This window comes from Prosopis cineraria, unplaced genomic scaffold, assembly GCF_029017545.1.
Source record: "Prosopis cineraria cultivar Desert tree isolate PC_DT_omini unplaced genomic scaffold, ASM2901754v1 PC11, whole genome shotgun sequence".
NCBI lineage: Eukaryota > Viridiplantae > Streptophyta > Magnoliopsida > Fabales > Fabaceae > Prosopis > Prosopis cineraria.
Window position 1 is genome coordinate 9803461 of NW_026555342.1, and position 144179 is coordinate 9947639.

Sequence of the window (144179 nt, forward strand, 5' to 3'; positions counted from 1 at the left end):
ACATTAGATATGAATAATTTTATGTTGGTATTAGCTTAGGTACTAAAACAAGTACCCACATAAAATTTGACATAATATTTCAAATCTGATATATATAAAAAGTTAGCCACTATATCCAAAATATCTAACAGTTGTTTCCCTATATATAAATAAAAAATATCTGTGATTCCTAATTACCTAAAAAAATTACTTGAAAATGCTTTCATATACATAATTATAGCTATCTATGTATACCTAAGAAGTATAATGTAACTACTTTTCATGCTGGGTTAGGATTCTTGCATGTCTTGTAACTGTGTTTGGCCTTCCCACATCATAAACAATGATAAATCTTCTTATCTTGAAAGAATCTATCCTCCTTATTCGTGGCTTCCTATGAGGATAGCTAGTTAAAGACGGTTGCAAGAAAAGAAAATTTGTGATATATTATTATCTAAAAGTTTATGTGATTTCAATTTATTATTATACTAGGCTTAACAAAATACTGAAGTTGGACAAATAATGCATAACACAATATCCACTATGCACAATATAAAGTTCATTCATTATCAACTAAAAGTCTATATGATTCTACTTTATCAGTAGGCTAAGCTCAACAAAATGCACGAGTAAGCAAATAATGCATAACACAATATCTACTATGTATAATACAAGATTCATATATTCTCAACTTAAGTCCATACAATTCTATTATATCGTCAGTAGGCTAGGTTTAACAAAATGTACACGTAAGCAAACAATCTATAACACAATATGTACTATACACAATACAAGGTTTATATATTTTTAATTAAGAGTCCATATGATCTTAGTTTATCAGTAGGCTAGAATTAACAAAATGCTCAAATTAAGCAAATAATGTACAACACAAAATTCATTGTGCACAACACAAGGTTCATAGACTCTCAACTGCAATTCCATGTGATTCCAGTTTATTAGTAGGGTAGGCTTAACAAAATGCTTAATTTAGGCAAATAATGTACAATACAATATTTACTATGTATAACACAAGCTTTATATATTCTCAACTGAAAGTTTATACAATTCTAATTTATTATTAGGCTAGGCTTAACAAAAAGCTCAACTTAGACAAACAATGTATAACACAATATTCATTATCCTCAACACAAAGTTCATATATTCTTAATTGAAAGTCATATTGTTTTGAATTATCACAGGTTTTGGGTTTCAGGTTCAAAACAAGGAGCACATTAGAGCTTCATGACTAAGTGCTAAATAGTCTTATTTTTTCATGACAAATGCATAAACCTATAACAATATTATGTTTAGCTAAATTGTCATAGCAAGCATGAAAAAAATGATATGGACAATAAATAAGGCTTGTAAGATTTTTTGAACAAGAGCATCCAAAATATCTTTCCTTAGTCAAAACCACCTTCAAATTAAAGCTTGTGGAGTTATGTGGTTTCACGTTCATTGTGCATAGATAAAACACATCTGGATATGATGTTTGACTAAAACTAAAGAATACAATCTCATTGATAAAGCATGTCAACTTTCAAAAAATAGAATGATGCAAACTACTATAGGCTAATATAAAGCAAAGATTTATTGTTTATTAACACAAAGCATAAGTTGAAAGAGGGAAAACTAAGTGTTAGCATTCTTTTCTGGTGATATGCGAAGTAAGGGAAAACGAGGGAGAGAACAAATGAGAATGCACAATAGGGGAGGAACAAAGAAGAAGAATGAATGGAGAGGAAGATCCCGACTAGCACAGTCTTCCTCCAATGGTGGCAAGGGGCTGAGTTCCAGGGTCACAGCGATCAACAGCAATTCAATGCAAGGAAAGAGATTAAAAAATCATGATCTGTGGTTAAAGTATTAACAGCCAAAACTTCTACACTCATCCACGCCGATGATGGTCAACAATAGCAAAGCGACGAATGAAGAAATGAGAAAGAAGAGATAGAATCCATTGCTTCAAGTTTTTCACACATATTTTCTGAATTCAAATTAAACAAAGGATAAAATCATATTTTTAGTTTCAAAAAATTTGGCAATAAAAGTCCCAAAGTCTGCAGAGCAATATCAGATTCATTTAAGTTTAAATTATAGTAAAGTTTGTTTTTAAGACCTTTAATGCCATTTTTTCTTGTTTTTTCTTTTATTTAGAGATGTGGGCGAATGCAGCCTGAGATAATAAATTACAAATACCATCGAACCCAACCCAGGACCTCTCAGTTATAGCTTATAAATAAGAAAGCTTAGCAGAAGGTTCAGCTATTTTGCGAGGAGAATTCACTGTCTAAAGTAAAAAACCACCGTCTTTTCTCTATTTATTATTTTAAAAAAACGTGTATGTATTTTGATTCTCTCTGTTCAAGCAACTCAATTTCTTAAATCTTTTATTGGAGAAACTATATAAGTCCTATACGGTAATATTTTGAGCATTAAATTAAATATAAATTACCTTTATTAACGAGGGATGGCCAGCTCTTCAATAGATGAACAGTTCTCCAGTGAACGACAAGTCTCAATCAATCCGAATCTTCTGCCGACTGTCTATTATAATATTATAATATAATATTAGATATTCGAATATTACAGTATCTCCCTCCTATGTAATTCGTTCTACAGTGCCATCCGGCACAAATGTTTTTCTTTTATTTTTTTATAAATTAAAATTGTCTTACAAAATTAATTTTTAATAACATAAATTTAAATTTAAATTATATTTTATGTTTTGACTTTTTAAAATTTAAATTATATTTATCTGTTTAAAAATATAAAATTTTTTTTAATAAATTATAAGTGGAGTTCAAAATAATAACTGAGTCTAAAAACTCTATTTAAATAAAGATTTAAATTTTAAAAATAAAACTTTTTAAAACAATTAGGTTTGACAGCCTGATTTTAAAAAACCTTATGAAAATAAATTCAAAATCAAACTACTTTTTAAATTTTATTATATTATTATTATTATTTTATTTTATTTTTTGTGAAACACCCGTTTAGAAGCCAAACGGACCTATTGAACGCCTAAACCGTGAACCCCAATCACTCCTCACTCAAATTTCTAAACCTTGTTTCCTGCGATCGCCTCTCCCTCTGGCTTGTCCTGGCTCATCTCTCCCTCACCGCCTTATAAGTCTCAGCCACTGCCACTCTGTATCACTCAGTCTTTACCTCTCGTTCCTTATCCCTTAGCCTCACGCCCTCGCCGTCGCCCTCGTCCCTCAGCCTCACGCCTCTTGCATATCGTTCGTCTGACTCTGCTCTCGTTCTCACCTCTTGCATCTGTGAAAGTTGATTCTGCTCTCCTTCTTACCTCTCGTCACTGACTCTGCTCTCCTTCTCGCCTCCCGTTTCTCAGTCTCGCAACCTCTCGCCTGTCGCAGCTCGTCTCGCTGCTTCTCGCAGTCTCGCCTCTCGCCTGTTGTCTCTGCCTCTCGCCGTTCAGTTTCGGCTGTTGTCTCTCCCGGTCTCTTCTCTCGCCTTTCCCCAGGTTAGTTAATTTTCAATATATCATAAATTTTTTATATTTTAATTTATGAATGTTATAATTAATTTAAACTTCTAAATCTGTGTCTTTTAATTTTTAAAAAATTATAAAAAAATTTAATTTATTTTAATTTTAGCATATTTTAAGTAATTTATAGTGTTAAATTTTATTTTAAAACTTTCAGAATAAAACTTGTAGTGAACTTTTTAAATAAAGATTAGATCTAAAAAAAAATGTTAAAAATGTGAAATGAGGTTTAAGGATTCAGGCCCTTATGAGCCAAGTTCAGTTGGATGTTGAATGTTAAAATATGAGTTAAAGTATATTTTTTATCTTTTAACTTTATATAAAATTTTAATTTAATTTTTTAATTTTATAAAATATCTTTTTAATCTTTTAATCATAATATTTTTAGTTTTAAATGATTATTTTTTATATTAATCATTATTATTTTAAAAAAATTTAAACTTAATATATTAATATTTAAAAATATTTTGTCAATATGAAAAAATAGTATTAATTTAAAGATAATTGACTACTTTATTGAGAGTAAAATTTAGTTAAAAATACCCTATATTTTTAAAATGAAATGGTGGTAATATTTTTTGTATATTATGTGAAAGTAAAATAAATTATTATTTATATTTATATATTCAAATAACTAAAAAAAATTCTAATATTATACTAGGAATAAAAAATATAATTAATAAAAGTTATTAAAGAAATAAACAACTATTATTGTTTTTTTTGTCTTCTTAAAAAAATTAATAAAATTTAACTCTCACTCTTCTTTTTCATTTTTATTAAATAATGTAGATTAATATTTTTGTGCATCGCAGGGGTATAGAATCTAGTTAGTTCAAAACTCGTGATGTGGGTCCTCAATTAAGCCTGACAAGCTTAATCTTACCATATTTAAATACTATAATCCTAATAAGGTTTCACTATGCTAGTCTGAGATTAAGCTTTCCATGCTAAAGATTGTAATCTGGGTAAGGCCTCACTTTGCTAAATGCACTGAGCCAAGGCCACCTTAGGATACCAATATTTAAACACTAAAGACTAATCTCTTAATATTTACAGAGCCAAGGCCAAGTTAGGATAATAATATTTAAACACTAAAGATTAAACTCAGAACTTATTGCAAGAATGTAACCCGTAATGAATCATGATCAAATTCTTTATTATGCACAAGAGTCAAGTACGGAGCATAATCGAATTTTTGTTGACAAAAATAAAATATTAGTGACACAAACTTCGAGGAGAAGAGAAGAGAATTAGAAATAACTCATGAAGAAAGCACACTCAAATTTCATAAACGGAAATATGTCACAAGCTTGTTCTTCTACATAGAAGTTCAGGAGAAGTTATAGACTCTTCTCCTTCCACCATCCAAACTACAAGTTTCTATACAGACATTACAAGACGAAGACATGAGGACAAATTCCAAATCACTTAAAGACAAACTCGAAGTTTCAACACACTAAAATCCAAAGGTCATGCAAACTCCATTCTTGCCATGCATCCTTACGTACTTCACCTATGTTGGCTCCTTGTAGCTATCATTAGTAGATAGGCTCATGTGAAAGTAACAGACTAGAGACGATTTTTTCTTCCTTTTTGATGGCTCTCTGGAGTTTGTACTCAAGTTCTATTGATTGATACTCTTCCGGTATATCTTTAGGTGTTTTTTTGAACACAGTTAAACGGATAATCCTCATAATATTGTGTTTCTAGTTCATTGGAGTCTTGGGAGTTCTGTGGAATGGTTTCCAGGGCTTCACTATCTGAATAACACTGAACTTGTGAACTTGATAGCTCGTCTTAGGTGGGGCCTAAGGTAAGCTTCGTCATCCAATCACCATGGAAATCAACTTTATACACCAAAAGCTCTTTTGGTATAAAAAACTTCTAAGGAATATGATTGAGGGAGGTGCGCTTTTAATTCTGGATATCATCACCTTAATGGTTATTGAGTTCACATCAACTAATTTTATAAACAACCCACTCATTGAACCGCTGCGTTGCCACTAGTTGATGGGAGAAAAAGAAAACGAAAAAAAAAAAAAAAGAACCTAAGTCATTGATTAAATTTAAACATACCCTAGGTTATTATTATATAAGCAGCAGCATCGTCATCAAACTACATCTTATTGATGGCCCTAGCCAAATTATCATTCTCATTTTGGTTTTCTGGGTGAAAATCATCCTTGTATATGGATCAATAATTTCAAAACTGGACTAAACCGGATTATCCGACTGTGGTAAAACCTCTAACTAGTCACTATCGCGGCTCAGTTTGAACCAATTATCTATTTTCGCATTTGGACCGGGTTAGGCCATTCTTGAGAGGTGGCTGGATAGCTAACCGCCTAAAAGTTGGGAACTGAAAGTGGTTTTTAGTGGACCAAGCGGTTCACTTTTTCCATACTTTTTTCCCCTAATTTAACCCTAAAAGTAAAAAGTAAAAAAAAGCCTCCTCTCTAGTCGTCCTTTGCACTCGCAATTCCAAGTCTTAGACTTGCGCTTTGCTTCCCTCGCGTCTTCTGTCTTCATATTTCCAGCCAGAGTTCGGATGGCGAGTCCATCCTTCGTTGTATATCCGTCCTTGCGTCACCGAGAAAGTTCAGATCACTTTCATTTCGGTTCATTCATTCCTCTGCTTTCTTGAGATATTATCTGGTATTGTGGGATTTTGATTGTTGAACTTCCTCGCTTGGAAAAAGAACCTGCCTCTTTGCACTTCATCTCTCTCACTCAACTCTTCCCCACCTCTTTTAATTTTCCTTCACCTAGGGTTTTCGTTAGCAAATAACTAAATACGTATGCTAAAAAGATTCTGCATCTTGCTTTTCACTCAAGCGAGGGTGAAAATGTTTTATAATAGTAAAGTCAAAAAATTTTGCATCTTTGATATTTATTGGGAATCAATTCTAGGATCAAAATTATGGTTTTAAAAAAATTTATTCAAACACCCTTATTTTATAAAACTTCAATTTAGATAAGCTGTACATGATTTGTGACTGTGACAACTTGACCAACTTTTATAAATAAACATATTATGTTCTTTAAAATGGTAACATATGAACTTTGGAGTTGGGACCCATTTATTATTATTATTAGATTTTTTTAATGCTTTGTGATATAGTTTGGATTTATTATTTGAGTTCGAGGATTTCGTTGGGTAGTTTGGATGAAGATAGCATTCCATAAATTACAGTGGTTCATTCTGCATACCATAAGCTCCACATAAATTATCTTAATTAATCTAGTGCCATGCTAGGCTAGTGAAACAGCTTAGCTCAATTAAAATCCACCAATCTTTAACAAGTCATGAATTAATAATATGATGTTATGCTTGTTTAAGTGGTTTATGTGTTGTATTGTACTGCCTTGTCACTTTGTGATATGTTGGCATTGACTATTTGACTTGTTACTTATTAATTATTTGATGTTATGTTACATTATATGGCTTATTAACTCACATTTAATTTAGAATATTTTACTTTATTTTCAAGTCATGTAATAATTTCATATTTATTTTTTTAATATTTATTTTATTATGTACAAATATAATTTTTTAAATTTAATTATTATATTATCGATTCAACTATTGGTTCAACTTATTTGGACCATACGAATTGTTAAAGCCTTTTTAATTTAACATCCGATTCAATTATGAAAATATTGGTGCAAATATTCTTCTCTGAAAAAAAATCATGTTTGAAGTATTATTGAATATTAAATATAAGCATCTCTCCTATCACACACCCATATATATTTTCATGTGATAATCATGTTATCATAACTAGTTAACAATATAATTTGCCGTAGATTTTAGAGGATTTAATTTAAATCTTCTAAAGCCATGTCATTTCGTTGTGGCGATGATCATGTCGTAGCTGCCTACGTCAAGTGCCACAAAAACTCGTCCGGGCTCAATGAACATTGTACAGCTGCCTCCGTCCCTGTCACCGCCAGCCTGTTGTACGTAGTTATTCACTATTCCTAATTTTTTTTATAAATTATTTCTACTAACATTATTAATATTAATATAAAAAATAAAAAAATAAAAATATATAAAATTTTAAATATAATTTTATATAATAAATTTAAAAATGATGTTATGTTACTTTTTTTTCTTTCTCTTAAGGATAATTTTAAAATATTTTTTAAATATTATTTAAAACCGTACCTCATTTATAAATAAAATTAAATAAATTTTTTTTAAATATTTTTTATGAACAAAACTGAAAGAGTAAATGGTTTCCTTTTTGGGTTTTTTTTTCCAAAATAGTCATTTCCTTCTCATATCTCCGTTGGATATAAAGAAAATCGGACTGTGGTTACGAATCTGTTTTGTTTTTGTTTCTAAAAAATTTTCAGTTATTAAAAATAAAAAATTAGAGAATGTTTTAGTTGAATATTCTGCATTTAATTGTTTTCAAAACCAAAAAATAAAAATGGCTTAAAATTGTATTAATTTTTTTAAAACGCACTGCATTTGGTTATTAAAATACATAATTAACTTGACTAATTTTTATGATAAATCACCATCATTAATTTCCTACTATCATCATTATCAACATATTTTTTAATTTTAAAATTATTTTTAAATTAACATAATTAAACAGATTTTTATTATGTTTTGTTTTAAAAAAATAATTTTGAAAACTATAATATAAAATAGTTTTTAAAAACAAAAAATAAACAAAAACGAACATGCCTTAAAAAGAGAACTTCCCAGAAAGGACACTATCAATTTGATATCAACAGCAGCCGCCGTATCAGCCAGTGGCACTATCACATATGATTCCTTGAACATCTCCGAACAGTTAAAAAATAAATGAAAATTCAGGATTCGAGATCTCTGATTAAGATTAATTTCAAAAATAAACGACATTTTCCCATAAATAACTGAACAAGAAAGATTTAGAGGGGAATATAAAAATTAAAAAGAACGACTTCCGGTCAAACCTAGAACTACAATATTCAATATTGAAGTATCCAAATAGGCGACAAACTCTTGGTTCGCGCAAGAGCACACGTCACCGCATTACGCTCACTTTTCCCTTCTCCCTCTTCACCAGTAGCCTTTAGCCGTTTATATTCTTATTTTAAGGAGGATTTTTTTCTTCTCTTGTTTATAAGTTAAATTATTAAATTTTTATTATAAATTTCTTGTTTTAATATCTATTAAATGTTGATGAGCAAAAGCATATTATTAAAGTATATATGTATATATATTTAATAAGGATAAATTTGAGAACTTATTAAATTTCTAAAGTTTACTTGGCTTTGATGAAGCATGTTAGAAATAAATTATAAATAAAACTAGGAGAGTACAACTATATAGTTATACTCATAAAATTTGGTGCTCCTTGTAACATCTCAAAATTTAATTTAAGGATTAATTAAATTAATTGAGGAAATAAGAGTGTTTAAGAATTTTAGTGAGTTTAAGGACCTAATTAAGGAGATATGTGTATTGAGGATTTAATTTAAAAATTTTGTATTTGAGGTATTAATTGAGAAATCATGTATGATTGAGATTAATTAATTATTTAGGCACTTATTCATTATCAAAATTGAGCCTAGGATTATGAATGAGGGTTATTTAAGGTTCAAATTAGGTTCTAGGCTAGTTCTAGGCCTAAAGTATTGGGCTTAAGTTAAAATTCAAGGATTGTAAAGTTTGCTATAACAAACAACCAAAAATCAAACTTAAAGGTCTGTTTGTGAAATAGACGTGCGAGAGAGAAGTTTTGGTGAGTTTTGGACGATTTTCTTAGTCCTATTAAGGTTTCAACCTCTCTATCACTAAGGCTTGGATTTTCTTTAGCTCCGTTAGGGTACTTTAGCTAGGTAACCCTTCACAATTGAAGAGCAAACCTAACCCAATCGTTTGGATTAGTTTTATATGATTTGATAACCCATAAAAGAAGATATAAGAAGAGAAACAAGGATGGATTGCATATAATCATACATAGTTGTTATACATTGAATTAAATACCATATTGTCATGGATTAATAGTTTTATGATGCATATTGAGTACTGATAGTTATATAAAATATGAATCTTTGCCTTACGTACTTGCAATTGCTACACTTTTATGTACTTAAATTTATGTGCTTTAATTAATGAGATTTTATAATCTTATTTCCCGTTTGTTTACATATTTCCAAAAGAACATCAAGGTGAAAGGAAAAGGGAAAGCCTCCAAGGTTAAGGGCCAGAACTTGTTATTGTAAAGTCTCTAGTCTCCTTGAAGTGTAATTGAATGGATAATTTGCCTACTTAGGGATTGATTATAACATGTTCACTCTTTTGCCTTTTGCATGTGACCTTTTGTTGTTAGACTTAAGCATTTTATTGTATAATCTTCATGTTTTGGAGGAGGGCTTAACTTGTAATGTATTTTAATGGTTATTATGATATGCATATATAATGTCAATTATGCAGGATTATAGTTTATGCATGTAGAGTGTGAATGACATTGGCTCAAGAGGGGAGACACTTGATTGGTGCTTGTGGCATTAAAAGTTTTCCTTGGCACCAAGCGTTCTAGGATTCTCATTTGACATTGTAATGGGTTAAACCTAAAACATTAGATGGATCTTTTAATTATTTACATATGGAAGATTTGATCACCTTAATCAGAGGTTTGAGCAGTTGATTAGTTGCTGTTGATGTTTAAATTTAATGTCGTCATACATGCACTACAATCAAAGGTGCACCACAGCAAATAGTTGCTTTAGCTGTGGTGGATGTGCCATTTTGGAGTTATACGCAGCGGATACAACCTTTCGTCGTAGTGAGGTGGTCCCTATGTTACATGCCGTAGTGAATTGTGAATAAGCTACGTTATATTTTTGTTGTTGATAAAGTAAGTGTTATATTTTATTATTTGCTTTCAATAATTTTTTAGGATCCCATTATCCTTAATGCTTTAAAAGTAATTGTTAAAATTTGCCTTGGCCAATATTGATCCTAACTTTTAATTTCTGGTTTAATTAATTGGTTTATTAATGATGAAAATAATTACACTCCTTCACAAGATAGAAAAAATCAAACCATTCGAATCATATTTTTAAGGAGAGAAAATCATTAAATGTAGAAAAATGAGAGTCACCATTAAAGTTTTTAAAAAAGCTTTGGTAAACCATATAAAGAAAAATGATGGTTTGTGAAGAAAGATTCAGAAGCCAATTGTCTATTGAGAAAGTGTTAGGTATGCTGTGATACTTGTACATAAGAACGATTATTCTAAGTTAATACTGCATAAAATTAAATTGGCCTTTTAATATATCTTGATTACCCTTTTTAATCACATGCAAAACTAATAAAAAGAAATAAATAAAAATAAACTATTTATTTACATGGGAGGATTTAATCTAAAATAAAAGCCTAGAACCTACGTATCTTGCAATAAAAATCAAAGTTCAAGAAGCACGAGTATTATTATTTAAACTTTTTTATTCTTTAATTTGTTTATGAAAAGAATATTCTTTTGGGTTAACCTTTATTATTTTTATTATTGTTAAAAAAACAAAGATTTAACTAGTGTTGGAATCTATAGTGATGTATTTTGCATCACTAATAATATGCTAGTTGATACTCTAAATGCATACGATTATTTAGTATCACTTTATGATAAACTTTAAAAGAAATTTTCAAAGAGAATATTCTAGAAAATAATTTAATTATAAAAATTTTAATTTAAAGTCTTACACCCATGCTAACTTAATTAGTATTATTTACAATATCTCGATCAATGCTTTTAGAGATTCATGGTAACTTAATATCACTTCTAGTGTAGCCTAAAAATATGTTAATAAATCTTATTATTTTTAAAATAATGCACAATGAGAATTTTTTTAACACTTGACAATCCTAATGATTTAATGTCACTCATATTAATGTGCCAAATATTCATAATGATTTAGTGTTACTCATGAAGGATTTGAAAGGGGCAACAATTTTTTTATTTATTTACTCATTCAATTTCCAAAATGGGTTGGAATGAAGCTCGGAATAATTCAGCACTTTTGTTAGAATGACGAAAGAAAATTAGATCACCCACGCCTTACGAGCAACAAATTAATTGTCATACCTTTATACATGTCAGCATGCACGTCCACACATCCCAATCAGCTCGGGTTTTAGTTTCCATTTTTTTCACATTAAATATAATGATTTAAAGAACACATGATTATGAAATAATATGTAAGTATGCCCCGCATGACCCACATTCATTGCATACGTGAGAAAAAAGGAGGAGGAGGAGGAGAAAACAAAAGAATAGTGTGCTCCCAAATCCCTCGTCGATCGAGGAAAGTGTATTATTGATTCAAGTGGGAGTGAAATTATATATCATTTGGATTGGAACGAAATGAAGTTGGCGGAGACATAATACTCGCAACAACGATTATAATTAGACGCAATGAAATTCAAGACCATAACGATTATAAGACATAATGCCCACAACAAGAAGTTGGCGGAGAAGTAAATAAAGAAGAAAAAGCTCCTAGAGCAAGGTACAATAAGGATTTCTCCTTGCCTCCCCTTTTTCTCTTTCACCTTGCTCCCCCTCTTCAAATTTTCTTCCCTCCCTTTTATAGACTTAAATAGGGTTTCCTCTCATTAATGGCTTGATCAAATTATAATGGCTATAATACATAAAATTTTTTTGAATTTTAAAGCAGTTGCATATAACTCCACTCAACTTTAAATATTTAAATTAACTTTTTTAACCTTTACTTTTGTTTTTCAATGCCCCTACGGTTAATTAACTTTGTTATGTTATTAATAAAGTTTGCCATGTTAGATTTTATTCAAAGACACATGGTACATGATATGGGAAAAATATTCTTATTAATTTTTTAATACAATTTCAAAGGGGGAAAGATTGTAATTTTTACTTTTAACACACAAATGGCAAGACTTTTTTTTTTTAAGTTCAGCAACATTATTCTAATTATTTACTGTTAACCTAATTTAAGAGAAAAATTATAATTTTATTATTCTTTATCAATTAAACTAGCCCTTTATATTAAAAAAATGAAAAGAAAATTATCTAAAAGATGTCTTTGATATGAATTATATAAATAAAAATTTATCCTTTAACACAAAAAAAAACTATGCGCCATTGATAATAAAAAAATGAATGAAACCAACACAAAAGTAAATATTTAAAAAATAATATAATTTTTATACATTTATTATTTGCTTATATAAAATATCATGAAAGTTTCTATGTGACTTTACTTAATCTGACGTAGCAAACTTTGTTAATTACATGATAAAGTAAGTAATGGTAGGGGGTTAATTTTAAAGGGTATGAAGCAAATTTTAAATATTTAAAAATGTGGGGAGTCATACACAGTTGATTAAAAATTAAGGAAGTTTTATGGATTTTAGACAATTATAATCCCATTGTATTTAATTTTTTTTATTGCCTTTGTTTGACTTCTATTTTTGATTTGTCAATCTCCATTATAACCATATCATGGTAATTAATTTTGACTTGACCATAACTATGAGGGATTTGGAAGTCGAAGAAAAGGAAATTTTTCTTTTAAAATCATTTTATATATTTTTTATTTTTATCAAAAAACTATTTTATTTCCTTTTTTTATAATTTTATTTATGTAATTTTATTATTATTTCTAATTATTTTCAGTTCACATTTGGAAACCCAAAAAAAATATGATATTTACAATACTAGTTAATTGGACCAATGAACCGATCATCAAGCCAATCTGATTGATGTGCTGAATTGAGGTTATGAATTGGATTAATTTGGTCAACCCAGCTCCAACTCGTGAAAGCCTAGTTAACCCAAGAAGTTAATTGATTGACCTAGATTAGATTTATTAATTTCTTTTTTCTATTTTCCCTTGACTCTTCTAAAAATCAAACTTTAAGAGTCCTATAATAACCTAAAAAGTTAGGTAGGAGTAAAATTTATGATAAATTACTTTGATTGTACTTGCATTAATTTTTCACACAATTATGACAAGGAGGAATTTTGGTGTAGTGGAAGCTTTTACAAATAATATCTATTAGGTCTAGAGTTTGAATCTGTTGATGGCCCACTACTTGCCCCCTTATGGATTCATCTCTAATATGAAGCCCAATGATTCATCTTCCATCCATCTTCTCTCTAAGATTCCTTGAGAAATCTAGCTACCTATCATCATCTTCAAATCTTCAAAGGAGAACCCAACTTGGTCGTGCCTTCTCGTTCTCTTCAATAATGATTTGAACCTTTAATCCTTGATTTAATTTGAGGGTTTGGATGAAATGGAGAATAGAAGAAGAATTAAGGTGGTCTTGTGTGATTTGGATAAGAAATGAGAGATATACATATGAGTGATTGATTGAGTGAAAAAATTGAACAATAAGTGAGAAAGTGAAAGAAAATGTTTAAATGTGAGAAAATTAGTGTGTCATCTAAATGTGGGGCTTGGAGCATGAAATAGGCTAGGAGAAAATGAGAGAAAAGTGCTGGAAACTCATGAAGTAGTTGTGGTCTTCAATTAGAATCCAAGTAGCCAAAACTAACTAGCATTTTGGAGGGAAATTGATGACAATTCCAAAGCTAGACTTTATCTAATATAATGCACCATTCCAAACCTAATTTGCACCTCTTCAAATCTGCACATCATGCTTAAATTGCCCTTTGGAAGCCTTCATTGGTTACCTTGAATAATGTCTTCAATTCTCACATTTATTTACCTAAGTCACAATTTAATCATATAATTAAATAACCATAGTGTGACATTTATTTAATTAGACTAAGATACAAATATTTAATTCATCAAGTAATAAAATAACTAAGAAAAAATTAATATAAAAGCCTCGTAAGATACAAGTATAGACAAGCACATCCTTGAACTAAAACCAAAGGCTAAATGAAAACCCCTTAAAAAGACAATCTTAAATGTTATCTTTTCTTAATTAATAACTCCAAACTTAGGATGAATAAATAAAAACTAATTTGATCAATCATTTTAGCTCATCAAAGGACATAATTCTCAAGCTTAACCTTAAAAAAGTACACTTTATAACCAAGATAGCCTTAATACATGTCAATTTAATATCTAAGTAAATTTGCACTAAAAATGTGATATGAATACATACGAACACTACTTGAGCGTGTAAAATAGTCCTAGTTAGTTAAAAAATGTGTGTAAATAATGTATCTTATCAATTCTCTCATATTTAGCTTTTACACTTCGGGAAAAATAAATTGAAAATGAAGCCCACAACATACTCAAACAAGTGAAAAAAGAAAACAAATGAGACTGCATTTAGAAATTGGCATATGTGTATTTTTATGATAATAAATAATAAATTATATGAAAATAAATATTATTAAAAAATGTAACCTGTGAAAGTGTGAAGGGAAATCTTTATTATTTGTATGAAGTTATCATGTTTTTTCAAGTTTCAAAAATACCATTTAAACAAAAGGGTAAAAATGAAACATTGTTTCATGTATTTTCACACAACACTTTGTAAATGGGACCGCTTTTTATTTTTATTAAGGAAAAAATGTATATATTTAATTTATATACTTCATGTGCTTATTTGTAATTGACTAAATATGTAAATTTTTTTATAAAATAAATTTTTATTATTAATTTTATTAAGACATTAAGATTCACTTATTAAGATATGACAAGATAAAAATATATTAATTATATAAGGCTAAATACATAAATATAAGTATTACCATTTTTTAAAGGGAGAATTTCAACTAAGAATGAGGGAAGAGGAATATTTACTAGTAAGTTTCAAAAAAATTTGAAAATTCTCTAGAAGTTTTTTGGACTAAACTGAAATAAAGTTGATAGTTAAAAAAATTAAAATGCCATTTTGCAAAAGAAAAAAAATTATTGACAATTAATATTGATAAATTAACAAGTAAAATTAAAGAATTAAGAACTAATAATTTTGTATTTCAAACAAAATGATTGAATTAGTATGATCATTGACAAGTAAATTTATTTAATTTACAATTGATATTGATAAATTAATAAGTAAAACTTAAATAATCAATGATTAATGATTATATATTTTAGACAAAATGATTGGGTAGTACAATCATTGATAGGTAAAGTCAGGTAGTTTATAATTGATATTGATAAATTAATAAAAGAGTAAAAAAATTAACAAGATGATGCTTTCAATCAAATTGAATGGACAAATTTTATAAAGAATTCACAAGTCAAGTTAAATAGTTAACAAGTCATGTTGATAAATTAACAAGTAAAGATATCAAAATAATAAGTAATGTTCTCACAGGAGTGGAGCTACGAAATTAACTACTTAACTATTTAACAAATAATGTTGAAGAATTAATAAATATAAGTAAGCAATTAACGAGTAAAATTAAGTAGTAACCAATTAATGTAATTGATTTTAGGGAGTTCTAAAATGAACTTACCGTATCTGTCGATGCAACATCATTTCAAAGGTTTTTACAACTAACATGAAGGAAACAAGTGATGTAACATAATTAACACATAATATTTACAAATTTCACCCCAAAAAAATTTACCTGTTAATTTTGTATAAGGACATTTTGATCTTATTAGCCATCAATTTTATTTCAGTTTAATTTAAAAAAACTGCAGAGAATTTTTAATTTTTGAGACCCACTGATAAGTATTTCTCTTTCCCACTTCATAGATGAAATTTTTCCTTTTTTAAAAGAACCCATTAAGAGGGATCAAGAGGGTAACTCACGGAACATCAATTCCAAACAGACGTGCCTGTGTCCAACAGTCAGAAACTATATCACCTAATCACCAACGCCAAGCGCTACAAAAACCAGTCCAGGTTCAATGAACATTGTAGCGCAGCCTGTGGGGCGCTCAGACTACGGCTCAATGCCAGCCTGTTGTTCACCAATTCGCGTCCTTTTCGGGTTTTTTCTATAAAAAAGTAGTCATTTTCCTTCTTGATTCTCCATTGGATCAAGTGAATATTCATTAAGTACTCCCTCCTAACTATTATAGTATAAATTATTATTAACGAATTTATCATTCTAAAAAAAGTTAGTTAAAATTTTAATTTTTTAAAACTTTTTTACATTCTGCAATTGTATTCTTGAATAAATAAATATGATATTTGATTTATTTCAAATATACACATAATTTTGTTTGACGAAAAAAAAAAATTCATCCCATTTTAGCCATGACAATACAACCTGCCGCCTACAAATGGAGGTTGGGTTTAAAAAACAAAAATATTAATCCCCCCACAATATGGCAGGTCAAAATTCAAATTTTCATTAAAAAAAATATTTACATTTAATGTTCAACCATGCCTCCACAAAAATAATAACTATAAATAATAAAATAACATACCACTTAGTCCTAGACAATCAAGTTCATTTACAATGCAGGGGATTCTCTCCTCCTCCTCCTCTCCTCATTTTCTTAATTTATGCTCCCTATGTTAAAAAATATAAGACATTTTTAATTAAATTTTATTCTCAATAAAATAGTTACTTGTCTTCAAACTAACTTTATTTTTTCATATTTAATCCTATTTAATAGGGTATTTCACCTTAAAATAAATATAAAATAATTTATTTAATAGGGGCACTTTTAAAAAATGAAAATTATACCTTAAAAGATTAAAAATATTTTATATTTTTGAACATCTAACCCCTTAAAAAATATCTTTTTTTTTTTTAATGGAGGGAGTAACTATTAGATCTAAATTTAGATGGTTCTTATTTGATCTACTATAAAATATTTTATTTTTATGTTACTGTATTTTTCACTTGTTCATATTAAACTTTAGATATTTGAATTTTTTTAATTTTTATTTTTATAATTTAACATTTTAATAATAATTCTGTAGGAGATCAAATGTGAGCCATCAAAATCTTGACTTAATAATTAGAAAGGCAAGAGAAGGTAAAAGAATCCTCTCCTCAATCAGCGACTACGTGCTTTTTTGTTTCTCAAGAAACCAAAAACTTGGAGATGTTAAGATACATTCTCAGTGATGCAATTGTCTAATGGTATAACTATATATTAGTTTCACTCAATACAATTAATTATTTTCAGGTCAATTGATATCTGTTATTAGAAGAATGACAATGCACTATCCCTTGTCCAAATATATAGTTTTTACTTTTTATATATATTTTCTGATTTTCTCTGTTCGGACATATTGTTAAGTAATTGTTGTTAGGATTAAAGATTATTTTTATTCTTAAAGTGTACACAAAAGTTTATAAATAACTTCAAACTTAATTATAAGTTATTTATATTCCTCAACCGTTAATAATCCAATTGCTATACTACTCCGCCATTAAGTCCCTCTATTTTACCTACAGCAGATCCACATTTAAATTTTTTTAATATTTTTTATTATAAAATATTTTAGTGGATCTCATCATTTTTTTTTAATATTCTCTCCCTCTCTCTTCCCGTTTTCCCTCTCTCCTCCTGATTTGTCTCCAAGTTTGATCTGTCTCCGCATTTGAACATGCCTGCAAATCCTAGTAGTTCCCAAAGTGGTCTAGTTCAATGGCCAATACGCTATTCTGGGAGAGTTCAAACGCTATGTTGAGACCGAACAATCTGAGGAAGCCATCGAATGAATTTACAAGGATGCGAACGATGGTTTCGACTAATGACATGAAGAAGGTGAAGTTGTCGCTGTGGAGGAGAGAACCGCCAGAAGTCATAATGAAGGTGAATTCGGTGATGAAGTCTACAACATTTCTAGAGACACTATCCCAAAGGGCGTTCGGCGAGAAGTATACAGCTCGTCTCTAACACTGTCTGTGCTCATCGTGAGCTTCCCTGGTTTGTTATATATATATATATATATATATATATATATCTTTTCTATAAACACAAGCTTGCTCTGTTTTGTGATTGTCAAACAAAACTTTGTCCACTGATATACATGCAAAGATCGTGGAAGATGCATACGGTGGAACATCGTCGTGTGGAGGAACGTAGGGAGAAGAGAAAGAAGGGGAGAGGGGAGAGGGGAGAGAGTGAACATGCAAAGATGGTGGAACATGCACACACACATACGTACATCATATATATGCACAATACATCCTCTTAATTCCCATGACACCGTGTACATGAGTGTGGGTGCAAATTTCTTTGGAGCTTTGAGAGCAAGAGTGTACAATGATGAACTGAGGAAGTGGATATTAGGGATAAGAGTAGAGAGCATGGGGAAGAAGTTGGTGAACTCGAAGGAAGGGCCACCGATTGACATTCAAGCAACCAAAGATGATGGTGGACAACAATCAATCCTTACGGTGGCTATGAATATCTAAACAAATCTCCGACGAAGCCATATAACCCTAGCAAACAAATTTTAAATATTGAGAAATATAAATAATTATGGTTATTTGTGAACTTTTATATATGCCTTAGGACAAAAACAATACCTAACTTTTGTTTTTATATGAATATGATGTACATTTTGTGGCCAAGTAATGATACGACATTACAAAGTATTCCCTCTTTTATAAAAAAATTTAAACTGCAATAAAAACAAAAAAAATATTTTATAAATATTAAATTTAGACCCGTCTAAGAGTTGAGCTAAAATGTACTGCAAACAAAGCAAAAGGGAATGGGTGAGAATTTTTTTGGTTTTTAAAAAAAAAAATCAAGTCACGTTTCATTTGTCTGATTCAGCTCCGCATCAGAGGCCGTGAGAAACCAAATTCAGTGACAAAAATGTCCAGATTCAATGAACATTGTAGAACTCCCAGTGCCCAGAAGAGCTCTGTTTTTCTATAAATAGAGGCGCCCTCTATGGTTTGGTTCTCAAAACAAAACGCATTATTAGCTATCTCCTTCTCGGTTCTCATCTTCTCTGCTGTTTCAGGATCATCTTCCATGGGAGAGGTGGACGCAGCCTTCATCCAAGAACCTCACCACAGGCCCAATCCCTCGCTCATACAAGAGGCCCAAGGCATCCCTCTCCTCGACCTCTCTTCCCCTGACGTCGACGCCCTCGTCTACGACATCGGCCATGCCTGCAGGCACTGGGGCTTCTTCCAGATCATCAACCACGGCGTCCAAGCGGAGCGTCGACAGAAGCTGGAGGAGACGGCGCGCAAGTTCTTCCATCTCAGCCTCGACGAGAAGAGGAAGGTCAGGAGAGATGTCGGGAATGTGCTGGGGTATTACGACACAGAGCACACCAAGAACGTCAGGGATTGGAAAGAGGTGTTTGATTACGCTGTCAAAGAACCCACTCTCGCCGCCGCCTCCGTCGAAGAAGGCGACAACGGAGTGGCTGTCTGGGAAAGTCAGTGGCCTCAAAACCCTCCTGAAATGAGGTAAATTAATCAAACAGAATTATATTATATCTCAAAGTTCACTTTAGACCTGTGCGTGAGTAATGAAGCCTTGTGATATGAACCATGAGCAGGGAGGTATGCCAGGAATATGCGAAGGACATGGCGGAACTGGCCATGAGATTGCTGGAGCTAATCGCCATGAGCTTGGGGCTACCGCCGAGAAGGTTTGAAGAATTCCTCAAGGACCAGACCAGCAGCGTCAGACTAAATTGCTACCCACCTTGCCCGTCGCCCGAGCTTGCCCTCGGCGTGGGTCATCACAAAGATCCTGGAGTGCTGACCATCCTCGCTCAGGACGACGTAGGTGGGCTCGAGGTGAAGCGAAAATCCGATGGTCAATGGGTCGGAGTCAAGCCCATACCCAATGCTTACATCATCAATGTTGGTGATGTTATCCAGGTACATAAACTGACACACGCTCTTCCATAAATATTATGAAATACTCAGCGCGAAGTTGGAATGATACTGAGGGTGTGAATGGGATGAAACAGGTATGGACGAATGGAGAATATGAGAGTGTGGAGCACAGAGTGATAGCGAACTCGGAGAAGGAAAGGTTTTCGATACCATTCTTTCTGAATCCGTCGCACTACACAGTGGTGGAGCCTCTGGAGGAGATTACCGGCGAGCAAAACCCGCCCAGGTACAGACCTTACAATTGGGGCAAGTTTCTACTCACCAGGAAGCGTAGTAACTTCGTGAAGCTCCAGTGTGAAAATATCCAGATCCACCATTTCGAGAATATTCAGTCCAAAAATTATTTACCAGAATGTCCTAGGGTTCTCGGATGAAGTATGGAACTTTCGGCTGCTCCATGTTGTGGATCCTGCTAAATTTATTTCTTTTGTTTTTTTTTCTTTAGCATTTTGTTTTTGTTTAAAGCCGAAAATTTCATAATCAGAAGGGATATATAATGCAACCTTATTGGTCTCTCTGCCACCTTATTTGTCAAAAAAAGAACATATTAATTACTTGAAGGGCCAAAGGGGAAGAAATATATCTCCCCTCTTAAATATAAAAATTAAGTAACTATCTTTTAAGATTAAATTGGAATCTACAATAAGTAATGTACTTGTATTTTTGTAAACGCCCTTTGAATTTTAAAGTATATATGTCCTATTGATAAATTTTTGGAATCTAACTCGTCTAAATTTTCTATCATTTAAAAAAAAAAAAAAACTTATGGCTTAGCGCCTTAGCCTGCATCATACCGAGTTCCGAGTTCAGCATTGGATTCTCTCATTTTCACTTCCTGTTTCCTTGCAATTAGATCCTTCTGCACATACTTGGATACTCTTTTGAGAATCGATTATTTGAAATTAATAAAAAAGACAAAAGAATATTTTAGTAAACTAATAAATTATGTATCTTGTTTCTTTCTGAATCTATTAATAAGACATAAATACACGTTTATGTGTATAATAATCATTAATTTGTTTAATCTTCCTTCATTCCCCCCAGCATTTGAAGCTGATTTTATCAACAATTAACTTTATTTTTAGAGTCAATAAGCAAATTACCCTAAAATTTTAGTAGGTTCAATAGTATTATAAATCCTGAACTCGCTTATTATACAAATTATTCTTTCAACTTTTGAAACCGTGCAATCTAATCCTTACCATTAACAAAAGTTAATTTTTTTATTATTTTTTAGTCAAATTAACAGTTAAAATTAATTTTTATTAATGACAGAGACCTGATCACGTCATTGTAAAAAATTAAAAAAATAATTTACACAATAATTTAATTCAAAATTTATAATACTACTTAACATAAAGTTTAAAGAGTACTCCTTTCGATCTTATTTATATGATAGAAAGAGAATAATTTTTTTGACATAAGTCGCATCATTAAATTTTCATTATAAATTTTTTCTTTTATCCTTTATTAAATGTTAGAGAAAAAAAATATTTATTAAAGTATATGTACTTAGTAGAGACAAAATTAAAAATTTATTAAATTTTAAAATGAATTTAATGAATTTTAAAATTTTTTTATATTAATGAAGCATGTTAAAAGTGACTTATAAATAAAATTAAATAAATAATTAATTGATTTGCCTTATTTTTAGGACACGGATATATTTATACGGAAGAGAGTGCATCTCTTTCCCTGTTTCCAGTCGAAATGAAATCTATCTAACTCCTTTATGATCTTTTCCCGTGGGTTTGGTACAGTTTGGGGCCGGGGCATGCGCATGAAGTGGTGGAAACATGTGAGACCAACGTGGCTTTTCTGCTAGCCTTACATGCATGGATGTGTGTGTATTAATCAAAATAAATAAAAGATTACAAAAGGTTCGTAAAGAATTAAATATAACAGCCCAAACCAAAACAACCAAGGCCCCTCAAATCCTTTCTCAAGACGGGAAGATAGATATTCGCCGCCGCCGCCGCCAGAGAAGTACCACTCCGGTAATTAACCACTCGCATTCACCACCCATTCTTCTTCTTCTTTTTTACCTTGACCGACTATTCGAACTTTGGCAGGCAAATTTTAAAAATAAAAGAGAATTAGATTCTTTTACGTAACATCTTCTAATTTTTATTTATAAAAAAAAAAAATCTAAAAGGCAGCTTGTGATAAGCAAGTATGACGGACGGCGTGCATGTGATAAGAAAAAATTGACCGTATGGCCGCAATTTCGCTTTAGCGATGATATGTCAATGTCGTATGTAACCGCCGACGTCAAGTGCTGCGAAAGCCCGTCCAGGTTCAATGAACATTGCAGATCATCCTCAATTAATCTCTGCTGGGCCGCCAGCCAGTCGTTCAAAAATGGCTCCTTGTTCGGTTGTTTCGGATTAAATTAAATTTAATAGCCATTTCCTTTATATAGTTAGGAGAGTATTTATTATGAGGATCAATCTTTACTCTAATTAAATGTTGGGGCGGTAGTATTAAATGGGGAATTTAAATATTTTATTTTTTTAATATGTATATTTAATAGATGTGAAGTCAAAAATTTGTTAAATTTTTAAATGGGGTTAATGAGATTTAAAACTTTAATTAACTCCAATGAATATTTAAAAATAATTTATAAATAAAACTGAATGGAGTAATATCCTTTTGATTTGGGATAAGAAATTAAGATGTACTCCCTCCGTTAAAAAATATAAGTTATTTTTAACCGAATCTTACCCTTCAATAAAGTAGTTATCTATTTTTAAATTAACCATATCTTTTAATATTTACCTCTATTAAATACTTTATAATAAATATAAAGTCATTATCAATAGAGGTATTTTTGAAAAAAAAAGTCAATGATTACATCTCGAAAGATTAAAAATACTTTATATTTTTTAGCATTTAATTCCTTAAAAAATATCTTATATTTTTTAACGGAGGGAGTAATATTTAAGAGGAACCACTTCATCATATATTCTTGAATGATAATTAATGAGGATATGCTGTGGTATCTGGAGTGGTTTGAAAAGTATTTTAAAAGAATTTAATATATCACCAAGATTTATAATGAATAAACATTAACATTTAACTAATGAAGTTCAAATATTAGCAATTATCTTAGAATGAAGAAGTGAGTATTTGATAGATAAAAAAACGTATTCTTATTTGACAATTAATAACACCTTTTCAAATCAACAAAGATTGATTCAATTAACAAAAATTTAATATATAATATATAAACATAAGTATTTCGTTGATAAATAATTTACAAGTACCTATGTCAATGATTTTTCAAGTTTGGAAAGATGTACTTGCCATTGCAAGTAGAGCCGTCAATTAGGGCCGAGCCTGTAGGGCCGGCCCTTTTAGACCCGAAAAAATTGAGGACCGGGCTTCCATTTTATCTTTAAAAATGTAAATCGGGCCTAAAAGGGCCGGCCTTTTTAGGCCCGAAAATAAAAGGGCCGGCCCTTTAGGGCCAGGGCCGGCCCTTTTAGGCCCGTTTATATTTTTTTAAATTATAATATAAAAAAATAAAAGATTAAATACATAATTCAAAGAAATGAACATATTAAATGCATTCATCCATCCCTTATTTATTTATTATGATAATATTAGTTAAGTTTAATTTTTATTGGTATTCACTTTGATGTTGCTATTTGATATTAGACCTAAATATTTTAGTTTTCTTTATTGTTGTGGTGTAAATTAATTTAAATTTATTTTCTTAAACTTAATTTTATGAATAATAACTTTTTTTATAATTATAAATATATATTTTATAATTTTTAATTGAAAAAATAATTTTAAAAAAATAGGGCCGAGGCCCTAAGGGCCGGCCCTTTAGCCCTGAGGGCTAGGGCCGGGTCTTAAAAAAATGGAACCCTAACATGTAATCGGGCTTATTAGGGCCAGCCCGTTTAGGCCTTGACCCTTCAAAGGCCGGCCTTTTAGGGCCAGGCTGACCTTAATTGACAGCTCTAATTGCAAGTGTCTGCATCGAACTTGCTTAATTCTTTTATTTAAAAAAACTAATGCCTTTCCACTAGTCTTTGACCACACGTGGCGGAGACCTATCACATCAAAGTCATCAAAGTCAAACCCAAAGAGGGCTAAACACAAAGTACGACGGTAATCTCATACATCAGCTAATCAACACAGTTCAACAAGTTTCTGTTTTATGGAGATTAAGTGGCCCCTGCTGCCTCACGTAATGTTGTGCCTTCTGATAGCCCCGTTTTGGTGCACCGAAAATAGAAAAGAGCTTCTTTGCTGTACTCCACTCACTACTCATTACTACATAAATGGATTTTAACAACATTTAAAATTTTAATTTCATAATATTTATAAAATACTATAAAATCCAACATTATTTTAAATTTTAGGTGGTATTTTATTAATTGATAAATGCTAAAAGAAGCTAACAATAGCGGTAATGTTCTCTCAAGAAAACACACTTCTTTACTTATTTAAAAAAAAATATAAAAGAAAAGAAAGGTGACGTTTCTTAAAAAAAATACTATCTCTCTATTTTAAAACATCACTTGTCTCCTTTTATTTTTTTAGATAAATTAGAAAGCATTGCTTTTTAATATATATATATATATATATGTATAATATAATTTTTTATATATCTATTAATTCATATACATAATTTTCTTAATAAATATACAATTAATTTATATAATAAACTTTATTCATATAATTAACAAAAATAAATAATCAATTTTATACTATAAAAAACTATGATAAATTTAGCAAGGTCATAAAAAATCAAAGATGAAAAAAATATAAATTAAGAAATATAATAAGATTTATTAGCAATTTTTGCAATATAATTATAAAAAAATACTTACAACAAAAATAAATAAACAATGAAATCAAAATAAAAAATATGACTAAGTTTTAACAAGTTTCTTCTTCAATGATTAATGAAGACTATCATCATTACCTTTTTTAAAGTCTAAAACTTGACAAAACCAAATTGTTTATTACTAAAAACACAAAGATTAAAGATCTTAATGTCTGTTCCTTAAATCTAAATAAAGCTTTACACTCAGAGAATTATTTCACCAACAAATATGTCTGTTAGTAAATCAAAAGAATAAACCCTTTAATAGTAGAAAGGAAAATGGTAACTAAAGATAAACAACAATAAAATTGTAAGGATCCATATAATATATATGGGTAGATAGATAAGAGATAATAAAAATAAAAAATAAAACATGTTATTAGCATACTCGCACAGGTAACCCTAGTTGGAGAAGACAATGAGAGCACATTCAACAATTAGATAATAGATAACCTATGGATTGCAAGAGAGAAAAGCAAGCGAGTGGACGAAGAGAATGACTAAGTTGAAAAAATTAAAGTTTAAAAATTTCAACAAAAGTTAAAAACTAACCCTAATTTTTAAAAATAATTAAAACTCACGGCAATGCCTCTATAATTTTTTAAAAAATTAAACTAATTAATAAAAAATAATTTTTAAGAGAGAGATGGTGTTTTTATTACCTGAAAACACCACATCCCTCATTTAAATAATTTTTTAATATTTAATATTTAATAATTATATATTTTCAAAATAATATTAATTAAAAATATTTTAATTTATAAGAAAAACGTCTATCATTTAAATATTTTTTTATTTTATTTTTAATAAATAATATTTAATAACTATATATTTAAAAATAATATTAATTAACAACAAATTTAATATATAAAAGAGAGAGGTGGTCTCTATTATTTAAATAATTTTTTAATATTTAATATTTGATAAAAATTATTTTATAATATATTTTTAAAAAATTATATTAATTTAAAATGAGTTCAGTCAGAGGGGTCATTTAAATATTTTATTATTATTTTACATTTATAAAATATTACAAAAAAAGAAAGGAGAGAGAAGAATGAACCCTTCCACAAATCTAGACCACATCCAACGAAGCTCCGTGACAACGTTTGCCACGCAAGTGACACGTCCACTCACGTGAAATAAAGGAGCCCTGCCAAACCCAGCCCTGTAACGTCGACGAGAATTTATTGTCATACGACCTTTATGAGAAAATTACGTATAGGTCATCTAGAATAAGTTTATTCATAAATAAATCTTATAAAATTTTAAAACCATAACCATATTCCTTAAAACATGAATGTACTTTGAAATTAAGGTACAGAAAAAATAATTTTTATATTTAAAATATATTATATCAATCGAATAATTTATAATTACTTTATTGATCATTTATAATTATTATTTTAATTTTTTATAATTGTAACTTTCACTTTTTACATCAAATATTTTAACTATTAAATATGTAAAATTATATTTATAAAAAGTTAAAGTAATAGGTGTACATCAGTGAAGTGATGAAGTTGTTATAAATAATTAGTATTAATTTTTTTAATAATACATGATCGATTTAACTATTAGATATCTAAATTTATAATTCTAAAAAGTTAAAGTAATAGTTATAAATTACTCATGAAGTAGTTGTAAATTATTTAATTGATATAATATATTTTTAATAAGGGTATTATTGTCTTTTGAACTCAATTTCAAATTACATTTAGGTCCTAAGAGACTAGGTTGTACTTTCTATATTTTATGGAATGATTTGTAAATAAGTATGCTTTGCAAATTTATATTTAATTTTTCCTACTTTTATTTTCATTATAATTTTTTGAAAAAACATAATTCTAATCCTTGTACTTTACTCGAGTTTTGTTATAGATCTCTGTATTTTTTTTTTGTGTTATAAATCCTTACACTTTTATTTTTTAGTATTCTAAGTACCTATAATACTAAAAAAAACAAAAGTGTTGGAACTTAAAATGATGTGCACAGTGACTTTGGAGGATAGACACTACCCATATGACTTCCAATTTTGGTGTTAAAAACCAGTATCCATGCTTTAGATAAGACTCCTACCAAAACAATGATGACGACGTTGTCTTTATTACTTCGAATCAAATAGGTGGTGATTAGATGATGGAGTACAGGAAGAGGAGGGAGGCTATACAGTTTCAAACTCCAGATCCACTAAAGACCAAAGAATTTAGAATTTCAGACAATGAGTGCTAAAAAGGGACAATGGTTGACAGTGATAGATGAGACTCAAGAGGTCTAGAGATGAGAGCGAGTTTGTGAGTAGCCATGAGATGCGCAAATGAGGTTTTTCTATTATGGACACAATCAAAGACAAGAGTAATTGTGACATGCACTGTATAAAGGAAGGGAAAATATGAAGATAAGTTACAAGGTTTTTTTATAATATGAGAATTACATGTTGGGACGGGCTGCTTAAGGGGTTACCTATAGCTCAGCCCGCCCATTCACATTAAAAAGGACTAGCTCGTAAAGTTAGCCCACCCATTTTTTTCTGTTAACATGCAGGTTTTAGCCCATCCTTTTTGTTCAAGTACGGGCAAGTTTGACAGGTTGCAAGTTGTCTGTTCACCCTTACCCAAAGATTAGAATAGGGGATAAATGAAACCTAAAAGAAAATGTTTCCTTCAACTTTATAACATTGTGGATAGCTTTCCTCTTTATTTCTACTTTTATTCTTTGTGGAGTCATTTTCGACAACAAAAATATGAATAATAAAATGGTTCTAAATTTTTTTATACTTAAAAAAAACAAAACATGCATGTAAATGGTTGAAAAAATAAAAACAACACCATATGTAAGGATTCTATGGCATAAGGCTATATTGTAACATTCTAAAATTTTAGAACTTGAATTTAAGGATTTAATAAGGGTAAATTGATAAATTAGTGCATTTAATAAATTAATCCTATTTTTGGACCCTTAACATGCTTGTTGAAACATTAGATAACCTTAGAAGTGGATTGTGATGAAATCTGAGTTAGTTGTGCTTAAGAGCAAGGCCAAAATTTAGATTAGCCTTGTTGTGACATCTATCAGGGTGGATGTATCGTGTGTCGTGGCAGACGAGACATATTTTGATAAATCTATTGCTAAGCAGTTTAAAAATCAAGGAAAAGAAGCGATAAACATGAGAGGCAATGCAAAGGGAGCTTTGGGCTATTAAGGCTTCAATCTTTAACCCATTTATAGACACTTTAAGCTAAAGAATCACTTAGATAAGCTTCTTATCCTCCTTCCCTCCTCCCTATTCAAAATTTTGGAGGTTTTGAGTAAGTTTGGATGCTGAATCCATCTCCATTTAGGTTATGGTAGAACCGATTGAGTTCTTTAAGTTTATGGGGAGTTAATTTAATTCTATATTTAGATTTAATGATTATATGGTAATTTGGAGCTTTGGGATAGGGTTCTTAAAATGGATGTTTGAAAGCAATACAGGTACTAATTTAGTGTTGTCTAAGATTAAAGATGTTAAATAGAACTAAAGGATTGTGGTTGGAATGTTGGTAAGGTTAATGATAAAATTAGAGGGTATAGGTAACAAATCTTAGCCTAAAAGTGTGTTTACTATAATTGTAATATAATGATTGTACTTAATCTCATAGATTAACCATTGCTCGAATTCCCTTTAAGCTAGTGAAGGTTAAGGGAGTAGATAATTATCATGGGTAACCCTTTGTGATAAAAGAGTTGAGGTGATTGAATGATCTAATTCTTTTACTTGTTTTTTGACTAAAGTGGAAAGATAAGTGTTTAATTATGATTTTGGAAAATTATGTGAAGTGAGATATATTTAAAAGGATGCTTTTATGTCAAAAATATGTTTATATGTTACGAAATTGGTCTTCAGTTAGAAATGTTGATACTTGATTTTGAACTAGATACTTTATAATGGAACTATATCTTATTGAGACCTGTTGAGTGAGCATGTTGTGAGAAGGTAGGAAGTCACCTTGGGGGAGTAGAACTGTATAACATTTCTATGGTACTTACTGGCATCTTGGGTGGCATCAGTACTCAATCTTTCTTGTTTGGAAATACTAATACTATCATTAAGGTAGATTGGCCATGTGACGTTTCAAATATTCATAAAAAGGGGAATATGTGGTCTAAAAATAGATGAAGGAGTCTTTAGCTTGAATGTCTCCTATAATTATTGAGCTTGGGCTTATTTAGTTACATAGATCTATCCATATTAAATTGTTAGCCCACAGATTCAATCAGAGATAATAAAAGGGATATAAGGTGAAGTGATCAATCATGCATTATTTGGATATGAAATATGCTTTATATACTTCTTGATTATGTTTCAATTGCCACTTCACATACTCATGAACTTTTCTAATATACTGTAAATAGATTATATTATTTAGTTACTGGAGTGTTGCACTCACCCCCTGGTTATAATTTTAGAAGTGAATGCTCTACTAGGAGCAAAGGAAGGAAGAAGCCGTTAAGGGGTAAGAGTGCTATTTGTTGTATAGCCTCTTCTTTTGATTGTACTTAATGAGTATATATGTATGCATGTAAATGTTTGACATTACCAATTTATGATATGCATTCTTTTGGTTGCACTTACATGAAGATATGTTATTTTGGTGTATTCTGACCTATATTGATGAGAATGTTATGAAATTTGTTGTGAGAGACTAAAATACTAGTACAAGTATGAACATTGCTTTGATTATGTATTTGTTAACAGTGGTTGAGATGTTAAGACTAATTTATACTATCACCCTTTGATTAATGTTGAATTTGAGGTTTTGATGGTCATGTCTTGTTTGAGATTTTTGTATGAGTATATATCTATTTAGTCAGTGTATTATGGTTTGTATGAGTTAGTTTAAGTGATTCATAGGCACTTGATACTTGGTTTGAAGTTTTGGGCACCCTTATATTTATTTTAAAAGAAAATAAGACTCTTTACACCTAGTATCCAATCTATAAATAGTAATGTATTTTATGATGAAACCAATGTCAATAACTAAGTGGCTTGATTAATTATGCATGGACACTTTAATTATTCATTTTTTTATAAATAATAGTAAAAATATTAATTTTTTTCTTCTTTCACTTTAAATACAAGTCATTTTTCTAATAAAACCCTTTCTATGCTACATTGTATAATTATTTAAAATGCCAATGTAAGTCAAAATTAACTTCCTCCTCCATAATAAAATACTCCTTTAATGGTCCTTTTAGATGTATGGAGATTTGGATTTAATTCAAAACCTCAATTTGGATACAAAAATAACATTTGGATTTGGATCCATCAAATTCAAATTCATGTTTTATTAAAACTTCTTTATTATTTTAAACTTTTTTCTAATTCTAGTCACGTGAAATTTCACATATTCTAGTCCTCTTTTTTTTTATATATATTTTTATTATCATTGCTTCTATTATTCTCTCCTCTCCTCTCATATCTCATTTTGGTACATAATTGATTGAAAAATAATTATAAACTCATCATTTTCAATATTTTGTTTCCATTTTGAATTTCAACTCTCTCTTTTTTACCTCTAACTTTTTTTACACCATCCAAACAAAAAATTTCAAATGTATAAATTCTAAATATGAGATTTTAAAATTAAAATTAAAATCAAAATTCACCTATCCAAACACCACATAAGTGTTTTGTTTGAATTACCTATGTTTCTTTCCTTCAAACTTAAAACCACTTGATTGACTTCACCTGTGTTTTTCTAATTAGGAAGAAAATGTAAAGACTAGTGTCGATGTGTTGGCTTGTTGCAACTCAAATGTATATGTGAGATTTTAAATGGAAAAAAAACTTAATTACTTTATCTTATTTATTTAATATATATATATATATATATTTGGAAAAATAACAATAAAATCCTTCTAAAATATATAAATGACAATTTAATATCTTAAAATGTCATAATTCTTTTGAAGTCATGGGGACTTTTTGTCACTAATGATTTATATAAATTATCAAATTATCTTTATTTCAAATAAATTATTTATAACTTCTCTTCTTATATTCATAACTTTTATTCTTATATTCGTAATAATGTAATAATAAATTACAATGTCATATGTTAAATTTCTTGTTTGCTGTTATATTATTATTAATATAAGAAAAAAGTTATCAATATAAGAAGAAAAGTTATGAATCATTTATTTTAATAAGGATAATTTGATAATTTATATAAATTTATTAATGATAATTTTTTTAAGAACTTTAAAAGAATTATGACATTTAAAAAGATCAAATTATTATTTATATATTTCAAATAGATTTTATTATCATTTTCTTATATATTTCAATCAAATCAAAACAAGATCTCACAGTATCAGTAATAATAATACAAAATATAATAATAATAATGCCTGTATTTCGATTGTGTTTTATATTTAGTTTCTATAATTTTATTTTATTGTTTTCAAACTCTTTAATATTGATTCATCTATTGCGTTAGTTCATATAGTTTTTTAAAGGAAGAATGATAAAAAGATCTGATTAATCAATTTAAGTTAGGTTTTAAGTATTAAATTTTAAAAATTTACAACTTAATTTTTTGATTTTATAATTATATTGTGATGGATTTATAACTTACATTTTAAATTTTAAAAGAAAAAATAAATTTTTATTCTTTAATTATGTTAAAATTTAAAAAATAAATTATAAATTTATTACAATATAATAACAAAATTAAAAAATTAAATTATAAATATCTAAAATTTAATTTAAATTAATGAATCTTTCTGACAATTGTATCATTCTCTTTTTTAAAATGTACTTGTGTACATTAACTATGAGATGGGAGAATAAATTTTGTTAGAACTATGTTAACCCTGATACTGACGCTGACAAGATGTGTTGGGATTACAGTTTTATCAACAGACAAACAATTTTAATCACTCATTTTTTTTATAGATAATAGTAAAAATATTTATTTTTTCTTCTTTCACTTTACGTGTAAGTCAGTTTTCTAATAAAACCGCCCTATGCTGCATCTTTTTTTTTAGCCAACATTGTAGAATTATTTAAAATGTGAGTGTAAATCAAGATTAACTTCCTCCTTCATAATAAATTACTCCTTTAATGGTGCTTTTAGATGCATGGAGATTTTGATTCAATCCAAATCCTCGATTTAGATAAAAACAAAATATCAGATTTGGATTTTTTATTTTATTATACTCTTTCTATTAAAAATATATAATTCATGTTTAATCAAATTTTAAATCTAAAAAAATAGATACTTGTCTTTCAACTAATACTTTTTTTTTCATATTTATCTATATTCTTATTCAATAGGGTGCTTCATTTTAAAATAAATATAAAATAACCTATTCAATAGAGTAGTTTTGAAAAAAATGCAATAATTATGTCTTAAAATATTAAAAATGTCTTACATTTTTTTTATATAAAACTTCACAAAAAATATTTTATATTTTTAAATGAAAGAAATGACTTTTATATTGTTTCAAATCCCCCCAAACTCTTGTTATTTGAAATTTTACATATTAAAATCTTGTATTTTTTTGCATTTTTTATTATTGGTGCTTCTATTATTCTTTCCACTCCTCTCAAATCTCATTCTCATCTATTGCTGATTGAAGAATAAATATAAACTCATCATTTTTAATCTTTTATTTCTACTTTGAAATCTCAACTCTCTTTCTTTTTACCTTTAAAATTTTTACACTATCCAAACAAAATATTTAAATACATGAATTTTAAATATAAGATTTTAAATTTAAAATTTAAATTTAAATTTAGCTATTGAAACACAATATAAGTGTTTTGTTTGAACTTCTTATGTTTCTTTTTTTAAAACTTAGAACTGCTTGACTGACTTCACCTGTGCTTTTATAATTGGTCCTAATGAAGAGGCTTTGTTTTAAACCTTTAATAAGTAATATAAAACCCTATGGAAATTATCCTGCCATATCCATGGATAACTAATGGTGGAGTCAAGACACGGAGTCAGAGGTGCGAGATAGTCTAATAAAAAATTAATATTTTTTTAAAATACTAATTATATTATAGGACTAAAATTATAGTAACATAAATAAATTGATTATTATTTTTCTTCTTAAAAATTATAATGACCAAGTTGATATGATCCTTTATGTAAAAATGTTCTTTATATCTAATATAAATCATTAAACTATTTTACATCTAATAAGTTTTAAATTTAAATATTTTTTATTCAATCTAAAGGGGGCAAAGGATCAAAAATAAGCAGTCAAAAGTTTAAAAATTTTTATACCATACTTGTAATATTTTTTAAAGTGAAGGGTGCATTTTCCCCCTACCATGCGGCTCACCACCTTGGATAACACACAGCTTCTAAAAAAAAAGTAATTAGATTGTTAATATTTTAATTTTTTTAAATCCTTCCTTTATTTAATGCATGAGGAATTAGAGTTGAGAATACGGGCGGGCCCAACCCTTAAGGGCTTGGTCCTTATGGGCTCTGCCCTTTAGGGCCTAAAGCCCTAAAACTCGGTTTCTCATTTTGACCCCCATTTTTAACCCGGCCCTTATACTCAGGGCTCAGGGCCAGGCCTGTAAGCCCTTTTTTAAAAAAATAAAAAAAATTAAAATAAAATTAAACATTATAAATAAATTAAAATATTTTAAAATTAAAAAAATTAAAATCATCATAATTTTTTAGAAATTAAATAACATACATTAGAAGTCTAGTAATAAAATTTAAATCTTCATTTAAAAAATAGTTCATTTTTTTTATAAATATACAAACATAATAATTATAGAAAAATAAAAAATATCATAAATTTTATACAACGCACTGATATTTATTAAATTATATTAAATTAATTTTAGAATAAATTAAAATTAATAATAATATAATGTATGTAGGATCAGATGAGTAGGTCATTGATTTTAAATACGTGTTTTACTAAAAAAATAATAATAAAAATAATATAACAGGGCTTGAAGGGTAGCCCGGGCCCGAGCCCTATTTTACTGGGCTTATCAGGGCCAAACCCTCAAACCCGATTACTTTAAAAAAATTTATTTTCAAAGCTTGAACCCTTATTTAAATAGGGCCCTCTAGGCCCGGCCCTTATTCTCGGCTCTATGAGGAATGGATTATATTGATAGAGTCGTGAAAAGTAATTTCAATGTAGAGCATTTTTTGTAAAAATAATGCTAATATTCTTAAAATTTGTAAAATATCTTCTAAATTACAGTATAGATCACCAAAAAAAATTAAGGAAAATATAGCTTTAGATCTCTTCAATTTGCTTAAGTTTTATTATAGATTCCCATGTGTTTTTTGCTTTATAAAAAATAGGCTATTCCAACCCGTATTAACCCACCTAAGTCAACCTAGCTTGTTTTGGAACAAGCCAAAACAGGCTATGCATGGGTATGGGTTATAGGCAACCCCTCGAGCTGGCTCGTCCCGCCTCATTACACAACCCTATCTCTAAGTGCAAATTGATTGACAACAAATTTTCTTCAAGATATAACGAAGGCCCTTGAGATGAATTGCACTCTCTAAACTCAAGCCAAAATAACAATAATTTTTATAAAGTGATAACTTAACTTCATGTCTCATACACTTAAAGACAAAGATAATGAGTTTCAATACTTAATTGTTGATGTAAGTAATGCGTAATGGCAAGGGATATTTATGACAAAAAAAATTTGAAATGATACCTTTTAAATAGTAAAGCTCTTTCCTTAAAAATCATAACCTTATGTGGGTTCACGAATTAGCATAATTTAATAATTAATATTAATCAAGAGTTATTTATATAGCCTTTTATGAAAGGAAACGTCCTTTTGAAATGTAGAGTTTTTTTTTCAAATAATATTTTCTTTTATCAAGTGATATTTTTTAGTTTTATAACTTTTTAAAAATGCATTTAGAAAATAGAAAGACATCATCTTTGCAACTATAACTTCCGAAATAATCATTCATAAAAAAATTTTAATTTATGAAGGCACGATTCTTCAAAAAAGACATATTTGCTCTTAAAATATTTCAATAATTTTTTTTGTCATTTGGTTAAAATGGTCAATTTTTTTTAAAAAATTCACGTGATAGAAGAACATGTATAACTCCCATTAAACAACAGAAGCCGAAAATCCATAGTAAATATAGGAGAAAAATTTAGAACCTATAATTAAAATACATATGCGGAACCCATGATAAAATTAAAATAAATTTACATTAATTGTAAAAAAATAGGTATACAATGCATCGAACTTTTTAAAATATTGATTTAATAAGACAATAGTTTCTTTTTAAAAAAAATCTCTTTATTTCGAAAAATGTTTGTGCCATCTTTCCTCGATATACAACAAACAATAATTGAAAATAGTAACTTCTTTTTTCTTCCTGTCAAATCAAGAACATGCACGTGTTAAAATTAGAGTTGGTGACAGCCGCATCACTGCGAGGAGCAACGTTTCGATGTAGAGCTAAGAATAAGGGTCCGGCCTGGAGGACTGGACCTGAAAGTCCTATTTAAATAAAGATTGGGTTTTAAAAATAAATTTTTTTTAAAGTAATCAGGTTTGAGGCTTGGTCCTGATAAGCCCAATAAAATAGGGCTCGGGCCCGGACTACCCTTCAAACCCTGTTATATTATTTTTATTATTATTATTTTTGGTAAAACACGTATTTGAAATCAATGACCTGCTCACCTGATCCTACATACATTATATTATTATTAATTTTAATTTATTCTAAAATTAATTTAATATAATTTAATAAATATCAGTGTATAGTATAAAATTTATGATATTTTTTATTTTTCTATAATTATTATGTTTGTATATTTATAAAAAAAATGAACTATTTTTTAAATGAAATTTAAATTTTATTACTAAACTTCTAATGTATGTTATTTAATTTCTAAAAAATTATGATGATTTTAATTTTTTTAATTTTAAAATATTTTAATTTATTTATAATGTTTAATTTTATTTTAATTTTTTTATTTTTTAAAAAAGGGCTTACGGGCCTGGCCCTGAGCCCTGAGTATAAGGGCCGGGCTTGAAAAATGGGGTCAAAATGGAAAAACAAGTTTTAGGGCTTAGGCCCTAAAGAGCCGAACCCATAAGGGCCGAGCCCGCCTGTATTTCAACTCTACACAAGCATAATCTTTATTTTATCAGTGCTCCCAAATAATAACATTATATACATACGAACTCCTAAAGTTACGTTCTCTCAAGCCATTTTTCCATGGTCAATATAATGTAACTACTTGATCATAATGAATCCAATTGCTTAAACTATGTCTTTTTTTAAATGTTATCGTCTCCAAATTAATCTAAAAATCGTATCAAAATTATGACTCCCATCCAAAGTAATTGAAATTATGTGTAAACTCTAATAGCCAAATCGTATGTTGAATAAACAAGCATTTAATTTTCTTAAAAAAAAAGGTAACGATTTTGAACTGTTGAGTTCTAATTTAACAATTAAATCGCGTATGAAGAGATGATTTGATAATATCAGGATGTGATTCATACCCATATGTACACAAACATACATACAGAAAAAATATACGATTATTAAGGGAAAATATATAATAATAATAAAGCCAAAATTTTGTTTTAGTGATGATGATGTAACCGCAAACGCCAAGAGCTACTGTTACCCCAAAAAAAAAATCCTAGTGCTCCGAAAAGCCGTACAGGTTCAATGAACATACATCGTAGAGCAACCTCACTGTTTGAAGTAGCTCGTCTAATTTGTTCTATAAAGAGCAGTGCCATTTACGGTTTGCTTCACAAAGCAATACGCAATAGCAGCCATCTCCTCATTTTCTCTGTTGTATCACAATCATCTTCCATGGGAGAGGTTGACGTAGCCTTCATCCAAGAACCTCACCACAGACCCAACCCTTCACTCATACAAGAGGCCCAAGGCTTCCCTCTCATCGACCTCTCGTCCCCCGACGTTGACGCCCTCGTTTACGACATCGGCCATGCCTGCAAGCAGTGGGGCTTCTTCCAGATCATCAACCATGGCGTTCCGCCGGAGCACCGTCAGAAGCTGGAGGAGACGGCGCGCAAGTTCTTCCATCTTAGCCTCGACGAGAAGAGGAAGGTCAGAAGAGGCATCGGGAATGTGTTCGGGTATTACGACACAGAGCACACCAAGAACGTCAGGGATTGGAAAGAGGTGTTTGATTACGCCGTCAAAGAAACCACTCTAGCCGCCGCCTCCGTCGACGACGACGACGACGAAGTGGCTATCTGGGAGAATCAGTGGCCTCAAAACCCTTCGGAAATGAGGTAAATTAGTCGCACATAATTATATTATATCTCAAGGATCACTTCAGATGATAGATCTGAACGTGGGCAATGAGGTTTTGTCATGTGAACCATGTGCAGGGAGGTGTGCCAGGCGTATGCGAAGGACATGGTGGAACTGGCCATGAGATTGTTGGAGCTAATTGCGATGAGCTTGGGGCTACCGCCGAGAAGGTTTGAAGAGTTTTTCAAGGACCAAACCAGCAACGTCAGACTAAATCGCTACCCACGTTGTCCGTCGCCTCACCTCGCCCTCGGCGTGGGCCGTCACAAAGATGCTGGAGTTTTGACCATCCTCGCTCAGGATGACGTAGGTGGGCTTGAGGTGAAGCGAAAATCCGATGGTCAATGGGTCGGAGTCAAGCCCATACCCAATGCTTACATCATCAATGTTGGTGATGTTATCCAGGTACATAAACTGACACACACTCTCCCGTAAATATTATGAAATACTCAGCGCTAAGTTGGAATGATATTGAGGGTGTGAATGGGATGAAACAGGTATGGACGAACGGAGAATATGAGAGTGTGGAGCACAGAGTGATAGCGAACTCGGAGAAGGAAAGGTTTTCGATACCATTCTTTCTGAATCCGTCGCACTACACAGTGGTGGAGCCTCTGGAGGAGATTACCGACGAGCAAAACCAGCCCAGGTACAGGCCTTACAACTGGGGCAAGTTTCAACTCACCAGGAAGCGTAGTAACTTCATGAAGCTCGACTGTGAAAATATCCAGATCCACCATTTCAAGATTTATTAATTAGTCCCTTCTTCGTGTTTAGGGAGTTTTTCTGAGCGTTAACGGACAAGTATGGAACCTCGCCGAGTCAGAGGTGTTGACGATGACAAATGCATTCCTTTCTTATGTAAAATGAATATATTTAACTGAAGAGCTCTTACATATGTGGGAGGAAATAATATTAATGCCCTAATTGCGTTTATCTTCTCTCTGTTTATCTTTAGTTGCGTTTAGCAAGGTTGTGACATATTTCCAGACGCAACATTTAAATAGATATATACTTACTGTCGACATTGATTTTTACTTTTTTATTTTTATTTTTGGGTAGGATGTCGACAGTGAAATTTGAATCGACAAGGTCCACCTTTTCTTCTTTGCATTTACGTACCTTTTTCTGTTTTGTTGACGGAAGATGGGCTAAGGCTCGAAAATAGACTCAAGCTCCTCGGCTTCACAGCCATAATGCAGGCCTGTTGGACTGGGGCCCAAAAACATTCCATATATTTGAGTTAACCCTTACGTATAAGTTCTAATGACAATCAACAGGGATTAAATTTAATAAAAGTAGCATCTCTCTTATAACATGATAAATTAAGCTTGATTTCTCGTTGGATGAGATGTCTACATTTAATGCTAGACCTTGGTTTAAAGATAATTCCTTCAATAGAAGGATATCTATAAATAATAATAATAATAAAAAAAAAAGCTCCAATGACAACTTGTAGGAGATTATCTCTATTGTCTAGAGGTTGCTCCTCATACTTTTTTTTTTTAAAAAAGGTCAATCACAATATTCAAAGCTGATGTTCCGACAAGAAAAAATAGGGAAAATATATAAAAAGTAAAAATAATAATTGAATAATAGAGAGGTATGGAGCTCCATTCAAGTCACCCTATGGGCAGCCTTGACATTATATATACTGTGTAAGCATTTATGCAACATATAAAATTATATTTAAATCTATTGAAATTGAGATTAATGAAATTATATGAATTTTCCTTTTTCAATATTTTCATTTATTTTGTTATTTTTTATAAATTATAAAATCTTCTATTTCTTTATTAAAAAAAGAAAACTGCACATAAATTAATCAATCTCAATTTTAAAAATCCTATAAAATTTATAGCAAAATATATTATTGACTAGTTATGATAATATGATTGTGTGTGTGGGGGTAGTTTTTCTGGATAAAACTGTTTATGGTTAGATTGATTTTCTGTTGGGTGAAAAAGGATGGGCTAGAGCCTAAAAATTAAAAAAAAAAAAACAAAATAACAGGATAGGACAAACCCCATGACATTCCAAGTTCCAACCATAACCTGAGCCTTCTGGCCTCTGTGCTTAAACGTGTCACGAGCCCTAAACTCCAGCCCAAATATCAGCGGGAGTGGTGCTAAACTCTAGAAAAACAAAGGAGGGATCCTAACATGTTTTGAGTCTAGTAGAACAAATTAATTTCTGACATACTTTATCCATTTTTATTTTTAGAAAAAAATTATACCATACACTTTAAAAAAATCAGCTAATTACATTAATTGTGTTTTGAAAATAAAAAAATTAATCTACAATACTCATTTTATTAATTGTGTTAATCAAGCCTTCATTAATTATTTTTTACAATTATAAATGATAAAATTATGAGGGATAATTTAAAAAGTTTGTAATAAATACCTATTAAAAAATATAACTTGCTTATATAAAAAAATTAAAAATAATAGTTTCTTTTATAAATAAAAATGGAAAGAGTAGTAACTTAAGATTCAAATATTCATTAAGATAAATGTTTGTATTTAATATTTAATAATGTCTTGAATATGATTATTTCTCCATAGGATAATATCTGTACACAACGATGATTTTCACCCAAAAACCCCAAATGATAATTTGGCTGTGGCCACGTCAAAAGAAAGCTCTGTATTCTGTATATGCATATAAGCACCACATATTTTTTTTCTTTTTGAAGTTTGAGGCAAAATAACAAACCACAAAGGCAGAAACTAGCTGCACGCACCCACATATATGTTCACTATCTTCCATGGCTGCAACAGAAAATTCAGTACTGGCCACGTATATGTTCGCATTGATCGAAAAGTATATTTAGTTATCTTAAATAACACTATCTTTAATAAATATCTCCCAGTGCCAAAAATAAACCCGTAAATAACCATATGTTTTTATTTGAGTGTTGCATGCTTTTAGCGATACCAAAAAAAAAAAAAAAACGCCCAAGCAGGGGAAACTGTAGTAACTTAGTGTTGGAGTCATGAAAGCCCAAGGGGCTCCACTTGGAGAGAGATTACAAAACTAATAGCCCATATTTGATATACAAATCTCAATTTAAAAAGATTAAAATTGAAATTGAGACTGCAATTGTTACTAGAATTAAAGTTGGGATTAAAGTTTTAAAAGTATGTTTGGTAAGGAGTAATATTTGGAAGGAATATTTGTAATAACTTTATTTTATAATCAATCCGAAATTGTAAAAAGACAATATGGCCCTTACTAAAAAAAATGCAATCTCAAACTCATATATGGAACTCTAAAGAAGTATTTCGTTTTCACAAGTCCAGCCACAAGCTTGAATCTAGGCGTTCTCAATATCATACACACAACAACAACTTGAATTAAATCAGAGAATGACTTGCATCACATCCTTAAGGGAGATGACTTGCAATCTGGAGGGCGCTTGACTAAGAGAAGGGCAAAGGGTTAGAGGCGAGATGAAGATGCTCAACTAAAAGGCAGAGGGAGAGAGATGAGAAGAGACAAGACATGGGGGACATTTTGGTAAGAAAAATAATCAACCTAAGATTAATTTTGATGGGACTAACCAATACAAGGGGGTAGTGGGTTTGGGCATTCCCTCACCTAAATGGCATTGAGTAATCCCAAGTATTGATGAATGTCTCATACCAAATATGTGAAAGGTGAGATTACTTTACCTAATCTCTGTACCAATTTTTAAATGTTGCGTATCAAACGAGTGTCTCTCTCTTTTCAACCAGCATGGAGCTGGACTTTCTATTTTTAAATATGGGTGTTCAAAATAATATTTTTTCCAAAAATTTTAATTATCAAATGACTTTCTTCTTAAATTCTTCTTATTAAAATTCGAGCATTGGGATATAAAAACAAGTAAGGACGATATTATTAATAATTAAATAGGGAGAGAGGTGTTAATTAGGGGATAGATCTAAAAAATAATTATACTTGATACAGACTTTAATTTGTTTCTTTAATATATATGAAGTAGGTATTTGCAACTTATCCTCCCTCTGGTCCCAAATGCAGTAACTAATAACTCACTTATAGAATCATAATAGATATTGAGAAAATTAGTTAAGTTAATCACATGAAAAAAATGCATGTTCATTTTTTAAAAAATTACCATACCTTTGAAGAAGCATTGAAAATCATTATTATTGATTGCTAATTGCTTACTATTATATTTTCTGTATTGCTCATGGGTATTATTTTATTGAAGATTAATCATATTCGAGGCATAGTCGAATACCAAATATGTGAACCTTTTTTAATGAGAATCTGAACATTGGTTTATCATATTATAAGATACTTACTCTTTTTGTTAAACTCATGGTGCTTACTATTGTATTTTAATTAGTGAAAAAATAACAAACATGGAAGATAAAGAAGATTTAAGTTTTATATTCAGGGTCAAAATAAAATTTTCAACTAATTTGCACATTTAGATTTGGGATTTGGCATTTGGCATTGTCCTCATTTCTTCCCTCTGCTCTTTCTCAATTCCCACAAACGAACAAACCCTATTACCCCTTTGAATTCCAGATCAAAGGACGTGCGTGTCTGTGACCAAACACTCGTCTTGCTTCAACAATTTTTTTTACTTCTTTTTGCTATTTTATACGTTTATATGTTCCATAATCTATGCATTGCAAAATGTGTTCCTATGTAACCTGAAATTAAAAATAAAATATTTTTATTTTCTATCTAACAAATTTCTAGATGAAAAAGACTTAAATTAATTATTGTTAAAAAAAAATGTAAAGGAAGGTCTCTCAGATGCGTCGTCTGTCTACATGTCACATGCTCTCCTGGATCACAATCTTCAACCTCAATATATAATCAATCCTTGTCCATATCTAAACAAAGCATTGTTGGCACTTTAACATCATTCCTAAACATAACGTGTCACCTTTAAGTTTTTTTTAATTAATTTATCGTTGCCTATTATCAATATCCTTGCAGTCTTAATCTTGGACACATCCACTAATCACATCCCCTTTTACCGAAAATTTCTACCATTAATTGCTCCATTCTATTTTACTTATTTTTGGTGTGGAAATAATTGAAGAAATGCCAAATAAATCAATATCTCATTAATCATTGCACTATCAATAATTTTTACCTTCGGCAATTGCCGTTGCCCTGGGTACAAAATTAAGCATTGCACCATCAATATAGGTTTAGTTTTTAAACATAGTCTAAGTAACTGTTACCCAAAGGTTTTTTTTTTTGGCCACAAAATATTATCTAAATAAAGTGCAAGACAACGGTTTTTTAACAACTTTTAGCAACTTATAACTGTTAAAATTCACAAGACAATGGTTTTTTTAGCACTTTTAACTGTTAAAATTCAAAAGAAAACGCTGGTAAAAAAAAAAATCAAAAGAAAACAAAAGCAAAAGCTGCAATCCTATGCCGGTGTGTCCGGGGATTCCATTTTCATCATGACTATTAATACCCATGCCATGGCCCCGTCGGCCAACTCACTGTTTTTTTTAATATAATATAATATATTATGTCATAATTCATAAATATAGTTTCTCTTTTTATCATTAGTTTTGTCATGTCAAGCTCTCTGCTCATCTCCCTTTCTCTACGTTTTTTTTATTTTAAAATAAAAACTGATTTTTTTAACAAAAAATTGCATTCATAATCTAAAAATAAGATAAAATTTTAGTTAAAGATTACTACAAAGACTTAATTTTATATAAATTTAAAAAAATTTTAAAATTTTAATTCAGTTCAAGAGAAAGATTAAAAGAATTTTAACAGTAAAAAAATTAAAATGCTCTTCACTTGTTATATAAAATCACTAATTGTTAATTTTTTTATTTTATTTATTAATTTATAAATATGAGTTGCAAATTATATGAGTTAATATGTCAATAATTATATAAAACTTGATATCAGTTTTTCAATCATAAGACAGTTACATCAGTTGTTAAATTACTAATTCTACTTGCTAATTTACTAGTATTGGTTGTAAACTATTGATAGGTCTTGTAATTTACTAATATCAATTGTAAATTATTGATAGGTTTTGTAATTTACAATTGATGTTAGTAAATTAACAAGCAAATTTAGCACCTTAACAACTAATGTTATTGATTATCTGACAAACAAATGTAATTTATAAGTGATATTGATAAATTAATAAGTGCAGTAAGAAAGTTAACAATTAATGATTCTGCATAATATGTGAATGGTATTTTGATCTTTTTATCATAAAAATTATCTTAACTTTTTTTCACTAGATTAAACTGAAATTTCAAATATTTTTGGATCCACGTGAAATTAAGTCTCTTCCTTAATCCTTGACTAAAATTCTTTCTAAAAACAATTACAGTATGATCAAGTCTGCAAGCATAGCTTTTACATCATCCGCCACTTCTCATGTTATAAGTGAAGGATGATCAAAGATAGAAAAAGTTATATTTATATAATGAGACATTTTAATAAGATATTCAACATATAAATTAAAGAATCTATCAAAATGATGAATAACTAAATTTCAATTCCTATAATATAAAAATCTCGCATCATCAATTAGCTTCTTAAAAGGGTGGAAATTATCCCAATTTCTAGTTAGCAGAAGAATATAGCCTTAGTGCAAAATAAAAACTTTCCATACTTCTAATTTCTCCTCTCTCAAATTCAGCTCACAATAGCTTGGTTACAAAACCAGTCACAAATAGCATGCTTCGTGTTTTTATGCCTTCCACTGTTCAGATGCATATGATTCTAATTTTAAGCTGTCCTCAACTTTAAACAGTGTCAATTAATTAATATTTTTTATTGTTCGTAAATATCATCTTATAAAGAGCAATTCTATTTGACGCATAATTGTGTATTAAATATAAGCACCCTCAGCGAGGATTCATAACTTGGTCGATTAATTAATGATATCAATGTCTTGATGGTGCATAATGTATTAATCATAATCACTAAATATATAATGGGGTGGCTGTCTTTATTGGGAGTTATTATTAAATAAAATCACTTCTTAATTAACAGTGTGGTGGATTGCTTAACTTAACTATATTATCTACTAGTTAGGTTAGGTTACTCGTTTGCAGACAAAAAAAATGAGCATTCCTCGAGTTGGTTACGAAGGAATATTCGAGTCTTATTGAAAGTAGAATCTCTTAGGTGACAATTGAGGAGATATTTTAACACAAGTATCCATTATGCTTCATCTTTATTTATCTACTATATATCATTGTTAATTAATTTATATTTTTAAAAAATTAATTAAAATTTTAATTTTTTTTATAAAATTTACACATCTTTTTAATCGTATTATTGAGTGTAATAAATATAATATTTAATTTATTAAAAACACTTCATTGATTATTTAATAAAGTAAAAGCATAATTAAAAAGACATATAACACTTATCCAATACCTTATATTTGAATTAAGCAACAGTCATAAAAAATGACTTATATTATGGTTTAGAGTTAGAGGAAATAGTGTCATACACTAAGCTCTTACCTGAAGTAATTATCATCTTTCCCGAAGCGATTATCATTTGTTTATTTATATGCCGCGATTCACTCGAAGCTAAATACTGAGACATTGAGAAATTCTTAGGTCTCCTGAGACATGTTACCCAAAGAATTTGATCACTCAAGATCGTTAATTATTCACTGGGTAAAATTTTATTCATTTAAATCTTTCTGGATAGCGTTCCCTTTTTTTTATTATTATTATTATTATTATTATTTTTTGTAAAAAGCGTTCCATTTACTTTACTTTTCAAATGAATGATATTCCTTTTGACTTTCTTTTTCTTTTTCTTTTTTCTTTTTGGAACGGGGCGTCATGACGGGACCCAATGTTTCCTTAAAAGCCTGAATTGAAAATTGAAAAGCTTTTGTTAAAAAAAAAATTCATTTAAACTGATTCATATTATATAATTTCGAAATTTCATATTTCATATTTTACATTTTTTTAACTTTAAAAAATAAGAAGTCCTAATGTAAACAATTTGTAATATATATCAACTGCAATTTTAAAAATTGAAAAATGTGCTCTATTTAATCTCAAACATATGGCACTCTTAGCTATCTTATCAAAATATCAAGAGCCTCATAGTTTACTGGCATCCCACACTTCCTTTTTTTGACCAAAATCCAACACTCCTTGAAAGAGGATAGTTGTGGACTCTATCTCCCATGTGGTTAAGGGGTGAATAAATGTAAACCGGCTGGAAATGTGTTATTTTTTCCTTTGGATAAGGGTTACTCTTCTCTATAAGAGAAGGGGCAGGTACGTAGGGATGTTTGGATTTGATTCATTAAAAAAAAAAAAAAACTACCTTATCAAAATTAAAGAAAATATTAATATAATTAAACTCATTAAATTTATTACAAATTAATAGTACTGCAATGTTTATCCATTCATGGATAATAATAAGTACTTATTAGGAATATTATTAATAGAAAAATTTTAATGATTTTTTTATGCTCTCTTTCTCTCTCTATATATATATGCCCCATCAGTTAAAAAAATGTAAGGTATTTTTAATCGAATCTCACTTCTTAATAAAGTAGTTATTTATTTTTCAACTAACCCTATCTTTTCATATTTATCCTTATTAAACACCCTATAATAAATATAAAATTATTATCAATAAAAGTATTTTTGAAAAAAAAAGATAATAATTATACTTCGAAAGATTAAAATATTTTTAAATATCTAACTTTTTAAAAAAAATTTCTTACATCTTATATTTTTTTAATGGAGGAAATGTATACATGAGAAACTAGAGTCCCGGGCTTGTGTCTGGAAGTTTTTGTGAGGGAAAAGAGCAGCTGCTCTGAGGGTTAATCCTTTCTAACCTTTTTGTACTTCAAGCGTTGGCTTGCTCTTTCTGTGGGGGAAAAAAGAAAGAAACTGGAGGCCGTACAATTTAATTAAGTCCACATATTACAAATACAAAATAGTAAACGGACACTGAAAAATGACAATCATTTAATGGGATCCATCTGGGCCAATCCACGTAATATTTTTTTAATCGTTTTCTTTTTTGAATTAGAACTTGCCATTTAAAGGGGTTCAGGCTAACACACAATCCAGTTGATAACGAGGAAGACTTGTTTGTTTAGCTATGGATAACAAACAAGTTATCTAAGTTAAGAGAATCTAGACTAGATCTGTATCAGTCCACTCACGCTGCTATCAACTTCATTCTCAGCGCAATGCAGATTTTTCATTCCCAACAGACCCGCGCTCTCTTATCTCAGAGCCCCACCAAAACATTAATAATACCAATTTAGTTTAATGCAAACCTGTTTCTTATTTTCTCATTACTTTACTAATATTCATATATATCCATACAGTACCCAACGTCAGATGGGGCCACCACCATTCCATTCATTTATCTCTCGGACTTGTTAATTACACGTGGATGCATGTATTCTCTGTTCTCTAAAGCTCTGATATTTCATATGGATGTTGAATTATTGATCCGGAGAATTGCACCAGCTTTATCCGTGAATTAAATTTAGAGAGTTCGAATCCGTGAAATTCTGAGGGGAAAAAAAAGCAGACTAAGAGAGTTTTGGGGATAACAGCAGCAGATGATGCGAATCGAACCATTAATTTGGGTTTGCACAGAGGAACTGAAACTCCAAAAACAACCCGGACTTGTTCGCGCGCCCAGAAATCACCAAACCAGAAACAGAATACAAAGAATGCGAATCGGAAAACAACCGCTCGTCATTTGAATAAAACTACCATGATCTGAAACTAAGGTTCTTCAAAAAGGGCAGCTCGAGCTGTATCCGAATCAGAAATAGAGACGTAATTATAATACAAATAAAGTAGCTTCAAATTAACAAGGGCTTGCCATCTATGATCTATACAGATGTTGAGAAGAGAAAGAAGAAAAGATTGGGGAGAATCGGATCAGGGAAGAAAACCAGAGAAAGGGATAGGGGTGGTGGCGCGAGTGAGATTGGAGAGAGGCTGGGAGGTTCGTTCTTGGATGACGACGACAGTTTCAGCAACGATAATCACGAACTCGATGGCCATCCTCACCAGATAGATGCAGAGCTCGATTCTCTTGATCACCATCTCTTCTCTGCTTTCTTCTTGATCCGTAATCAGATACGCGTCTTCTCAGGTGCGCTGATTTGTTTGTGTGAAGAGTGAAGCCTCTCTTTTGATTGTGCAGGTTGATTTATATGAGCAGCAGCTTGTTTTTCCTAAAACAACGGGAGGTCATCACCCGTAATCCCTCCTTATCTTTCCCCTGGGACACCGCAACACGACACCTGGGTCTTGTTTCAGGAATCTGTATCTGGTTTTCACCTTTTGTGGGCCGCGAGATTATTTTCAAGTAATTCCAATCTCAGTTGATCAGTTCACCATGTTATGAAATTTTAACCGACACATTTTCCAGCAATATCCCACAATATCTATCTACAAAATGGTTTGTATTAGGTTTTATATTTTTATCATTTTTTATTTATTTTTATTTTATTTAATTTTTTTGATAAACTTTAATCAAATTAATTAATAGAAAAATGACATTAAAGTCTGAAAAGAAAAAATTAATAATAATTAAATCCCAACAAATTTTAAAAAATAAATTATGAATAAATATTGATTTAAATAAAAAATTTAATTATAAGCTAAAAGTTATATTTATAATTTAAATACAAAGAAATACTTAGATAGATCAGGTGCATCACATTATTTATAGTTTGTACAATAAAAACATGATATTTAGATGATATTAAATATAAATTAATTTTAATATTAATAATAATAAAGAGACAAAAGGTCAAAAAATCACATATACATTTCATTATAAAAATAAAGTCAATTAAAAATAGAGTAAATTGGTTTAATGGCCATGAAAAATATAATTTTCATAAGTTATGGATGAACTTTTTAAATATTTTAAAATATGATCTATTTACAAAATTAATTAAAGGTGATTTTCTCTTTTTATCTGTAGAACAGATATATTATTAAAACCTTTTACATAAACTGATCCATGAACATATCTCTTATAACTAGCTAAATGATTTCAACCTTTAACTAACTGAATCAAATTCTTGCACGCACATTCATCATATCTCTTTTCCTTTCACAATTGTTCATTCCCTTTCTTGGCGGGTAAAGAAATCAAGGTAATATTCATAAATTACTTTCTTATTATCCTAACAAGTGTACTTTTTTTTTATAAAAGATGTCCTAATATGAGTATTTCAATTTAATTTGTGTCTATGCAAATGATTCTCATTGCTAGGCTTTCTTGCACAAAGATAAATGTAAGCCTAAAATTTTCATTGTAAAGGGTATTTGATTTTTTATGATAAGTTGAAATGTCTAAAAAAATTTATGGACTATGTTTGATTTGTTTTTAGCAAATGATTATTTTTTTTTGTGTTTTTGATATGTCACTGATAAATCATATAAGTGAAAATTTATCAACACCATTTAATCTTGTAAAAATTGAGGATGTTTAATATCATCATTTCTTATGACGAAAAATCAGATTTATTAGTTTAGGTATTTAGTCTTAAATGATAAGCTAAGATGTCTCGAACTTTTTACAGATTTTGTTTAATCTGTTTTAGGCAAATGGTTATGTTTGTTCATATTTCTAATCTATAATAGCATATCAATAATATACAATTGTATGTCAATGATAAATCATATCAGTAAAAACATATCAATATCATTTAATATTGTAGACATGAGATGCTTAACTCATCATTTTCTTTATTTATTTTTTTTTTTGAAAAAGGGTCAAATGCAGCTATCTTCTATCTTCAAGCATCTGAAAGAAGATTTTCATAAAAAAATTATTTAAAAAAAGGTCATATTATTCATAAAGATAGTAGTTTTGTCATATAAAGTTTCACTAAATATTAAAATGGTCATGATGCAAAATATAACAAATGTTAAACTATTTATTAAATTTGATTCTATAAGATAAATTATATATGAAAAAGCCCCTTAAAAACATGTCATCCAAAATTTTATTTATATTATTTAAAATATTTTAATTGAACAAACTATAAATAACATAACGTACTTGACCTATTTAAGTATTTTTTAAATATATTATTTGTAAATATAGTGAAAATTATTACTTACTTTATTATACATAATTTTTAAGATTCAAAACGAAATCATTATACAGAGAATCTTGTAGATGGGGTTTCAAGGCCGTCCTCACTGTTAGTGTGTAACAGTTAGCTGGCCCTTCCAATAGCCAAAGGTCAACATTGCTCCTCTCCTCTCCCCACCTCTAAACTGACCTCTCTCACCGCGAAGAAAATTGTATATCTAATAATTAAATTTTTGCAAAATCTTATAATAAAGATATACAATAGAAAAATTATTCAATAGGTTTTTTGTCTGACCTGAAATTTAAAAGGTTCAAAGAATCTAATTTTTATCTAAATGAATATGTAATTGGACAAATAAATTTATGCAAAAAAATGCCTTGGGAAATTTCTCCTATGGGAAAATACCAATGTAGCTTCTTTTGTTATATAAATAACAAAAGGATGAAAGTATATCCTGTTGAATCCGGATTTTAATGATAACAGATTACAAAATTTTTTTGTTTAACATGTTAAATTATGCTTAAGTAAAAGGAAGTTAAGGTATGAATGAGTTTGAATGCATTAAACCTGATTTTCATTTTTTAAAGTATAACTACTTGTATTAGTATGACAACACTGATACTGATATTAACTTTTTTTAATTTTAAGCCTTTGATTCTCTTTTTTTTTTTGGGTAATATATTTGACATGTACCCAGATTCTTTTCAATGCTTATGTTGATCCTTTCTTTATCTTTTTGGGTGAAAAGTCTTTTTACTGATATTGAACTTCACTGTGATTTCATATCTCTGTGAATATTGAACCTTTTTTATTAGTATTAAAGGCATAATATTTCGTTTTCATGCCAGGCACTGCCGATATTAGTGTCTCTCTGCTACTATTGTCATTATCTATAGTGTTCACTTCCCCAATGCCTTATTCATTTCATACATTGAGTCTCTACTGGTATAACACCATTACCACCAGTATTGTACACGAACTACTAATATTGTTTATCCAATTCTGGTATTGTTTGAAATTTAAGCTAACGTCTTTTATAATGAACATTTGCTCTTCAACACAACTCTACCCGTATTCTCATGACACAACTCATTGTTGTCATTTCTCTTTATCATCTTTCAGAGTGTCACTATCGGTATTGAATGCCTTCTACCGGTATTAATGAGATGCTACAAGGCTCTATTTTTCTAGTTCATTTCGAAAAGCTTCGTCTCATAGCTTTTATCAATTATTTTCATTTGAGCAACTTGGGTTAGCATTTTCGTTCTCAACAATCCTTCTAAACTCAATTTTGGGTAGCCATTTATTTCTTGACTTGCCGTGAGCGCATAACTCCATTGTATGTAAACACCATACTTTTTAGAGAAGTTCAGACGAAAGAAGAAGAATAGTCTAACGACTACTTATATGTGTTTAACCGATTAATTCTTAATTTTAATTGTAAATTGACACATTCATGAAGACGGATGCAAGAGAATTATTACACGAACAAACACATTCAATTCTTTATCAACCTTCTGTGTTTTCATTTAGTGATTTTGTACTTCATTGATTGTAAACAAACCTTAAAGAGAGTATTTGCAATTGTCTTTCACTTGAACATACTATATTTATCTCTATTTTTCCTATCTTAGAATAGAGAATTAAGGTCGGGAAGCTTAAGTGGGATATATTATTATCTTTGTAAGGAAGAGTCATTTGGACAAGTTGTCTAGAAGTGTGCTGATGCAACCAAGAGCTTGAATTAATTTTGGTAGAGTAAGTGATACAAAAGTTTAAGATTAGCTTGAGGACTGAATATAAACTTAAGTGGTTGGAGTTGAATCAAGATAAACACCCATGCAAACTTCTCTCTCACTCTTTGATTATTCTGGTAAAATCAATCCTACTTTATCTCATTTTATTTACGTATTATTTATCAAATTTTTATTTACCCAAATTCACCACCTTTTAAGCACTTTTACATATCCTAGGATAAAATCGACACATGCATGGAAAATAAACTAGAGGGCAAATAATATATATAATGAAGTAGGCATAATTTTTTTTTTTAAAAAAAACATAACTTTCACTCCCTACACTTTTACATGCGATTTGTCATTAGTCTCTACAATTTATTTTTAGTGTTCTAAATCTCTATAATTTTTTTCATCTGCACTTAAGGTCCTTATACTTTCAGAGGAATGCGAATGTAATATTAATAGTGTTAATTATGTTGATATAGATAATAACACTGTTAATTATATGATGATGTGTCAATTAGTGGTTGATGTGTATTTTTTGTTGGGAAAACAAAGAAAGAAAAGCTTATGTGTATTTTTTAATAATAATAACAATAATAATTATATATAAGTAGGGCTTAAGGCTATGAAAGGTTGACTCAATGGTATCAGGTTCAGCCTCAACTTTGTTATGTAGGAGAGGTTGGAGGATCGAACTTGGGGAGGCTTTCCGCAAGGAAAATAATCCTGCACATTACTGCGGGAAAGCCTTTGTCTCCTGATGCTCACCGTAAGAGGTAGGGTCGCCCTGTTGTGGGGCCTGAGGGAGAGTGTCCAACGCCGCAAAAGACCTCGAGTAGGTGGGGTGAGCGGAGGGCTGTTACAATTTTTTATGATATCAAGAAAAAAAAACTTTTTTTAGTATGCGTGAAACAATTAAAAGTATCTTATAATAAAAACCGAATGGAGTACACATTAACTTTTCTTTCTTTTTTTCCCCAAAAAAATACACATCAGTCTCTAATTGATATGTCACTATATAATTAATAGTGTTATTGTACATATTAACATAATTAATACCGTTAATGCTACATCAACAACACTTTAAAAGTGTAGGGACCTAAGGTGTAGATGAAGAAAATTGTAAGGAGTTAGAATATTAAAAATAAAATATAAAAATTAATAATAAATTACATGCAAAGTGTCGAGATTAAAAATCATATTTTTTTCTTTTCTTTTTTTGTGTTTTTTGTTTAGTGGACACCAGTAACATTTATAATGAAGTGGGCACAAATTTCATGGTCTACACAACACGCACTTGTGCATTATTGGAAACACAAATTGATCAAATTATCAAGAAGAAAGGTGGGGGGACGAGGTCCAGCTTGCAATAATGTGTAGTAAGTGCGTATAGAGCATAGTATATGATTTAATCGTTCGAGAGACAGGTGACAGCGGATCGGAGCTTGTCTAGAGCAATGACGTGGGGACCCAGACACTATTTTTCGCTTCTACGTATGTATATATATTCACGAGTCGTCCAAGTACTAGTATTTGTCCCATCATATATTCACCGTCACTTTTTCTTTTTTCACCCAAATAATAATACTAATAATCTCATCCATATCTAGATAATTAATCATTTCTTGCGTTGACTAAGAATAGCACCAAACTCCACAGCGAGGAGGGAGACTGGTAGGTTTGTCAATATAATTACTATCTGCAAGCAGAGAGTCAGCTTCTTCGCAGATTAGTAACAGCGCTGCCATGTGCTGATCCATGATCGCGAATGAACAGACAATGTGATGTGTCGTTTTGATCACATCTTGTTCATTTTGTTTTTTCATGACTCCTCACGCACAAATCTGTAATTCCTGATACAAAAATAAAAATTTAGGAATGTTAGGTTATTCAAATTTAAGTGAATTTGAACTAATATAAGGAGTCTCACACTGAATGAGGTTGCACTTTATAATTAGTATGTATTAAATGATAAGGTTTTATGAATTTAAGTTTTTGAGGTTTTGAATTAAGATATAATATTTTTTTATTTTTTTTATCTATTTGTTTTTTCTTTCTGTTTCTCAGGCCGTCTCTTCTATTCTTAATTATGACTAATAAGTTTCGTTTAATACCTTAAATGATATAAAACATAGATTTAGACGTCTACATTTGTAGCCAATTTGTATCAAGGCCTTTATTATTTCCCTTTTTAAAATTAAAGAATCACTGGTCAATTTTATGATCAACTTTGATTGGGGATGATATGTCATTAATGTGATAACGATGCGTCATTAACATTGATAGTAAAATAACGTTTTGGCACTAATTGAGACGTCGCTATGTACCCAGAAGAAAAAAAGGAAAAAAAAAATATTGCCTAAAAACGGGCATAATTTTAGGAATTGGTTCTTCACTGAAAAAATACAATAATTCAAATTGACCACAATTCTAGGTGCCAAAAATTATATTTTCCTTTAAAAGAAGTTGTAACAACTATATATATATATATATATATATAAAAGAAATATAATGAAACTGTTTATTCTTGGCATGGTATTCCATTTCAATGTTTCCTTCAAAAAGAAAATGAAATGAAAAAAAAAATGTGAAGAGCAAAATCCTAATTATAAGGAATGCCCCCATCAAGGTTTACCTTATATTCTTGTATGGTCAAAAAAACTATTTTAGATAAAAAATGTCCAACATGATTTTATTAAATTTAAAAGTTTATGGATAAGGCCTATCCAACAAAGAAAAGGAAAAAAAGAAAAGTAGCTCGACTCGTTATCTCATTATTATTTTTTTGACCTCACATTATCTACTCATATGTAATTAAAATAAAATGAATGATGTAATGCGTATTTATTTAAATATAAATAAACAACAAAGCGAGGGCTTCATGGTAAATAATCATATAAACCTATAAAGTGAACAAGCTGTGATTAGTTTTACTATTTTTTATATCTCATGCGTTTTTTTATTATGAAAATTTACATAGATCCTGTAAAATAAACTTATTTATAAATAAATTTTATAAAATTTAAAAATTATAATTTAGTCCCCTGAGATCAGAGTGTACTTTAAAATTATAATAAAAATACAATAATATTTTAATTAAACATATACACATTAATCAGTTAAATAATTTATGACTACTTTATCAATAATTTATAATTATAATTTTAAATTTTTATAATTATAACTTCATATAACTAATAATTAAATTAATTAGTTTAATTATTGATATGTGAAATTACATAAAAAGTTAAAGTTATTGTTACAAAGTACTGATAAATTAGTAATAAATAATTAATGTTAAATTTTGTTAGTAACGTATGATTATTTAACTATTGAATATGCAAATTTATAATTATAAAATGTTAAAATCATAGTTGTAAATCAGTAATGAAATAGTTATAAGTTAATTATTTAATTGATATAATGTCTATTTAATAAGAGTATTATTGTTTTTACATTTTAATTTTAAATTATACTTAAGTCTAAAAAAACTGACTGTAATTTTTGAATTTTGCCAAATTTGTTTGTGAATAAGTTTACTTTATAAAACTTATACATAATTTTTCCATTTTATTACCGATTTCTTAACAACTTTGTTGCTTGACTTTTTTCCCCTAATCCGTTATTTGACTTTGATTCTTAATGATATCTGTTAGAATTTAGAAGCGATGTTATACTACATGAAAATAGTGTCCCAGACTAACATATTGAATCGCATTAAATTTAATTATATTTCAAGGATTTCTACATGTCCTCACATATTTTGATGCTTTTTGGATATATAATTAATTTAAGCATCGAGTAATAACAAATTGTTTTTTTTTTCAATAAGTACTCGGAAAGCAAATTGTCCTCACATCTTATTATTTTCACACGTGTGTTCTTTCTGAGAAAAATATTGACAATAAAATATGAAGAAATCAGACACATTTTTATGAAAATTTTAAAATAAGCTACTATAGTCATTATTTGTGATTAATAAATTATATGGCTCTAATTGTAAATTTTGCATCATATATTGATAATTAATTTGAATAAGTAAATAATAAAAATTTGAACTATAGCATGACTTATTTAACAAAAATTTGTTCAAAAAAAATTTGTAGAGCAATTTTTTGAACAAGTTTTAAAAATAAAAGATTGAAAGAAATATCAAAATATCATTATCATAACACACACACACAATAGTGAAATAAATTGTAAAAAAAATTATTTTTAAAAATTAAATTATTTTAACATGAGACATTGGATATAGATTAAAGGGTTTGGATCTCTCGCGTAAGTAACGCTGAGAGTTTGAGCGGATCCGGACTCACTTTAGGCTCTACAAAGTATGAGATATACATATTTGTCCTTTGTTGACCAAAACAAGATATCTCAGCGAGAGAGAGAGAGAAAGAAAAAAAAGAAAAAAGATAAATGCAAAGATGCGATGCAAATGCTCATGATTCACGAGACATCACGATGTCATACTTTTTTGATATTTTTAACTTAACATAACTAACCCCAACCTATTAACAGTGCCATTATTTAAAACATAAGTTATTATTATCAAGTTTGGCTCATGATGTCATGCTTTAACGCGTTTTTCTTTCTCATCTCGACTCATCTATTAACCAAGAAAGAAGTTAAACTTGAGGACTTCTAGATCTGTTTTATCAGAAGAAAAGTTGTAATAAATCCGTCCCGCTGAATTTGAATTTTGGGTTTAATTTAATCAAGGAGTCGGTGACCAACCATGGCTATAGGCTATATATAAATATGAGATAATTAATAATTAAAAGGCAGTATGATCTCAACATGTAACTTCAACTTTAGCTCCATCCAGAAGGGTTGAATGGCAATAGGAAAAATAAAATTTTCTAGAACGGTCATTTTTCCCCCAGAAAATTTAACATGACACTACTCTAAATGTGTCCCACACGTCGTTGTTGCTTAATTGGAATAATCCAAGCAACAATCTGATTTTTATTTTGCTAAATAATGGAAAGTTGGAAATTAAGCTTGTCCGTGTCTCATATCACATCATACAAGATCCTACTTCCCTATCCGTGATGAAACAAAAAATTGTTACCATTATGTGAACTTAAAATCTCCATCTAACTACTGTGTGAAACGAATATAAAACCAAAATATTTTTGTCTTCAACATCTAATTACTATTATGTGAGTAAACGCTCGTTTAGAAGAGTACTGTCATATTCCCTTGTTGATCATGTCATGAAGGTTCCTGAACTTAACCTGGCAAGGGAACGTCATTTCTCATATACATGGCAAGAAGAGAGGCACGATCACATGACTAAGATCGAGAGCACACTCTTTCATAACAGAGACATGACAATGATTTTTAGAGAGCCACTTCCCTCCTGTTCTGAAATTTTTGCATAGGAATCATAAACAATCCCAGATGAACATTTCTAATTTCTATTCATAAACCTAATTATATTATTATTATATGTTTATCATTATGGATTTCCTTATTTCTTTAATTAGTCCTTTTTTAATTCAGGATCATTACAATGGAGCTAGACATTTTTTATTTTAAAAATTATATGAAATTCAGGTAACAAATCCCATTATTTACGATTAATGTTTACTATGAAAATAAAAAAAATTAAAAATTTATAAGTTATAAACCATGGGGCTCGTGTTGAGTATTATGTAAATGTATAAGGCCTATTTTAATTTAATATATATTAATGATTGTTTGAATTTAGAATTGTTCCTTTTACAAAAGTGGAGAGATAGAAATACAAAATTTTTTCATGCTTCCATTATTTTCAAGGGGAAGAAGAAGTTCATTGAAGCCTTAAAATCCAATCAGGATATCTGGGTCTCCAACCAGAATGAATTAAAGAAAATGGTTGCCGATTTCTTTTGCAAACTTTACACCAAGTCTGAACTTGTTATGGATGCAAATTGGTGCCAAGCGCTTTCCCCTCCCTTTCTGAAAGCAAGCGCTGATATTCAATGGGATCTTGATGATGAGGAAATCAAAGAAGCTGTCTTCTTTATGGGTGCCTTGAAAGCCCTAGGACCTGATGGTTTAACAGCTCACTTCTTCTAAACACAATGGGAAGTCATTGGTGATAAAGTTTGCCAATTTGTCAAGGGTGTTTTTGTTAATCCTATTAAGGTGGAACTGGTCAACCAAACTCACATATGTCCAATACCTAAAGCTAATCAACCTACTTGCATGAAAGAATTTCATCCTATTCCTTATGCAAAATCATTTGGAAGATTGTGACAAAAATCATTGCCAATTTTATATGGATCATTTGATACAATCGAATCAGTGCAGTTTTATTGCTGGCCAATAAAGTTGTGACAATATAATCATTCCCTAGAAAGCTATCCATACCATAAGAAAAAAAGAAGAGGAAATCTCAATACATGGCTATCAAGGTGGGCTTTGAAAAAGCTTTTGACAAGCTTGATTGGGAGTTTATCGACCATACCCTTAAAATTCTAAAGCTTAGTGATTCCTTTATTAATATCATCATGGCTTGTTTATCTACCACTTTTATGAAAATCAATTGGAATGGTGAACTATCAAATGCTTTCAAACCCTTGAGAGGAATTCGACAAGAGGACCCCTTGAGTCCTTATATATTTGTTTTGTGCATGGAAAGGTTAGGAATGATGATTCACCATCTTTATGAAACAAAGACTTGGAAACCCTACAAGCTATCAATTAGAGGTCCAAAAATATCCCATCTCTTCTTTGCCGATGATTTAATTCTCTTTGCAGAAGCTTCTCTCGAGCAAGCCAACCTTGTTAAACAAGTCATGGAATTATTTTGCAAAACCTTTAGGCATTAAATGAATCTTAGCAAAATGAAATTGTTTTGCTTTGCCAACACCAGCTATCAATAGAAGTTAGATTTGTACCAAACACTAGGGATTAGATTCAATCAAGATCTTGACAAATACCTCAAAGTTCTACTACTTCACAAAAGAATTAGGAAATGTATGTTTTCTCCGCGTATGGATAAGGTTAGAAATAAACTCTCCAGTTGGAAGGGTGGGTTTTTGATTAAGGGGGGACAAAAGTTGCTTATTAAATCTGTTTTATCAGCTCTTCCCTCTTATATGATGCAAACTATGTTAATTCCAAAATCTATCCTTCATGAAATTGAAAAATATAGCATAAGGTTCTTTTAGAATGAACATGAAGATTAGAAAAAATTGCACTTGATTGGCTAGGATGTCATTAAAAATCAAAAACGAGCTAGCGGGCTAGGCATAAAGGATCTTGCTTTGCATAATAAAGCCTTCATCATAAAATTATGTTGGGGATTAATTGCAAAACTTGATTGCCTTTGGGTGCAATGCTTAAGAGCTAAATATAACTATTGCACTAGCAAAGTTCCTTCGGTGACCTTGAAATGTTCTTCTTCTTACACTTGGCAAAGTGTTGTTTTGGTATGTGAGGAATTCTTACCAAGGATTAGCAAGAAGATCAATAATGATTTATCAACCATCTTTTGATGGGATTAATGGGCCCCAATTAGAAAATCCCTTATTAATATGGTCTCTAATTGTAACTGCCAAATCGATCCCTATGTAAAAGTCTCTAATTTCATATCTCTTTTAGGTGGTGGGATGTTGCTTCACTTCATATGTTCTTCACTGAAGACATAGAATCACTATTTCTCCCCTTGCATCAATACTCAAGCTGACTTTTTTTGGGGGGACTTGGGAAGGATGGAAGATTTTTGGTTCATGCAACCTATAATCTTCTAGAGAAAAATTTAATGGCTGCTCGCCACCTAATTTGGAAGAATCCATGGAAATGGCCTTTACTAAAAAAGATGAAAATTTTCTTTTGGCAAGTACTTCACAAGAGAATTCTTAGTAACTAATAGAGATCTAAGAGAGGTTTCACTAATAATGCCACATGTCCTTTTGAGTGTGATTGTGAGAAGTCTATTATTCATATTTTGAGAGATTGTACGAGAGCTAAAAATTTATGGAAGAAACTGATTAATCTTGCTTTCTATAACAAATTTTCCTCGTATAGCTTACAGGACTAGATAAGATGGAGCATAACACTAAGGTACTGAAAATCAAATCAGTTAAGGCCAACGGGTTACAAGTTAGTGATTCAATTGAGGTTTTTACTAGTGGTCAACCTGGAGGGTAAACTGGTCATAATTAAAATAATACAATTTAAATAAAGACATTAATCATGAAAATATTTGACCAAATCCAAGATTAATCTCTAATACAAGATACAAATATAATAAGAATTATAGAATTACAACCACTCAAAAGTCTAACAATAATAAAATACAACTTTCTAAATATTTCTTCTTACAATTACAATTTACAACCCTTTAATTATTAAGAAGTTTAAAACTAATATTTAATACTAAAATCATCGATAGTGACAATCATAATTCATAAATGCCAAGCAACAATCAGACAAATGAATAACAATAAATAATGAAAGATTAAAACAATTAAGGCATAATTAACTTAGAAAAATACTGAATCTTCTAAGTTCGAACTTACAATTAAGGCCCTTTATTTGAAGTTCGAATAATAGATAGTGAAATCTGGTTTAATTGCCTTACCCTTTGTTGCCTCACTTTTTTAATTTTCAAGCTAATTTTTTTAATTTTTATTTAATTTTTCTAATTTTTAAAAATAAAAACAAAAAAGGTGACTCGGTTGACTTGGTAACTTGGCTGGGCTAGCAGGGTTATCCCGGGTTGACCTTGAGTCGGCGGGTCACATCGGGTTAGTGGCTGACTGACTTAGGTGGAAACCCAGACTAGGAAAGAGACTGGGTCACCGGTTCATAGGTTGAATTAATAAGTCTGTTTTAAGTTTCCATGTAATGCACAACATATTAGATTGGTGGTGGAAAACTCCGGCATTAGCCCTGGATTCAAGTTTTCAGCCACACTTATTGGTTGTTATGGACTTGTAGATGCACAGACATCTTCGAATCAACTCAACACAGCATGAATGATATTCTTGACATGTGTTAAAGGAAATTATTGGAAGAAAGAGACTTTAGCCATGTCAAGCTAAATCATACCCTACTTGAAACTCATGGGTATTGATGGATTGCACCGCTCCAAGGAACCATAAGAATGGATGTGGATGCTTCTCTAAATGACAACAACAACGTTACATGTGATGGACTGGCCAAAAATATAGAAGGTGAATGGGTAAGGGGCTTCACCTATAATTTGGGTAATATTTATATCAGCATAGCCAAGATCCAAGCTATTTAATTTGGAGTTGAGACATATAAGAGCATGAATATCAAGAAAGCCCACATTTTGTCAGATTCACTCGATGCCCTTAACTTTGTCTATGGAGAAGCTCCAAGTTCCCACTCCTTTCTTCTATGATAAGGTAAGAGTTGTACAGGATTTAGTTATCACCTAGCAGGATCATAAGATCCTTTATGTCCCTTGTGAAGCTACACTCTGTGTTGAATTTCTTGCCAAGCAAGGCCATCACCATCCTTGCTGACTGATCCTACGATTTGAAGCCCTTACGAGAATTTAAAGCCTATCTTTTAACTGATAAGAGTGGGATTATGCCCACACCTTGTAATCTTCTCTAGTTTTAGCACTAGCCTTACCAATAAAAAAAAAACTTTTGTTTGAATGTAAGTTATTTTTTTCAGTTATTTTTGGTAGAATTACTTTTTTTTTTTGGGTTAAGTTTTGGTAGAATTTCTTTTTTAAATGAGAAATGTACAGGGCACCCTGATCCGTAAAGTGGTTAAAAAATGGCCCATATACTCAAAAAAGGGCCCAACGGTGAGTCACCGTTAATGAATTAACATCTAGCCGTTGAAATTTGAAAACTAGTCGCAATTATTCCCCTTACGATATGACTAAAATGCCCCTTCGATTCAAATCCCTAAACCGCTATCCCATCCTTTTTTGAATTTCGGGTCAAAATCTCGGCCCTTTCCTTCAAAGTCATTTCATTATTGGTTCAACGGAAACCTCACCCTGAGAGTGAGGAAGAATAGAGAGGATGAGTGAATGAACATGGTCTAAGTTCGCGTTCAATCTCGAAATCCCTAGTTACCACCACCTAAACACATTGATCACAGCAAAAGCAGGTTCAGGATTACTCAGATTCGTCGATTTGGAATTTTTTTTTTCAATTCCTCTTTCAGGTGCTCATTTTTTTTTTTCAAGTGTTGCTTTTACAAATATTTTTTCCATGCCATTTAAAATATCACGCTCTTCATTCTGTTTTCCTTGTTCTTTTCGAATCTTTGGATGCTAGAATGTTGAAAGATTTCAAATTCATAAGCCGAAATTTTGGCAAGACTGAGGAAGCCGAGAATGTGCCTGTGGATCCCAAGGACTCAACAACTGCTCAGAGCATCGCTGACAGTTCTAGACCTCCGTTGAATACAATCCAAGATCCTTTCCATATCCCCAAACCCGAGCAAGACATGGCTTCTCAAAACAAGATTAATAGGACTCCTAAGGCTAAGGGCAAGGTTTCTGAACCAGCATTATCTCTTCGGACACCGGATAAGCTCGGAGGTAGCTTAATGGCAAAGAGCCGATTTGGCTGGGCTCAGAAGAATGAACCCAGCTCAATTTATGGTGATTTGCGTGATGATAGAAGAGGCACTGCGGGCATTGGAAATGGTGGTTTGGCACATGCAACGCCTCGGACGGCAACTCGCACCGCAGGAAGGGCTACTATGAGTTGTTCTGAGAGCAATTCAACGCAAAGCACACCATCAAAAAGTGTCACTAAACCTCCGAATTCAGGTATTCGGAGCAAGGCCGACGGAAACTTTAATGCTCGCCTAGGGAATTATGCCGCATTGTATAAAGGGATTCCAAGTTCATCTGGTCCGCCTACAGTTGTTAATACTGTCGAAGTGCCTCACTTTGATCTAAAAGAAGATACGTCATTTTGGATAAATCATAATGTACAGGTTAGTTCCGAGTGCATTTGCTTGCAAATTTTGCCATTATTTGATATTTGATAGTGGATGATTTAAGAGAACCTACCTTGGTATGGGTTGGATATTAACTTAAGTAACACTCCATAGATTTCTCGTGTCACTTTGGCACCCAAAAGAATGAATTTGTTTAAACATCATAGAATATTTAATTCTTGAAAGATTGTATTCTTTTTTTACTTTTGGAAGGGTGAATTTAGAATGAAAATAATATTTTCAACTTTCAAGTATTAAAGTTGCTGGAAAAACCTCCATTCAAAATAGGGTTTTCGCTCTTAACTTGAGAGATTCTATCTCTTGGCCAAGCTCTTTCAGTTTCTGCCTGAATTAGGACCATCCAGTCAAAATTTATAGTTGGTTAAAAGCACTGCCAGTTTTGGTTCATATTTCATACTGTGCTGGGGACTATGAATTCTGATGCTTATGCTTGTCAACAACACACAAAGGTAATCATAAGAGTGCGTCCCCTCAATAGCATGGAGCGGGCTACCCAAGGATATAACAGATGTCTGAAACAAGAAAATGCTCACAGCATTACTTGGATTGGGCAACCTGAAACTCGTTTCACTTTTGATCACGTTGCTTGTGAGACAATAGATCAGGTATGATAACATCTCAGAAACAATTTGGTACAGAAATTTCTTTGCATTAAGTTATTTATTTCTCTCTCAAATTTGTGATTTTGTAGGAAATTCTTTTCAGAATGGCTGGTCTACCGATGGTGGAGAACTGCCTCTCGGGATATAATAGTTGTATGTTTGCATATGGACAGGTATTCTCCTGAACAAACATGCTTTATTCAATCTTGAGATTAGCACATGCCATTATAAGCAAAAAAAAAAAAAAAAAGCCATGTAAAATAGAGTATTGTACTATTGTTAAGCAGAAAGATACTGTCTTCTGTCCAAGATTCCAATATAGCGCTTGGCATCATTGTTGTTTCTTTCTTTCTTTAAATGTCATATCACCTAAGCAACGTTAGTGTAGAAAGCACCGTAAGTGCTGGTTACTTGTGCCCATATCCCCTCTATCAGGTGGTGCTGTTGAGCTGCATCATTCAGCATTTTAATGTCTGGGAAAGTAGGTGCTTCAGTTTGTCATTGTTTCTTGATTTATGCATGTCATCCTTTCACAAAGGTCATGCTAATCTTCCTTGTATCATTCTAATTTTATTGTACGTCCCCAGAGGACTCGTCATTGTTTCATGCTTCCATGTCCCTACTAAATAGTGATTTTTACCTGCTGTAGCTAAACATTTTGGAGTTTGATAAAATAGGGCTCAGTTTGTTCGTGTCATGTCAATGGGAATGTGTGTACAGTACTCAGAAGTAGGGCAAAACTATGGTTTTCTAATCAACGGAGCATAGTAGAGAGTATCCATTTTTCAGATTATTTATCCAACAATTTAACTCCAAGTGTGCTATTACGGTATTAGCATATGCAGTGTCACATGATTGTCAAGGACGCAATATATAAGGCGTTCGTTGAGAGGTTGTGTGCTCTGCCGTTCTCTTATATGATTACAGATGTGCAATGACAACGCGTTGATTACAATAAATAACGAACTATTTCTTCCTCTCCTCCCTTCTCCTCCGACAAAAAAAAAACTGTCTAATGTGACGAATGGTTTTTGTTGTAGACTGGAAGCGGGAAGACATACACGATGCTTGGTGAAATTGAAGATTTAGATGTGAAACACAGTCCCCATCGTGGAATGACTCCGCGCATTTTTGAGTTCTTATTTGCTAGGATCCAAGCCGTAAGTTCATAACTTGTAGCTACTTCAATTTGATATATAAAGAAGCCAGTTTGCACGATCAGTACATATCGCTTCATCCATGTGTCTAACTTTTTTGTCTTTCCCAATCTCCTCATCAATTAACAGGAAGAAGAAAGCCGAAGGGATGAGAACTTAAAATACAACTGCAAATGTTCCTTCTTGGAGATTTACAATGAACAAATCACGGATCTCCTCGATCCCTCATCTACTAATTTGCTCGTGAGTCTAGTTGTTCCCCCCATCAAATGAGTGTTGAAGCATTTCTATTTTTTTCCCTTGATTTATCCTTTTTCTTTATAGCTGCGGGAGGATGTCAAGAAGGGTGTTTATGTTGAGAATTTATCTGAGTTTGAAGTTCACACTGTGGGTGATATCATAAGGCTTCTAACTCAGGTAGTAACTTTAACTATCTTATTTGGTTTTAGGCATCTCTCTCTTCCCTCCCGCCTTCGTTGTTTATTTGAATGGAAGATGATATTTATGTGCATGCTCCCAAGCACGTCCATCAATTAAGTTGTCGTTTTCTCAATGCAGGGATCTGCAAATAGGAAAGTTGCAGCAACAAATATGAATAGAGAGAGCAGTAGGTCCCACAGTGTTTTTACATGTGTGATTGAGAGCAGATGGGAAAAGGACTCTACAACTAACTTTCGTTTTGCAAGGTTAAACCTGGTTGATTTGGCTGGTTCAGAAAGGTAAGACAACGCTTTTTGACTGATTAAATCAGATTTAATTTGGCATTCATATGAACCTGTACTAATTAAATTTCCATTTACAACATAACAGACAGAAAACTTCTGGTGCTGACGGTGAGCGTTTAAAGGAAGCCGCTAACATCAATAAATCATTATCTACCTTAGGGTACCCATTACTACCTAACTGCATAAATACTTTCCATTAATCATGTTAATTATAGTGGATAAACTTATTGAAGCTTTACCCCTCTTTAATTAGTATTAGTAAGGATTCCTTAAATGTACTTGCAGTCATGTGATAATGATACTAGTAGATGTGGCGCAAGGAAAAATGAGGCATATTCCTTACAGGGACTCGAAACTAACATTTCTTCTTCAGGTTAAATACCCCACTGGTTTCTTTTAAAAATGTTCATAGTCTGGATTTACAGTCTTTAATATTTTTGACACTGAATATAACCCAGGACTCCCTTGGTGGAAACTCAAAAACAATGATCATTGCCAATGTCAGCCCTTCGATATGGTTTGTACTTTTCCTTGTAAATTTTTCTTCCATCGATTATATATAAACTGTCATGAAAATGCCATGGATCTTTCATTTTTTGCAGTTGCACTGCTGAAACACTGAATACACTTAAGTTTGCCCAGAGAGCAAAACTTATTCAGAATAACGTGAGCTTTATTCTATACCCAGTTTGGGATTTGTTTTAGAGAATAGAATCTTATCTCATTGAGAATTATGCATCTCGTGCCATGTAGGCTGTAGTGAATGAAGATTCTACAGGAGATGTCATTGCTCTGCAGCAACAAATACGACTGTTGAAGGTGGTATCAGTTCTGTTTTTTTTTTCTTTTTTGGAAAATAGCAATCAAGGACCAGTTATTGTCAAAACTCAAATGAAAAATAAGTCCGAATGGATTATTGTTAATTTAAAATTAGTTATTGTTAAAATCTAAATGAATATTTGTTGATAAATGACTAGCTCGAATTGACAAGTATCTATATGAGTTGCGATAACAAATGATCCTTGACTAATATAAATTTTCTCCAGCGATCCTTGATTGATATTTTCTCTCCCTTTTTTTTGGTAGTCCATGTACTGGTGTCAAAATCACATATTCTAACTCATTGGTGGAATTTTGGGGCAGGAGGAGCTTTCTACCCTCAAACATCAGAATGTCTCCAGGTCCTTGTCATTTGGCGTGGTACCCGTCAAAGTTATGAAAGAGTCACTGGAAGGCAGCAGCTCAGAAAATGCAGTTGAGGTGGAGCAACAACACGGTGACAATTTGCTTGATTGCCAATCCAAGGGAATCAGAATGTCCAGCAAACAGGTATACATGCGTCTTCTTGGTTCAATTCTCCATGATCAAAGTACTCTTTTTTTTTTTTCCGGCCTTGTTATTCAAGATTGGATGACTTAAAGGCTTGTCATATTGTAGTCATCATGTGCAATGAATTACATTACATTTTACATATAAATAAAACATGCCACTATGCTTCCATCTTCTTTCGTATGGAATACACAACATTTACATATGTCTGCAACATGAAAGTTAATCCATTGTTATAGCATCGCCATGAAAGACAGCACATTCTTGTTTGTCTTGCATCATCATCATCATCCATCATCTAATATTTCATTATTTTCGTGGCTTAGTTGAAATCACTGGAGGCAACTCTTGCTGGTGCTTTGAGAAGAGAGCAGATGGCAGAAACTTCTGTCAAGCAACTAGAAGCGGAAATTGAACAATTAAACCGATTGGTATTTCTCTTACAAGGACGTAATGCTTTTAAATTTGTATATTTCCATTGTGCCTTCACTCGTCTTTCCTTAAATCTATCTCTTCTTAGGTTCGTCAAAGAGAGGAAGACACTAGGAGTTGCAAAATGATGCTTAGGTTTCGGGAAGATAAAATTCGAAGAATGGAATCCCTTCTTGCTGGTTCTATTCCTACAGATGCCTACTTGCAGGAAGAGAATAAAGCTTTGTCTGATGAGATCCAGCTTCTTCAGGCCAAACTTGACCGAAATCCCGAAGTTACCCGGTTTGCATTGGAGAATATCAGGCTTCTAGACCAGCTCAGGAGGTGATAATCTCTTTGCTCCCAACACAATCAATAGTGAAATGGTTCTGCCTTGTAGCCTTATCTTAATGATAACTGCAATAGGTTTCAAGAGTTCTATGAAGAAGGGGAGAGGGAGATTTTATTGGCTGAATTGTCCTCTCTGCGGGATCAGGTCTGTGTGTTTCTAGAATCTTGTGCAAAAGTAACTTTCCTTCTGGCTTACTTGTTTGGTAGCTTCTATAAAGGGAAAACTTTGTTCTGCAGTTGCTTCAATTTCATGAAAGAAACTCGATGCAGAGTAATCCGAATTTCAGCCCGCAGCCTCAGGTTAGACTAAAACTAACTGATGCATCATTTCTTGTGTCCATTCCTTTGTACATCCCATTCCTTTCCTGTTGTCCTTATAAATGTCACCGTTGCTGGCTTGCTGCAGAAGGTCCCATGCAGTAAGAAAGAAGATGATTCTGTCAATCTAGAGGTTTTCATCCACTCTTTATCGTATATAGAACTGTTCTATTTTTACCGTACATGCGTGACTTCTTCCTTTAATGGTCGCAGCTAAGAAACACTCTCAATGAGTTAGAGGAATGCAGGCGTAACTTGAATTCTTGCTTAGAGGAGAACGCAAAACTTAGTAGGTATTGCTTTCGTTCCCCTTTAAAAGTCATTTTATTGTATCTCTGTAGATTGAGACTCTTATTTTGGTTGTAGCTATCCTAATATATTTTTATTGTTGTTTTGCATTGCATAACAGGGAAATAGATTCTCTTCACTCAATGGCCAGCAGCATAAATGCCACACAGGTATTATTATTGTTATTCAACTTTAAAAGAAATTCTCTGGCCTTTGTTTTTGCTAGATTATAACACCTCTGTCAGAAGAGGCGGGATGTGAATGGCGTTCATTAAGGCGTTCATGGGTAGCGTCCGACTTGTTTAGTTGATTTGAGTACCAAACTACTTTTAAGTTCGGGGGCTTGGTACAGCCTAGTTTAATTTAGTTATTTAGTATGGAGTTGAGTTGGGCTAGCTTTTATTTTTATTATTATTTTTAGGCAAGACTCAAAATAAGTCAAAGAAAACAATATTACATATATATATATAATTTTTACATTATCAGTTATTTTAATTTTTGTAAATTTGTGCCAAAAACTTTACAAAGTCGGGGATCTAAGTTGGTTCATATGATTGACCTGTCTCAATCGAGTGACTCGATCCAATCAATCTAATTTTCTTTGGTCCAGCTCCACTTGTTCACATTTACATTTACAAAGTAATATTACCATGAATCACCGATTTTTATTGTTGGATCTTCAGTAAATCGGGACTTTATATGTTCCAGGCTACCCATACGTAACATGTTCTTTAACTTGCATGAATGATGAGTTCATTATTGGGAGAAACAATGTTGATTTTTGTTATTATCCTCAGGATTTTATAGAGGGACCATTCCATGAGGCTGAGGCAATCCCGCCTAAGATGATGGAGGGAAGAAATGCACTCCCAATAGCAAAACACACAGAAGATATCTTGAATTTGCACCTGGAATTAGATATACTGAAGATCATCTTGAAAGAGGAGAGGTGTTTGCGTGGCTTGATGGATGAGCAAACAACATGCTTAAATAAAAGTCTTGAAATGGCAAAAGGAGAAATTTTGCAGACAAGAAAACAGTTAGAGGAAGCAAAAGGTGAGCTGAAGGAGACAAAATCTGTTATTGAAGCTTTGGAATCACAGCAAATTTTATCATTTGATGAGATGGAGGACATAAAGAACAAGAATAGCGATTTTATGGAGCTTCTGAGGAAGCAAGAGCTTGAAATCATGGCCTTGAAGAACCAACTTGCTTCCAAAGAATTGAGAGATAATATACCAGCAAAGTATTCGGAGGTAGAAAGCAAGTCCTCATTGCAGACAAAACTGAAAAAGATGCATGATTCACTCGAAAAAGCCAAGCAACTGAACATGTTATACCAAAGTGATCGTTCATTTCAAATTTCTAATGAAGAAGAGATGGATGAAATCCGTCGTCAGGCTGAGGCTGAAACTGCTGAGGCAATTGTCTGTCTGCAAGAAGAACTTGCCGCGCTCCAAGATCAGATACATGACGGTCATTTAAAAGAAGTAGAAATGAAAGAGAGAATACTGCATTTGGAAAGCGAACTGAATGAGGTACAGGAAGCATTGCTCACTACAATGAATGACAAGGGACAACTAAGCGAAGAGCTTGAGGTGAGAGATCAAGAACTACGATCACTGGCTGAAGAATGTGAACTACTAACCTCTGAGATTGAAGAGATTCTTGCTGATGGATGTGAGGCGCTCCTTGATGCCTCTGATCAAGTTGACCATATATGCAATTCATTTCCACAGAAAAGGATCTGGATTTCGGAACAATTTGGCATGATGGCAAGAAAAATCTCTGAAAAGGAATTATTAATTGATGAACTCAGCAGATGTCTTGAAGACGCAAGCAATAAAAGAAGTGATATGGAGTGTATGCTGAAGTCTTTAAGAAGCGCAGCGCTGGTAATTACTGAAGCCCACCAGAAAGACCGCACTGAGAGAGACAAAGAAATTCACCTATTGACATCACAACTAAATGACAAAATATCCTCTGCGACAAAACTAGAGGAGCAGCTAAAATTGGCAGAAGAGCGCATAAGAAAAGCATCAAGTTGTGCAACTGTTGCTTTTGTGATCGTGAATAGATTGTCAGAAGTGAATCTTGGTTGCCTTGATGATCTAAAGCGAAAGGACCTTTTGCTCAGTGAATTAGCAGAGATTAATCAGCGAAAGGATGTCCATCTCAAAGATCAGTCCGCTTCAATTGTACAAGCAGAGAGACATATAGCAGAATTGCAGGAAAGCTGTAATAAATTAAGGCAGAATCTTTCTGAGGAGCAGGAGCATTCTTGTGATCTAGAACAAAGGCTTAAAGGTATTGAAAAAACTGCCATATCAGATACAAGGGAGCAACTTGCGGCATTACAAGAAGGTGTGTCCTCGATCAGGTCATCTATGGCCTCATACGCAGAGCATTCTGAATGCCTTGATTCTAGAAATTCCTTGGAAGTGGGCACGCAACATTTTGAAGACAACGATGGAGCAAGGGTAAGTTGATTCTTCTTTTTAGTAGATTTATTAAAGTCACATTATGTCACTTGCAGCTGTGATTTGTCACGGGTTTTTATTAATTTATGCTATTTTGGATCTGTTGCAGACAGGTACTGGAGCATATCAAGACCATAATTTAGATGAAAACTCTGTTGAAGAGTCTATAATTGACCTGGCAGATTGTTCCTTCTATTCTGTGAAAGGTGGAAACGATACAGGAAGCCAAAACTCCAGAAAACTTTGCAAGGATGGTTGTGCAAGAGATGTTACCATTGCACTATTGAGAAAGGAAATAGAGTGTGCACTAGGAAACTTAAAAGAGGTGCAAGATGAGATGGCCAGACTCCATAAAGAGAAAAAGGAGATGTCAATGTCTGAAAAGCAGAGTCAGCAAAGCATCAAGTGCCTCACAACTGAGCTACTTGCCCTTCAAGTGGCTATGAGTGACTTTGAAGAACAATCCAAGATCAAAATTGAGGCACTGAGTGATCAAGTCAAAGAACTAGAAGAAACTCTGCAGGAAGATGGCCTTCATTGGCATCAAACGAAAGAGGTAATGATTTATGTTTAAAACCTAATTCTCAGTGCGAAACCTCTATTCCATCTTTTATTCTCTTCAATTCAACCGATGAAAATCCATTGCAATATCTTGTTGTCTTGTACTCTCCTACTTCAACCGAATAGATCAAAGATTGAATGATAAATGCTAGCTTTGAACAACTTTCTAAGCAGTCTTTACTCTTATCTTTTTGCAGTGGCTTGAACTGGAAGCTGGTGAGGCAAAGATCATTGCCACTCAGAAAGATGCAGAGGCTTTTTGTATTCTTGCCAAATTTGAAGAAGCCCAAGAAACAATTAAAGAAGCAGATGTCATTATCAATGAATTGATGATAGCTAATGAGTCAATGAAACATGATGTAGGAAGACTTACAGAAAAGGAAGTCATATTACTCAATGAGAAGGATCTGTTACTCGGAGAGAAAGAGAATCTACTATCAGTTATCAATATGAAGAATAAGGAGATAGAAGACATTGTCGAGTCAAATCTTATAGAGACAAAGAATATACTTGCGGTGGTTGATGATGTCATCAAGGAGTTCCAAACCATCGTGAAGGAAAATTTCATATCCATATGCTGTGATTTCCAGTGCATCAAGTCTCAGTTTTCATATTCAACTAAGCTACTACAATCATGGCTTGAAAATGTCTGGTCTGAAATTGTCGTTAAGGACTGTACTCTCTCTGTGTTGCATCTCTGTCACATTGGAATTCTGATAGAAACAATGACAGGGCTGCATACAGAGAATGGTCTGCTTTCACATGGCCTCTGCGAATCTAACTCCCTCATCGGTGACTTGAAAGAGCACAATTCTAAAACAAGAAAGGAACTGGAGATGTTCGGCATTCTGAAGAGAAAACTGCTTGCTGACATCAAGAACAGTTTTGATCGTGTTTCCAGCAAGGAAAAAGAAGCCAGTGAAATCACCATAAACTTGAACAGTTTTGAAAAGAAGATATCTGATCTACAGCTCCAGGAAGAAATGATGTTGCAAAGGTCTAAGGAAATGGAATCTCAACTTGCTGAATTGATAAGAGAATTGGACTTGAGTAACACAGATGTTGTGACCTCCCTTTTAGATCAAGAGAAAATACTTGAACAGAAAGTGGAGGTCCTTGAATCTCAAGCTGAATTTTTCATAGAAAGTTGGTACTGCAAAGACTTTGAGTCACTCATTTTTGCTTTGGAACTAGAAAATCTAGCCTGTCAGATAGTTGATAAAGAGGGTGATTTGATGATGTGTTCTAAGCTGAGTGAGCATTTGAAGAAAGAAGTAATTTGTTTCCAGCTAGAAGCAGAGTTTACATCACACATTTTAATGGACGTGGTAGTTGAAGTTTCTGTGCTAAAAGGTGAAATTCAACAGAAGGAAGTGGAGAAGAAGGACTTACTGTCAGAGCTGAACCAGAACGTCTTAAAGATTGCAGGGATGGGTGAACTGAACAAGTCCCTTCAACAACATATTGAGTTTCTAGAAGATGATGCTCGTTCAAATAATGCATTGAAGGGTGAACTTGGTAAAATCAAGGAAGACAAGATAAGACTGATGGAAAAGAATCTAGATCTGGAAGCTGAATATGACAAACTAGTTGAGAATCTTATCGAGAAGGATGTTACTTTAACCTTGTTTTGTCATCAGATTTCATTTCTTGATCAACAAAACAAAGAATTGCACAAAGTTAATCGTACGCTGGAAAATTCGTCTGGCAGACTTCAGAAAGAGTTGAAAATCAGGACTGAAAAGTTAGATAGACTGCACAGCTTGGGGGATGAGAATGAATTACTGAGACATGAGGTGGAAATTTTGAAGACTGGTAACGGCTTAGTTCTTCAATCCTTGGACAAGCGAATTTCTGATTTTAAACCACTGTCAAGGTGCCAGGATCTCTTTGACAAGGAAAATAGTTTGCTGCATGATTTTATAAGTTCTTTAGAGTTTCAAATTGGCAGTCTACAAACTGATCTGGAGACAGAAACTACAAAGCTGAGTGACATCCTCCATTCTCAATCTGTCACGATTGAAGAATTAAGCTTCAAATGCCAGGAATTTCAGAATTTTGTTGGCACTGTAAACGAATTGAAGGAGGAAAATGCATCTTTGCAAAAAAGAATTCGGCTGTATGAGAACATCCTGTTGAGTTTGGAAGCCGTCAGATCAGTTGATTTGGTGAAAACTTTCGAGATGAAGGTTGCCAGATTATCTGAGACATTGAAAGAAGAAAGTCTTATAATGACAGACAATATGATTCGTGGCCTTTGTGAAAATGTGGAGATGGCATCTAAATTCATTAAACAATTTGAATCCCTGGAGTTCCATGCTAAAGAACTGGCAGCAACTAGTTCAACTCTCCAGGCTGAGTTATCCAGAAAGGATGATGTAATTAAAGGGTTACTATATGACCTGAGCTTACTGCAGGAATCTGCATCTGAATGTAAGGATCACAAAGATGAAATTGAGGAAATGGGAGCTACTATAGAAACATTAGAAGATGGTCTTGCCGTTAAATCAGGTGAGCTTGCTGCTGCAGTTGCTAACTGTCAAATGTTGGAAGCACAGTTGCAGGACAAATCGGATATTATTGGAATTCTTGAATTGAATCTCTCAAGAGAACAGGAGTCTGTGAAATTGCTAGTCAGTGAAAATTGGGAACTTAAAGATCATATTGAACATGCCTTTACAGCTAAAAAAAAGGCAGAAGATGAGCTAACCGAGAAAGGAAAGCTAGCGGAGAGCTTAGAAAATGAAATCTCGGAAATGAGCAGTGCTCTCATCCAAATGAATGAACTCACAACTGAGAGGGATCAGCTTCAACTGCAGGTGCTTAGCCTAAAAGAAAAGCTTGAAAAAGCTAAAGCAGAAGTTGAAGAAAATGAAGCGATCGCTCAAGAAGCTCAGCAGGTAACGCTTTATTGATAAACTTGGTCTGTATTGCCACGTCTTAAGTAGTCGATGAATTTATACCCTGAGCAGTTTTAACGAGTGGATAACTAAATTCCCATATAAACTGATATAGCAAGCATTTCCATCTATTTTCCTTCATTTTCAAGTGGCAGCATCTAATTTCGGGACAGAAGTTGAGAATCTTTAAATTCTTTCTTCCTTTCTTTTTTAAATTTATTGTTTTTTTTGGATCCTACACTAGCGGTACGGTAAAATGCTCAGCAGTGTAGCATTCAGAGGAAAATTTGTTGCTTATCTGAAAATTGTTTCAATAATCGTAGGTGGCAGAATCAAGGAAGGTCTATGCTGAGGAGAAGGAAGCGGAGGTGAAACTCTTAGAGCGCTCAGTTGAAGAGTTGGAGTGTACCATAAATGTCCTAGAAAACAAGGTGAGATTGTTTTGCTTTTATATCATCTTCAGGAAGCTTGTCTATCTCTATAGACATCAAAATTCAAAATGCTTTGGTCAGGTTGACATAGTAAAGGGGGAAGCAGAACGACAGCGGCTGCAAAGAGAAGAGCTGGAGCTTCATGCTGTCAAACATCAGATGCAAAACATTAGAAATGCTGATGCTGACATGAGAAGGTTTATACCAGCTAATGCTATTCTACTAGTTTCGTTATATTAGTCATTCACATAGGGGAGGACATATCGAGAACTGTGGTTCTAATTTATAGATGTTTAAGATATTGCTGTTTCTTTTTCCCTGCAGGCTTTTGGACGAAAAGAATAAAAGCCTTGAAGAAGCCCTAGCTCATATACAAGTTCTTAAAAGAGATTTAGCGGGAAAAGATTCAGAGGTGGGACTTCATACTAACTAATGAGGGCTATGATCTAATCTTCCGATAGAAGATTAAATTTCAAAGTCATGTTGGCTGAAATTAGTTCACAAATGGTTTGATTCGTTCATTTTCCGTGTTTCTCTTACAGATTGCCCAGATGAAAGCTCATATTTCAGAGCTGAATTTGTACGCAGAAGCACAGGCAAAAGAGTACATGCAGAAGGTGATCAACTATCCCGATTATGCCCCAGAATTCAATCTTGCATTCTTTTTCTCTTGTGCAATTAATATATGAAATTGTATCAAAAATTGAGTCTGACGGCAAACGATTTTCTGCATAATTTTAATACAGAAGCAACAAAACTCAAAGAGCCAAATAATCAAACACAAATAAATCAGAAAAAGAATCATTCAATCACCCACTATCACAGACTCAAGAAAGTGCTTAAAAAACCGACACTCACTAACCAACCTTGACTAAGCAAAAGACTATAGTTGATTCAAGGAAAATTATATTGACATGGAACGTAATTCAAAGCAGTTCAAAGCACTAGAAGCTATGGCCGAGCAAGTAAAGCCTGAAGGCGGCTTATCCACCTATTCATGTACTTCATCAAACAAGTCCGACAAGAATGCAACCAAGTCTCGAGGTTCAGGTTCACCTTTCAAATGCATTGGGTTGGGCTTGGCACAACAGATAAAATCTGAAAAGGTTGAGGAGCTAGCCGCTGCAAGAACCCGTATTGAAGAGTTAGAATCCCTGGCTGTATGCCGACAGAAAGAGGTAATCTTTTCTTTCTTTTAATAACATGTTCTGCAGTAAAATCTCGGTTGACGTTCTTTAACGTGCCGCTTTCTTCTCTTTTTCCAGATATTTTCGCTCAATGCTAAACTAGCAGCTGCTGAGAGCATGACCCATGATGTAATTCGAGACTTACTCGGAGTGAAGTTGGATATGACCACTTACGTGGTAAGATCTTACGACTTGTTGTTTGTTGCTACTCGAGCATTTCTTGTGTCGAAGAGAGTTGTGGACCGAAATTGGATCTGGTGCGCACCTCTCTTCCACACTCCCAGCTCTCCATGATATGATATGAGGAATAATGCATGTAAAAAATTTTTAGAAGATGAAGATAATAAAGTATTCATAAAAGAGAATTTAGAACTTACCCAATCGTGCTCATTTTTATTTTTACCTTGTTCATGCAGTCACTATTGGATAATCAGCAAGTGCAGAAGATAACAGAGAAAGCTCAATGTCATGCTTTATATTCTCAAGAGAAGGTTGGATCATAAGTAGTTAGCATAGTCTGCGTTTTGGTAATTCTTGAAATAGGTTGGATCATAATCCTTCTTAAAAGTTGTTAACATGAACTGCATTCAGGAAGAGGAGGTTATTAAACTAAAGAAGCAGCTGAATGAATTTATTGAAGAGAGGCAAGGGTAATCAACTTTCAGATTTCAAATTATCTTTCCTTTCTTTTAGTACACATGTAACTGCGCGCTCATGAATAAAGTTTTTAAGACTCTTAAACCTTTGTTTAATAGGTGGCTGCACGAAGTGGATCGGAAACAAGCCGAATTGGTGGCTGCACAAATTGCAATGGAGAAGCTTCGGCAACGGGACCATTCACTGAAAACTGAAAATGAAATTTTAAAGGTAGAACATTAGATACTACTCTTTCTTATTAATTTCAAATTGGTTGCCTTAACTTCCCTCGTTTCATGCAGATGGAGAATGTGAATAACAAGAGCAAAGTACTGGAAATGGAAGAGGAAATCAGGAAGCTGTCTGGTCAACAGAACCTTCAGCAGCGCATTCATCATCATGCTAAGATAAAGGCAAGATTTTATCATTTCACTCATCTCAGGTAGAAGCGGGGGTGTTGTGAACCAATATTAGCAAGCTGCAGTAATTATTGGGATTCTAGTGAAGGATTATTTACAAGAAGTCAAGAACTTTCAGCTCCGTATGGGATTTGCCGCATTTTAAATTTAACTATTGCCATGAACATCTGCATTCTGCGAAGTTCGTCTGAGAACGAGAAAATTGAGAGGAAGAGATTTCATTGAAGCCTTTCATAATTTTAAGATTTCCCCATGCGAATTTCCTCTCCTATTCCCATTTTCTTGTATCCCTTCCTCCTACTTCCGTGTAACTCCCAAGCAGGCCTTAATATTGCTGTAAATAAAATACCTTTGAAATTGACCTGGGACTTTCTTCGAATGATTTAACAGGAGGAAAACAACAAGTTGAAGATACAGAATGAAGAACTCAGTACAAAGCTACGAAGATCAGAGATATTCCTTTCACGTGTCAAAGAGGAACTTTCAAGCCTCCGTGTTTCTGCTGGGATTAATCCATGTATTGATTTTGAGGAGGAGCAACGCTTGATGGTAAAATTGAAGGTTGGCGTCTAAAGAAAATTTATCATCAATAGATACAAGTTTTTTTTTTTTTTTTTTTATTGTTTTGGTTGACATCACTTAACAAAAAAACAAGTTGGAAGTTGTTAATATTTGAGTGAATATTGCCCCAGGGAATCGAGGAAGAGAAAATGCTGTTTGCGCAACAGCTACTGAGGTTGTGTACTAATGTTCTAAAGGTAAGTATTGGTTTTTGGTCCTAAACAAATTATGATATGCATAAATTGTTGAAGTTTTGAAAATAAAGCAATTCAATTAACAATAATAATCATGATTGTTCAAAATTCGAGCATTAATTAACAAAAAGGGAATCGATTCATTATATGTTCGATAAAGAAATAAATGGATTTAAAGATGTTATAGAACAAATTTAGATGAGATAGAAGTTTATTTGATATTTTCTAACAAATATATTTAAAAAAAAATCTGGAATACATCGTGATTCTATGGCTTGAAATTTGTTGAATCCCACATACGACAGGATCCTGGCCCTCATTTCATGCTTTGTTTTTCAGGCTGCTGGAATAACAAAACCAGCATCAGATATAAACCCCTCAATGGCTGAAAAGGCCTTAGAGGAGCTCAAGAATAGGATAGCATCTCTGGAATTGGAAAAGCAAGATTTGAAGTATAAGGTATGTTCAGGCTACATACATACCTATTGTAGATCTAAATACGAAGCGTCATGAAAAGAATTAACGTGAAGAATGCTGACTCCTTTGACAGAACAAAATTATAAAGGAAAAGATCAAATTATCTGAACTCATGCCACAAACTTCATCGTTGAACTCCAGAACTGAGGAGAATCGTGTAACTCCCCCAAGGGTATCTCAGTCTCCATTTCTTTCCAGTTTTGATCGATAATGAGGATGACTTTTGTTAGCTTTCACCTTTCAGATAGTAGCTCGTACTTCACGTTGGTCCTGATCTGTAAATCAAGATTTTTTTTTTTTTGGGTTATTTTGTACCAATTATTATTTCTCATATAATGATGTAAATAATTTATAGATTGTACAGTTCAACAAGATATGGCATGGTATCAATTATACAAAGCACACAGATGCCGGGAGATCCTTCAAGAGTTTCATGATCAACCCTAGCCTTCTTGCAGGTTGCGGGTTGCCTCGTAATTTAAAGTTTCAAAATTGAGTTTTCAAAATTAAAGTTTCACTTAGCAAGTCTCGCCAGAATGTTTGCGTTTGGACTAATGTAAAATTTTTTGCATAGGATATATTTGAATTTAATAAATAATATATAATAAAATAAAAGGATCTGTAAATTTTATCAGGCTTTTTGAGTGCAACTGTTTGTGGAGAAATTTTTAGATAGATTTAATACATTTTGTAATTTATGATCCATTCGATAAAAATATAACATTTCAATAACATTAAATATAAATTAATTTTGAGATTAATAATCATAGAGGCAAGAAATTAAATATTGTATTATAAAAATAAATTCAAAAAATGATAACAAATAAAATTTTATTTGATTAAATTAACATAATGTGTATTCATTTAAAAATTTAAGGGATTTTTAATTGAATCTTTCTTCTTAATAAGGTAATTACTTATTTTTTAACCAATTCTATCTTTTTATATTTACTTTTATTAAATACCTTATAATAAATATAAAGTCATTATTAATAGAAAAACTTTAAAAAAATAAAAATTATTTTTAAAAAAATTTAAAATATTTTATATTTTTTTTAAATGGAGAGAATATACTATATCAATTTAAAAACTTCTCACCCTGTGTCATGTGTGATGAGACTTGCACTTCTTTTTAATACCAAATGTTTGATATCCTGGAAAACCGTGATGAGATTGACTCTTTATTTTAGTGGGTGAGAATCATGAACACTTTTTCGAGCCTCTGAATAGAGATATTTTAAGTATACATTATCAAATATAGAATGAAATCATGTATTATATACTAGTAATATTTATTTTTTAGCCTTTGAGACTAATTCCATGAGATTTTAGTATTATTTAAAGAGTTATTCATTTCAAGAGGTGTTTTTTTATACACATTTCTAATAATTAAATTTAAAATTATATTTAAAAGGTTTAAATTATGACTCATTATAGTATAATTTTTTAATTTTTGACTCAATCCTTTAATTTATGTTTGTTTTTTTATATAAGTTTAAAAAAATAAGAATTAAGTTATAAATAAATTAAAAATTAAAAAATTAAATTATAATAAATTATAATTAAAAAATTAAATTATAAATAAGTTAAAAGTTAAAGTATTAAACGGTTAATTGTTTTAATAAAAAAAATCTACAATGACCAAAACATTAAATAATGAAAAACCCCTGGACTGGGGGATGTTGACATTCTTCCCTGTCGCTTTTGCTGGCGCGGTGGTCCAAGATTCAGTGGTAAGCTGCCACTTCGCCCCTAACTTACACAAGATGGCAGCCGAGACTGAGACTAGGGGGTGTGGGTCATTGATGCTCACCGATCAAATGCGAAAAGCATAAGACTTTGCAGCAGCTTGAAATCTCACTATATCTTCACCCTTAAAATAAAGCTTCCACATTGCCAAGAATCTCTCTGATTCCCTGGTAAGATGGCTTCTTGTGTTTTTACATCTTTGCGCAATGGATGACAATTACTTGAAGCTAATTCTCTAGTTCAAAACTTCGTAGCTGGCCGTTATAATGAGCGCTAGGGCTTTCAGTTCTATTTGTTTTGACCGAGGCTACTCGTGGAAGGTATTTCTCTGGCTTTGTGACAATCAAGTTTTACATTTTTGTCGTGTTATTACTGTATTGTTGATTGTTAACTCTGGGACTTGTATTCATCCTGCCGACTGCCGAGTTCCAATTTTTTTACATAGCTGGGTGCTTTTATTGGTGAGCTCATGAGTAAGTTGCTGAAAATGGCTAAGTCCTTTGCTCGTTAGTCCTTTTGACATGTTCCAAAGGCTGAAGCATTTTGTTATTTATAGAAACAAACGCATGTAACTCACCCATTCTCAAAGGCTGAAGCTTCGTAGACTTAATAATTTCAAAGACCAAAAAGTTAGCATCTCCTTGTCTTACTTTTATCCGTACTCAAATTGTGATCTCGTGTGAGTTGTTTAGGTGGAGAAGATATCCAATTTGAGGAAGCAACAAAAGGGCAAACCATTTGTTAAATGTTCATTCAAGTCTAGTAACCATACTTCACAAAGTACAGTTCGTATTGGTGTTCTTGGAGCTAGTGGCTACACTGGTGCCGAGGTGAATTGAGTGGCAAACACACCCTTAAGGCCTTAACACAGTTTCTCCATTGTTTTGTGTTTCACTATTAGTTCAGACCTTGGAATAGGAGGTTGTGAACTATGGATGCTATTGTGTTAGGTTCTTCGGCTTTTGGCAAATCACCCACACTTTGAGGTTACTCTAATGACAGCTGATAGGAAAGCTGGCCAGCCAATTGCATCTGTCTTCCCTCATTTGGCTACACAGGCATGTCAAACTTCATGTGTATTATATAATTAGGAAGATAGTTTTCTTACTTTTAGCTATACTTATCAAATGTATGGAATGCTTTCTCTTTTATAATTTAATCCATTTTCTATATAATTTTACTTTTGCAATGCCCATGTCATGGCCTTATAAGGAGATATATGTTCATTATTTGTTTCATGAATTACAAACTCTGACTCACTCATATATGCAGAATTTGCCAGATTTAGTTGCGGTTAAGGATGCAAACTTTTCTGATGTTGATGCTGTATTCTGTTGTTTGCCACATGGAACCACTCAGGTTCATTCTTATGACTCTTGATGTTTTGTTCCTTGATTTGAAAAACAAAATACTATATTTTGCTTACCTTCTCAGAAAAAATGCACACGTTAAGGAGAGAGTTTCAGTTGTCTTTGCATTTTTCTTTATCAATCCTGAGTTTTGACTTATTTTTTAATTTCCAGGAAATAATTAAAGCCCTTCCCGTGCACTTGAAGATTGTTGATCTATCTGCTGTATGCAAATAACACTATTATGATTTTGATAATTTCTTTTGATTCTAAAACAAATAAAATATAGTTCATTATAATTGTAAATGAGATATTTTGTAGGACTTCCGCCTACGAGATATATCTGATTATGAAGAGTGGTATGGTCAGCCACACAAGGCACCGGATTTGCAGGTGAATCTCTTTTTTGTCCTGGGATGTAGCAGTAATTTGTTGATGTTTTTGTCAGTAAACCAATAATTTTGAATGCTCTTCATTGACAATCTCACTAGCATACTCTCAAACTTCTTGTAATGCATATATCTGAGGACATGGAGTTCCCTCTTTAAAATTTAACTTGTCATTTTTTCCTTGTATCTGAAGATTGTAAGTTTTTATGTTAATAGTTTTCCAATAGAGTGGTAAGTTTTGAAAATTCATATGAAATTATTATTAATGCCCATCACTCTTGCCTTGGTTTTCATGCTGAATGATATTTAATCATTTGTTTCTAGAAAGAAGCTGTCTATGGATTGACAGAGATTCTAAGGAAGGAAATCAAAAATGCCCGCCTAGTCGCTAACCCAGGTTGTTATCCAACATCCATTCAACTTCCTCTTGTCCCACTGATAAAGGTTAGAATTCTTACTATGCATTTTAGTCTATATTGCGTGCTAGAATGTCTTCAATTTGTCCAGTATATTTGTTTTATAGTGTCTCTTCAAATCAATAATCAGGTAGATAAATGATCTATACAGTAAGTTGGTAATTAGTTACACAGTTAGGCTGGCTTCCAATGCTTTAGAACTTTTATAGTATCCATTTGTCTATGCACTGTTGCTCAATTTGATGGGATGGGGTGTTAAGTTTAGTTGTGATGTACTAATCAAGTGGACTTATTGTTGATTGACTGACAAGGTTTAGGATAGATTTAAAAAAAAAAAAAAGCAAAGCAGAGACTTATGGATATGTGCATTATTTCCTGTAAACCAGTATCTGTGGATTATGGACGGAAATTACTTACAGTCAAAGATTTAGTCTTACTTTACTGTGGGAAAAGAGATTTCCACACTGCTCCCCCTTGGAGTTCAGCACATGGTTTATTTTTTGGGCATGCCTCTTGATATAACAGAGAAATTGATTGCAGTTAATTTTACTCTGAATATTTAGTGCAAAAGCTGTCTTCCATGAGTGGGTATAGTTACCAAATCTTTTCTTTTCCATGAATTTTATTCTATTCGTGGATACACTATTTTATTGTTCGAGGAAAATTATCTTCTAAATATTTACAGTTGACTCTTATTCGATGATATGAAGAACTGCTTAGCAAAAGAATAAATGAATGAATGCATAAAAAGGAAGATAAGAGGTATGTTGTCATCAATATAGTTTGCATCAAAAGGCAAGACATGTTTATTATATAACACCATTTTTAGCAATGGGTGCAAGGTGCATCTACCAATTACTGCATATGTGATGAAGACTTGGTAGCATGGGATATCAAGTCGTATATTTAGTAGTATGAGATGCTGAATGAGTATATAAGTGGGTTCCCCGTCCAGCTTGGGTACCCATCAATTGGTATTAGAGCCTTGTTGTTAGAGGTTTCGGAGAGGTCTACCTACGGAGGGTTTTGACTGGAAGGAGGCCTAGTTAAGTGTCGTGGAGTGTAACCATCAGGACGTCAGCTTTTCATGGGGGGCCAATTGATGGAGACTTGGTAGTATCGGATACCCAATCTCACATTGAGTAGTATGAGATGCTTAATGGGGTATGTAAGTGGGTTGGCTCTCCCACCTCAACAGCCAACTTTTGGGGTAGAGTTCTCCATCCCACACGGGCACCCATCAATATGCCTTTCAACTCTTCAATTGAAGTATGAGTTACTGAAATGAACACATTTTTAGTAATGTGTGTTTAGTGCTCTAGATATAGCTTCTTTTTTTTTTCTTATTTTGAACAAGATAACCTGTGCAGTTTCAAGTGTTTTATTTTCTTTGGGTTGCAGGCTAATCTTATTGAGACTAAAAATGTTATTATTGATGCAAAATCTGGTGTTAGTGGGGCAGGTTAGTATTTTAAGGCACCTCTTATATTTTTGTTAACAATGACAGTCTAATGTCCGCGGTGTTTCTACTCTTTGGCTCATTGTTGCAGGGCGTAGTGTCAGGGAGAATTTATTATTTACAGAAGTAGCTGAAGGTATCAATTCATATGGTGTTACCCGACATCGCCATGGTGAGTTCATTCTATATGTTTAAATAGGATTTGTGCATTTTATATTTTACTTAGCCTAACCAATCATTAAATTGAAGGAATCCAAATTTTTCAAAAGTTCTTAGCTGCTATCCATAAATCTCACTACTGTCATGCTGGATCTTTGTGATCTTTCACTTGCACTTTTGCACATTTTAAGCCTCAATGATCAAGCATGATATATGTGATGATACAGTAAACCGTAGGTTGCATTACAGCATTAGGCTACTGAGCTACTAGCATTTGGGGAGAGGGCAAACAGCTAGTGTTAGTTCTGACGTGGTATGTCCATCGAAAACCTCTCATTTTGTGACCCCAATGTCAAGAATGGTCAAGACAAATTATTGATCAACTAACCTAGTTCTACATTAGGGGGTCTAACTTGGCCCGCTAGCAACTCTAAGATATTAACCATAACTTGTAGTTGGCAGGCATCAAACAGTGAAATTCAAACATAAATTATGGAAAGTGTCTTATGCGCCTCATTGACATTAAAACTGTTGTGGAAATATCTTCACTTTTATTGCTCTTTATTCGTCTAGATAAGATTAGTGACTTACAAGCAAGTTGGACATAATTAACTTTTATGGCCTAACTTGAGGGGAGTGAGGAAATATCTTTACTTTTATCACTCTTTAGTCACCTAAATAAGACTAGTGGCTCACAGCTGAGTTTACAGCATTTATTAGCATGTGTTTTCTGTTTTACTTCCCTTTGTGTGTGTGTGTGTATAAATACTTGTATATTCCTTGTTAGATCAATGCAATTAATTATTCTTTCCCACAAAAAGTTGAACCGATGACCTCTTTCCCATGTGAACAACATGGAATTGAGACTTGTGCCTTTAAACTCCTACCCTAGTTGTTAGGGCCTACAAATTTTAGCTTTTGTGATAAATGTCATTGATAGCATTCCGTAACCTCTTATCACCTATAATAAGAAGCCTGGAAGGGAGTATGGAATAGAGATAATTTCTGATCAACTTGGGATAAGAGATGTTCTTATGGATGAGAGGGTGGAGCTGGGAAGCACGGATACGTGCAAAATGCTGCCGTGTCCATGTCGGATATGTATTCGACACAGACACACGTTTAGGATGTGGAAGTGGCACGTCCGCTTTTCCGGTTTCAGTCTGACACGGGCAGAGATGGGTTGTAATCAGAACTCAGCATTTTGGCCTTTTTTTCCCCTCATTTCCAGAAATCAGAAGCCCTAAGCTTCATCCAATTCCAGTCAATCCTTTCCCCTTTCTCATGTGAGCTTCGCTTTGTCTCTCCAAGGTTCGAGCGTCATCCTTCTTCAGTCACGGCTCACAGTGCTTCTTCAGTAACGGGTCACGGCTCTCTGTCTCTTCAATCACTCTGAGCTTTGTCGCTTCAGTCATAGTGCTTCTTCAGTCAAGGCGCTCTGTCGCTTAAGCCCGTGATTCCTCGCTCTATCTCTCCGAGTTTGAGGTAAGTTCTTCTTCATCTTCTTCTCCAGCGCTGTTCTTCTTCATCTTCTTCAGCGCTCTGTCACTTTTGGTGATGGGCATTCTCATATATTCAAGATTTCAAGTCCTTGCGGCTTCTTCTTCAAGCCCTCGGTGCTGTTCTTTTAAAACAATATTTTTTAAATGTTACTTTTTAAAAAAAAAATATCCATGCTTCCTAAAATATTACTGACCTATTGATTGTCAATCTAATAATGTTGCTGATTTTTTTTTAATCTTAGATGGATTATTTTACTGAGTTGAACATTGATCTGTGTAGTGGAGAGAGAACTTATAGGAGAGAGTAGTAGTGTCAATAAATTTGAAAAAGATGAGAACTAATTTAAGTTGATCATTATCTTTTGTCATTTGGTAGTGCTTAACTGCTTATCATATTGTATTTTGTGATGGCATTAGACATTTTAAAATTGTACTTGTTGACTTTAAATATGGAATTATAAAATTGAAAATCTGTGTGTATCTAAATATTTAATATTTAATTATTTAATATGTGATAATATTTAAAATTTTTGAAAATTTCTGTGTCCGCGTATCGTGCGGTATCGTATTCGATACTCATACCCATATCACTGCTTCATAGGGGTGGAGGTATAGTTCGTAGGTTTTCTGTTTATGTTGTTAGTTAAGCATTTGTATGTTTATTTTCAGAATAGAGTCAGTTATGTTATTTTGTGATGTGGCAGATGGTAGGATGTCTTATGTACATGCAGCACATGCTAGAATTTCTGTGTGTTGCAGATGGATTTAGTCAGCTATTGCCCTGGGTTGTTATAAGGAATCTTTCATAGCACTTGTATGTTTTTTTGTTTTTTGGTCAAATGTTTTTTTGTTTTTCGGATGACATCAATAAAGCAATTGATATATGGCAGAAATATTCAATTCTATGGAGATTCTCCAACTAAGATTCAGATTCTAACAAGAATTTTAGTAGCTCTAACAAGACAGTCCACTAAATGGTTTGAAACAAATTCTTCACTGTGAATTCCAGTTCCAGAAACTGAACAAGGACTCTCAGATGCTGCACGCTCAAGAATAACCATTAGTTTTACCCCTCACCTAATTCCAATGGTAAGAGTTGCTCGCAGGATTCTGTGTTATATAAATATATATATATATATATATATGTTTTCCCACTTTCCGATGAAACTTATGAGTATATCACTGCTGCCATCTAGTAGATCCGTGGTATGCAATCAACTATGTATGTGGAAGTGGCTCCAGGAGCGAGTATTGAAGACTTGCAACAGCAGCTAAAGCAATTCTATGAGGTTTGCCTTTATTTATCCATCACTTCTTATCACTACAAATTGACAAGCATGTAAATTATAGAGTCCTAGCGTTGATGAATCTTCATTTTTTTAATCAAAAAAATCCCATCATTGAACTTTGCCTAGAAATAATCCGAGATCTGCTCAATATTACTGATAGCAGAATAGCATAACATCTCTAGGCCTTAAGCCCTTTTATTTATATACTAGCTATACCTTAACGTTATAACTCCCAAATCCTAACTAACTTACCTAACTCTCATTTAATATATTATTTACACAACACACTACCTCTAACCTGGTTTAAAGTAGCTGTGAAATGTGCTTAACTTTATGAAGCATGGGCTTACTATCGCCTTCATCCGTCTGGTTTGGATGATATCTCAACTTCAATTTTTGTCGTTTCTTGACTTCCTCTTCCGCTGCTTGGTGCTTGCAGGATGAAGAATTTGTTTTGGTGTTGGAAAATGGAGTCATGCCTCGAACTCATAGTGTTAGAGGAACTAATTACTGTTTGATCAATGTTTTTCCTGACCGAATTCCTGGGAGAGCAATCATTATATCTGTAGTGAGTTTGTTTTTCTGTGTAATTCTTCTTCATGTGTAATTTTAATTTGCTCATTTGTATCGTCATAGCCTTGGACCTTGGCTCTAACCATGTCTTTATGCTTGTTGGAGATTGATAATCTAGTAAAGGGAGCTTCAGGTCAAGCTCTGCAGAACCTCAATGCGATGATGGGATTTCCAGAAAATTTGGGTCTTCATTACCAGCCTTTGTTTCCATAGTGTAATACTAACAATCTTATCCATGATTTAGCCCAAGATTTTGATTATAAGCCTTGTTATTCTTTGCCAACCATTTTTTGGGGAAACTTTGAAGTAGCCTATTTTCATATTTGCCTCCACTGATTGATGCAGGCATGCAGCTAATGATGAGGACAGAATATTTAGACCGAAGTTTCAGCTGGATGGACTAATGGAAATACATTGTTCAAATTATGTATTTTTCAACAATATGTAATTTTCATGATTCTTCTTGAATTTGGAGAGGGAATTGGTAGGACACGAATGTTAGCAGAGCCAATTCCATCCTGAGTTTTTTTTTTTTTTAGTGACTTGTAATGTAATGTAATGTTATTATGATGGGTTTTAGGATTTGTGGATTAAGAATATTTATCATCATGTTGCTTTTTTGTTTTGCATTAAGATATTTATGAAATTTCAATTGCATAACAGGTTTAGCGGAATGGGCTAGTACTTCATAATATAATGAATTAAAGTTTAAATTTTCATTGCAAGAGGTGTCAACAATTAATGTTCAATTATACCTAGAAAAAGATTACTCATGAGCAATAAAAATAATATTAAGGTCAGAGGGAAAAAAAAAAAGTACTATGTTGTTGAATGTAAATATTGATTTTTAATTGTTAAAATTATTTAGGTAAAATTGCCATAAAATTCCATTTTGGGAGGAAAATTGTTTAGGGGGACTAAAATCAGTTTAAGGATAGATTTATCATATTGCATCTCAAACTCATGACCTCACATCTCAAGCTTATGACCTTACATATCAAGCCTATTATCTTGCACATTTTTTATGGAAATGGAACCTATTATTCTAAAAGTAATGATCTACAACAAAATAATAACATAGATAATATATTATTATCATCACAACAGTGTAAATTACATGGGATTTTTGAATGCTAGCATATAACTTTGTTGTGTAAGGCGATAGGCTTAGCTTGCATTTAGTCGTTAAATTGGTTTTGGTCCTTCAAAATAATTTCCATCTAAGGAGAGATTTTATGGTAATTTTCCTAATTACTTAAGTCAATAATTAGATATTTTTATGAAAAATCATATTGTAAATATGAAATGACAAAGGAAAGTGCTCCATGATTGGCATATTGAGATGATGGTAAACTGGAGGGGCTTGTAGGGCTCAATGTTCAAGCCTCAAATTTTATTGAGAAAAAATTATCATTTATTCTTAGCATTTGAAAAGAGATTAATCTTTGGAACTAGTTAAAGAAGGATTTAGAAGGCAATATGACTTCTAAATTATAAGTCTAGAAGTATTTGACATTCTAAATTCATTTTTGGTATAATATTATCCTACTATTAATATAACTTTAATAATTAATAATCAAAAAATGACAAAAAATAGCATCAAAAATTACCAACAAAAAAAAGAATCCAACAATAATAGACATTGATCCAAAAATTATAAAAAAGAATCCAAAAATTATTAAAAAATTTATTGGTCTATTTATGTAATTAGGTTAAGATTTAATTTTACTTCTATACTTACTTTTTAAGAGTGCTGGCATCTTATACTTTTATGTGAGATAATTTTTTGGCTAAAGTAATTTTTCAAGGATAAAAAATTCCTTTCTGTTACAAATCCGTTATCTTCATCATTAGTTCCTTATGTGGAGGAGTTGTGTACCCATGTAATGACAGCAAAGTCCCTTGCTCGTTTTGACTATATGACTTCTTTATTGCCCTTGGGGCAAGCCGACGAGGTCATTACTGAAGCCATCTACGAGCTCTTCAACCCCCGTGTCTCTTCCTCTTCAGCTTCTGAGTTCATCCTTCCTTTGTAGTTTCCTCCAAGTTCGTTCACAATGTTGTCTACTACTACTACTTCAGTTCCTTCTCTCCTTGTCGATCTCTAGATCCAACACCCACTTGAAAATCCCAAGTCTTCGTCTTCTTGTCTCCCATACCTCCGTTGATTTGCCTCCTCATTACTGCAACTTTGTTTGTTCAAAATGATGGCAGCAATCATTTTGCTTTGAACTTGTGATCATCTCTTGTTGTGGGTTTCATTTTATCTCTCATCCCTTGGTTAATTTCCTGCCTTCATGCTGTGGTTGGCAAGAGGAGAAAGTAGGAGGAAGGAAAAAGTAAGAAAGAAGAGTAGAGAGAAATGTCATTTTCTCCTGTTTGGTTAAGGAAAGAAAAATGAGGAGAGGAGGAAACTAGGTGAAAAATGACACACGAGACTCACATATTTTTATTTTCAACTTTTTTTTTTAAATATAGAAAATTTTTGGAGAGAAAACTCAATTTTCAAATTTGTTCATGAATTTTTTTTTGTTTCCTCATATTGCCTTCCTCTATTTTCATCCTAATTTTTCCTCCACTTTAGAATTTAGATTATTATATATTTAATGATTTAAGAAATAAACATTAAAATTGGACAAAATAAGTTTTTTGTTAGCATCAAGTAAAAGAATTTACAATTATATTTTTATTTAATCAATAAGGTATAATAAAAATTATATAAATAATATGTTAAAATATTAAAATTTATTATATACAAATATTTTTTTATAAATAATAAGGTTATTATTGTCTATATGAAATTAACAATTTTTCTTTCCTCCCATTTTCTCTTACTCAACCAAGTATGGGGAAGAAAAATTATGTCTCCTCACTTTTCTCTTCTTTCTAACCAAGTATGGGGAAGAAAATTATGTCTCCTCACTTTTCTCTTCTTTCTATTTTCTCTTTCCCTTATTTTTCCTTGTGAGTCAAGCACAATGTAAGTATAATCCTATAAGAAAGAAACTTGATACTCGTTTCCCTATCATAAGTTAATTATGCTTCTCTTCATAAATTTCTTTTTTTTTTGGCTTTTAGATTGTGCAATGTTGTTTGACAGCTGGAAAATCTATTGAAAAAGCAATAAGCTCTGTAATTCGAAGTGGTTTGGAAAATTTGAACATTGTGGGCTAAGTTATTGTCCAAATAGTTCCTCCAACTACTACTCAATGATGGCTCAGAAATATTTAGATGAAAAAGGCTAGATATTTTTTTTATTTTAGAAAAGCTATGTGAAGAAAGGCTTTGAACTTATTCTACGGGCAGTTTCACCCTCTAAAGTTTGCCGTCAGCCATGTTTGAGTTCCTGTTAACCTCAAAGTTCGAATGGCTTTTGGAGCACTTTGCCCAGATTGAAATGAATGGGTCAAAAAAATAAGATGTCACATCAGAGGATGAAAGAGGGTCAACGTTTACAGATTGGGTGCCAAGTCAAAAGGTGTCAATAAACTGCTTTCTAATAGAAAGATAATTTTGACCCTCTAAAAAATAGTTTAAAAAAAAAATTACAACATTTACTAGTATAGATATAAAATATTTCTAAAAATAAATACAAAGATAAAATTAAACTTTAATCCTATATAATTTTTTAGATTTTTTTAAAATTATTTTCTAATTACCTAACTGTCAAAATTAATTTTTATTAATAATAAAAGTGACATTGCATTATTTTTAAAAGTTTAAGAAAAATAATGCACCAAAAAATGAGTTTGAAATTCCAAATATTTCTAGACATATGATTGAGGGGATAAATTGTCATTTAACCCACAACAAATTTTATTTACTCGTATTAAAAAAAGTGATAAAAATAATTTTATAAATACTTTTTTATGTTTATGATGAGATATTGTTAAATCTTTCATCCGGTCTTTCCTATAACCAAAAAATGACAATTAACTCATTAAATATAGGAAAATTGATAGTAAAATTTTACCAAAATATATAAATGATAATCATGCTTCTTGAAATATTAAAATTCCTTTAAATTCATTGGGAACCTTTTATGACCTTAATGATTTTTAAGTTAAATAATTAAATCACCCCTTGTTTAAAATAAAAATAATGGGTCTAGCTCTATTTTTTCAATCACAATTTTTATTTAAGCAATCATAACATTTGTTATGTAAATCACAAAAATTAAATAAAGAATCATAACTTTTTACATGAAATTTCTTTGATAATTAATAAACAAGTTTTAAAAATAACTAACCTCAATCACAACTTTTGTTTAAATAATTACAACTTTAATTCTGTAAATTATAAAAGTTGAAAAAGAAATTACAACTTCTCTAAAAACAAAATTTATCATTGAAGTCTAAGTTTTATAAATAATCAATCACAACTTTTATTTAAAAAATTATAATTTTTATTCTGTGAAATACAAAATTAAATAAAAAATCATAACTTTTTGCGTGAATTTTTTTTTTTGTCATTGAAATCTAAGTTTTGAAAATAACCAGTTGTAACTTTTGTCTAAACAACTAAAACTTTTATTCTGTCGATCGTAAGAATTGAACAAAAAATTATAATTTTTCACATGAACCATTATTTTTTATTTTAAAAGGGGATAATTTAATCATTTAACTTAAAATCATTAATGTTAAAAAGTTACTTAAGAATTTTAGAAGAATTATAATATTTCGAGAGACCTAATTTTCATTTATATATTTTGGTGAGATTTTAATCATTTTCTCTCAAACATACTTAAAATAATTTTTTAAAATTTACTCCTATTAAAAATAAAAAGAGGGAGACACCATAAAGTTAAACTTACAACATGATAAAATTGAAAAATGGGTCAATGGTCATTTTTTTTCCCTTCAACTTTACTCAAATGATCACTAGATATCATAAATTTAACAATGAGTTAATTTTATTCTTTAATGTTAAAGATTTCATTCATTTTCATCTTGACATTAACTCTCTATCTTTTCATCATTAGTAAGTCTTATAATATTTTTTTTATTTGAGTTGAGGTGTTACTAACTTTTTGAGTAAAGTTGAGGGCAAAAATGACCCTTAACTTAAAAAAACATACTTAAAAATGTTAAGACCTATTGATGACAAATTAATGTTAGGCATTTTTAATGTCAGGATAATAAAAAGAAAAATTTTTGATGTCAGCATAATAAGGGAAGGGGAAAAACTTTTAATGCAAATAACTTTGGTGTTAAAGAACAAATAATCTTTCCATAATTTGCAAATAAGTAAGGGATAATGATAGTTAAGTTTTAAAAAAATTAATAACAGTTAAGCCCCTGATAAATATTTTTAAAAAAATTATTATAAATATCGATTCAAATATTTATAAGTTTAAAAATTTTAATTATAAATATGATATTTAAATTTCAAATATAATAATTAGTATGTAATTTAAATTCTTATTTATAATTATTTAAATTCATATTTATAATTTATTTTATAAAAAAATTTATCAAGAATTTAACTGTGATTAATTCATGATTTTGGGGCTCGTCATTCTCCCGAAGAGTAATTAAAACGCCTGCCCGCATCCATTTTATTTGATCGGATGGTTCCACCAAGTTCTTGCACCGAACAGCAAAACCCTCAAAGAAGGATTTTCTTCAAGCTTCAATGTTCAACACTTGATCGTGGCTGCTTGGAGCGAAACCCATGTTTAGATATCTACCTTCGTACGGAAAGAGATTCTAGAATATCATAAATGGCTATACCTTATCCCTCTTATCTTGTATCAACTTCTGCTCGTCTTCAACCTCTGACTGACAAGAATTATATCAGAATCGAACCTCCCTTTCTTCAGGGATTTAAGGTATTTTAGCTACCCACTGTTTAGTTAACTTCTCTACGATTATCTCCGCTTGTAGGGAGAATTATAATGTTGATGCATTTGGAATTTTGGTCCATAAAATGTATTTTGTTCATATTTGGTTCCAAATGGTGATACGGCTTCTGGTTTAGTTTTGTTGTTTACTTCTATAGACATAACTCTGGTGCTCCTGATAGAAGTTTAACGAAAAGTAAGGAATGAGCTTTATATACATGGTATGGTGTGACGTAAACTTCTTGTCTGGCTTCATGCCAAAGCTGATGTAATGAGTTCATATTAGTTTCGTATAATTCCCATTGAATCAGATGAGTTTGTGATGAAGGGTTTCATGAAAGTTGAAGGTAAAGAAAATGCCCAAAAATACTGCCTCGTTTTCTCCACCATGCTAGGATTCAAATCGGAGATTCTCTCTGAGACGAAAATATTGTGACTGTCTATCCTGTAACATGTTTGCAGTATAGGTACCAAAAAAAAAAAAAATCTATTATGCAAAGCCTATGATTTTTTGTTAGTGTCATTGTGTCAATCTACTTCTTTAGTTGTACTCTGATCAGGAAGTCAAGGGAAGGCTATATCAGGAAGCTTTTGAACAGGATCCGAGATTTAATATTTTAGTTTAGTAGATAATTCATGAGAATAACTAACTTGGTTTACTTTTATCGATAATATGACTCCAAAAGTAGTTTTAGTACTAGTGAAGCTGATTTTTCAGTATTGTGTCCATATTCATTCGTATTCTGAGACTTGGCAGTTGTTATCTCTTCCTTTTGAACTTGCAGACTCTTGATGGCTTTAGAATCTCTTAAAACAAGCCATTCGAGTCTATGGCTATAAGTTTTGACTCTAGGTCTTTTCTCCTTCTCATCCTCCTCCTTTCATTCATTCATTCTTCTTCTTGTCTTTATTAAAAAAAAAAATAGGTGAGTAATATAAGTCTTTCCTTGACAGCCTATATTTCTTTTCTATGGCAGAGTACAAATTGGCATGTTAAAAAATTTTGCGGAAAATCAAGATCCAAGCTTTCCTGTGCAATGAATATGTCTGCACAACAGTCTGATGACCATCAGAATGTTAATTTGGACCATTTAATTGCCAAAGCACAAAAACTTTGGGACAAGTGCCCCCAGCCTGTCAAGAATTTCCCATGGAACAGAGCATTGGAGAATTTCATACAACTTATTCTTGATCTTTCTCTTTCTGTTGTAAAATACCTATCTGTGCCTGTGTTGGCGGTTTCCTCCCTCAGTGAGTTGTCATACTGTGCGCATGAAAAGAAGCTATTTTTCGTTCCTGTTCCAGTTCTCTTAGGTTTTACCATTGCTGGGACCTTGGCAGAGACTGCCTTGGATTCGTCTCCACGTTTGAAGGTAAAATTGGTGGTTATGCATCAATCATAATCTGGATTTCTGACAAAATAGTTGATGGAGCATTAAATATCTTTGTCCACAAAAGCTTATAATCCTGTGGCCCTTCATGTTTTTTCTCCTTTCTTCTTTTTACATTGGAAATGTTTTGAAAAAACTGCTTTCTAAGTTGCTAAAGACACAGCACGTTTCTTACCGGCTAATGGATTTCATTTGTGCAAACCTTATCAATGGATGGGTAACATGATAACTGTTATAAAAATTACTAAGCATCTTGTATATATATTAATGGCTTTGAGAATTCAGCTAGATGACTGATCTGGATGTGATGATATGAAACAGAAGTGATATTTTAATCATTAACACTCATACAGAGTAATTAACCTCGCTTATGTACACATCAGTTATAACCTTCTAACTGACTTTAGTTAATACTGGACAGCTTGATGACTGATTCATTTATAGGAGTCTGCCAGGAACTAAGGTGGCATTATTATATTTAAGATCATTGTTGTTTGGTGAGGGGTTTGTTGTAAGCTCATCTCTGATTCGATTTTCAGGCTGCTGAAGTTCCGTGGCATTTGATTGCCATTGCAATTTTGTTCACACTGATTAAGTTGCCAGGCCCATATTATCCCTATTGGGGACGCGTGCTTATTCCACACTTTGCAAATGGGGTTCTTTTGAGGGTTCTCTGGTTTGCAATCTTGTGGTATAGAAGACCTCAGTGAGCATCAAAGACGTCAAATTCTGTTGATGGCAGTCACTAAATCTTCTGAGTACTGAGCTATGATTCCAGCCATCGAAGTATATCAATCAGGTATTTTTACTTGCCACGAGGGAAAAGTTGAAGTAGACTGCTGTAGCAACCAGGCACAACCTATAGTAGTCTAAATCCTATGGATTCTGCACATGTAGCAATAACTTGCTGGATTGATGAGGAAATCTTGTGTAGCTCAAATTACGGCCTAGTGGTATCAAGCTTCTGGTTTTTTTAGCTCCTATATTTTTCTGGATTATTAACTTTCATATGAGTTGGCTTGAAGAGGCATTTTGTTTGCGTTGTTTGAGGAAATTTGAGAAAATTCGTTAATATTCCAATTAGCCTGTCACCCATTTTCCTTGCAGAACTTTCCCTGTTTACCTTCCATTAGGTGACAGGGAAGAGGTTAATTAAGACACTAAGATGAAGTGTCTGTTAATAGGGATTTATTTATTATACACATTCAAATGGCATGAAATTATCTTGAAGATAAAAAATAATCATCATATACCTACGAGGAAAGATCAAAATTATTGAGTCATGAGAGCAGTATACTGCCGGCCCAAGTAAAGCAAGGATATCGGTAACCAGGGAGTGGCTAAGCTTTAATCCTAAGATGTTTGACTGTAATCACTTGCGTTCAAACCTTTGCTCCATCACTTAAAACCGGAATAAGAGGGCAATCAGCTCAAAACGTTAGTGTTCCAAAAGTAACATATTTGGATTTTGTGCTTACAAGTGAATTAACAATATTAGCAATTGAGCCGATTGCACTATAAAAATTATGTTCTATCTGGAGCCGACAATATTCGAATTAGTTATAGTTAATGATACTAAATAACATGGTTGTTGCCAAATATATATATATATATATATATATAATAGCCGCAGAATTTTTGCGGATAATCATTCATGACCATGGGAGAGCTAGAAGTGAGGAACATCAATTCATGAAGCAATAATAATAAAGGAGAAAACATGCCAATTCCAACAGCGGCACATAATAAGGAAATTCAGGATGGGTTCTCTTTTATAAGGGAAACCCAACCATGGAAATCCTTCCTCCAAGGAAGTGAAAGCTTTCTGAACATTTCCCGCACTTTGCTTTCTGAACATTTCCTGCACTTTCTAAACACTTCCCAAATTTTCAACCAGAAGTTAAAAGTCAGAATTACATTGCATAGACTATTTCTCCACTGCTATCAATGTCGAGATCAGGATCAGACTCCAGGTCCTCCTCCATATCATCATCAATATCTAAGCTACCAGTAAGATAGTTGTTGAGAGACTGAGTTCCAGCTGCAGGAATTGTAGCTCAGCAATTATTTGCATGATTTCCTCTATGCTCTGCATTGGCTGATCAGGCTCCTCAAACTGGTTGTTCATTGTACAATGATCATCCATAAGATCAGCCGGAAGGTTCTTTAGAAACCATTCATGGTTTCTGATCTCGGGGATGGTTATCCTCTGTCATTAGGATGATATCAGTTTCCAATTAGAAGATTAATGCCTTTCGTGCAAAACACAAGAAAACACAGCTCAGTTCTTCCAAAGTAGTCTTTGCCTCCAAATTTGAGAGCAATGTTCTAAAAAAGCCAAACCAAAAAAGCTACTAGGTACACGGTCCAACTTTGTGGCGCTAAGCTATAAAAAGAGCATCTATTTGTAATATTTTGATTAAAGAACTTAATAATAACCACTCCAAAGTTGCACCTACATTTTGTCCTTCAAATTGTGATCATGATTAGTTTACAAGCATCAGAACCGGGAAATCTGCTTCTTGAAAACTCGCTGGCCAGAACCGGTTCAGCCATTAAAATGGCTCAAGGAAGGTAACCAAACAGTTCCCACCCAATCTAGTTGAACAACCAACCTCTCGAATCCAGTTTTTAAATCAGAAGGCTGAGTATATAAATAACGAGTGCTTTTTTTTTCATTTCTTATAATAGAATAGAGAAACTGACCTTTGCAGGGTCAGCAACAAATATCCTTGAGATGAGATGCTGGCATTCGGGTGATATATGAACATAGTCAGGAATTGAGTATTGAACATTCAAAATCCTCTGCAAGGAAGATCCAACAGTTAAGGAACACCATTAAGTTTTTAACCAAATTACCAGATTGGCTAAGAAAATGGGTGATGGATTACATGTATTGTCTTGCGGAAATTTTTAGGTTCCTCTGGGTCCTCAAAAGGATACGCACCCACCAACATGACATATAAGGTCACCCCACAAGACCATACATCTGCAATCTGAGTCAAATTTGAGAGATAATATCAGTATAAACTATAAAGTGTCATCAATAAAAAGTACCCACCATTAAAGGAAAAAATACGCATTCTAGCTTCATCATAGGGCACTCAGAGACGAATACAATTACTGATATACCCTTGAGCTTTTCTTTCTACCTTCACATTCCCTTCCAACCAACAAATACAAAGAAATGACAGGAAAAAGAATTATCTATTCTGCATAAGCTAACGGCTTCATAAACAAAAACATCTTAACATAAGATTGAAAATTATGCGAATTCTACAGCCAACGTTAAAAGCGATCAAGTTATGGAAGTCAAGACCTACCTTGCCATCATACTCCTTCTTAAGCAAAACTTCTGGAGCGATATAAGCTGGAGTACCAACTGTCGATTTTGGTTGTGAATGTAGCACAGAGGACTGCATAATCATGACATGTGCATGTGACGAGTTTATATGTCAAAGACACACAGAGATGAAGGAAATTGCTAAACTTGAATAAAAACTACAACAACGATAAACTTCCCAAAATGCATAAATCAAAACAATTATTTTGGCTGCAAAGAAGTTCTGTGACTAAGATGACAAGGTAAGGGTAATGGATAGAGATAAATGCTAAGACATCACAACCCAATTAAGACTGAGGATGGTTGTAGGGTAAGTTATCAGTTAGCCGGCTTGTGTGACATTTATGAAGAAAAAGAGCTATATGAGAAAAAAAATTATACCTTGGAGTACCCAAAATCACATATCTTCAAACGAGGAGCTGGACTACCATCCAGTAGTGTGTTCTCCAACTTCAAGTCTCGGTGGCATACTTGCTTTATGGAAGAAAACAAATAGAGAAATTCAAGTCAGATATCTCACCATGTCTGCATGCACTGAATAAGTTATAGTAAGACAAAGGGACTAAAATTTGTACCATTGCATGACAGTAGCTAACCCCTGAAATAAGTTGCTGGAAAAAGAAACGAGCCTACAGAAGAAAGGAATGAAAATTAGAGATAACTACTGCGGCACAAAACAAATGTTAAAATGCCATAAATAAGAACCTCATCCTCGCTGAAACGCCCAGCATTGCATATTCGTTCAAATAGCTCTCCTCCAGAAGCATATTCCATCACAATAGCCAAATGTGTTGGTGTCAATATGACCTACAGATAGAGTCACATGGTTGCAAGGTAATCAATTCAGATACTTCTAATGCAGGAAAGTAAAACTGATAAGACAGAGAGGAACAGTACAAACCTCCTTGAACCTGACAATATTGGGGTGCCTAAGTGATCTGTGATTTATGATTTCCCTTTGCACATTTTCATCTATCTGTTAAGAAATAAGCATGGTTAACCATGACGAAATCAGGCACAGAAATCAGCTTGCATGCACTTCTACTGAGATTCTAGTAGCATATCAAGTCCTTCAGTGAAGATTACCACCTCGTGGCCACAAATAAATATTGACCACCTTCGATGCATAAAACTGGATTACTTGGCCATCTTAAAGAACGGAGTATTAATCCCCCTGATTGAGATTCTTCACGAGAAGGAAAAAAATTGAGATAAATCTTCTGAGCATATGAATATTTTACCAACCCAATCATGAACTAGCCTACAAACATCACATTTATAAGGAGTCATGTCAGACACGCTTTTATGCCTATCTATTTATGATACAATTTACAGTTGATTTTTATCTGTCTATTTTTGGAGTACCTAGAGCGCAGTGCACAATTTCACCATCAAAATCAATGTCCAAAATTTCACATTGAGAAGGCCATCCCGCGTTTCCAGATATTTGTCCCTTTTTTCATTGGATTACTAACCAAAAATAGAAATAACGTATCACTGTTTACTAACTATAGTCAATTAATTCACATAAAAGGAAATTACCGATAATGATAGAAGCATGAAACACTGAAACTCCAGAGTCATAAAATTTACTAATTACTTCACCCAAAGAGCAGAACAGCCTCAAGCAGAAATACAAGGAGAGGAGAAAAAAGCACTACTATTTTACGCAACCAAACAAAAACTGAAACATCCAATAGAAACATTAATTCTATATCAGGTAATTCTAAAGAGAACCACTAGCCTATCTTCAATTCTAGTTTAGGCAAAAAAACTGATCTTTTAACATCAAAATTTTGTCAACTTTTACTCATTTCGTTTCCATAAAAGCATAATACATCTGACAACATGAAAACATGAGACAAAATTGGAGCGCCAACCTTATCACCCCTCTCTATATACTTCACAGCAACGAGCTCGTCTGTTTGCTTGTCCCTCATGAGCCTCGCGACCCCAAAATTTCCAGACCCAATATCACGCACGAGCTCATAGCGGTCACTGTCGTGCATAATCGGCAAATCCATCCCCGGTCCAACGGTGATCGCCGACCGATCCATTCAAAACTTCAATAGGCCTAACTCTCTCAGCTTATCATCTCAGGACATAAAGAGAAAAACCTGTGTCAGATCGAACACAGAGAGAAGAGTGTGCCTTTGACGTGGCTCGATTAGGACCAATGGATGTGACGGTGGTGGTGGTGGTGGTGGGTGAAGAAAGAGATAAAAGACGGTCACAAGTCCGTGAAGCTTCACCCACCAAGTGAGTATTTGGGGGGTTTTGCTGAGCTTTTTATAAGTTGAGATGGCGGTGAAGGCGATAATATGCTGCTCGTGAATGAAGGAAACCCTTTGCTTCAGTTTTCTTCCTTTCCTAGTCCAACTTACCTTTTTGGTTTTATCCAAACCCTGAGCAAGCAGATATTTTCATCTGGAAAAGCAAAAGATCGTTTCTCCTTTCATTTTTTAATTTCCAGTCTCAGAATCAGTGAAATTTGACTGCGAGGACAGAAATAACCTTGCCCCTGTGACTGGAACTTGGAAGAACAGAAAGATCCCAGGTGGTTTCCTCTAAATGGTCCGATTTCGTGGCTTAAGTTTTAAATCAGTGAGAAGCCAGCCATGGGAAGGAAGGAAAAGTAAAAAGTGAAGGCCAGTGATCTTGTTAGCTAAGCTGAAAAAGCCGGTAATCATGTTGATGTTTTCTTAGAAAAAGGCGCAGAGGTTGGATATGATAATAGAGCAACAGAAGGTCATCCTTAGACCTTAGTCTGTAAGAAACTCAATGGATTTATTTTTTTTAAAAAAAAAAAATCCAATGAATGCATTCAGGTGTTATATCATACTATTATCTCAAATTATGAAATAATTTTTTAAAAAATATCTTAAAATATAAAATAATTTAAAAAAATAAATTTTTATTAATTATATTTTTAATATTATTTCTCAAATGGAGAGAAAATTAAAGGATATTGTAGCATAATTATTCAATGTGTAGTGATATTTTTAAAAGTTTATAATTTTATTTTAAAAAAATGATAATAAAAATTCTTTGAATCATGTAAATGATATTTTAGTTTTTCAAAATGTCATAATTTTTTTGAAGTCTCTTGGGACCATTCCATCATTAAAAAATCAATGTAAATGATAAAATTGCTCTTAATTCAAATATCAATCATCACTCATAAATTTTGTTATAAGATTTATAACTTTCCTTCTTAAGATCACAAGAATTCAACAATAATTTTAAATTTGCATTTAAAATATTGATATTTTTTAAATGTTGCAAATATTAATTGCCATTAATAAGTTTTATTTTAAATTTACAACTTTTTTTTTAAATCACAAGAATTTAATAGCAATTCATAAGTTTGAATGAAGGATAATTTAGTTATTTATATTAATTTCTTAATGATAGAAAAGTCCCTAAAGACTTCAAGAAAATTATGATATTTCAATGGACCAAAATGTATTTATATAATTTAAAGGTATTTTATTGTCATTTAAAAAAACCTGTAAAGTGTCATTATTATATTTTATTTATATGTATAATCTTATCTCAAATTGTTTTATGATTTGAGGGTGAAGGGAATATTATACTTTTTTTGTCCTAAATTTTAAAACACTTTTAAAAGAAATTCAGCATTTCACAATACAAAACACTTTAAAAATATTAAAATTTTATTAATTAAACTTATTTTAATATTATTTTTTTTCTATTTAATTTTTGTCTCTATCTCTTTTCAATATTTTAAATTAAGAATTTTTTAAAATTTATATTTTTATTTTAAAAAATAAAATTGTTACATTATGCCATATTTTATTGGAGAGGAGGGAAAGGAAAAACTTAATAAAAAGGATGAAAAGTAATTGGAGGGAGGGGAGGGGATAAATCCCTTCGATCAGTAGAAGAGAGGTAAAATTTTCTCTCCCCTTCTCCTATTAAATAAGGAAAAGAAAATTATTGAAATTTTTTCTCCTAACCTATTTCTCCCAACTAAATAGAAATAAGTGTATTTAATAAGATTAATTATTTATAAATTTTTATTTAAAATTTTTTTATAATTTAAAATAGAAGGAATATTAATGTATTATATTATATTTATATCTCTATTTTTTGTAACTTCATATTAGCTACAATTAGGTAATAAAATAATAAAAAGACACCAATTTATTCTTTACCATGGCCAATACTATAGGTAATAACAAAATAAATTAAATTATTAAACTATATTAGATATTTCTTGTGTTGTGCTTAAATTTAACATTAAACATTTTGAGATATGTATTGAAAATTATTTTATCGTATTGCGTATTGTTAATACTATGCATTCGTTTTAATGAAGCATTTATTAATGTACTAAAAATAATTTTAATAAAATTTGTTGAGAGAGAACTAAACTTGAAAATTTAAAGTTGTGTGCCCTATGTCACATTGAAGAAAGCAATGCTTAAAAAAAGAGACAAGCGATGGGTTTCATTTAGTAGGGAATAACAGACAATGAGAAAGTGAATGAAAGCTAAATGTTTCATAAAAGATCCCTTTTAATGCAAAGAGAAGACCTTTTAAAAAGGAATCTCTCTTTCCTACTTGTGATGTGTTTTAGTACCAAAATATTCCTATAATATTCTTATGACCTGTTTGGTTCAATTTCATGCACCTATTTTATAAGTAATTTTGATGCAGCTGGCCTATTACTAGCATTTGGTTGGGCTTAGTAATGTAAATGGGATTACATCATGTAATCCTGGTTCCCTTAAATGGTAGCATTTGGATTATATCGTTAGACCATATGAATAAGGATTACAGGATGAGGAAAAGATACCATTGCCCTTGAAAATACACAATCGCTCACCGTCGCTCTTTGCTGAATGAACTTCTCGAACAAGAAGCAAGAGGAAGAAGAAACCTTAGCTGTTGTCATCTACCTTCAGCTCTGCTGCCACACTCCTTTCCTTCACTATCGATGAGACCTCCCTCATCATCAACATTACTGCCATCGTCCACCTTCAAGTCTCATATCGCATCACCTTGTTACTGCTACAACTCAGGCTCGCCATAGTTAATGGAGTGGTGATCTTCATTAGCATCCTCATTCAAGGCTTCAAGCATATCTATTGAAAGCCTGTTGTCACCGCTCATATGTCACAAAACTAAATCTTTATTGCACTCTCATCGTCACCATTGACATCTACTAGATTTGATCCCATTCCTCCATTATTTTTAGCTATTCGAGGTTCCTCCTTCTTGCTACTTCAACATTTTTGATCTGGTTTCTATTTTTTTAATAGCTATTTCAATCAAAAGGAAAAAGTTATTTCAATCGAAAGGAAGAAGGCAAAGGATGAAAAGAGATGGGTTTTTTTTTAGTTAAGGGTAATTCTGTTGTTTTATTTTTATTTGTATTTAATTAAGTTTAAAAAATAAATTGAATTCCATTATTGCCAATCTCATACCAAACAAACTTAGGTTATCCTAATTCTATTACATTCCTTTACATATCTACATTTCCTCTAATTCAGGGAACTAAATAGGCCATTACAATTTCATAAAATAGATTGAATTATTGGATTGTTGTTGGAATTGATTTGGTTGATTCCAAATTATAGTTTAGGCCTTATTAGCATAAATCAAACTCTACTTAAGAATTTATTTAAACTCAACCAAGAAGAATCACACTTAACATCCCACAAGTCCACATAATTTGTCATCTAGTCTAGATTTATTTTAATTAATTAATTAATTAACTCAACCAAGAATAATCACACTTAACATCCCATAAGTCCACATAACTTGTCATCTAGTCTAGATTTGTTTTAATTAATTAATTCATTCACTGCCTTTAACTTTGACTGAAACATTTTAGCTACATCATTTTTTTTATGAGAAAGTTTAGGAGAGTTTGGTCCTATATCTCACCAAAGACAAGGCATGCTTTCAGGCTCAAAAAGTACTTATGGAGGTACTTACATATCATCCACCAATAAAGTCCTCGCATAGGCAGTTGCATCATTTTTAAATGTTAAAAAGATAGCATTCACTCAATTATATCAAAATAAAACTAGATAGGAACATTTTGAAAAGGACAAGGACAACCTTTTTTTTCTTTTTTCATTCCAATAATATATTTTTTGTTATGAATATTAAAATGAGAGTGGATGTCTATCTTCCTTAGCTTTTCAACTTCTCCCTTAAAACTTCACCATTATAAGAGTTGATTATCCTTTATTTACTTTTATCATTTGTATAACTTTTAATGTGTAAGACCGTACCTATAAATAGGGCATGTTATTATTTGTACTGAAAGGTACAATAATATATAAGAAATTCTCTCATTTTCTTATCTCTACTTCTTCTCTTTCTATCTTTCTTTTTTAGTTGCTTAATTTTATAACACATTATTAGCACAAGAACTCTAGTAAACTAAGGGTTCAGTAGTAAGGTTTCTCACTGCAAGGTAATTTTTATGTTCATATATGATTTAATTTATTTTTTAACCATTTCATCCTTTTAATCTTGAATATCATCCAACACTTATCATAATTTTTTCATAATATCTATATGTCAAATATTTCAAAAATTGAGTTTGTGGCTCTTGACATTATTGGAAAAAGTTATCTATCTTACATACTAGATGTAAAAATTCATCTAGATGCTAATAATTTCAGCCCTAAATACGGGTTCAAAGTGAAGTCGAGCCATCTGGGATTCAAAGGAGATAAAGAATTGAAGGAAGGTCATCTATGTCACATATTGCAGCGTTAGGAATATCCACTATAAAGCACAGAGGCAACCAATGAAGGGTGGGCCTCTCTATGTCATGCGTTGCAGTGCACGGCTAAAATATTATTTAAACCAATTCATGTCTGTTTGAAAAATTAGAAGAAAGGAGTGAAGAAAAAAATAGCAACACACCTATTGCTCAGCTAGGGCATGAACTTGGGGACCATTGGAGACATTAGGTAAGTATATTGTGTCCTCCTCTTTCCGTTTTCTTCCATTTTCATGAAGGTTAAAGTTAAGATTTGTGTTAGGAAAGTGATTTTCAGTTTATATGAGCTACTATTCCAAATCCATTGGTTAAAATGGATATAATGTGAGTAGTTTAAAGTGTTCAAACCTCATATTTATGGTTTTATGAGTTGTTAGTTATTAAGGATCATTAATATTCAAAAATGAAATAAATAAGGTTGTTGGAAGTGTTTCATGGCCATTAATGACAATTTAATGGTTCATTAATAACAATGTATGTTGTTAGGGTTTAGTTAACCCATTGGGTATGATTGAGAGTAAATTTATAATTGTGATAAAAGGGAGAATGGGAGGTGGTTGAATGTTAGAAATTTCACATGAAAGGATATTAATAAATTTCCTCATGATGTAATTATAGATTAATTAATTGGCACCATTCAAGCATGAGAAGAAGCTTTGAAAGTTGGCATTTTAAGGGGTAAATTTTTGACCTCTCAAAAGTTTGAGGTAACCGAAAGAAAATCTTATTTGTATAGTTGTATATTAATTATTTGTTAGTTAAATGAAATCATTTAAAATTTATTTGGGTGCTTGAGAATCTATTGATGCAAATGTTGTGATGTGATATATTGTGATGTGAATTTAGTATAGGAATGTGGAAAAATAATATGCATATTTGTATATTTGTGAATAATGTTGAAGTTTGAGAACATGTCTTTATGGAAATGGTGAATATGTGATGATTGGCATGTGAATTGATGCATTGACAAAATGGTCACATGTTTGCTTATTATCTTCTCGTAACTTGGCATTTGTGAGATTACTTTTAACTTATTAGATTAAAAGCACACTTTCTTGATTATCCTATTAACAAAATACATCTAGACAATCCTATGAATTTATTTCATAAGCTTTTAATGGATATTGCATGTCTCTTGGAATTGACATTGAATATCCCATAGCACATGTTCATATACAAAAATGGGCTTACAGAATCATTGATTAAATGTTACAATTGATTGCATGACCATTACTTATGCAGTTGAATCTCCTAATTTCTACTTGGGGACATACAATTTTATATGCAGCATTATTAACTTGTATCAGGTCAACAAGTTTCCTTTAGAATTGGTTTTTGTTTAGGAACCTAATATTTTTCATCTAAGAATTTTTAGATGTGCAGTATATATTCCAATTGCTTCACCACAATGTACTAAAATGGATTTTTAAAGAAGGATGGAAATATATATTGGGTATGAATCTCTATCTATAATTAAATATTTAGACCATTAATAGGAGATTTATTTATAGCTCAATTTGTTGATTGTCATTTTGATGAATTAGTTTTTCCAACATTAGGGAGAGGAGAAAATAAGCAGTTGGAAAAATAAATTAGCTGGAATGAGTTATTATCACCTTATCTTGACCCTCATACAAAACAATGTGAACTAGAAGTTTAAAAGATAAATTATTTAAAAAATTTAGCAATTCAGTTGCCAGATGCATTTACTAACCTAAAGAGAGTAACGAAGTCGCATATTCCAGCTGCTAATGTTCCAATTAGAATTGATGTTTCTATTAGACAACATGTTATTACAAATGATTCTAAAGCAAGTATAAAGCATGGCAAGCCTATTGGTTTTAAAGATAAAAATTCTTGAAAAAAGAAGAAGTTAGAAACATATATGGTCAGATCAAAGATAATTAAGAAAAGTTAATAACTCACAAAGAGTCACTTGACACTACTAATATTTCAATTCCAAAGGAAACTTAAGTACCTGAAATGTGTGAAAATAATGAAATCTCAATTAATTATGTTATGAATTGAATACAATGGGACCAAAATGAAGCCAACATTGATGATATTTTCACATATAATGTAGTGCTTGATGTGATAAATGATAATGAGGATTAAGAACCAAAGTGTATTAAGGAATGAAAATAGAGATAGGATTGGCTAAAATGGAGAGACATACAGCCTTTTTGGATTGAGTAATTAATTGATTTTTTAGGCTAAATAATTGATTTCAATAAAATTTACCCAAACAACCAAAAATTCAATCAATCGATTATTGAGGCAAGAATGTTGCTTTATCATAAGCTGAGGGAGACTGCTTCTATAATTCAATTTTACTATTAAAACTTTAATTATTTGTTAGACTCTCTCACCTACCAAAATTACCCTTGTATTATTACACATGAATCCTCTCTCCACTGTCTCTCATCTCTAATTTTGATTTTAATTTTATGCATCATGAAAGAGAAGATCAAATAGAGTATGAAGATATGGAAGATCATCACATTGATGAATATTCATCCTTACCATCATTCATACCATTGTCATTAGATATGGATTATATCGATGATGTCATTAGAGATTAACTTATATATTATTACCTCTATTAATTATTGTAAAATTAATATTTGGTATTTAAGAATTAAATCTTTCTCTTTTATTAAATTTATTTGAACTAAGATATGTTGAGTTATTTATTTATGGAAGTTAAATTGTTAATATTAATATAATTTAATTTTTATAATTAATTAAATATATAATTTAAATAATATATTTTACTTCTTAAATAAAATTTAACAAATTTAATAATATTAGATACAAATTTATCAATAATTTAATTTTAAAAAGTAATTTCCTTTATGATAATTTGTACAGCTAAAATTAATTTTGACTAAATTATCCAAACATCTTCCATTAGGTTAAAATTAATTTAAAAAAATAATATCCAAACAGATTATGTTATAATATAATTAATTATAATTAAAATCAACCATATGAATCAATTATTTTTATGATCAATTATACTCAACTGAAATCCAAACGAACTCATAATTGAGGTAGAATTAAAGTCACTTGAAAACCAAAATTTTTTGAACCTGTAGTTTGTACACCTGAAGGTATCAATCTGGTTGGATATAAATTAGTTTTTGTGCAAAAAGGAAATAAAAATGGTGAAATTGTAACATATGAGGCATGGCTTATGGCTCAGAGATTTACATAAAGGCTTGAAATTGATTTTGTTGAAACATACTCACCGGCGAGGGATGTAACTATTTTTCGATATCTAATTAGTTCGACAGTAAGTGAAGGACTCGATTTATGTCTAATGGATGTTGTTGCAACCTACTTGTATGGTTCACTTGATATTGACACTCACGTGAAACTCCCTGAAGGATTTAAACTATTAGAAGCATACAATTCAAGTTATTGAAAAAATTATTCAATCAAGTTAAATAAATCCTTATATGGATTGAAACAATTAGGGCATATGTGGTATAATTGACTTAGTGAATATTTGTTGAAAGGAGGATATAAGAATGATCCAATTTTCCCTTGTATTTTTATGAAAATATTTGGAAAAGAGTTTGCTATATTTGTTGTTCATGTTGATGACATGAATATTATTGGAACACCTAAAGAGCTTTTGAAAGTTATATATTGCTTAAAGAAAAAATTTAAAATGAAAAACTTGGGAAGAGCAAAATTTTACCTTGGATTACAAATAGAATATATGAAGAATGAGATTTTTTATATATCAAGAAACTTAAACAAGAAAGGTCTTAAAATGATTTTATGTGAATAAATTATATCCATTATGTACCCTAATAGTTGTAAGATCATTGAAGGAGGATAAAGATACTTTTAGACCTTAAAAAGGTGATGAAAAACTACTTCATCCAAGTATAATGTATCTTAGTGCAATTAGAACACTAATATTTCTTGCTAGTCACACGTAACGTAATATCTCATTTGTTGTTAACTTATTAGCAAGATATAGTTCTTCGCCAATACAAAGGTATTAGAGTTAATCACATTTTTTGTTACCTTAGAGGTACTATGAACATGGGATTATTTTATTCTAAAGTACCTAAAGCTAACCTTGTTTGTTATGTAGATGTTGGATTTTTGTTTGATCCTCTTGTTGGTAGATCACAAACAAACCATTTGTTCACATGTTGTGGTACAACCATTTCATGGCTATCTATGAAACAAACAATATTAACCACATCATAATTATGTAGAAATTCTAGCTATATATGAAACAAGTTAAGAATGTATATGGTTAAAATTATCAATTTATCACACACGAACTATTTGTGAGTTGTCTTCTAACAAAATAATCTTGATGATCATATACAAAGATAATGTTGTTTGTATTGCCCATTTGAAAGAAGGGTACATTAAAAAAATAGAACGAAACAAATTAACCAAAAAAAAATTCACTCATGATCTTTAAAAGAATGGTGAAATTAATATCTAGAAAATTTATTCTAAAGAAAATCTAGCTAATATGTTCACCAAGTCACTTCCTGTTAAAATATTAGAAAAACATAACTTTAAATCTCTATACTTTACTCATGTTTTACTATTAGTTCCTATATTTTTTTCAATATTTTTAGTCCTTATACTTTATTTTTTTGTTGTTTTAAGTCCCTTCAAGGTTCCTATACTTTATTCATAAAGTGATATAAAATAATGAAAAATAAAAGTACTGGGACCAAAAACATACAAAAAAGTACATAGACTAATAACAAAACTTGAACAAAATATAGGGACCTAAAGTTATATTTTTTCTAAAATATTTGAAATGTTTGTTTATGATATTGGACTTTGCAAACTTAGAGATATTAATTGATGTTGTCAAGAAGGGGAGTTGATATGCATTGCACTCTTTTTCCCTTATTTAAGATTTTTTTTTCTCATTAGGTTTTCCTAACAAAGTTTTTAATGAGGCAACATTGAATGACATATAAATAAATTATGTATTCTTTTTTTCTATTGGGTTTTTTCCCACAGAGTTTTTCCTAATTGAATTTTTCAATGAGGTACATTTTTATATAATATACATCCAAAGGGAGTGTTATAAATATTAAAGGAGAGTGAATGTCCTTCTTCTTCACCTCTTCATTTTCATCCTTTTCCATGAAACTCCCGCAATTGTGAGAGCTAATTATTCTTTATTTGCCTTTATTATTTGTGTAACATTTGAGGTGTAAGATTATGCTTATAAATAAGGTATGTTATTTGTATTGAAAGATACAATAATCAGTAAAAAATTCTCTCATTCTCTTGTCTCTACTTCTTCTCCTAATCTTTTTATTTTTTAGTTCCTTAATTTCATAACATTTTTTTGGTTTTAAAATCCAATTAACCAACCACTCGTTTATGGATGGACTTCCTTTTGGAAATGAATGCAAAAAAAAATGGGCCCAAATTACGGCATCATGGACCTGCTTCTTCAGGCTGAAGGAGTTTTTGTCAAACGACCCAATCAATTGGGCCTCAGGCCGATAAGATTTCCCGCCGGAGATCACACGACAAAGTCTGTAACTCGGTCAGAGTTAGAGATTCACCTAAATCCGTAACTCAGTCAGAGACCTCGTTGCTCCGGCTTGTTGCGACACAGCTTCACCCTCAAAGACTTGTGTTGTAACCCTGTGAGACGCCCGGAAAGAGACATGCTCTTCCAGCTCCAGAGTATAGCTCAAGAGCTTCCGCTTTCACCCTTCACTCGCTCGTTCTCCTTTGTCTCCACTCTACCCTCTAAACCCAATCCTAATTTCAACCTCTTCTTCATGCGTGCTTCTCCTTCCTCTGCATTCGCCCACTCCTACCGCCACCATTGCCACCTCCACCGCCGCTTCTTCATACCTTCCTCGACGCTGTCCTCTCATTCCGTTGTCAAATTGCGTCGCTTTTCCTGGCTGCCCGCGTCCAGCGTCGAGCAGTCGGTGAACGAATCGACGCAATCTACTTCTGAGCAAGCCTGTGATTTTTCCACTTTGAGAGAAATTGAAGTTTTCGATTTCGACAAGTGTTCTGCTGCAACCGACTTGAAGCACCTGTCGACCCCTGACTTGGAGGTGAAGGATTTGAGCGAGCTGCCGGAGCAGTGGCGGAGAGCCAGGCTGGCATGGTTGTGTAAGGAATTGCCTGCGCACAAGGCAGGGACATTGGTTCGAATACTGAATGGGCAAAAGAAATGGATGAGGCAAGATGATGCCACTTATGTTGTGGTGCATTGCATGCGGATTCGCGAGAATGAGACTGGTTTTAGGGTAAGCCTAACTCTTCACCGTTTTGGCTCAAGTCCAGAATTGTGAGAGAGAGAGAGAGAGAGAGAGAGAGAGAGGAGGAGGAGGAGGAGGAGGAGGAGGGAAGCCAATGAAAATGGAGCTGTCGATACATTTAAGTATATTCGCCAAATATTTCATTTAGAAACACTGGGTTTTCCTCATATAAATTCCAATACTTAAGAGATAATTTTTCCACAATTCCCTGTAGTAAGAATTTGATTGTATTTTCTCAAAAACAAAAAAGAATTGGATTACAAAGCAGCAGAACAACTGGTAAAATGCTTACTATGTCTTTTAGGAATGATAGTTTATGGAAGGTTAGCAAAATGCAAATTTATTGTCTTCGTTTTGTGGCTTTAGTAGATATCGGGTGAAATGCGTACTGTGTCTTCTGGGAATGATAGTTGACGGAAGTATGATAAAATGCGAATCCATTCCTTATTATGGTTGTAGTAAGTATTAGGCTCTAAATGTTATAAAGCATCCACTTTGCTATAATGCGCAACTATAATCCATCTTGGAATTCATTTATCTGTAACTTAACTTTATCATCAAAGCTAGACTTCCCAGGATGTGTGTTGCTTGTTGATGTCTTGTTAGTGCCTAGTTTTGGCTATCATTATTCCCCTATTTGAGTACTTATGAGAGAATTCTATACACTTTACTGTAAGCTTCAATTTGTTTATGCTTGACAATTTCTCTTTTGCTCTTTTTGTCTTTGTTAAAGGTATACAAATGGATGATGCAGCAACATTGGTATCGATTTGATTTTGCTCTTGCTACCAAGCTAGCAGATTACATGGGTAAGGAGCGTAAGTTTTCAAAGTGTCGTGAGATATTTGATGACATAATTAATCAAGGCCGTGTTCCAAGTGAGTCGACCTTTCATATATTAATTGTTGCTTATCTTAGTGCACCCGTTCAGGGCTGTTTGGAGGAAGCATGCACAATTTATAATCAAATGATTCAGTTAGGAGGTTATCAGCCACGCCTTAGCTTGCATAATTCCCTCTTCAAAGCTCTTCTTAGCAAACCAGGGGTCTCATCAAAGCATTATCTTAAACAAGCAGAATTTGTATACCATAATTTGGTTACAACTGGTCTTAACATACATAAAGATATTTATGGTGGCCTAATTTGGCTACATAGTTATCAGGATACCATAGATAAAGAAAGAATAGCAGTATTGAGGGAAGAGATGCTACAGGCTGGAATTGATGAGGGTAGAGAGGTGCTTCTATCTGTATTGAGGGCTTGTGCAAGAGAGGGGGATGTGGAGGAAGCAGAAAAGACTTGGCTCAAACTTCTCCAGTCTGAAAGTGATCCCCCATCACTAGCTTTTATTCACTTGATGGAAGTCTACTCGAAGGTTGGGAAACATATGAAGTCCTTGGAGATATTCAGGAAGATGCAGGAGCAACTAGGGGACACAAGTGTTGCAGCATATAATAGGATAATACAGATATTGTGCAAATATTATGAAACTGAACAAGCAGAATCAATAATGGCAGATTTTTTATGGAGTGGTCTGAAGCCCCTCACACCATCATACGTCAATTTACTGAACATGTATTTCAAATTGAACTTACATGATAAGTTGGAGATGGTATTTTATCAATCCCTAGAGAAATGCCGTCCTAATCATGCCATTTACAGTATATACTTGGATTCTTTGGTGAAGGTTGGCAACCTTGACAAGGCTGAGGATATCTTTAACCAAATGATCAGTGATGTTGCTATTGGTGTTGATCCTCAATCGTGCAACATCATCTTGAGTGGTTACCTTTCTTCTGGAAATCATGTAAAAGCTGAGAAAATATATGATTTGATGTGCCAGAAAAAGTATGATATTGAAGCCTCATCAATGGAGAAGCTTGAGCATACTCTAAGCTTGAGCAGGAAAATTGTCAAAAAACCAACAAGCCTGAAGCTAAGCAAGGAGCAGAGAGAAATATTAATGGGGCTACTTTTAGGTGGTTTGCAGATTGATTCAGATGAACAAAGGAAGAATCACATTGTCCATTTTGATTTCAATGGGATTTCTAGCTGCCACCATCTCTTGAAGAGTCATATACATGGCCAGTTCTATGAGTGGCTGCATCCTTCCTGTAAGCCAAGTGATGATGCTGAAAACATACCAGATAGGTTTTCTACAATTGCAAGCTCTTGTTTTGGCTTCTATGTGGATCAGTTTTGGTCACAAGGTCAACCCTCGATTCCAAAACTAATCCATATGTGGCTGTCACCATGTGTTCTGGCATACTGGTACATGTATGGGGGCCAACGAAGGTCATCAGGAGATATTCTACTAAAGATAAGAGGAAGCCGCGAGGGTGTTGAGAAGATAGTCATTAAGTTTAAAGCTATGTCCATAGATTGCAAAGTAAAGAGGAAAGGCAGGACATTTTGGATTGGTATTCTGGGAAGTAATGCCGCTTGGTTTTGGAAACTGGTAGAACCTTATATTTTAGAGGACATAAAAGATTTTGTTAAAGCAGGTGATCAGACATTGGGGAGTGATTCTGCAGAAACTGAAAACATTAACTTTAGTGGTGACTTGGACACTGACGAAAGAGGGTGAAACTAAGATGATGATTCTGCTTTGTTGAAACTAGAAGAGTTTATTTTCGAGGAGGTTGCCTGTTCAGATTATGGTTGCTCTCTTGTATCCAGAACATAGTTTTTTTCCCTCCATTTTTAGGTATTATTTTGAAGAACTGCTAGGGTAGTTAAATGAAAGATTTCTTGACAATTTATGTTACCACATGTAATGTTATCTTTTTTGTATATAGATTTGTATAGAAATTTGAGAGCGACTACATTATCCAATTGATCTATGTAAAGAAATTAGAAGTACTGGCTGTCTGGCTATTATTATTTCAATTGAGTTGATATTATTTATTCTTTGCCGTGGACTTATCCTATAGTGGGAAGTGTGAAGTTTAGTTTGCATCAAGTAACGACACAAAACAATCTGAAATATGAGTCGACACAGTTCCTGTCAAGTCATGTACATTGCTCTGACAAAATCATGCATACAAGAGGTATGGTAATGGAATCATCTTTGCTGCGATGATGCTTTTGCTTGTTTTCTTCATAAAATAGTATTTGATGGTATAGAAAAAATGCATCCTTTAGGGTGTGTTTGGTTGGGAGGTTTTAGAGGGAAGGGGCTCCCATCCCTTTATTTGGTCAAGAAATTTTGGAGGGGAGAGGAGCATCCTCTTATTTTGGCTCTCTTCAAATTGGAGTTTTTTGAAGAAGAGTTAATTTTATTTGACTAATTTATTTTCATAATTTTTGTTATATTCCAATCCCGCACTTAAAAGAAAATAAAATATGATGAGTGACTAGCTCTTCATTTCTCTTGATCCTCATTCTTGCTCGTGCGTCTTGTCTTTAGAGCTCTTGCCATGCGTTGTCCCTTCAAACATGGTGAGTTCTCCTTTGCTCCTCTCACCCTCTTCTGATTTGTGCTTTGATATGAATATGGATATGGATATGGCATTTCTTTGTTCATCATATTTGATTTGGCATGTGATTCGTTGCTTTTCAACCTACTTTTTGCTTTGGCCTCTCTATAATCTCTCTGCTACTCAATCATAAACTTAAGCTTTCTTTTCTTTCTCTTTAGACCCTGTTCTGAGGTTCATGGTCTTCGTCCTTTGTATTTGATAAGAAGCCCAACATGGCTCCTCAGTTGCTTCTTGCTTTCTAATTCAATGTGAACAATGGACTCCAACTTTTGCTCTTTCTCGTTTGATTTTTCTCCTGTTTGACTTTTCTTGTTGTGCACCTTACGTGACTTTGTGCTATTTGATATACTTATGTTTTTTCTCTTTTGATTTTTCTCCTATCTAATTATTATTATTATTATTATTTTGTGATACAACTTATGTAATTATTTTGTGACTTCCATACTTTATGCTTTTTTTCTTTGTGACGTTGATTTACTTTGTTAGAGGGACTTAAAAAACTCTATCTTTTTTCTTGATTATATTTCTTACTGATCTCTATCATATTCATATTATATTTTGGTTCAGTTTAAACTATGCCCTTGTTCTTCTTTGGTTCATGGATATTGGCCAAGCGTGTAGTATATAAAAAATTTATTGATTATTCTTTTCTAGTTCTTTTTTAATTGTGCTTGTTATCTGCTCGTGGAACTGAATCTTTTGCTCTTATTTGTGATAACTATGGCTTGTTTATTAATTTGCATTAAGGAATCTAAATATCTTTTACTAATGCAATATTGATTTGAATTGCATCGAAAAGTATTAGCTCTTGTTGTTTGTGTCCTTATGAAAGTATATGCAAGTGATATTTGTTCCAAAAAAATAAATTATAATTTGAGTGGCAAGAGAGAAATGGTGCGTGATGAAATAATGAGTCGAATTAGTAATTGTTCATCAACTCGAAATATCATTAGAAATTTAGAATGACTCTTAAAACTTTCTTGTAATTTTATGTTATGCTCGAAAGAGATATTGGCGTACAACCTGCGTGATGGTCAAGTATGGAATAAATGATTGCAAAAGCTCTATATATATCAACACATAATGCAAACAATCATGAAGTTAATTTTTGGTTTAGGTGTTTTGGTGAGACAATTAGTCATCATTTTCATCAAAGTTTTGACAACTATCATTGAATTAGAAGAAAAATTTCTTGTTCAACCTAATGACTTAACCATTCGTCCTTAAATTGAAAAAGAAAAGAAGTTTTTCCCATATTTTAAGGATTGTGTTGGTGCTATTGATAGAACGCATGCATGAGTTAAGATCTCTTCTTTAGATGCTCTTAAATATTGTGGTAGGAAGGAATTCTCGACACAGAACGTGCTAGCAACATGTATATTTGATGTAAAATTCACTTATGTGCTCCTCGGATGGGAAGGTGTAAAGTCTCCCATTTCATTCGGACTTTACCAATCCATAAACATATTACAATACAATATTAGAGATACATCCTTTAATTTATTTTTAAAATGCAAGATTCTAGCTTCGTAGAAAATATATTCAAATAAAAGGGCTAACGGAAGTGTAAGTGACAATCCCACGACTCAAAGAATCAACAACTAATTTTCTCCAAAAGTAAGCCATGCATCGTGGTTTGCACAATACGCGCTGTAGTGCATGTATCAAATTCTGTTGTCACAGCATATTTTTGATATAAACTTTTATCGCACGCCGTTTTTACACTTGACATCCAATTGGAGTGATTCAAGCATTCACTCGAAGCTTATAACATAATCTATCTAATGAGATAAGTTTAGACTTGATCTAACAGTCTAATCTTAAATTGAACACTGAGGTGTAAAAAGACAATTTTCTTTTAAAATTTGGCACCTTAAGTGTGTTCAATTCTCACCCCTTGTCTTATTAGATGACTTTAAGCCTTAAACTAAGTTTTAAAGGACCAAATACACTTGATTAACACATTATAGCACATATATAACATTAAATACTTATTTTGATCTTTTAATGCCACATTACACTTGTGGTTTTATATAAGGTATCATATGCATTCACATATACATACCCACACTTGTTCTACTTTCACACCTTTGACTTTTACATATAGAGCTAAGCCCTATCATATAGTCAAAAATTACAAATATACTTGACTCATACAAATAGGGGTAAGCCTCACCATTAGGTCAAGACCTATACACATGCACATTTTATCAACACCATTCACATAATTTTTAATGAAACAAGTTATATAACATAATATAAACTTGTTTGGATAGCATTTAAGCCTACTCACATATTCACCACTGTGATATACTCAACGAGATGCAATATAAGGTATATAAGCAAGTCCTCAAACAACATAAACCACACATCCACATTCACGCACTCATATGCACCTTAGTTGGCAACCTAACCATTTAACAATATCATTATACATTCATTACACTAGGGTGGTCATACTACTATTAAAAAGAAGGTAATCATTCCTCATTTCCTTTCTTGGCCTTCTCGCACTTTCTTCACTTTTATACAAAGATAACGGAGTGAGACATACATCCTAATAATTTGGATAAACCATATTCACCTCTAGAATTTTAAATCATTTCATCACATTTTCTTAAATTCTAATTCATTTTGGCTCATTTATATGTATTTTTATTACCCAAATTAAAAAAATGTGCATTTTACTTTAGGTTTGTATTCTTAGCTTTCATTTGATATTTTTGGGCAAATTTGTGTTATTTTAGTTTAAGATTTGATTAGATACATTTTTAGATTTTTGTTGATGCTTTTAGAAGACTTTTGGATGAAGAAATCAAGTACAAAAAGGATAAATTTCATTAATTGTGAAAACAGTTTAAAACTGTCAAAGTCATCAGAAAGTCGTGACTTTTACCATTGTCAAAAAATACTGCATTTTATTTATCTGAAATTGGTTGGTAGGACATATATATGCTAAGTGCTCAATCCAAAATGCATTCTACATACTTTTAGACACATTTGAAGCTTAGTTATACTAGGGCTTGGCATTAGAAGATTTAGGATTAAGAGATTGAAGTTTAAAGATATTTGGAACTCATTTTTTAGTTTTTCTATTTCTCTTCCCTTTCCTCTTTTGTAATCTAAAATGAGTCCAAATATTTTGTATATTTGTGATTTGTGAAAGTTTATGAGTAGTTAAACTCTTTGTCTTATAATTATTTGGAACCCTTGTATGGATTAACACTAAAGTTCCTCTTCTATTTTTGTGATTAATGATATATGTGTTTATTTTACTCTTTTTCTTAATGCTTCTAAGTGATTAGTCACCATTTAGATGTTGGATTTACTTGATTGATGCTTGAGAGGGCTAGATTGAATGTAAAATTTGAGTAAAATAGTGCAAGAACTTAACATTTACATGTTGAGTGGATAGTTTTGCTGGTAAGATAGTGATATACTTGCTAGCCTTGCATAGCTACATTAGGATTGGTGTTTAAAATTGAGTTTTATTAATTGTAACAAGAGATTGAGTAATTAATCTAACTAAACACTTATTTATAACTTGAGAGAACTTGTCCAAATATTTTTAAAACCTTATGTAAGCACTTATTTTCATTAAAAGCATTTATGAGAGGAGGTAATTTTGGTGTTATGAAATGCAAAGGGGATAAATTACCTAAGTCCAAATTTATATTTGAAGTTTGTGAATCAATTTCTTTTCTTTATTTTTTAGTATTAGTTTAATTTACAAAATCAACTTTTTCCTATAATTGTGTTTGGCTTAAATTAAATGACCTCACTTAGTCTTTTGCTTGATCATCATTTTTAAACAAATCCTCGAGAGAACAATATTTTACTTTCATTACATTACATGCTATGACCTGTACACTTGCAGTGAGAAACAAATCCCAAATACTGATTAGTGAGTAAAATCATAAATAAGAGATAAAGTAGTATCATTTTTAATAAAATAGTATAGGCAAGCATACACACGATACCACATTCAATCATTTATTATGCTTATGCACTCCTAGTTCCTACTAGCTAAGTAAGCTCAACACTCAAACAAGGACTTTTAATCTTACATGAAACATAGCCCACCAAACACTATCTCAAATCAGGTATTATCAATATAGATGGTCTCTTAAGTACCCACTAGCAGAGTACGCTCAATGCTTGGATTGTTAGGACTTTCTAACCTTATACAAAGTAGGACCACGACCTCCTACCCTAGTCTAAGGTACACTTACGGACACAAATGCACATGCCTCTTCACATACGTTACAAGTATCACTCACACATATACATGCATAGTTCTTTCACAATACTGCTACTCTATTAATTTATAAAACACAATGCATACATTTAATATAAAATATTTGTAAATCATTTACAAACTAACAAATAAAAGGGTTAATTTAGTTACTTTTTACCTTACTACTTAGGGTTATCATTTCTTATTGACTTCTGAAATTGATTCAACTTTTGAGAGCAGTTCTCAAAAGCTTAATCTACACAATGCAACGTCCCTCAGTCAATTCTCAATACTCAATACAAGTAATAATTTGGTAGAGCCAAATTCCTTAAACACATGAAATGTTCTCATCAACACCTTTTAAATTCACAAAATCCATTTCATATAGTCCTTTACCCTTCAAGTTACCTAAATGACTAAGATATTCATCTTTCTTATTTATTTATCAATTTTCCCATTTTCAACCTAATAACTTAAGTTAATTTAAGCTTTATCCTTGAAGTTCAAACTATTAAACCTCAAACCAATCACAAAATCTTAATTTCGTACTTAAGACCCCTTTTTAAACCTTATCCTAGATTCAATTTCTCTATTAACCAAACTTGAAAAAATTAGGGTAAAAATATAGTATAGGGTGGCATGAACCTTATCTGATAAGTCATTAGCTAAAGCAACCTCTAAAAACTATCATAGATTAATGCCCTAGCACAAAAGTTATCTTCTCTGCCTCTCTTATGTCTTTCTTTTCCCTTCTCCTTCTGATTTCATGAGTTAGCACGTCAAGCTTTATTGAAGTTCTGTGCCATGCGTCGTGGCGCATGCAGCACATGTCACAGTACATGGCATAATGAGTCAAATCTCACCAGTGCTTGCGCATTACGTTTTGATTTGCAATTCTAGCATCCAATCTTATAACCACATCAACCAATTAGCACCATACAATACCCTATCCAAACATAATCAATTCACTAATTATTAATTTTTACTTGATTAATAACTAGTTTTCTTATATTGAAATTCAGGATGTTACAGAAGGTATGACATTTGAGTTTAGAATTATTAAAAATGCCTTAACATGAGTAGATAGACTTATAATTCCTGAAGATAAATATTTTACCAATTTTAAAAAAGTTTACATTTAGATGTAATTGTAAAATTATTAGAGTAATCATTTTCCTTTATGATAGGTAAATATTATCTTGTTAGTAATAGATTCATGTAAACATTAGGACTTATAACATCTTATTGGGGAGTCAGCTATCATTTAAAAGAATATTCAAAAAGGAATTCACCCCTAAATTAGAGTTATATAACCTTTGACATTCAAAGTTACACAATGCCACTAAATGTGTTTTTGGTGTCTTTAAAAAAGATTTATCCTTCTATTCAATACAACTGAACCTACATATGGAATTAAAGTTTAGAAAATGATAATATATGTATGTTGTATTTTTTCATAACTTCCTTATAAGTATGGATCCTATTCAAGATCTTTTAAAAGAAGTTGATGTAGCCCTTATTAGAGAAAACCATTCAAATGATAATAATCATGCTTAAAGAGGTGATAATAATAAGGCTACTTGAGGTGAAGTTATTAGAGAAACATATAGCAACTAAGATGTAGGCAGATTGTCAAGAAAATATGGTCTAACAAATCAATAAATAAAGTATATTATTCAGTTACCTCAACCTTTTTTGTTTTTGAAAAGGATTACCCATGGAATTCAATATTTTCCTAAGTCTCCTCAGGCTCAAGCAAACACTGAGCAACTACAATAGTACAATCTATAATATTAAATGCTAACCATTAATTATTAATCCCAATATTATCATTTCTTACCTTAAATGACATATCTACAACCTTACTCTTTATCGTTGGGCAAACCAACACCTTAACAATATTTCATTAACTTCATTTAGCTTACATGAGGCTAAATAACACTAATTTAGACATTACTCTCAATTTGCAAATTTGATGCTAGGGTTCACCAAATCCTAAAGCTCACTTCCAATTCAACATAAATTCATCAACCATAAATATAGAAGCTTAAATTAACTCCCAATAGCTTCATTTATGCCAATTGATTCGTCCAAATCATACCCAATGTCAGAAATTAAACTTCCCACAACCAAACTCAAACTAAAAAAATGTAAAAGAAAGGTAGATGAGATGTAGAGGGATCTTACCTAATTTGAATCAAACTTAAAATGCTTCCTAAGTGGCATACACACTCATTGCAACCATCTTAAATTCACAAATCACACCCAATATCATAATCATTGTAACCATCATAAATTTACATATAAATCTTCACTTAATCACAAATCAACTAATACTTTAATATTCATGAAAATACAAACTCATTCAATCAAATTTAGCAAAAATCATTTCAATCTTTAACGTTAGGCCGCATTTGCATTTTAAACATTTTTAAAACATAACTCATGTCATAATTGATGCAAAACAATCTCACATGTTCAAAAAATTGTAAAATACTATAATAATCAAACAACAAGATGTATATACTAGATTTCTCAGAGTTATCTTAAACCTTTGAAAAGTTAAAAATTTTTCTCTCAAGCACACTTTGCTTTTAAGGCTAGTCTCAAGCCAAAATAGTGCCTAAAATTATTAATAAAAATTAATCCTACTAAATGCCATTAATGTCATCATAAACATACTTTTAATTTTCAATTTTAACACTTTAATCACCCACAATTCTCAACATCTTATATCTACTCATGCACTAGGTGCATTAACTTTCATTGACTCTAACTAACTTTACTACAGTTAATGAAACATATTTATTACCAATTTTCATCCATTAATGAGAACCCATTCACAAGAGAGTATTAAATTATCAAACTTATGTTTAGATAATGCAAATAACTTCTATTAACTCTATTTGGGTTAATGAATTCTAACCCAAAATCCCCAAGGTTTAAAAATCAACTCCTCATAACAAACTCTATCTCAACCACTAGTTAAAGAGGAAGAGGGAGGAAGGAAGGATGAGGGCTTATTGTAACATCCTAAAATTTAACCCAAGATTAATTAAGTAAATCAAGGGCAAATGAATAATTGTATAAAAATATTTAAATATAAATAATTTTAGTTAAGAGATTATTATTGGATTTAATTTAGCATGAATCCAAATCCTAAGTTATATTTTTTTAGAAAATAGAATTATTATTATTATTAAAAAAGAGAAAAGCGATATGAAAAAAAGAAGAAGAAGAGAAATAGATGGAAAAGACGTTGGTATGTGTGTGTGTTTAATGTATACATATATAAAATAAAAGAAAAGAAAAAATAAGGAAAATGATTACAAAATATAGAAAAAAAATGAAATGAAGAGATGGCACGGACAATTCGCGTGTGTATATTAATTGAAACAAAGAGGCAGATGTCAATTTTCTTATGTGGGATCCACAATGTTTTTTAAAAGAAGCACACTTTGTTTCTTTTCTTCATGCCCTTCTCTCTCTTTTTCATTCCTTCTTCCACACATCAAGAGCGAGCGACGTCGCGACTGGAGCTGACTTAAAAGATAAAACTTCATAATAGGATACTTTAAATAAGATTTTAAGTATTCTAATATTATGTAAGTGTTTTAAATATTTTTTTTAATTATTTTTTTCCTTGAGATTGCAGATTTTGAGATTTTGAAAACCTAAGGCTTGAAAGAGGTATGCATTTTTTATGAGTAAATTTGATTATTGAGGTTGTTGGTAGTGTAACAAAGATTTTAGAGTATTATTTTGTTGATAGTATTGAAATTTGAGACCTTTGAATTTATCCCTAGATCTCTATACATAGATTTTTAGTTATATCTGAAAATATAAATTGATTTGTTGATATTTAGATGATTATTTGAGATGAAAAATAAATTATTATGGCTATAGAATGATGATTCTAGGCTTAAATGTTTGTAATTTTGGGTATTTTTATGTGCAAATTTTGAAATAAAAAAAATTTGATGTTAAAAAATTATTTGAATGATGTTTTTAGCCAAACTTCAATGAAATTATTTGAAGGAGACTATTGAACTAAGTAGATAGGTTTAAATACATGAAATTAAATTTAAAACTCAAGAGGCTATGACTAAGGTCTTAAAAAATAAAATAAAATAAAATAAATACTTAGGTGTTAGAGTATAAGTGAAAATTGTATTAATAATATTATTGACACATTAGGATATGATCAATTATAGATTAATTTTTTTTAACAACATTCAAGTTTTGAAAAGCTTTAAAAGTGTTGTAATTTGATAGGTAACCTTTAACCTCTCAAAGGTTGAGGTAATTGAGAAAAATCTATTTTATACATTTATATGTTAATTAATTAATTATGTTGGTGAAACAAAATAATATATATATATATATATATATATTTTTTAAAATAGTTGTTTGTAATGCATGTGGTTTTGTTGAGACTATATGATTTATGACCAAGTTAATTGTGACTTGGTATAAGTAATGAGATTGATGGTTGATAATGATATGTACACTCTTAGTTATAAATTATGAATTATGCATAGTGATGAATTGTATATGAGCATGTTGAGTTTTATATTATGTTAATATGGTTTATGTGGTAATATAAAATTAATGCAAGAGGCATGGTTAAAAAATGATAATTCTTAATACTTATTGAGAGTTGATGAGCATGTGAGAGAATTGTGAATTATATATATATATATATATATATATGAGCTTTTGAAATACATTTTCTCATGAGCATGATCATATGACGGAAGTTCGCCTTAGTAAAGGAGTTAGCGGTTATACAAAATTCATATAATACTTGGCTATTAACCAATAATTCTAGGGTTATAGCTGCTATTTACCTTGTATGGTACTGTAGCATTGTTCATATTAAGGGACTTAATTCTATTGGCCTACCTGAAGTTTTAGGTAGAGCTAGTTTTGGGGGAAAACCGTGTTCATAAGTGAGTAAGGTAACTCTGATCCGGTAGCCCCTCACAATATGATTAAGGCTTTAGGTAGTCTCACTACATAGACGATCCCTTCTGATTGTTAGCCCACAGATTTCATGTCATAGAAAATAAAGGGGGATATAAGGAAGAGATTGATCATGCATATATTATTATTATGCCATTTGAGTGATTAATGATTATGTTAAGAATATGATTATAATTGTAGAAATGAGAATATGTAGTAATTATTCGAATAATGTATATGTGGTCATTTGTGTAAATTTTATACTTGACTTTATTCTTGAGATAATTCACATGAGTTAAATGTTAATATGATTAACATGTTACTAATGTGATTGTTTACATGGTTACCTTGATAAATTTATTAGCCACTTGCATTCATGATTAATTATCATGCATTTATATAACTTAGATGTACTTTGATTACTAAGTAGTTGTACTCACCTATCTCTTTTAACATATTACAGGAGCTAATTCATCTTAGAAGAATAGAAGAAAGGAGCATTAGGCCAAGTGATAATAATTACTTCTGTAGGTCTTTCTCTTTTTATTTTGATATATGTATTTAATTTATGATATTGTTAATTAAGATAATATATTCTTGATTCACTTGTATTATGGGTTTTGTGTTATGTGAAAATATATTTTGGGTCCTTGAGAATGTGGTTTGATACTTGTATTATATTAATAGGTCAAAATATTTGTGCAACTAAAAATAGCTAATATCTACTTAGATTGAGAACTTGAATATTTTTATGGTCTCCCATTGTGATTTTGATGTCCAAGGGTGAGCAATTGATATTAATTATATATGAATGAAAAGAAAAAATTCATTCATATGATGGGCTATTGATGAATAGATGATATATAGAGTATGATGACTAGATAATAGTCATTGTGATAAATGTGATTGAGACCTTAGCCCCCTATTTCCAATTATGAAAGGGTTTGAGTGGCCAAGTATTATGTTGTAAAATATATATATATATGTGTGTGTGTGTATGTATTATGGAATAAGGTATAGAGAGAAAATAAAGGAGGAAGCTTTTCTCTCATGTTGATGTGTTTCCTTTATCATGCTTCCGTATATCTCTAATTAAATGATATAAGTTCTTGAAATATTTTAAAGATTTGGGATTTTTTTATTTCGAATCTTTTGTAAAAATACATGTTAAGAATTTATTTAGATTAATCTCGTATTGAATAATCTTTTTAGATTAGTCCTTAATTAACCATAGTTAGTGTGATGATCTAAGTTCTAATTTAAGACACCCTTTACACTTATGGAACTTACTAGATGAAATTGGAGACTCTAAATCACCTCCAAGTAACTACATACGCAAGTCCTAATAGAGTAGACACGAGTTCCTTCTTCCTTTCCTTGTTTCCTTCCCTAATTTCACACCAAACATGACTTCTAAGTTTGAAAATATGCCATGCACCATGATGAATAGTACAAAGGAAGAAACTTCATATTTAGCTCTCTAATTGGTCCAGATGCTCGGTTATGAACTCTATCTAAAAGTTGTAACTAAAGTCTAATAAGTCTATTAATCCTCTCAAACCATCCTTAAATCCAACTTAACTTAAATTTACTTAAGTATCCTCATTTAGTTAAATTAATCAGAGTTAATTTTTAAGATATTACATTCTTCCTTAACCAAGATTTGGTGATACCCTATATGTAAGTCCAGCTTTGAAAAGAAACAAGCTCTATATAACCCATCAAGTAATTCATCCATTGTAGGAATAGAAAATGAATCTTTAATTGTGGCTACATTCCAAGCCCGACAATCTGTACAGAACCTCCACATACCATCCTTCTTACGTACTAGCAGCACTTATGCAGAAAAGGGACTAGTGCTTGGTAATATGGTTCCCTCTGAAAGCATCTCATTTACCATCTTCTCAATCTAACTTTTTTTATTGAAAAGGTACCTAGACGGTTTCACCTTCATTGGTAGAACTCCTAATTGCAAAGGAATCTAATGATCATGGGAGCGATGAGGGGGTAACCCTTTTAGACTGTCAAACACCTGCTTGAATTTATCTAACACCTCAATGAGTTCATTTGAAACCTCTTCCTTAGTCTAGCCTGTCATTTCTATATCCTCAGTCCCGCCGTAGTTGCATCTTGGTCAGCAAAAGCTTCTTTATAGGTGTTAATGGCTTAGTAGCTAGTTTAGGCAAAAGGGGAGTATTAACTCCCTTTCATGATGAACCTGAACTTGAAACTTGAGTTGTGTTTGCATTTGTAAAGTGGGATTTGAAATTCCTACTTATTGAAAACAATCATGCTTTACCTATCCACAACATCGCCATAGATTTCTCATCCTACAGCCTGGCCAAACTGACGACTCGAATTGGGGGTAAGGGTTCATGGGCTAAACCATCCCTTCGTATCTCTTCCATAAACCCATTGATAAAATAATCCAAAATGGCCCCATTTTACGGCCCTTCAACCCTGTTCACCAAGGCCATAGACCAAATGTAAAACTCATCCATAGACCCTTTTTGGGTCAATTTGAATAGTTGATCCCGAGGGCAATCATATATTATGTCTCTTCCATAGCCTTGGTGAACACAGCCCATGTGGAGATCCGGTTTGTTCTTTGTGGGACTCGAAACCAAGGTACCATAGATCCGTCCATATGCACGACGACAATGGTGATTCACTTGAAGGTCGAGGGTTTTATAATAATCAAAGAACTGTTCAGCTTTGAATATCCATTTAAGAGGATCTGACCCATCAAATCAAGGGAAATCCAAATTCACTTGCTTCAACTAAAAGGACTGGTACTGGTGGTTGTTCTTGGTGGCCGTTTCGAAGCTCAAGGACCCAATGGCGGACTCCACCTATTTCCTAGCCATGCCTCTAACCAATTCAGCCACGCTTGTAGTATGCTCGTTCATCCTTTTCTCTATTCAAACCATCCTAGATGTACCTTTAGCTAGGTTGGCAATATGCGCTGACATCTCATTCATGGTGTTTTCCAGTCTATCCATTCTTGCAATATACTCGAAGTCACAATGGTCTCCAAGTTGAAACAACTTTATGATTTCTGCTTGTAATTCCTTCATCCTTGTGTTGTTTGCCATTAAATCTCAATGAAAGCACCTGTTGTCATGGTCACCTGCACTTTCAAGGAAATATGGCAATAGAAATAAGAGTTTTCGTCATACAAGAGCCTAGTATATGTTCAAGTCACAAGGACCAAGTAAAGCAAAAATTATGTAGTAAGAACAAAATAACCACAAAGGAATGTAATACGCAGAAGCAAATCACATAGGGAAAAGAAGGTCACAGGGGGAAGAGGGAAACATATAGAGAGAAGACAAATCAAAATTCATCTACACCCCCAATGGAAACCCTCTTGCCATGCATCCTCATTCTCTCTCAACTTCCAACTTTTCTTGCACAGGCGCGTACTACATCTAACAGCCTGTACCTCACCCTGCTGATCATTTGCCACTTGTCCTTGCCCAGTCATCTCGTGATCTTCTGTACCAGCCACTCATTTGCCCCTTCATATGTGGAGTCCTTCTGAATCAGGTTATCCTCCTCCACAAATATGACAGGGACTTGCTTATGGTTGTTTTGTGTTTTTTTTTTTTTTCACTAGGTTCAAACTGCGGACCGGATTTAGAACAGAAGAGAAGACTCAAACTTTTGTCATGGAAAACCTCGATGTTATTTTGTGCTTGATGGTACATGACAAATTTGCTGGAGATTATCAACCAAGAAACTGATAGCATGATTACATTCTTTTGCTGGGTCCAGTTTGGAGAGTGTGGCCAGACAATTTGGGCCGTTCAACAAAATCTTCAAGGGGATCTGAAGGCCTTCTAGTTTCAACGTCCATCACAGACTTTTTTTTTTTTTTTTGGGACTGAAACCATCACAGTCTTTTCACAGCTTTCTCATGGCTGTAATCTTCTGTGTATTGTCTTATCTCTCCCTTCAATTAACCTGCCCATTCAAGTTTTCAACAATCGAGCCTAAATTGAAGGTAACTGTATATCCACTACTATGTACTTGTAAACATTAATAATTTGGAGTATTATTCTCTTAAAGAGACAGACAGCTTCATACGATGTTGTGGAATTTGTTAGGTACAGTGTACAGGTAAAGGTAATGCTTTATCTGCAACAAAAACCTGAGGAACCTTAGCTAACATGTACCTTGAATTTTGCTATTTTAAGTTGCTCATGTCTTTTCGGTTCAAAGTTACGAAGGGCAGGGTCAGTGCATCTACGTACGATCTATTTGGAGAAGTTAGTGTGTGTGTGTGTGTGTGTGTGTGGTGTATTGATGAGTCATTGGTGGAAAATGGTCTGGTGCATCTCTGTGCGGAGCTTTTGTGGTCATGTGTGGTCCTTCCAAAAAAAAACAAACTTCCATCACGACGCCGCACATTGCTTTTTTTTTTTTTTAATAAAGAATAGGCTTTGCCAAAATATCTCCGCGGAAGCTCTGTTCTAGATGATGTGCTAAGGGCTAGTTTGGTTTTATTATTATTTTTTTAAAAACTGTTTTGCAATACAGTTTCAAAATAAAATAAAATTAAAATCTGTTTGATTATATCAATTAAAAATCAAATTAAAAATGAACTGATAGTTATAATTATAAACAGTTAATGGTAATAATTAATAATAAAAATTGTTCAAGATAACTATAATTTTTAATAAATTAATGTAGTGTATTTAAAAAAAATAAAATAAAAATAACTTAAATTTTTTTCTATTTTTTGTTTTTAGAAAAAATTAAAATTTTTTAGAAACAACTAAATGAAAAATACTTATGCAAACAAATTTTTAAATTTTTTTATTTAAAAAAGTTTTTAAAAACAGAAAATAAGCAGGCCGTAATACTCACCTTAATTTTATTTGGTGTAACACATTGTTTTTAATTAAATTAAAATCTTATAATTTTATCGGGCACAGCTGAACTTAGAGCACATGAGAATGTGGGTCTCCAAATCCTTTCCCCCTCTAATGATTATTCCTGTTAATTTTTGTTTTTAAAAAAAAAATCAACATGTGAGCTATTGTTTTCCCACAATAAAATCACATGGCTATTGCTCCACCACTTTCTCTTTCTCCTTTATCTTACCTACACTCATCATCGTCCATTTTGATTCTGACCCCAAGGGTTCCATTTTTGCGCCTTTTTAAGTTTAATTATCTGCAATGTGTCCCTGTTTTATCTTTATTTTTCTAAAATCAAACATTGCACAACAAGCTGATTTGATTTATATGCTTGGCAAAAACAATTTATAATTTATGAAGACTTAAAGAGGGCACTTAAAATTTATTCTAAGACTGAATTATTTGAAAATCATTATACACAATAAGTTCAATGCTATAAAGAAATTAATGCCCACTAAAATATATATATATATATATATATATAAAGATCTATAAAGGTACTAGGCATTCAAATGGTTGGCCTTCATGATAAACGCATGCATCTTGCAAATGATCCGACGACTGTTTGTCTATAAATGGATAGCGTGGGTTATTATGGTTCCTATTTTGTCCACATGCATATGGGAATCCTAGAACACTCTTATCATCCTGATTTAATTTACCCGCATTTTCTTTTTTTTTTAACTGCTATTTAATATTCTAATAAAATTATAATACATCAAAATTTTAATAACGTACTCATATAAATATTTGTCAAAGTTCAATTAAATTAAATATTTAAAATAAAAACATAAGAACCCATTATAAACATTTTGCCTTAGATTTATACAAGTTAAAGGTAATTCAATTGAAATGGACGTGAAAATTCTGGAACACTCTTCCCAAACTAGCCATGATGCAAATTCCTGAACTGGAAAGTAAGACTTTTTCTTTCTTTTGATCCAACATGTGAGTGATTCATTCTTGCATGAATAAGGAACCTTATCATTGTACTGTAGGTTTCGCGCATGAAAAAAAAAAAAAGCTACATGCAATAACTTTAGTCTTCCCATCCAAATCAAAACTCCTTGCTCACTATTAATTTTTTTTCTTTTCATTTTTCTCTCCCATAAAACTTTAAGCTTGCTTAAATCAAAACCTTTAAACGAATTAAAAATGTTGGTATTTTCAAAGTCGTTTACACTTTAACCTCTTTATTAATGTAGTGCATGAAAGTATACCCTTTTAACTTTCAATTTTTTTTCCTTTGAAATAAGATTTCAGAAGATTTTAACTTTTCAGGTAAGAAAAATATTTAAACTTTGAGGAAAGTAGGATTAGCATTATATTCGAAGAGTTGAAATTTTTTTAGAGATGTTAGAAAAGGAAGAAAAGGGGGGGGGATGATGATGTATTGGTTGTAGTGTGTGGCATGGGAGATTAAGCGGATTTATTACAAGAACTCTAATCATAAACCCCACAAACAAAAAACAGAATATAGACAGGGACATCAATCCCAAAAGGCCACCAATAGCTTCGTAATCTAGTAATGAACTGTTTAGCTTCATTACTATCCATTATTAAGTTACGTTGAAGCCTCTCTCTTTTGATATCATTGTATTTTTAATATTTAACACATATTACGAAAAATGAAAAATTTATTTACTCTTCACATGATTTAAAAGTAATTTTTACACGGTATAATTCATTTTATTGTCATATCAAAATAAAACCGAATTTGTTTTGTACAGAAAATATAAATTTCATTATAAAAGATAAATGATGAGAAAGGGTTAAGAGAAGTTGAATAATATGCTTGAAATAAAATAAAAAACATATATAATTTACGTAAATTAAAAAATAATGTAGTTTAGACTATATCCCTTGTTGAACAATGTATAATGTGTTGCAGGAGAAAAAATAATGAGATGGAGACAATAATAATAGATGCCTTCTTAGGGATGTGACGGAAACAGCAATGAATGAATGAACATCAATCACGTGAAAGATTCTTTGAAAGAATTTGGCCACTGTCTCCTTATTCTTCTCCTGAAAGAAAGCCATTGCGCACATAAGCCATAAGGTATCTGCAGAGTTCTTATTTATTTGAGTGTCCTTGATTTTCAATTTATATCTAATAAAAATATATTTGATAGATTCAACTATTTATTAATTTTTGGCAAAAACACGCCTATATGCATGATAGATTATAATTTTGTAGTTATAAAATACAGTACTAATAGGGCATACACGTGAATCTACATAATTTACTCTATCTTAATATTAGGTTATTCAAGTGTTGATGAGTTTAAGCTAATATGAAAAGTCTCATATCAAATAAAGTTAAACTTAATAATTAATATATAATAAAATAAAAATACCCATAGATTTTAGCAACACGGCGAGTACTAACAAGATCATATTTATCCTCTTGATAAAGTTATTCAATAGCAGGTAACTTTAGAAGACAAGAACTACTGATCATGTAAAGTCTGAAACTAAATGCGACAAGTCAAAATTAAATAGCATGATATAAACGTAGTAAACATTGGCAATATACATTGGTGTGAATGAAGATGATCGAGGCGCATGATAGTTGGGTAGGGTGGGGAGTTGGGGGTGCGATATGATATCATGAAATGTGCTGGATTCCGCTTTAGAAGGAAGAACTGTGGCCAACATATGCTAGATTTTAGATGAAGATGTCATGAGCACTTTGAGCATGGGATCCCAGGTTCTGATTTATGTGAATAAAAAAAATATGTTTAAGAAAGCTACCCTCGATTGAACTTAATAATATTAGAATCTGATTCTGTTAGATAGCGAAGTCAAGTAGAAGGGCGAAGATATATATATATATATATATATTTATTGTAGAAAAATAATTTATGTGAGTTGAGGTTAAAGTGGCACACTAATATCAGACCATGCATTTAGGCTTACAAAAAATTTATAAAAATATTTATAAATTATTTATTAATAAAATTTTTATATCAACATTAAAGATTTGATCATATAACATTGTGAGTTATTACTCAAATCCTCATCAACTAATCAAATTAATGTTCACGAGTAAAAAGGTAAAGGTATTTGTTGGGATGAGATTATGCTTGCTTTGAATGTCAACTCAACCAGCTGGCCAAGCCTTCACCCATGAATTAAGCTACCATATTATTGTCAATTCTCTCCTTCTCTCTTCTAGTTGAGGCTGCAAAGATGGAAGATTATATAATATTCTCTGTCACCCACGATGGTTTTGTTTGGGAGAGAGCCAATCAAATGTCGTGTTCTGACTTGGAAACATCCTCCCTCGCAGACCCCATCATCACTTGCCTTCTCTTCCATCCCATCATTACTTCCCTCTCAAGCCGCTTCCCCAGAATCTTATGCCCCTTTGACTGCTTTCCCCACCTCCGTCTTTTCCACAAATCCCAAACCCTATTTCCCCATTATAACCCTAACTTTACAGAATAATAATAATAATAATAATAATAGTAGTAGTAACAACAACAAAATTTTTGCATTCACAACAGAACATAAATACACGTTCATGTTATTGGATAAGAGTTGATCCAATATTTATTACAAAAATTATTATTTTTTTCAGAAAATAAAATTTATAAGTAGATTGTGAAAAGTTAGATAAAATAATTCATCATTATTATAAAAAATACTCTCTTCATTTTAAATTATAAAATACTTTTAAACAAAATTTTACATATCAATAAATTTTATTAAATACAATTAAAAAAATATATTTAAAAAATAAAAAATAAACTTTTAAAAAAATCCATCATTTAATATATTAAAAAAGGACAAAAATTAATTATAAAGAGAGAGAGGATAATATTAAAATTAATGAATTTAATGAAACCTTAGTCTGCTCAAAATATTTTATATTTTGAGATAAATTTTTTTAAAAAAATTCTTAATAATTTGAAACTGTGAGAGTATTTTTGCGGGCAGAAATATGTAATGTAGGTTTTGTTGGGAAAAATAATTTGATGTAATAAAGTAAATAGTTTGAGGGCATTCTGGGAAATGGAGGTGGCAGTTGTGGAGGTGGATTCTGTGACTGGAAGCATCCGACAATTCCAGTGGTGATGCGGGAAACCGGGGTGATCCGTTTTAAATTAAATAATTAATATTGAATTTATTTGATTTAAATAACAAAAGGGTATTTTCACTAAAAAAATAAAAGGCTTGAATCTCCAGAATTGGCAACAATAAAATAAAAAAAGCAGAGGAAGTGGTGGAGCGAGAGAGATTCCAAGTTCGGGGCAAGAGAAATGGAATCTAACGGTTGTAAAGGCTTGTCTTTTTCCGTTCAGCAATAATTCAAGGTTTCATGCAGTTTTTTTTTTTTCTTAAAGGTCAATAGAAAATAGAAAAATCTTCTATTGACGGTGGAAGGTAATGTTCCAGATGTAAATCGGAGGCAAAATCCAAGATGGGTCCCACCTGACATTAAGATTCCTTATCTCCACAGCTCTGACACGAAGTTGAGTCGAGCATCATCAAACCAAGTTTTTTCGAGGACGACTTCACCAAGCGCACTCCTATATGTGTATGACACTCACCAATAATGACTCGCCTAGTGTTCCCTTTACGGTGATAGATTCCCCTGCCTCTTAATTTTCTTTTCTTTTTTGACTAAGCCGATGATCATTACACATTGTACTGCAGAACAAGATTCTATCATTCTATGTACAGTTGAATAATGGTATGTTGGTACGCCTTTTTCTTTGGACCTGGTCGAACAGTAAATTAAGAATAATATGCTTAAACATTGATTGGACGGGTATTTTACAATAAAAAATATCTGATTATCAAACTTGAATTATACAAAAGACACTGGCCTGGCATTCTATATATAAATTCAGAGTTATGGACAATTTCTTATTTGATTGATGACATTAGTTATTACAAATAAATTATCAGAAAATTGTGTCGGGGAGTATAATCGTATATATAGTAATACACATGGTGGAATCTTAATGCACCTATTTTCTACCATGGTGGCTCTGTTGGCTCCAAAAACAGATGATTCTTGGCTATCAAAATTGGAATACAATTTATAATATTAAACTAGCGTTTGCATTTCTTTTGACTCACGATAACGTTAACATATAATGATGCTGTACTCTTTTCACGAAATAAAAAAGCCGTACTCTAAAATATCGACCACTACTTTGTTATGTACTCCACTTTTAAGGGAAAACGAATTTTTTGCAGCCATGCCTGCGTGGTTTGCTGCTACGTTTCAAGCTTCAAATCACGGGTTCGAAAGCTGGCATGAAAAAAAAAAAAGGAAAACAAATATTTATTTTTTAGCCAATTTATAGGTAACTATATTTTTTAAAATGATATTATTTTCTTGTGTATTATAATCCGAATTAATGTTTAGATCAGAAGTGTTTTGATACCAAATAAAAGTTAATGTATAAGTACAGAAACTTAAACATTTACTATGGAGTTAATTGGTAAAAAATATGATATTTTATGGATCTCTTGCTTTTTTGAAAGAAGCATTCATATATTATAATTATAATAGTGGTCACGTCCTTCACAATCCTTATGTCTTAAAAAATATCAATATTTCATGGAATAAGAGCTTGTTTGTTTAAAATTAATAAACAAGTGATTTTTAGACAGTGTAAATTAAAATCAATGACAATATCATAAAATTTAAATTATTTTAGATATTATTTTATATTTAGTTTCAATGATAAAAATAATAATAATTATTTAGTTATTTTAAATTTTATGATATCGTCATGAATTTTGTTTTATAAAAATAATTTATTATTTAATTATTTTAAAATTTTATGATATTTTAATATATGTTTACATTTTTATGATATTCTCTCCTATCTACTGGCTATTACATCAAATTATTTTGAAAACTTATCTAAAGCAAATTCTTAAAATAATAAAAAATATACTTTTTCTAAATATTGTCTTTAAAATGTTAAACAAATATCATAAAATCTCACAAAATAGTAATTTTTAAAAAACAAGTAGTTTTTTCATAAATTTTTTTAAGCAAACCTCAATGATAAGTTAGAATGTGAGTCTTGTAATTTGTTTAAATTTTTTTATATATTTATGTTATATATAATATGAGTCACACTATAATATGATTTTTTATATATTTATGTTATATATATAAAAAAATAAATATATAAAATAGATCATGCGGGCAGCAGTAAATTAGATAGAATTCAGGAGAAATTTTTGACAACAGAAAGTGGCTTTTGTGAAGAAGAAAAAAATTGAGGCAAATTATGTTCTTCAAAAGCGGGGACGAGGCCGAACCGGAACCGGTTCAAAAGGACGGCAAGGGATTAAAAATTATTAAATACGCGACGACCCGAAGGTGACTTTGGAAAAACCACGTCTAAACTCGGCGATGCTCTCAACTCTCCTCGCTTCCGCAGAATCTTCGCCTTTGTTCAAACTTCCTTTCTACTCCTCACATTCATTGAATCCCATTTTGTTTTTAATTCCTTTTATTCTCTCTCTCTTTCTTTCTTTCTTTGCAAACAAACAATTCAATCGAACCATCTCTCTCTTCCTTTATTCCTTTCTCCCTATAAATTCCTTCTATCTATTTGCCCCTCTTCACTATTTTCGTCTCCTTGTTTGATAGAATCTCCTGGAAGCTCAGGGAGATCTGAATGTTAGGGATAGGATCTATGATGGGCTCGCTTCCTCCACCACAACTGAGCTTGGATTTGAGACCCACCTTTGTTCCCAAGACGATCACTGATTTTCTCTACGAAGTTTCCGCGATCGCCAATGCGCCCGATAAGCTCTCCAGGCTCGATGATTTCGTCAAGAGATTGGAAGAGGAAACGAGGAAGATTGACGCCTTCAGGCGTGAGCTTCCTCTCTGTATGCTCCTCTTGAATGATGGTTGGTCTATCTTCCTTTAATGAAATATTTCCTTTGAATGAAGACATTTCTGGTTTTTCACTATCACCTTCTGGCTGTTTGATGATAGGTTTTGATATTAGAATTCTGTTCCCATGGCTTTGTCTACTCATTCTTTTTTTGGATTTGTTTATGAAGTGAAAGAGCCTCAAGTTGTAGACTTGGAATTTTACTTGTCGAACTTTTTATCCATGGACTAATCAAAGCGTTGCGTTTTTGTCTGTGAATATCTGCAGCAATTTTAGTCCTGAAGGAGGAATCGGCCAAATTCAGGATACCTGATTCTCAGCCGGTATTGGAAGAATTTATACCCTTGAGGAAAGAATGTGAGCAGGAGGAGGAAACCGAAACAGAAAAGGAATGCCGAGATAAGAAGGACTGGATGAGTTCTGTACAACTCTGGAACACTGCTAGTTATCCCACCTGTGAACAAACAGGACAGTATAAATTAGAAAACATGGTATAATAGTTTGCGGAATTACATTTATCATTGTTATCATAATAAAATATCATGTGAATTTACTATTCAAAGACGAGCTAACGTAATTTTCTATTTGGTGTCAGCGGAAAAATGATGAAGAACCTTCTGTGGCAGAGGATCCTTTCAAATCTTGTCGAAATAGAACTGGAAGGCGGGTTTTCATGCCTTTTACAACATACGCTCCAGTTCCTGTGACCACTTTGGCAACCAAGGAAGAAAAGGAAGAGTCTGATATTAATGGACTTTCTCTTGTGACTCCTGGAGCTAAACATCTGAGGGAGGGCCCTGTTTCTAGCGGATCAAGAATAACATCTAGCAGGGCAGTTTCATCCCCTCCTTGCAGTGACCAACCAAGTTTACGCACTGGACAGCAGCAGACTGCTCGGAAACAGAGAAGGTGTTGGTCACCAGAGTTGCATCGTCGATTTGTCAATGCCCTGCAGCAACTTGGAGGTTCTCAAGGTTAGATAAATTTGAACAATTTCTAATATCCTACTAATGTTTCGTTACCGAAATTATCAAGGCTGATACCTTCTTTAAACTGCAATATGCAATTTGTTTACGATTCTTTAATTTGGGGCTTTTCAACACACTCAATTTCCATTTCAGTGACTGGGAAATTAAGGACTATCAAATGATTTGATCTTGGTGGGTATGAAATTATGCAGCGCTTGTTTTATCTAATTATTAGGAAAGTTTTGAGCTGTGATTTGGGTACCGTTGTGATTAGGCAAGATAAAAATAGGAGATGTTTACATTGCATATCATCTCCCGGTTGAAAGGTCTTCTACTCCCTAGTCCCTTCTGGTACATGTTAGGAAACAATTATTCCCCTGCAGATCATGTTACTTCCTTTTGTTTTAGTTCCTTGTATCTAATTGGCACCCTGGTTTCTTTTTGTAGCTGCCACTCCAAAGCAAATTAGAGAACTCATGCAAGTTGATGGCCTGACCAACGATGAAGTGAAGAGCCATTTACAAGTGAGTTTTTGGTCCTCCTCTTACTCTTTTTTTTTTTTTTTTTTGCCGTTTGGTTCCCAGAACATTTGAGCTTTTCAGACACCAACTGATATTGTATATGTATAATTCGGAAATTGAGATTTCATGTATAAAAAAGTTTGGATAATAGATTAAGATGGTGTTGTTTTTGCAGAAATACCGACTTCACACCCGAAGACTTCCTGCTTCCACAGCTACACCTGGTAATCAGTCTGTTGTAGTTCTTGGGGGTTTATGGATGTCCAGAGATCAGTATAATGACTCCTCCAAGGGTAGCATTTCAGGGTCTGGCTCTCCTCAGGGTCCCCTCCAGTTAACTTCAGGATCGGGGGGAGGACTGTCCCAAACTGAAGAGGACAGCATGGAAGATGATGAAGATGAAAAATCCAGAGAGCGATAGATGGAATAGTCAAATCCAGAAACCTGGAAAAAGATGGTGTATAGATAATTCTCCGCCATGAATTTTGCAGATAACAGTATGCATGGGAGGAGTTGAATGACCACATAAGAATACATCATAAAAAAGAAGAGAAGGAGGATCTATCTATGGAGAGACTAGAGAGGCTATTTAAATTTTGCGGGATTAGCTTTCTTTCTGTTTAAGTTGAGTTTTGATCTGAGACTCCGAGATTAAAATCCATGATCTGCACATTAAGACACAGGCGTTTTTCTTCCTCATATAAAATTCGTTCATTTCTTTTGGTCCTGAGAGTGAGAACAATATGATGACTCAGAAGAAGTTAGTCGAGTGGCTTTTATGGGGTCTCTTCCCTCTTTATCTGGGTATTTGGAAACACATGGAAAATTATGACAGAGAACGATTAGATGTAAAACTGTCATGCTAACGACTTTTGTTTTATTATGGTTTTCATTTGAAAATCGCTCAGTCAGTTTTCACGTATGGCTGGTGATCTTGTGATCTTTTTCGTCTATTGTCGTTACTTTATCTGTGGAATGCAAACTAATAAGCTGAAAGGTACCTTCTTATGTGTATAATGTGGTACGTGAAATGAGGCTTCTTTGAATAATATAATTACTCTTTCAAATTACAGACGTCATTGCAGATAATGTGGCTGTTACTTTGGTGACAATGCTGATAAACCATGTTCTGCAGAGTTCTCCCATCGGCAAGCATCTGTTTGGAATTCAAGGCTAAATAACTTATAATTCCCAGCACACTAAGTAACAATCATTTGATTAACTAAAGGAGTTCCCAGCTTAATCATGTGAACCTGCTGACCAAATTACGCGGCCTTTAAACAAACATCCTAAATTTTAATTAGCCTAAGTTCAAGCCCTCCTAGATTTTATGCTTTTTCCCCGACCCTTGTCGCATCCCACCTAGAAAAAAGGAAAAACAAAAAGGCCTGTATTTACTTTAAAAATTCTCAAACATGCATATGTAATGTAATAATCAAGATTTTATTGTCTAGAGGGATTTCATCGAGAATTTCGCGGGACCGCATGTTAGATTATATGTAAGAAAAAAGAAACCATGGCCGTGTATGTGCACTAGATAATTCTAAAGATTTTTTTTTTTTTTTTAGATTAGCATTGTTTTTACCTGGGTGCGTGACAAAACAGTCACTTTCAGAAGCAAAATAATAGTGGAGAATCTTGCAGACAAGACATGATAAATGACTAAATGAGGGCCAGTGGTATCCCATTTTGAATTATAGTGTACACTGTCTGTTTGGTGATATGCGTGAGTGAGTGAATAATAAGATAGACGAGAGAACCTCCTCCGCTCTTTATCCTCATTTTCTAAATCAGGCTTTTCTTTGCCATGATAATTCGTCTGACACGATTTAATATTCTCTTGCTTCAACTGGTAATCATGTTTATCAATACATGAACAAATCACATGGCTCCTAAAAATGAATTCGAACAAACAACCTGGCCCTACAAGACAACAATTCAAACTATTTCTACACCATATTCCTTCCCTGATCGGTGACCCCATAGTTATCCTTCTTGATATGTACGACAAGAACTAGAATTAGGGTTGGAGACGAACTAAAAATACAAAATAGAATGATGCCGGAGTGTTACGCACTTTTTGCTTTGATTTAAAGAAAAAGGTAAATTTAGATGCTTTTCTACAATCATTTTTTGATAAAACAAAACATGGTAAAGAACATCTACGTAATTTGTACTAATAATATTAAAATAGATACTATATAATGTCCGATTAGTTCTTTCTATGGCGTGCCGCCATGAGTCTACAGAAGGAGATGTGGAAGGTCAAAAGGCCAACTACCACCCACCCATACGAATTCAAATTTATTTCTCCACCTAATTCTCTCGCTTTGTTTTTGCTTGTCTTTCAAATCTGTGAAGTTTTCCCACCGTGTATGTTTTCTCTACCTTGTTCGGGAATCTTTTCACGGAGCACTCATGAACAATGGAGAATCCTGTTCCCAAGGGTCCACTCTTTTCTAATGTTTAATCTTCGAGGATATGATTCTTAAATCTAAACCTTTTTTGTCAATATGATATTCCTTATTCCTTAAATTTAGAATTAATTTTATGTGAGATCTTCACTGATTTGGTCGTTCAGTAATCTTCATATACACCTTTCAGTCCTAATTGCAGGAATTTTTAGAATTTTTTTTTTCAATTTTACCATTTTTTGATTAACATAAGTTGAGTATTATTTAAGACATGTTTGTTCCGAATGAGTGAATAGACATCTTCATAATTTTGCATAGAAATAAACACAATTATTTCTTTGACAAGAAACAATGAACATTCTTCATGATTTGAGCCTCATTTAGTAGGATGGGAGATAGGTTTGATGGGCTATTGTTAAGGCTTCTATCATTTCAGACACATTTATTGGCGTAGTTTAATAAAAAAAATTATAAAATTATGACTATCTTTTTCTTTTATAATAAACAACTTCACTGTTTTGCTAATGAATAAACACATTTATTTCCTTTATGGGAGAGGGAGATTTTTTTTTTAAATTACCCACAGTTATCCTTCTATTGGAGTAAATCATGTAAATAAAGAAAAATAAATTTTTTTACTAGGTTTGAGTTTGAACTCGATTTTTAAGTCAGTGCTCTGTGAGCACAATTAAGTAGGATGGGTTGTTCATAAGGCTTCTATCAAGTCCAAACTTTCCAACCCTGCTCTTACCCTTTACAACTTATTCCAGCCTATTACAATGTGGTGCATCATGTCTTTTGTATTTTTATGGATGCGTTTTATTTTTGGCATGTCTCTTGACAACAATTTATATGGCTATATATGATATCATCTAGTTCATCATAGTTCGAGTAGAAAATAGTTTGTTCATTTGGCAAGTGAAATTACAAACGTTCAATTGGAGGACGTTTATATTTATGTTGGATTTCAAACCCAAAAATCGTCTGGGCACTTTCACATGAAGAAACATAACGACAATCATACTATTTCTTGATTTCATCTTCCACAGCAGTTGTTGATGAGGAACCATCATTCTTGTAAAATTTGGTAATCACTCTATCATTTCTTTTGTTAACATACTTGCATAAATACTTAATAGATTCAAAATGATTTGTGTTTTCAACATTGATGCGGCATTGAATGAGCAAAAATGAATTATAAGGAATAATATATCTATTATCTAGACAAACAATCATCCTACCATTATTTTTCCCTATATGTAGGATATATACTTTGTCATCAACAATAGTCACTTGGTGAAATTTCTTTGGAAAGTGTTTCCTACATTTATTATCCTTCATATAAGGAGAATTTTGATTTGCAACTCCATGAGATTTATGAATCGTGTGAGTTTTAACTAGTTCATATAAAGGGGGCCTTCATCTTTGCAAGAATTTGTGCAGATATATACGTGTCAGCCAAAGTTAGAGTGTCAACTTTGCTATGTTGATCTGAGAAGAGTAAAATATGTACAAGTAGAAGACCTCTTTTTGAAACTCTATGGTGTAAACAGTTGCAAGGAAAAATAACAATATATAGTCAAGTAAAAATTGAAAAAGTAAGATGATACAAGATACATCAATGTTCATTAAATAACTTAAATGGAAACATATGAAAGAACTAAAAGGAAAAATGAATAAAGTACAAGAGATTGTGAAAACCTGTTGTTACAATGCCAAAGGCTTTTTGGCTTTTTTAATGACTCTTAACAATGACTGCAACTTAATTTAATTATCCTAGCAATGATATTTAGATGATTTAAGGATGTCAAGGATCTTTCATGACGAAATCGATAAATTTTTGATCAATAAGATTGCAAGTAAATGTTATGAATAAGCCTGGATAACCCTACAAATGGCCATAGCATCTTCATAATTTTCAATTAAATATTTGGCTTTTCCAACAAATGAAAATGGTAAAATGATTCTTCTTCTTGTTGAAATATATAACATCCTGAATTTTAATCCTTTTGCTAATTAAAGCAATGATCAAATTTGATTAAGTAAAACTGACTTAAAGGACATTTGGAGAGGATTAAAGGACCTTTTAGGCTTAGATATAGCCTTAGGAAGGGATCCAAGACTGAATTTGGGCTATATAGGCCTAAATAAGGGAGAAAAATGTGAAATAAGGAGTCTGTGCCATAAGCCACAGCATGTGAATAGTCCATCACAGTGCAAATAGACTGAGAAAGAGAGGAAGAACCTCTTTGTATCGTCTGCCATGGCACATTAAGTGTTTGCCTTAGAGCATGTCACATGCCATGACATAGTTAGCATACGCCATGGTGTGGTAATGCACAGCCCATTTCATACAAAAATAAGTCACGATTTAGGCTTGGAAAACAAAGGGAAAGAAAGTGAAATCAAAGAAAACTCTTATATGGGTTTCATTTTTAGAAGATTAGAGGTGTTTCTAAGTCATCAAACATAAGAGTAAGCCTCTTACTCCTTTCTTCTTCCTTCCCAACCCATTTTCTAAAGTTTTTGCTTAATGTTTGTTAATGATAGAGGATTTTTAGTCTATAAAGATTATAAGTACGAATCTATTGACTCAAACGGAGTTATTGGGAGTTTGAGATATTTAAACCAATAATTGAAGGTTTTACACACTTTTAATTGGTGAGCCTCATTTATGTCGAAATTGTGACATTTAATGTGAGTTATAAGGGTTGTTGGGTGACATTAATGACCCTAAGAGAATTTAATGAAGTTAATAGAGGTAAATGGATGATAATAAGTATAGTATACAAGTTTGAATGTAAGAGACAAAGATTTAAGTGGGTTAAGTGATAAAAACAAGAGCTTGAAGTGTATTTATATTAATGTTAATAATTGTAGACTTGATTAATTATTCGTGCATCAGTTTGAGCTTGAAAAGCAAGCTTGGAAGCAAATTATTGAGGAAAAAACTTTTGATCTCTTAAAGATTTGAGGTAATCAGGGGAATCTACTATGTGTAATTTTTTGTTAATTGATTTATATTTCAAAAATGAATGGTGTTATATGGATGAATACTTTATGTGGTTATGTTTCGGTGCCAAATATGCTATATGTGAATTTAATATCACTGTTATGTTTGAAAAGAAAAGTTGAACTTTGAATGTTTCTCTTATATGTTTTTGGTTGAAATGAGTTGTTGGTTTGATGATTATATGATGTGGAGAATATGTGTTAGAATCTTAAAATGAAGAGTATTTGAGAAATTATTAAAGATGTTGTTAACCTCAAAAATTTTATATGATTTGAGCACATTTTTATTGGATTTTTAATATATTTTGGCATAATTGTATATATTTTGAATACTCAAGTTAGAAAAATGTGCATATTATTTTGAAAATTCAAACCACAGCTCCATTTTAGTATTTTAAAGCTAATTTATTAATATTTTGATTTAAGATTTGGTTGGATACATTTTTGAACTTTTGTTGATACTTTTGGATAAAGAAATCAAGTGCAAAAAGGATAAATTTTGTTAATTGTAAAAATAGTTTAAAACTATCAAAGTCATCAAAAAGTCATCACTTTCATCGCTATGAGAAAAACGCTGCATTTTATTTATTAGAAATTAGTTAGCTAAGACATATATATGCTATGAGCTCGACCCAGAATGCATTCTTCAGACTTTGAGCAACCATTTGGAGCTTTGTGTGCTAGGGTTTGGGCATTGAAAGAGTTGGGTCTAAGAGAATGAAATTTTTAAGACATTTGAAGCTCCTTTTCTTTGGTTTATCTATTTCTCTTCCCTTTCCTCTCTTATATTCTAATATGAGTTCAAATATTTTGTGTATTTATATCTTTTGGATGATTATGAGTAACTAAACACTATGTTCTAGGGTTATTTAGAAGCCTTGTATGGATTAACACTATGTTCCTCCTCTTTTTTTGTGATTAATGATATATATGTTTATTTTACTCTTTTCTTGATGCTTCTAAATGATTGTCCATTATTTAAATGTTAAGTTCACTTGATTGATGCTTAAGAGAGTTAGATTGAGTGTAGAACTTGAGTAAAATAGTACAAGAACTTAATATTTACATATTGAATAGATAGTTTTGCTAGTAAGATAGAGATATACATGTTAACCTTACATAACCAAATTAGGTTTGGAGCTAAAAATTGAGTTTTATTAATTGTAATAAAAGATTGAACAGTTAATTTAACTAAATACTTATTCATAACTTGAGAGAGCTTGTCCAAATATTTTTAGAACCCTAGATTAGTACTTATTTTCATTAAAAGCATTTAGGAGAAGAGGTGATTTTGGTGTTATGAGATATAAGGGGGATAAATAATCCTAGATTTCAATTTATGCTCGAAATCTGTGAATCAATTTGTTTTCCTTTATTTATCAATTTTAATTTAGTTTGCTATGTCAACCTTCACCTAATTATGTTTTGCTCAACTTGATTCAATTTACTTAGTTTTTTGTTTGAACACTATTTTTAAACAAATCTCAGAGGGAATGATACTTTACTTTCATTATATTACTTGTTACGACCCGTGCACTTGCAAATGAGCAACAAGTTTTTGGCATAAGGGTTAGTTTATTATTTTAACCTAATATGATTAATTGAATTGTGAAATTGTAAAATAAGTAAGCATCACACATTGCATAATTGTTTGATGAGGGTTCGCCTAGAGAGAGAAGTAGATAAATTCATATAGTACTATATGTTTGCCTTTCGGTGCACGAAGGCTAGCCTTGTCTTATTTTTTATCGAATGACTATTCCATTATTTTTCAAGGGACTTAAACCTAGGTATCCCCACCTATTTTTTGAGGACACTAGCTTAAGGTTTACTATAACATCCTTAATTTTAATCCCTCAATTTACTGAGCTTAATTATAATAATTAAGTAATTTGATGTATTGTGTGGCTAAGGAGGTCTAATGATTAGGTTATTTTTCAACCTTAATTATGGGTCTGATGTAGAGTTGGGCTAAACGGGCATCAAAAGGAGAAGAAAATAAAGATATAGTGTTTTTATGCCACACACTATGATGTGAATCACGTCCACTACGACACATAGGCAAATACTAAAGCGAGAGGAGCCTCTCTATTTCATGCATTGTGGCATATTATTGCCAATTTCTATAGTATATCAATCATGAACTGAGGTAGAAATAGAAAGGAGAGAAAGGAGAAAACAAGGAAGGCGTGTCATGGTCTGCTAGGGTTTATTCTTGGACGATATTGGGAGTATTTTAAAGCTAGAGACACTTGAGGTAAGTGCTCTAAACCCCATTCCTCCCCATCTCTTCTACATTTATGAGTTTTTGGTTAGGGTTTGATAGTGAGAGATGATTTTTTAGTCTATATAAATTATGGGTCTAAATTCATTGTCTCAAATAGAATAATGGGAGTAAAATGGAGTATTTTGTATCTATCTTTTGTTCACCAAACGTATCTTGATATTATGAACATGATGATTGTTAATTATTGAAGAAGCCATGCTACAAATCTTAACAAGACAATTTACATCATTGAACAATGCCATAAGATTATGCACAATCCTTGAATTGAGTTCATTATCTCGATCATAGCTACTACAAAAAAAAAACCTTCTAAAAAACTATTTTTAAAGACTAATAGTGCTTGGAATAAGACAATTACAATGAGAAAAACATACCTCATCATTAAGAGTCTATTAGAAATCTCATGCTCAATATCATAAACATAGAGTTGAGAATAAATTGATCGGGAGTCTGTTGATGGAAGAAGACTTCCAATCTTATAATAGTTTTGTTTGGATAATGTAAAAGAGTAAGGCACATGACCAACAAAAGTTGTGATTTTGATGTCCATAAAAGTGAAAGAAAATATATTGTTATAAGCTCTAGTATTACTAAAAAAGTTCTTAGACTCATGTGGTGAACAATAAAAAAATAAAAAAACTTATAGTGGTATAAAGGCAGTGGCTCTATTAGAAGCACTTTAAGTTTTACTTGTGAACAACAAAAAGAAAATCGCATGGGTAAAAATTTCACTCTATGCTT

General features: G+C 31.9%; 8 protein-coding genes, 2 long non-coding RNA genes and 1 other non-coding gene across 20 annotated transcripts; 8 read left to right on the forward strand and 3 right to left on the reverse strand.

Moving 5' to 3' along the window:
• Positions 1–3027: 3027 nt before the first annotated feature.
• LOC129285525 (uncharacterized) lies at positions 3028–10342 on the forward strand. The gene is made up of 3 exons (XR_008587233.1): positions 3028–3469; positions 7369–7453; positions 9656–10342. It is a non-coding gene; the product is annotated as an uncharacterized LOC129285525 (long non-coding RNA).
• Positions 10343–19310: 8968 nt separating this feature from the next.
• Positions 19311–20763, forward strand: LOC129286769 (flavanone 3-dioxygenase 2-like). Its single transcript, XM_054922791.1, has 3 exons — positions 19311–19812; positions 19905–20232; positions 20325–20763. Exons 1-3 carry the CDS (start codon positions 19367–19369, stop codon positions 20622–20624), a joined length of 1074 nt encoding a protein of 357 aa, XP_054778766.1. The 5' UTR covers positions 19311–19366; the 3' UTR covers positions 20625–20763.
• A 16131-nt stretch (positions 20764–36894) lies between these two features.
• Positions 36895–38343, forward strand: LOC129286907 (protein DMR6-LIKE OXYGENASE 2-like). The gene is made up of 3 exons (XM_054923009.1): positions 36895–37385; positions 37485–37812; positions 37905–38343. The coding sequence occupies exons 1-3, from the start codon at positions 36940–36942 to the stop codon at positions 38160–38162; spliced, it is 1032 nt and encodes a 343-aa protein (XP_054778984.1). The 5' UTR covers positions 36895–36939; the 3' UTR covers positions 38163–38343.
• Positions 38344–61255: 22912 nt separating this feature from the next.
• LOC129285494 (kinesin-like protein KIN-12D) lies at positions 61256–77657 on the forward strand. Of its 3 annotated transcripts, none has more exons than XM_054921232.1 (38): positions 61256–61392; positions 61506–62175; positions 62649–62804; positions 62891–62974; positions 63842–63961; positions 64088–64201; positions 64283–64375; positions 64517–64677; positions 64769–64843; positions 64969–65056; positions 65142–65200; positions 65286–65349; positions 65437–65502; positions 65827–66012; positions 66339–66443; positions 66533–66768; positions 66850–66919; positions 67012–67074; positions 67181–67225; positions 67306–67385; positions 67502–67550; positions 68178–69860; positions 69970–70416; positions 70619–73321; positions 73645–73752; positions 73834–73949; positions 74077–74164; positions 74295–74369; positions 74688–74930; positions 75018–75116; positions 75356–75430; positions 75531–75589; positions 75695–75806; positions 75878–75988; positions 76385–76555; positions 76687–76752; positions 77089–77208; positions 77300–77657. In XM_054921232.1, exons 2-38 carry the CDS (start codon positions 61507–61509, stop codon positions 77435–77437), a joined length of 8997 nt encoding a protein of 2998 aa, XP_054777207.1. In that variant the 5' UTR covers positions 61256–61392; position 61506; the 3' UTR covers positions 77438–77657. The 3 variants fall into 3 exon arrangements, with proteins under 3 accessions (XP_054777207.1, XP_054777208.1, XP_054777209.1); XM_054921233.1 differs by having other exon boundaries at positions 67184–67225; XM_054921234.1 differs by lacking the exon at positions 64283–64375.
• LOC129287336 (U6 spliceosomal RNA) lies at positions 63292–63393 on the reverse strand. The gene has a single exon (XR_008587657.1). It is a non-coding gene; the product is annotated as a U6 spliceosomal RNA (small nuclear RNA).
• On the reverse strand, positions 74927–76421 carry LOC129285496 (uncharacterized). Its single transcript, XR_008587224.1, has 3 exons — positions 75682–76421; positions 75343–75520; positions 74927–75225 (listed from the first exon to the last, which is right to left on the reverse strand). It is a non-coding gene; the product is annotated as an uncharacterized LOC129285496 (long non-coding RNA).
• A 1272-nt stretch (positions 77658–78929) lies between the features above and the next one.
• On the forward strand, positions 78930–86744 carry LOC129286765 (probable N-acetyl-gamma-glutamyl-phosphate reductase, chloroplastic). Of its 6 annotated transcripts, none has more exons than XR_008587517.1 (15): positions 78930–79145; positions 79230–79295; positions 79668–79805; positions 79926–80033; positions 80248–80334; positions 80499–80549; positions 80646–80717; positions 81038–81157; positions 82531–82591; positions 82680–82760; positions 85259–85338; positions 85449–85538; positions 85978–86106; positions 86230–86325; positions 86457–86744. XR_008587517.1 is itself a non-coding variant. In XM_054922784.1 (15 exons), exons 2-14 carry the CDS (start codon positions 79242–79244, stop codon positions 86322–86324), a joined length of 1179 nt encoding a protein of 392 aa, XP_054778759.1. In that variant the 5' UTR covers positions 78930–79145; positions 79230–79241; the 3' UTR covers position 86325; positions 86457–86744. The 6 variants fall into 6 exon arrangements, 4 of the variants coding, with proteins under 4 accessions (XP_054778759.1, XP_054778760.1, XP_054778761.1 ...); XM_054922784.1 differs by having other exon boundaries at positions 86217–86325; XM_054922785.1 differs by having other exon boundaries at positions 78930–79295; positions 86217–86325.
• A 4924-nt stretch (positions 86745–91668) lies between these two features.
• LOC129285458 (uncharacterized) lies at positions 91669–94453 on the forward strand. Its single transcript, XM_054921177.1, has 3 exons — positions 91669–91941; positions 92931–93326; positions 93884–94453. Exons 1-3 carry the CDS (start codon positions 91834–91836, stop codon positions 94052–94054), a joined length of 675 nt encoding a protein of 224 aa, XP_054777152.1. The 5' UTR covers positions 91669–91833; the 3' UTR covers positions 94055–94453.
• Positions 94454–95020: 567 nt separating this feature from the next.
• On the reverse strand, positions 95021–99304 carry LOC129285457 (serine/threonine-protein kinase SRK2E). The gene is given in 10 exon segments (XM_054921175.1): positions 95021–95394; positions 95397–95553; positions 96051–96149; positions 96236–96340; positions 96668–96760; positions 97069–97161; positions 97263–97316; positions 97393–97494; positions 97589–97663; positions 98568–99304. Coding segments are annotated over 10 exon segments (1092 nt in total). The 5' UTR covers positions 98745–99304; the 3' UTR covers positions 95021–95257.
• Positions 99305–109044: 9740 nt separating this feature from the next.
• On the forward strand, positions 109045–112656 carry LOC129285405 (pentatricopeptide repeat-containing protein At2g15820, chloroplastic-like). Its single transcript, XM_054921097.1, has 2 exons — positions 109045–109731; positions 110477–112656. Exons 1-2 carry the CDS (start codon positions 109132–109134, stop codon positions 112328–112330), a joined length of 2454 nt encoding a protein of 817 aa, XP_054777072.1. The 5' UTR covers positions 109045–109131; the 3' UTR covers positions 112331–112656.
• Positions 112657–133761: 21105 nt separating this feature from the next.
• On the forward strand, positions 133762–136797 carry LOC129286877 (myb family transcription factor EFM-like). 3 transcript variants are annotated; one of them, XM_054922962.1, is made up of 6 exons: positions 133762–134249; positions 134504–134727; positions 134832–135210; positions 135652–135728; positions 135901–135949; positions 136023–136797. In XM_054922962.1, the coding sequence occupies exons 1-6, from the start codon at positions 134012–134014 to the stop codon at positions 136061–136063; spliced, it is 1008 nt and encodes a 335-aa protein (XP_054778937.1). In that variant the 5' UTR covers positions 133762–134011; the 3' UTR covers positions 136064–136797. The 3 variants fall into 3 exon arrangements, with proteins under 3 accessions (XP_054778937.1, XP_054778936.1, XP_054778935.1); XM_054922961.1 differs by having other exon boundaries at positions 133763–134249; positions 136031–136797; XM_054922960.1 differs by having other exon boundaries at positions 133769–134249; positions 135901–136797.
• Positions 136798–144179: the final 7382 nt, after the last annotated feature.

Excerpts from the sequence above, each read along its gene's own strand:
- LOC129286769 (XM_054922791.1), top strand. The coding sequence starts at position 19,367 with ATGGGAGAGGTGGACGCAGCCTTCATCCAAGAACCTCACCACAGGCCC. Across the intron at positions 19,813-19,904 it reads CAAAACCCTCCTGAAATGAG|GGAGGTATGCCAGGAATATG; the intron begins GTAAATTAATCA and ends AACCATGAGCAG. Across the intron at positions 20,233-20,324 it reads ATGTTGGTGATGTTATCCAG|GTATGGACGAATGGAGAATA; the intron begins GTACATAAACTG and ends GGGATGAAACAG.
- LOC129286907 (XM_054923009.1), top strand. The coding sequence starts at position 36,940 with ATGGGAGAGGTTGACGTAGCCTTCATCCAAGAACCTCACCACAGACCC. Across the intron at positions 37,386-37,484 it reads CAAAACCCTTCGGAAATGAG|GGAGGTGTGCCAGGCGTATG; the intron begins GTAAATTAGTCG and ends AACCATGTGCAG. Across the intron at positions 37,813-37,904 it reads ATGTTGGTGATGTTATCCAG|GTATGGACGAACGGAGAATA; the intron begins GTACATAAACTG and ends GGGATGAAACAG.
- LOC129285494 (XM_054921232.1), top strand. The coding sequence starts at position 61,507 with ATGTTGAAAGATTTCAAATTCATAAGCCGAAATTTTGGCAAGACTGAG. Across the intron at positions 65,350-65,436 it reads CAAAACTTATTCAGAATAAC|GCTGTAGTGAATGAAGATTC; the intron begins GTGAGCTTTATT and ends CGTGCCATGTAG. Across the intron at positions 74,165-74,294 it reads TAGCGGGAAAAGATTCAGAG|ATTGCCCAGATGAAAGCTCA; the intron begins GTGGGACTTCAT and ends TTTCTCTTACAG.
- LOC129286765 (XM_054922785.1), top strand. The coding sequence starts at position 79,242 with ATGAGCGCTAGGGCTTTCAGTTCTATTTGTTTTGACCGAGGCTACTCG. Across the intron at positions 82,592-82,679 it reads ATCTGGTGTTAGTGGGGCAG|GGCGTAGTGTCAGGGAGAAT; the intron begins GTTAGTATTTTA and ends TCATTGTTGCAG. Across the intron at positions 86,107-86,216 it reads GAGCAATCATTATATCTGTA|ATTGATAATCTAGTAAAGGG; the intron begins GTGAGTTTGTTT and ends TGCTTGTTGGAG.
- LOC129285458 (XM_054921177.1), top strand. The coding sequence starts at position 91,834 with ATGGCTATACCTTATCCCTCTTATCTTGTATCAACTTCTGCTCGTCTT. Across the intron at positions 91,942-92,930 it reads CCTTTCTTCAGGGATTTAAG|AGTACAAATTGGCATGTTAA; the intron begins GTATTTTAGCTA and ends TTTCTATGGCAG. Across the intron at positions 93,327-93,883 it reads ATTCGTCTCCACGTTTGAAG|GCTGCTGAAGTTCCGTGGCA; the intron begins GTAAAATTGGTG and ends TTCGATTTTCAG.
- LOC129285405 (XM_054921097.1), top strand. The coding sequence starts at position 109,132 with ATGCTCTTCCAGCTCCAGAGTATAGCTCAAGAGCTTCCGCTTTCACCC. Across the intron at positions 109,732-110,476 it reads AGAATGAGACTGGTTTTAGG|GTATACAAATGGATGATGCA; the intron begins GTAAGCCTAACT and ends TCTTTGTTAAAG.
- LOC129286877 (XM_054922960.1), top strand. The coding sequence starts at position 134,012 with ATGTTAGGGATAGGATCTATGATGGGCTCGCTTCCTCCACCACAACTG. Across the intron at positions 134,250-134,503 it reads TATGCTCCTCTTGAATGATG|CAATTTTAGTCCTGAAGGAG; the intron begins GTTGGTCTATCT and ends GAATATCTGCAG. Across the intron at positions 135,729-135,900 it reads AAGTGAAGAGCCATTTACAA|AAATACCGACTTCACACCCG; the intron begins GTGAGTTTTTGG and ends TTGTTTTTGCAG.